Source organism: Phragmites australis, chromosome 5 (assembly GCF_958298935.1).
Source record: "Phragmites australis chromosome 5, lpPhrAust1.1, whole genome shotgun sequence".
Taxonomy (NCBI): Eukaryota; Viridiplantae; Streptophyta; class Magnoliopsida; order Poales; family Poaceae; genus Phragmites; species Phragmites australis.
The window spans coordinates 725,324-831,793 of NC_084925.1; the positions used below are offsets into that span (position 1 = coordinate 725,324).

Consider the following 106,470-nt stretch of genomic DNA (forward strand, 5'->3'; position numbering starts at 1 on the left):
TTTCCATGTATGGTTTCCAATTTCCATTGAAAGTTTTTTCCTTTTGAAATTAATTAAGTTCCAATCGAGAAGAAATTCTATTTGATGTTTTTGCTTTGGTTTTGTGTAGCATATGCGAAAAATTCTTGATTCGTGCAAAAAATATATAAAAGAAGATAGGTAGTGTTGTAGGTATCTGACCCTTTGAACTTATCAGGCTTTTCTCAAAACAGTGTACGTACATGATAAGGTAACAATAATCATGCTCTGTTAACTGCATTGCATGCACGATATATTAATCGTATCACTTCTCCAAGATTCTTGATTTCCTTGCATTCTGGCCCTTCATCCACAATTAACAAGTCGGCATGCATGTTGCTATCAATTAGTTGTGTGCAAGGCATTTGACTTAACCAATTAAAACAAACTAATGCATCGACCACGTACGAAATTTGCTTTATATATATAGTTGTGTTATGATACATGCATCCAAGGTTGTCCCGGTTTGCAAATTAACTCGCTAGACCATGCATGTTTCTATCAATTAGTTATGATAAATACCTACATCTATTTTAAAAATTTATAAATCTATATGCCTATTGTCCGTTCCAACAGGCAATAAAAACCTGGGCTATAGGGTTTTTATCACCCGTTGGACACATGACAGTCTAGGTTTTTATTGTCAGTTGGACGGACGACAAGCGTATGAATTTATAATTGTCCAAAATGGACGCACAATTTTGTTGATTCCAAAAATATAGCTGGGCTGCTTGCTGGACCAGGGCTAAACAAGGAGGAAAAGAAAGAATGAATAAGCCCAAGGAGAATATTGGAAATAAATGGAAATGGCCATGGGCCAAATCTGAAATTGAAGTAGATGTCGGCCCGAGAAGGTTTAAGTAGGAATTAGATTTTTTTGTTTGAATTTTCTTTAGACTTTGTTTGAATTTTGTTTGGTATATTCACTGTCTCACGGATTGTAATTTTATTTTTTTTAATTGTAATTAAGAGTGGCGTAACAGTAACTAGAGTTGACTCAAGTTAATATTGTGTCACCTGTTAAAAAAAAACTGTCAGTTATAGTCCATTATATAAACCAGTTCCAACCACGTGTCCAGAATTACATAATTACAACATGAGAAGCTAACAAATTATAATTAATAAATATATTAGGATCAAAATTACGTTTTAGATTGTACTACGATTACAATCGTGTTCTTCCATAACGCAATTACAACTTAATTTTATTTTTATGTCTAATTATAACTTATTGTCTCGCAGAATGGAACTCTATTATTTTTTGGATTGTGACTTGAGATGATGTATCAATAACTAGAGTTGAATATAAGCGCATAATATATATAGAGAGAGAGGGGTGCTCAGGATGACCAGCTAGCTCTGCGTTTTTTATCAACACAGATTAATTAGTGGTAAAGTTAAGGGGGGTGGTTGTGTGCATCCATTATCACCGCCTCTCGTTGTTTCAAATCCCGGTGCCTATATTATACACACAGAGTGTTTTCACGTCGCAGACGCAACATCTCACCACCCCGTGCCTATCTGCGAATGGCAGAGAGGCCATCGATGAAGAGGATGGATCGTCGAGTTTGTTAGGCAGTTAGCGTTTAACGTGCAGCAGAACGGATCCGAAAGACTGCGACCCTTGATGCACGTATGTGTTGCAAGCAAAAGCAGTTGGCTTGGAGTGTCGTGTGGTGCTCAAATGCTAAATTGCTAGCTTGGCATGTCGGTCTGGTCGGGAAGACATTGCTAAGCTCGACCAGGCAAGGTGTTGATAATAAAATTTAGTACTTATAGTCATAATTGTAGGGATCATTAGTTTAATGGAAGATCAATGAAAAGTACCTGCAACCGGTGCGCAATACTTACGACCAGCGAACAGTATCTCTTGAAAAGTGTACAGTACCTTCGACCAATGCATAGTACCTATGATCAGCGAACAGTACCTCTAACCAGTGTGTAGTACCTTAGACCAATGAACGGTACCCTCCGACCAGTGAACAATATCTCCGACCAAAATAGTACCACCCAACCATGAACAGTACCCTCGACTAGCGACCACGCGACACAAACATATGTTCGGATCAAGAACGTAGTCGAATCGAATAAGGTTGAAGTGCAATAAAGAGTATTCTGGTAGATATATGAGAGTTTTATGGTCAAATAGGAAAGGTATGCTAGTTATAGAAAGTTTAGAGATCATGTGGCATAGTCGAATCATATATATAAGTCTTGTTCGGTTTAAATTAGAAATCCTGATCTCTTACGACTAAGACCTACCATCATTTAAATATAAGAGAGTCATGACCGATTGAAATCATCAACACAATTGATCAACAATACAATTGTATCTATCTTTTTACCTAGCTCATGTATTCTCGTCCCTCCTTCCTCCTCCTGCTGCTACTCGTTCTTGATTTCAACAACCAAGGACAAACCGTCAGCTGATCATGCCCTGATGATTTGCTGATAAAGATCCGTCGCTGTAGTGCCAAACTAAGCTTCCCGGGTACTGATCGTCAGGTTAATTATCATTTGCCGGTTTGCTCATAAAACAGTCGCTCGTTACCACCAAATCTCAATAGTTATCTCCATTGATGTACGTCTTGTGCATGATGTTGTGGATTGCACACGAAGTGCTCGTGTGTTGGTGCGAGGATCCATATTTGTACCAACACACATTTTGGCGACTCCACTGGAGAATCAACTTTTTTAGCCATGACGCAATATGGATCTGAGATCATCACCAACTATATCATAATGTCATCTATCTACATCAAGACAAATATAAAATTTGCAAGTGCGTTACCTGTTTCTCAAACTTATCTTGCAAATACAATAAATAGGGATATTAATGCTGTTATGCCTATGTTCTCTAGTTGTATAGGTAATGTGGAAGGATTATATGGTAGTAATGGCATGCAATACCCCATGTTAAATAATGCTCGTACTTCAAATTTTAATAATATTAACAGCATGCAGTAAGAATTTGTACTTCTTAATTCATCGGTATTATTTACATACTCTAGTGTACCATAAACTAACATGCCGATGAATAATCATTATGGCCGAGTTAATATGATAGGCTCGACCAATTATTTTGAGCCATCATATGTTATATCAAATGCTTTTAAACCAGAGGCAACATCCTATATTTTTTTCAGCACCATATGCAACACATAATATATATAATTCAACTCCATACACCATCAATGATTTTGGTTGAATAGATAGAAATTCAACAAGTATGCATGTACCTCCATGCAACACTGTAGCATGTAGTGTATCCTTATATCACCCTAGAGTTTTGGTAATTCTTATAGTTCATTACTGGGACCCTACCTACTTGAGATTAAATCCTAATTTTACCTCTTATGTCTTACTAAAATAGAATTTTATTTTATGATAGACGACGTTCCTGTCGATAGTAATGTGCCTACAACATACATCTGTAAAAAGCATTGGTATTTTTTAAAAAAAAAGGATGAGAAACTACTGCTCCAGTCACCTACCTTGTCGATACCATGATGCAGCCTTGCCGGAACAGCTACGCGCTCCTTCCTCTTCCTTCAGCAACGATATGACTTCTGATTAACGTTCCCGACTAGAAAAAACCCTGTATTGGCATTTCCAGCTATATCACAAATGCCAATTTGTTGACACCAGAACGTTGGATTCCCGGAGCATGATCAGATAGATTATCACAATGCAAATCAGAGCACCTTACTCTGTACACAAATTACTAGTCCTCCGCTCACGGGTTACCAGACGGCAACCAGTTTGCTGTGTCCCCACGATGCTACAAAATTCTCAATCGGTCACTGAAATGCAGAAAACAAAACTGCTCTCCAACTCGAATGATAGAAGATGGCCGGAATTAAACTATTATCAAGACCGGCTGAGCCTCGCCTCTTGCTCACTAACTTGAATGCATTTTCTTGTTGCATCACCATGCCACATAAGAGTCCCCCTTTACCTAAGCTAACATACAAGATAAAATAACCATACCCTCATTTCTTCTTGCCACAACAACACAAGGCCACCATGGTGATCATGGAAGGGTGGCATAGGGATCAACAGGGTGCCAGAATAATGCGAATAAGCACCAAAATGTTTGCAGGTAGGCCAATCAAGGATGTTACAGATCCGATAAACGAAAAAAGGATGATATAGAATGTACACCACAATGCAAAGAATTTTCACATATGGCTTGGCCGCCTTTTGCCACTGTCAGTCCTCAGTCTCTTGGCTGGCTTGGCCCACTGGATATCTCCAATGCCAGGTGATGATGAACTGCCCCCGTGATCCGATTGCTGCACAGAATGCGCACCCCACCCAGTAGAATGCATTGACTGCTGAGATGGGTGCGGATCCCTTTGGAATGGAGTCCTGGCACCTCTGGGTGACGGTGATGGGCCTGTCCGCCCAGGGTTGGCTGGCGAGAGCGGTCCAGCTCGGCCTGAACTGGATGGAGACCCAATGCTGGTCCTTGGCCGATCTTGTCTTTTCTTCTTAACGATGAACAGGTCACTAGGGTGCATTAACAGCCCAGCACCATCCGGGAGCTGATCCCTGCTACCTGATCCAGAATGCCTGGAGTCTCTCTCGGATCTGGAACTGTGAGCCCGGTTAGGAACCTCGCTAACTGAGGTGGGCGGATTATTCCTGGCACGTCCTGAGCCATGCTGCTCCGCTTCACTGGTGCTAGAACGACGCTTATGGCCAGAAGCAGTGAGCTTTGTCGATGGGGCAGCAGCACTACTTGCAGCTCCTCCAGGATTTGAAAATGACATCGCACTCTTAGCTTCTCTGAAGTCTGAGTCTGGGAAGGCAATCTTCATTATATTGAAAAATAAGTTATGGAGAGTCTCAGCTTCTACTCGGACCTGCATTTAATTGGAGTAAATTAACATTAAATTAGGCTAGCACACCAGCCAGAAGTTCAGAACTAGTAGAGGCGTGTGCTGGTAGCCTTATTATATCAGATGACAATACAATTGATATAACAAGATAAAAAAATAATGCCATTGAGACTACCTCATGCCTATAGCTGAAATGCTGAACCACAGTTTTCAACATCTGCTGCATGTCCCCTATGAACTCAGTTACAGCACCATACTCGAATCCATCAACTCGCTGTTCAATTTTCTGTAGGTCAAGGGTACTGCCAGCAGGACCTTTGAACGAGGAATTATCATTCCTCCGCCACCAAGAAGATATATTAGGTATGATTTGATGACCCTCTTTGTCAATCCTCCTCCAAAGCTTGCTTATCACATTCTTGCACTACAGGAATTGAAGTTGAGAACAGATATAGTTCAGCCATAAAGAGCTAATATGCATAAAAAAGAGAGAGCAACGTAATATGCCAAATGCATGCCAAAGCAACAAAGGAATCCCAGATAAGATGATACCAAGCTTAACATTTCAATTTCTAACTCCAGATATTACAGCTAACCGGAAAATAATAGTGAAAAAACAACGGCCTGTAAATACCCAACTTTCAATGCATGCAACCCAGATGTTAAAACGTCAAATATACAGCACTTATTGCAGAGGTCATGAAACTAAAACTATGTTTGTAAAAATGGTGCTTTCAGATGATGTAACACTTTAAATTCTACAAAGCAGTCATTCAGAGATTTTCATCCAAGTTCCTTTTGAAAAAGAGTCAATAGAAAAAAAGGCAAAATTAGGTGGATACCATCGCAAAAGTGTCTATATTGGAAGATACCATCGACTGTGAGAATGATATATAGGCCCAGGGCACACATGTCATAATCACACCGATAGTATTTTTCAACTTTTGTGATTTTTGGTACCTAGCAAATTGCCCCAACAAACAAATCAGCCTAACTGCAGTAGGGCATAAAGTGCTGAAGTTTGTATGCCTACCTTTCTTTGCATACTGTCAGACATCTTTGTGCCGCCGAAATCTGGTGTAGAAGAGTCAATGGCCTTGTTGCTCCAATTTTCCTTGGGGCGTTCAGTGGATCCTTCGCCAGACCCAGACAAGTAAGTCAATCGCCCTGTCCTAGAAGCAGGTGAGACCTTCCTAGGTGGCATGTTGCGCTTCTGTTTCACTATAGGATTAAGTGCATTTTGCTGCCTGCCAACTGGATCAGAAAAGGCATGGGCATCTTGGTCAGACTTTAGTTGTGAATCATAATCCCCATCTCCTTGGAACACAAGATGAGCACCATGCTGAGGGAAGACCCTATCTCCGCCAGATTTATCTTCCTGCTTTTCTATATTAGGCCTTGGACGAATACGAATACTCCGTTTGCGTTTTATTTTTGGTTGCAATACCTGTTCATCCTCACCATCATCACGCTCATGATTCCAGCTCCCTGACTGCTGGAGATCCATATGTGAGTCCCCAGACAATGCAATCTCACCTTCCTCTAGGTCATCTGGCTGCAGATCACCAGTTAAAAGAATGATGGTTTAGTTAATTAACACAGAGAAAGTTAAGAGAAAAAAACAAAACAGACAAATAACAAAATGTCAACACATACAATTCTCTTTGACATAGCGCCTGGGCGGGTATCTAATGCAGATAGGGACCGCAATTTTTTTGAAGATGAGGAAGGTGCAGGTGGTGGTAACCTCCTGCTTCCAGATGAAGAGCCTGGTGAACCAGCTTCTTCGGGCCTATTAGCTTTTCCACATCCTAATCCATCAGAAAAATCATACCCGTCATCGTTTACAGGATCTTCTTCCTCTGATTCATCCTTGTTATCAGGTACTGAATCATCATTGTCCTCTTCATCTTCAAATTCTCCTATCTCCCCTTCGTCAGGCAGCGATGAGATATTCCTCTGTTCAGAATCATCATCAGATTCATAAAGATCTTCATCGTCAATCTCCCTGTAGATGGAGAACTTGCCAGAACTCTTTGGCCGGCCCCTTCTTTTCTCAGGTGTATCATTAGTGTCTAAAGCAATGCCGCCAGACATATTTTTCGAAGGCTTTTTGGATAGACTTGCCACAACAGCATCTACTTCAGTGGAGCTAACACGAAGCCACTTTGGAACCTGGTTGTGTTTCATCATATCCCCTGTCCAATCAAAGTCTTCATCCATCTGATCAAAAATCTCAACTTCCTCTTCAGTCCGAGCAATCATACGGTTCACTTCCTGTAATGAAGGAACATCATGAACAGTTTCTTGATATCTCTCCTCATCATGCAGGAGTGTCTCCAAAGTCATCCGTCTTTCCTCATGGGTTGTTCTTTGATCAAAGCGACCAGCATTAATGACTTCATCTGCCATATCAATTTTGTACTGTTGGATATTGCTGCGGATGAGACTTTCAATTGATCCCATGTATCTGTCTTTTCCAGCAAGATCGTCCTCCAAATCTCCATTCCCTCCATTTCTCAACTCATCCTCTTTTTGATAACTTGAGATGTTATCAACAACAGCCTCCATGTAAATAACCTTTACGTCCCTAGTCTGCCCTATACGATGGGCCCTAGCAACTGCTTGCTCTTCGTTTTGTGGATTCGGGTCAGGGTCATATATTACAACAGTGTCTGCACTCTGAAGATTCAGACCTCTGCCAGCAGCACGAATACTAAGCAAGAATATAAAACAATCAGAATTGGGCCTGTTGAAGTCAACAATTGCTGATTCTCGATCTTCCAAGCTCGTCGTTCCATCAATTCGCCTGTAAACAAGCTGTCTCCATTGCAAATAGTCCTCTATGATGTCAAGAAGTTTTGTCATGGTGCTAAAAAGGAGTACACGGTGGCCTGTCTTATGAAGCTTAATTAGAATTCGATCAAGATTCCACAACTTCCCACAAGATCGGATTATAAAATCTTTCCCATAACTCAAGAAAGGATATGACAGCAGAGGATGATTACAAACTTTCCTAAGCTCCATGCACTTGTTATTGAGATTTTTATATGTTTTGACCTGGTACATTGAACTCCTTTGGGCACGCTTTTTCTCATCTTCGGGATCAACTCTAATGGTGCCAGTAGATTTGATCCAATCATATATAGCACCTTGAATGGCAGACATTCTGCATCTCAGAACAATAGAATCCTGCAATGACATGACGTATTAATAATGTTGCAAACTCAACGAACAGAGTTACCAATGAGTAACAAGGGAAAAAGGATGACACCTTCCGTGGAAGTGAGCCTTCAACATCTTCCACGCGCCTACGTAGCATGAAAGGTTCCAAAATCTGATGCAGCCTGTGAATAATTATTACTTTCTTTTCCGTCTCTAGCCAATCATCTTCTTCACTATGCGTAGGACCATCCCTCTGAAAAGGCTTAGAGAACCAATCCTGAAATGCCTTGCTACTGTCAAATACTTCTGGAAGCAACAAATTCAGGAGGGACCAAAGCTCCTTGAGATCATTCTGTGATCATTCGAAAAGGCAACAACTTTAAACATTATACAATGAAAATGTTGCATTATTGACATGCTAAAATAGCTATACTGGCAAAAGAGAGAAAAGGAAGCCCCATTATCACAGAAAAAGAAGCTCCCTCAATATCATGACGGTACAGCTATAGCAGAAATAATAGCAATACAAATTTATTCGGTTTACCTGTAGAGGAGTACCAGTGAGGAGGAGGCGCCGCTGGCAACGATAGCGATCAAGGTCACGTGCCAAGACCGAGTCTCTGTCCTTCATCCGCTGTGCCTCATCAATTATAATGTATTTCCAATCGATTTTTGAAAGCTTTGAACGATCGAACATAATAAACTCATATGTTGTTACAAGAACATTGAATTTCACAGCCAAAACCTCCTGCAAGATGAGTAACAAAAAAATATTCAGAAGCAAAAATTGTACAAGAGCTACATAACTCGAGGAAATCCAAACATTTGCTGCCAGACAGCTTATCTATACAAAATAACAAAATTTAGCAAGCACTAAGTTCAGTCGAGAAATTAACAGGGGTCTACTGATAAGAGCAGGCATGCAACTGAAAAAATGCCACCCACTCCTATAATGTACCCAAATGTACCTGTACAGGGAATGATATAGACTGAGGTCGAAAACAAACAGCAAAATGTGCAGCGCAATTTAATTTACTAAAAATAAATTTAGGACAGGATTCAGTTGGCAAAGAAGTTTGGTTTTTATGCATGTACCCCATTGCTCATAGTTGAAGGTCACTTCTACTTATATTCCGAACCCAGTGAAGCAAGAAAAATAATTCAATAGAAGACAAGCGGTGCATACAAGGTGTGCTGGTACTGATTAGTAAGCATGTGGTTTCTTCATAATCAAACAATGCTACTAGGATGGCCAGGCCGAGTATTTGAGGATGGCTTGTGTTTGGTTACAATACTGTTAAATAAACAATATATCTAGGGGGGAACAGGTATCAGAAAAATTTGAATGCTAAAATTGTAAAATAAGTACAGGCGCAACATATGGGAAGCTACCAAAAGCAAGCAACTTACTTGAGAGAACAACTTTGCCCTTTGATCCTTTGCACCAACATAAAAGATGCAAGATGCAGATGGCAACCAGTTTAGCAGTTCACTCTGAACCAAGAATAGGAATCAGGTAAAATGTAAGTTTCTAAACAATGTTTGAATCACAAAATGTAAATTAAATGATATTTCCTAAAAGCATGACATGACAGGGATATAGGACCTTCCAATTGACCAAGACTGCATTTGGCACTATTATGAGATGTGGGCCATAGTTCCCTTTAAACTCCATCAAGTATGCAATCAAAGCCATAACCTGTTCAAACAAATAGTGCGGTCATGAAAATAAATTCCTGGCAGCATTGCATTGGATGATATGGGGGAGCATCAATAACAAATAAAATTTCATGTCATAACAAGAGTCCAGCAAGCGAACCAGGAGAAGCAAGGAGTGTCACACACCTGTACAGTCTTGCCAAGACCCATCTCATCAGCCAAAATACCATTCAACTTATTATTGTACAGAGAAAGCATCCACTGAAGACCCACCTGAATAACCAACGAATTGAATTGTAAGATTCTCCGTGGCAGACCGCAATTACACTAAAATCAATAGTTCAGTTAAAGGTAAAGGTCCTACCAGTTGGTAGTCCCTTAAAGTTCCTGCTCGCAACAGTGAAGGCTGCTTTGTAACTCTCTCGCTCACGGCATGAGCTAAATTATAGTACCTAAAAGTATGGAAGAAACGAACAATTATTAAGGCTGGAAAATATGTTTTAAAATCCAAATAGATCTGACAAACCATATCTGTCAAATGGAGTAACTGCTGTCACCAAATGAGAGGAGAAAAAAAACAACAAAGCCTAGTCCCAAGCAAGTTGGGGTAGACTATAGATGAAACCCAATAAGAGCCACCAACAGCTCAGCCTATGTTGTTTCAACATAGCCAGTTCCGGAGCTACTAACTAAAACATATAGCCTTGCTAGCACTCGCTGATTGCATACCATTCAACATATAGCCTTGCAAGCCTTACTAACTATCAATGGCTCGCTCTTGCTCTCGCTCTCGCTCCCCCGCCCACTCTCTTGCTAGCGCTCCTTTCTCCGCCACTTCCCCACCCTCACCGGCGTCTCTCTTCCCCACCACCAAACTCTACCTCCTCTCCAATGGACTTTAGGCCCGTGCCTTGTCATGATGCTTGGAGATCGGGCTGCTTCCCCTCCGCCTTTCAACCCTTTGCCTGGAAAGTGCTTCCAGTTGAAGGTGTTGCAACGCCTCAACTCGTCGGTACACCATCCCTCTTCCTCCGTGCATGGCAGCTTCTTCCTCGTCGCTGTGTTTCGCCAGTTCACTTTTCGGCTTTCAAAAGCTTCTGTAAATCTGGCTTTGCATTCGATTCTTGGGGGCTCCCCAACGGGTTTCATTTAAGTTGGAATCAAACTGGCACTTCAGTTTCTCTGTTGCCTCTAAAGAGGTTGGCTTTATGGTCTACGACCTGCGACACGTGATTTCTAAGAGTTTTGATGTCTATTTTCATTTTTGGCGTGATGGGGTCCGAATTGGAGAAGGGAAGAGAAACTTTGGTTGGCTGAGGAAGAAAGACAATGGACTAGCATTTCCCGTCAGAGGAAGAAGAAGATGTTTGATTCCTCCCGGCTCAAGCATGTCTCCTTTGCCAAGAAGCTGATCCTTCCCTCCCCTATTAAAAAATATGTTCCTTCAGATCTTCCGGCTTCCATCATAATTGGTGCTTTTGCCTTGTCCCATTCCTTCGCAAGAGTGCTTGTTGTGGTTCTTGTTCCCAAGCTTGCCAACGTTCATCCATATCAAAGCTTGTTTTTTCAAATCCGGACTTTCTCTCTTTCCTTGGTTCCTTGGTTGAAAACAGTAGGGCAATTGGTCCTTAAGCAAGAAGACATCCCAGAGGTCCATCCACAACATGACGGTTTGGCCCTTACTAAGATTGCATCTAGCAATTCCCCTAAAGTGATCCATAAACTTAAGAATGTCTCTCCACCAAAATGAACCTGTCATTGGCCATGTGAGGAACTGATCGGTTCATGAAATCAAGCTTATCACAACCCTCCTTTGGTTCATGAAATCAAGCTTATCACAACCCTCCTTTGGTTCATGAAGAGATCTCAGTGGTTGCTTTCAAGGAAGACACGTCCATTCAAAAGAAATTTTTTTTCATTCCTCTCTCTAAGCAGACTTACCAGGAGCTCCCGGTGCTCCTTTCGAAGCTTAATGCTTTCCAAAGTTGAGCATCCCAAAATGACGAATGGTATTACATTTGAGGCCCCGGTTCTTACACAGCCAAGAAGTTCTATAATTTCCCCTTCAGAAATATACAACCCCCTCCCCTTTGTGCTGGATTTGGAAATCACACTGTAGTAGGAAACTCAAGGTGTTCACTTTGTTGCTCTTAATGGACAGACTCAATACTAGAAATATTTTTAAAAGGAAAAGAATGAAGATTGAAGGAAACAACTACAACTGTGTCTTATGCTCTAACAATACTAAAGAGACTGCTCTCCACCTCTTCTTCACTTGTCAGTTTGCGGTCAACTGCTGGCACTTCATTCAGATATCTTGGGACCATAATCTTGATTTCTTCATGATGCTGCAACAGGTTGTTCAAGCTTTCCAGGGGGTGTTTTTTATTGCTATCTTCATCACTGTAACCTAGAGTATCTGGAAGCAAAGGAACAACTATATATTTAGAAACTCCAGGCCTTCCTTCCTTGTCTGGAAGGAATGTTTTTTCTCTGAATTTCTCCTGCAGCTTAATAGGGTCAATGAGCCTTCCAAAGCTTTGTTGTCCTCTGGCTCTGTTCTCTTGTATAGTTTCTCCTGTTCCCTCTCTCTTTCTCTTTTAGTTGTGGTCCCCTTGTACATAGTTTAGGCTTTTTTCCCCTGTTCTATAATATATTTACCACAGTGGGGGCTTCCCCTACTGTTTTCCACTAAAAAAACATAGCCAGTTCCATGCCCGGGTAAAGGAGGGTTGTGATAGGCAGCCAACATAAAACTCAATCACTCTTATGGAGATGAAACCCAAAAGAAAATCAGAGAAAATAAAATGCATTTGAAATTTATTCCATGTGCATATCTAAATAAAATTAATGCTGACTCAGAATCAAACTATTCCAATGCAACTACATTCCCAATTCAGTCAATTTCTTACTTGTTATCAGACATATTATCCCTTGGTGCATTCATCTCAGAGAATGTGTTCCTTATCATAACCTCCTGACCAGCACATTGTGCAGCAGCCTTCACTTCTTCTTCAGAGAGACCCTGTAAAACAAGCAGCATATTCATTTATAGGACTAGCAACAAGGAACCTTGTAGAAAGAGTGCAGCAAAAAGTCATGCACGCGTAATCTTAGATGATGAAAGTTTGTGCTACTGTCTACAGAAAGCTTTGCTATTGAACAATAAAAAACAAGGGTAAGAGAGAAAAAAAGAAGAAGTTAATTTCACTTATCCAAAGCAAAGAGTGTCAATATACCTGCGCCCGTGCAACCGCTGCAGCAGCATTTGCCGCCTCTTCTATTTGTTGATGATTCTTGGCAGCAGTTATTTTCCCTCCAAGTTTATAAAGGTACTCTTCAGTCTGGGACAGGAAAGATGATAGAACATTGTATCTTTGAGCTGCGTCACCAGGAACACTAGTCTGCTGTTCCAACAGTATTTGACGATATCTTTCCACATCATTGTTTTTTAATGCCTCCATTCTTTTGTTCCGATCATCATCCTTCTTCTTCGAGCATTCCCTCAACATCCTTTCATGGTACTTGGCGACCCCTCGATTACGAGTTATTCGCGCATCACGAATGGCCCAATGTGCCTCCAAAAACTTCTTGCGCCACTGGAAAATGGATTTCAGCTGCTTCTCTCGTGAGGCTTTCTGCATCTGCTGGACTTGCCTCACAAGCTCAACACGTTGGCGTTCACATTGTCTGACAAACTTTCTGTATATCCTATCAGGCATTGCCATTATTTCTTGTTGCTCCTGCTCAACTTCATCCCTTAGACGAGCCTGATGCTCTAGGAGTTTTAGCTTCTTTTCTTCAATCTGTAGCCTCAAAACAAGATCAGGTCGGATCCTTTTCCTCTCAAGATTAATTGCAAGTAAACCACTGATCTTTTTCAAGCTATCTTCTCGTTTCTTGCCAAGAACTATCGTGCCTTCCTGAGCTAATAAATCTTTCACATCATAACCTAGTGACAGATTACTGTTGTAATTTGCAGATCCTGTGGAATCATGTCTCCTAGTGAAGGACGGGAAGTCGAATAACGGACCATGGTATTTTCTTGGAATATCTCTTGGAGTTGGGGCACTGCTTGTCGACGCGGCCCTTTTTGCTTGCTCAGCTTCCGCTGAACCACTTTCTGCTGGTAAAGACTTCCCCCTCTCAGCACCGTAATCAACTCTCCCAAGTGTTGTTCTCTGGATGCCCCTTTCTGGTTCCCGCTCAGATTTAACCACGGTAGTGTTACTGTACTCTGGTACTGAAACTGGTCCAATTGTAAGAGGCTCCTTCAGTGAAGCTTTCATCACTTGCATGGGACCAGGACCGCTGGCAGAATTAGCTTTGTCTTCTGAAGCAGAAACCTCCACTTTTGGTAAACAGGGTCCCTTCAACAATGCAGGTTTTTCAGGAGCTTTATCACCACTCTCCATGAGCCTTCCATGTTCGTCACCACAGCTTACACCAGGCTTTTCACGATTAAGTGTTGCCGAATGTCCAGAAGCATGCTGCCCTTGTGAATCAGGCGGCGGCGGCTCAGACACGATTAATTCAAGAACTTCTGGTGGGAGTGTACGATCACCACGCTGATATCAGGAAATGCAATCAGAGGAGGAAAAGAGATAATTGCGACAGTATTAAATTGATAAGCTTGAACCACATCTTAAAATTACAAACTGGAACTCATAAGCACAAAAACAGACTAAAAGGTTTATCTTTCTTGTACCTTCAAACGCCGGAAAGCTAATATCTGAGCTTTGAGTACATGAAGTTGATGTTTTGTAAAACCCATGTGGGGCCGAGCACCTTGAGTCGGGGCCTGTGATCCTCCTGTTTCACTAGGAGTTGCTGCGGGAGCAGCAGCTTGGTTAGGCTGATGCATCTGTCTCACATACTGCATCTGCACCGCTTCTGAATTTGCCAGGGCATTTTTTGAATTGGACTGCTCAGGAACCTTATTCACATGCCCAGAACTTTGGGGCATCTGCATCGTTTGCCCACCATTGCCCGCTGTCATGGGTGGCCTCACAGCCCTGTCATTTTCCCTTTTATGGGCAGATAACTGTTGTTGCAACTGCAAGTTGCTCAGATTCGCTATCTTGGCCTCTTCTCCACCAGAAACCGAGGAGCTCGGGGGGAGGGGCTGCCGGGGCTTCAATGGGGCACCCTGACCGGGAACATTCCCATGTCCTGGGGTATCACTGTTCACCTGCGAGGGCGATGCTTGCTGCTGCTGCGCAGCCATACTGGCCTCATTCTGCTTCTGCATGGCTGCCATCCTGTTGGACTGCCAGATCGGTAGGAGTTGAGAAATCATACTCATGTTTGCAGGATTGGACAGGTCAACGTTGTTCTCCTTTGCCCAGGCTTGGATGGCTTGAAACTGGGGTGGTGTTAACGTGTTACCACCAACGCTACCCATGCCCACCTGGCCTTGCACTGGCTGCATGGACCTGATCATACCCGCTGGTGGCATCTGATGTCCAGGTATTCCCTGCGGAGGCATAGGAGGCCTCATATCACCACTTCTCTGCTCATTATTGCTTGGATGTCCCTGCTCTTTCTGCTTCTCTGCCTGCTGAAGATGCTCGGAATGTCTCTTAAACATCTGGGCCTGAAGAGACAAAAGCTCCTGCATCTTTGCAGGGTTGTTAACCATATCCTGGTCCCTTGTAGATGGACCGGCCATATTCATTTTGGCCTGCTGCTGTTGTTGATGCTGCTGGAGGAGCATCCCGTGGGACTTCTGCTGCTGCTGCTGCATCATCGCAAACTTCAGGTAAGCTTGCTGCTGCATTGCAACCTGGTTGTTCACTTGACCTCCAACCATTCCCTGTGGTCCACCGGTCTGGAGCAGGTTCCTCTGCCCCTGGAACGGTGGCACCGGGCCTGGGGACTGAGGGAAGCTGGTGCCGCCCCCTACTCCCATCATACCGTGCGGTGCGCCAGATTGGTAGGCTTGCTGCTGTTCCTGGTGATGCATCATTCCCTGCAGCAGAAGTGACCTGTTCAGAAGTGCAAAACCACACAAAACCAGGAACCAACAGAACCGGATTGGAGTATTGCATCAAGACAACAAGCCAAAAAATCGATTAAAGCTTCAAGAATTCTGTAAAAACAAAACAACAATGCGCATCAACCACACAAAAGAACCGAAGTTGCCCAAATCCCTCCAGAACCCAAACTGAATCATGACAGAAATCCGAATTAGACAGCTATTCAAACCCAAGCCGAGACACTCGATGAACATGACGACGCATACATCCAAGCTCAAATCGCATAGAACCCCGCCACCCGAAGAACACGAAGAGACGAGACAAGACAACCAACCGGACGAACTGACACTCCACCTCCGCAGGGGAAGGAGACCTCGCTACCGTTTGCGGAAGCCCACGTAAAGACGACGCCTTTTCGCCACGCACGCCAGATTTTTTTTCCCCCGAATCCCAACAACCACAAGCGCGCGCAGAAGCACGGTTCCCCACCAATCACATCGCCCCCGAGAGGGGAAAAAAAACACCACCGCCCAAAATAAATTCGAATCCCAAGCCGCGGTGGGGCAGACAAGGCAAGGCCTACCTGGCTCCTAAACCCTAGCTGCTGGGACTGCTGCTGCTGCTCCGGCCGCGGCGACGTCGCCGGAGAACTCCGCGAGCTGCCGGAGGGGCCCCCGCTGGGCTGCATGGTGGCAGGCCCGGGGGTCCCGAGAGGGGCCGGAGGCTTCTAGATCTTGCCGATTCGGGGTTCCTCCATGCGTCCGCGGCAGATCTAGGTCTGGATCGGCCCCGCGGATCGCCGGAGATGGCCGCCGGAGACGGGTTGCGGGGCTCCGGAGGAGGTGGTCAAGCCCTAATCCGGGTTTGAGAATGGAGATTTTCTCAAAATTCTGCCGACCCGCCTGGAGGAGAGAGCGCCGAGTGACGAGATCGTAAATTACCAAGAGAGGCTGGGTCTTCAAGTTAAAATTGGGGAGAGGGGCATTTGCATGAAACCCCTTGATAATTTGTAGATTTACATTAAGTTGAAGCAATCCTGATCTTCTCTAGTTCCGACAACTAAGTAGCGCTTAGTATCTCTCTACATGCCGATACGCATGTACTCATACAGCGAGTTACCTTTAAATACTATCTATAACCTATTATCTCTAAAATTTATTTACAACCTACCTCATATATAGAGGAAGACTGTATATGCATAGTACCTTTATTATATTATTTTTTGTCATCGCTTCGTATAAGAAGATAATCCGAATGTACTATGGTTGAAATGTAAAGGTTTATAATCTTATCCTAATATATCTAAACTAACAATATAGTATTAAACCCACTCCAACATACTACTTGAGCCACACAAATCAAAATCAGAAATATCAATAAACCAGGTATTACATAAATTCGTAATTGCAGAGGAGTATTCGATAGAACTCCTGTTACCACTTCGATTGGAAATAGGGATCCGTAAGAAATTGTAATTTGTTATCTATTTGTTCCACTGTTTGTTTGTTTCATATTAAACCTCTTAGATAACTTGTAAATTTATATTATGGTGCAATATTCATTGTTAGGGGTTTTCTTTTTCAACTTCCTCGTGTTTGTTTGATTCAGGGCACGCTTCAATTCGTTTGCAGAAATAAACAGACTTAGCTTTCTTGTTTTACTGTCAATTTCCTGATTTGACACTTCAATTCTGTTAGCGTTTGCTTCCGCTGCAAACAGATAGGTCGCAGTTGTAACCGTCTCTTCAAGCTCATGCAGTCCAGTGCATTAACTGCAGGCTGGCACAGAAACACTGGTAACTACTGCAGATTGGGAGATGAAGTTTGCATGAACGACAAGTAAGTACTGACAACGAGCAAGGGAATGTCTCTGATCCTGAAGCTGTTTGTTGCATTCAATTGGAATTCAGACTTTCCAGATGATCCACAGACCGACTGAAAGCTGCTCATCTGACCTCCCCAAAAAAATTCTCAACTTTTCGACGCCTGTCACTATTCTGTAAACACTTGTTATATCTTCATCTAAATTATGGAGTACTTCTTTTTGGGGGGTGGGGGGGACGGAAGACTCATCTAATTTCTGATCTGAAAGGCAATTGGAAAGGGAAAATAGCTCAACGAATGTGTCCTCACATATCACAGGAGAAAGGTTACAGCTGAATCACTCACTACTGTAGTATCTCCACTTGTTCACAACTTAACATATCAACATGTACATGCCAAAGGATTAAACTTGCCCTGCAGAAGCAACGGGGGAACGTCCGCAAAATCAGACGCCCCTTCCTCCCTCGCTCGCAATCTCCGACGTTGCTACTTCCGGAGAAGAAGAGCGGGACGTCGTCGTGTTGCCGGCACCAGCAGCAATCCACTCATCCTGAAGCCGTCATGGATCCTCAGCACCAGGCTAACGCGAGCTACATTGCCATCAGAAGCTATCTCCCATGCCATGATCTGCACCTCCATTTTATAGAGAGGCTGGGCTGGAGCTGAGATTTGGGGATGGTGGTGCATCGATCTGCTCTGCCGCGGCATCTTCCATGGATATGCTCGTCAGGAAATGCTTCACAGTTCACTCCACCTTCCTCCGGCAGCTGCCTTTCTCTGGGGCTACTGGTTAGTGCTCCTCCTTTGGGCCAAAGATATTGGTTCCTCTTTTGTTTTGTTTTCTTTCTGTGTATGGATTTATCTTTTTGCTTGCTTGGGGATTATTTATTCTTCGGTTTGTGCCTGGAAATTAATTCTGCTCCTGTAGTTGAGGGGTGCAGTGTCGCCTGTTGGCGAATTGCGATATTGCTTATCGGAAATAAGATATATGTTAGGACATTCAGACTACAGAAACCGTTGCATGTGCCATATGCACAGTTGGCCTCGTCCTAATTTGTCCACTTCAACTAAAATAACTGTGCTCGAATTAAAGTAGGTGTGTCAAGTTCTGAATTAACCTTACTCTGTGCTTGGATAAAGCATCATCTGAGAATGTTCCATGCCACTCTCTTCCAACCGAAAACACGGCAGTTTTCACTCAAGCTCATCTCCCACTGGAGTGCAGAGAGCAGTGGAAGTACAGAACGGCAGCTGCAGTTTACTGACAAAGCAGCAGCACGAAACATGTGACTGGAGTAGGTAACATGAGTCCATGGATGTTCTAATATAACATACAAGTTGCAACTACTTCAACACAGTCAAGTGATGAGTTAGCCTAGAGCATATACTTTTGAGACGCCCGGAAACTGACAGATGATACTGTGTGTGTAGCATCAGGCGGCCTCTGAGGGCAGCAGTGGCTGCTTCAGGCAAGAAGCAGCTGCCGCTGGCTCATCACAAATGGCGGCGGCGGCGGCGGCGGCTTCTTTAGCAGCAAGCGTCCTCTCCTCGCTCTTGCCCCCACAGCACCAGGTAGGTACAGCCCAGCGATGATGAGCACTGCACTGAAGCTACTGCAAAACCAAAAACAAATCAACTCTTCTTTTTTTTCCTTTTATCTGCAGCACGCCATATATAGATGCAAGTAGCTAGCACGGACGGACATGCCCTCCAAGGTAGAAGCGCTCGCCGAGGAGGAGGGACGCCCTGACGGCGACGAGGAGCGTCTGCACTGGCTGGTACACGGGGCAGGCTGCTGGAGGTTGGTGGCCACCGCGGGGCCGGCGGGGGACGAAAATGGCAGGGCCCTTGAAGAGCGTGATGACGGAGGCGCCGGCGACGCAGAGCAAGTTGCCAAGAGGATTTCAGAAAGTATCGGATCAAACTTTGTATACATGAGATGCTTTACAAGAGCAGATGAGGCCTTGAACATTGTCCCCTTCGCGTATTTGATTCTTCATTAACAGCATACATGAGTGGACATGTAATTACACTGTAGTGACAACGTTACTATCATGACTAAATTCAGCAGACACCGTGGAACAAGAGGGTAAAACGAAAACAACAAGCTTCAGACACTCCTTGAAACGACACCTCAGGCTACCTAGCAAGCAATTCTCCATTCATGTAAATCACATCACAGCCTTAAAAATCGTTGATTCGGGAAGCGATTCCGTCAGTTTTCCTTGAGTGAATCTCCTCAGCATCTCCAGGGAAGCTTTAGGTTGGTCCATTGGAACCATGTGACCAGCATTGTGAACCTGCATTCGCATAGAGTTCCTTGTGAGATTGTTTAGTCTTGACATATACCTAAACCTGCTTTTCTTCATTGCTGATCCATAGGCGAGAAAGGATTCTAAAGCACATTTGTAGACAGCCAGGCTGAGTGGTCCTTTTATGTCAGTATGTAGTTATGACAAGACTTTACTAGGTTATCAAGGCACATTTGTCAGGTAAACCTACATTCTTAGTGCCACCGGTCTTAATTTTGTACCAAGTTTGACACATGAAACATCTCCTTTGTTGGAACGAATGTAGTAGTAGACAACAAGGCAAAGTGAAAAGAGCTTTTGTTCACAACCTTGAGGAAGCTGAGTGGTCCGTGGCTCTTCAAAACTCCAGCTTCGGTACCGTCTACTACAAACAATGACTCATGAGAGGATACAAAATCTTTCTGGCCAGACCATTCCATCGAGTGTACCCACCTCGAGTTTCCTGCTCAAACACAAACAATTTCAAGTTTTAATATTTGATATCTTAATTGCAAACCGTAAAGCTAACAATAGATGGTACATTAAGTAGGATACATGTTAGATTAACATTGTTAAAGCCCCCCCCCCCCCCCCATAGCTGAATGTTGCAGCTTGCAGTTAAATTGCCATGCCTTAATATTTTTTTGTACCTTTTCCAAAGGCAAGATGTACATCCAAAATGTTAGCATGTCTTTTCTGTCTCAGAATAACAAGATAAAAATACTACATTGCTGTCCCCCCTAGTACTTCAGAAAGGACTACTCAGCATAAAAAATTGACAAGTGAACTTTTTTTTTTTTTTGCAAATCGACAAGTGTGAAACCAATTTGGTATCATCTGTTTCCATTATTTTGAAAACTGCACAACTAAGCATTCTAGATGGCCCATACTTATCTGCAATAGTAATAATTTCACATAGTAGTATTTGGTGACTACATCCTCTCCTTTCAGATCTTTATTTCTTCTTATGAATATGACAATATAGAAATCAAACATAAACAGGTAGATAGAAAAATAGTTGACAACTCGATGCACTGAGTGGGGATGAGTGCAGAGTGGGAAAAGTCAGTGATGTAGCTGGCATATTATGCCAAAATGTTGAGTGATTTAAAGGGTAATTACCAAACCCACTGGATGTCAGTGCTACTGTATGAACTTGAATTTACTGCTAGTAATAGGAGTCATGCCATTCCACATTAATTAAATTGGAACATCAGCCAAAATTACAAAGTTAGAATATTGTTGACAAAAGATTGATCTCCGTGCAGCTACTTCCACGGACAAGACATTTCCATAGTTATGATGAAACAAAAGACGGAAGGCTGCAAATAAATAAATAATCGGTAAAAATACTACATTGTTGTTGCCCCTAGTACTTCAGAAAGGACTACTCAGCATAAAAAAATGACTAGTGAACTTTTTTTTTTTGGAAAATCGACAATTATTTTGAAAATTGACAAGTGAAACCAATTTGGTGTCATCGGTTTCCATTATTTTGAAAACTGCACAACTAAGCATTCTAGATGGTCCATACTTATCTGCTATAGTAATAATTTCACATAGTAATATTTGGTGACTACATCCTCTCCTTTCAGATCTTTATTTCTTCTTATGAATATGACAATATAGAAATCAAACATAAACAGGTAGATAGAAAAATAGTTGACAGCTCGATGCACTGAGTGGGGATGAGTGCAGAGTGGGAAAAGTCAGTGATGTAGCTGGCATATTATGCCAAAATGTTGAGTGATTTAAAGGGTAATTACCAAACCCACTGGATGTCAGTGCTACTGTATGAAATTGAATTTACTGCTAGTAATAGGAGTCATGCCATTCCACATTAATTTAATTGGAACATGAGCCAAAATTACAAAGTTAGAGGATTGTTGACCAAAGATTGATCTACGTGCAGCTACTTCCACGGACAGGACATTTCCATAGTTATGATGAAACAAAAGATGGAAGGCTGCAAAATAAATAAATAATCGGTAAATAAATTATAGAGCCTATGATATCCTTACCAAGCCAATTGCATATAAGGTCATACTCCCCAGCATATATAAGCACATTAATCCCATCCTCAAGAAGAGCTGGGATGCCAACTTCCAAATTCCTCATCCAATCTGTGAGCATTGCTTGATAAACTGCAGTGCTGCACGAGACAAATTCAATGTCACCAACTCCAAGTGCCTCTTTGACCGCTTTATCACCAAAGAACTTCTCCAAGTTTGAGAAGTCATAGCAAAGTTTCCCTTCACACTCCTTCCTAATGTCATAGTACTGTAAAGAGGCCATTAAAATGTAATGCATTTCCACCTCAGTCAACTGCAAAAGTTGGTTAAGTTAACAGGGCATTGTTTACTTACATTCTTTGTCCCAGCAAGTCTCATGATAGAGCTGAAAATAGAATTGCAGACCATATATGCTGCCATGCAAGATGCTTTCCCATTGGTACCTGAAACATAAGCAGGGGGTTATTGCGGATTCTTTTTTATACAAAGTAAACCTCAGGATGTGTTATTCAAAACTTCAAGTAAGAAGTACTTATAAATGAGTACCCTAACTGGGTTCATTCAACCTCCTCCGCTAACACAGATCATTCATGAAGGTCACCATATTATTAAATATTAGTTTTTCAGGTAACAGAAAGATAATGCACATGTTTTGTGATGATGATTTCTAGAAAAGATAGTATTGTGCTTAAAGGCTTCTATATAGTACTGAGTACTGACCACACATCTTTATTGCAAATTCGCATGGTGGGATGAAATTGTTGATCCTTTCATAGTCAGATTTCTGGATAAGGTTCATTTCCAATGCATAGTCTGTGTAGGCTTTGTATTGGATTCCTGGATCCGTGAGACCATTACCGATTGCAAAACCCTAGAAGAAAAATAGTGAAGAGCTGTACATGTTAACAAAAAGGGAACTGAGAATGAAAGAAAGGTTGTAAAGCTGACGCGGAGAGGGTAATGATCACACCTTTAAGTTTATGTGAATGCCCTCGTTAGCTTTGTTTCCTTGGTGAACTCTGCTTGCAAATGCTGGAATGTAGTGCCCAGCATAAGATTCTCCAGTTATATAGAAGTTATTCTTTGAAAATTCTGGGTGCTTCTTAAAGAACACCTAAAATGGCAGTTCAGATCAATAAATTAGCACACATGACTATTCTGTTTTACTAAGTCAACAACTCAACACAATAAGCCCTATACCTAAACCCAATATACAACTCTGCTACAGAAATCCTTCTATTCCATTTGGTGGGAATTGAGATCTAATTTTTCGATCACAATAGAACAGGTGACCGAGTGATCTTTTACTACCTCTAATGAAGCTATCCAATCAAATTTGATATATATTCTTTTAAACTTTTACACAAACACGCTCCCAATTCCAAATTTAACTGTTTATATGGTAGAGGGGAATCCAATTTGTAAACAAGAGCATCTTATCAGGACCTCCTACAAAATCCAAGCAGAAAAATACCTAAATTACAAGGACAGCTATAAATTCATACAATCAATAGCAATAATATTGATCTCCAAGAACTCTCTCAGTCTTGCTAGTATCTAAGGCACCAATCCACACAATCGACAGGTTGAAGAGGCCAAGAAATTAGGCATACATATGAGCCTGCACTGTTTGTGCCTTAGAAATTATAACTGTGTATGAGCATTACTTTCTGAAGCTATTAAGACGGACTCCCAGCTGTATTTTAATAATGGAAAATGCTAGATAACATAGGTCATTGCTGACACCAGTCTCATCATAAAGGTATTGATTTTCTTACGTTATAAAACATTTTAGTCTCCAAATCTGTACTCTACTACTCTTCATGAATGAATTGACCATACATCTATAGTGTAATCACACATCATGTGGACTCGATGAAATAAAAGAAGGAAAGTACATCAGCTAGGAGGAATTGATACAAAAGTAGTACCTGGAGAAAGTCATATAGGTCATTGCTGACACCAGTCTCATCATGACGAGTATCACGATCATCAGAGCTGTAGCTAAAACCAGTTCCAGTGGGTTGATCAACAAATATGATATTTGATATCTGCAGGCATCAAGACATATCAGAAATGGAGGAGGCAAGTGAACCTATAGTGATGTAATTGACACGATCGATAGTACATCAACATAAAGTTGCCTGACTGCAGCAATCAGCACTGCCTAGACCAATATACCCAATTTAGTTAATGGCTCTTATCGAAGATGGAAAATCAATCTCTGATTAGCCAAGCTGCCGTACTATAGTAAGCATACATGCTGCTTCTGTGCTTTCTAACTAAGTAATAACATGGACCTATGGCAAGTTGGTAAAGTGTTCATGCACTCACAATAGATAAAGATAGCAAACACGGTGAGAGTTGGTTGTAACAGTTACCTAAAGGTAGTAAATGGATAACAAATATGAAGATTCTGATTTCTGGACAAAGTTTTTTTTTCTTCACAAAAGCTACTGGACAAATTATTTGGTTCCAGCAAATCGATTGCGAGCAAGTTTGTCTTGTTACGTCACAAGTTTGATTTCCTGAACAGGGTTTTATCATACAAATACAAGACGTATGATATGCTTACTTACCGTGTCCCAACCGAATCTGTTCCAAACAAGCGACATGTTGTTTGCAATGGTGAAGGGCCCGTTCTCGTAGAAGACGGCCAACTCGCTGCTGCAACCGGGCCCTCCGGTGAGCCATATTACAACGGGGTCATCCTTCTTGCCCCTCGACTCGAAGAAGAAGTAGAACATCCTGCAGCATCAACTAACGTTTATTCTTTACATCAACTACACGTAAATCAAGAGTTAAAAATCGCATCTCTTTTACTGGTAGTATTTCAGATTGAGAACGCACTGGATCGGACTGACTGCCGTTACAACCAAAGCTTGAAACTTCAATTTCACAGGAAAAAAAAAACTCAAATTTGGACGCAAAGACCAAAAGCTTTACTACCTAAGAAGGCGGAATTGTACGAATTGCTGGGAGCCAAGGGGGGCAATGCCGCCTCTCTCACCTGGCGTCGTGCGTGTGGGGCAGGCGGAAGTAACCGGCGTGGTGGCCGAGGTCCCCGACCCCATCGGGCAGGCCTGGCAGCCTCACCCGCCGCTCCAGGAGCTCCCCGGGCGCCACGCGACCCCCGGCGCCGCTTGGCCGGCCGGCCTCCTTGGGCAGGAGGTTTAGCGCGCGGATGAGCCGCTCGGCCTGCGCCGCCGGGAAGCTGGCGTCGCGGGGCAGCCGGAGGCCGTCTTCTCCGGCGGACGCCGCGGCAACGAGGCAGGCGAGGAGGAGGAGGCGGCGGGAGGTTGCCATTGGAGGGGAAGATCGTTGCGGGATGGGAGTGGAGAGCGTCGTTGTCTCCTTGAATTTATAGCGAGCGAGCGAGCGTGCGTTGCGTTGCGTTGAAACGTCAGGTCTGTTGCTTCGGGCTTCAGTACTAAACTAACTTTGCTTCCAAGAGAGATTTTTTTTAGCTTTTTTTCCTCTCTTTCTTTGAATTCAGATATTTATTTATCAGCATGTTTTCTGGTATATCGAAAAGTAAGATAAAAATAGGGACTTGAATCAAATTCAGATATTTCTGGTAGTATTGCTGAGCCTTATTGGGGGAGAATTTTAACTATGGCATCTGATCCGAGCTTTATTGTGATGGATACAGAGAGAGAGAGGAACTTGATGGTATTTGCCGAGTTATTCGTGCCCCTGTCACACCCAAGAACAATGCAGCATAGATTTCGGAGAGCATCGTGGTGTGTCGATCATTTTTTTCTGTCCATTGTATATTAAAAAGAAAAAATAGCCCGACATGCTCACGTACAGAAACAACCACGAGGGGGCCACCGCAAATGGTAGCCCTAAACCAGAGTTCAAAAAATCGTTGAAAACCACTTGATATTCGAGAAATCAGTCAATTCGGTTCGCATCAAATTATGAATTTGATTGGTCTTTAAATTTGAATTAAAAATAAAAAATAATTAAAAATAAAAATCACAAAAATTCTAAAAATACTAGAGACAATTCTAAAATATTCCGTGAACAAAATTCAAAATAATATTGTTTACATCATATTTTATATGAGAAAGTTTGAAAAAAAATACTGAAATGGGACATATGAACACGATAATTTGGCTCATCACATTAAGACAAAGCTTAACATGTAAACATATATTTTTCTTGCATAGGACGTATCTTAAAAGGATCTTTAAAACTTCATTTAGAGTTTTCTTAATTTCTCCATATTTTTTTACAAAATTCATAAGTATAAAGTGAACAGGTTAAAAATAGCACTATAATTAACTTTTTTATGTCTACCATTATTTTTCCTACATAAAACATTGTATAAGTAAACTAATAAGAGTGGCTTCACTAATTTTGAAGGTGTAATGGGCTAGTTATGAATTAATCTAGTTGTAACATATTTATACAATCCTGATATTACAATAACTATTTTATGAGTTCATGTATTTTTTTAAAGACATAGGATCATGTAAGAAGATTAACAAAATTGGTTTAATTTTTGGATAAGCAAAGAATTAATTATGCATTTAACTATGTCTAGAAAATATATTTTCTCACAGAAAATACACAACTTTTTCATGAGTATAAATATTTTTATCATGTAGATCATGTTACAAGTAAACTAACAAAATTTGTTTCATTTGATTTGAAGCTCAGATGAATTAGTTATCAATTTTACAAAGTTGAGTAATTTTTTTGTTTTTCTTGAACTTCACTGAAATCCGATAAAATCGAAAGGTTTTCGATGAAATTCGAGTGGTTGCCAATTGGTCGGTACGCCCAAATTTTGCCTCCGATTTATAAATTTATCCGAATTCTTGCTGAACTTCGATAAAATTCAAGCAGTTGCCATTAAAGATCACCAGCCGATAACTGAGATATTATACAACCACATCTCGTGGAAGATGCTTGGTTGTCTCAGGTTACTCGCTAGCTTTAACCAAACCCTTTTAGTAAAGGGGCATTCCGTAAGTAAATAAAGGCAAATCTCTTGGAAGTGCTTGTATAAGATGCAAACAAGATTGCAAGGCTGCTATGCGAGCTAGTAGATCTGTGATCTAGAGTTTGTCTTAGATCGCGATCCAGGTGAAAAACTTACATTTTGGCAGTGTCTATGCCTTCCAGATGAGCTTTGGAAAACTCATGAGGATTGATCCCTTTGCACATCAAGAGTATGCGGATCGAACAGTATAGACACCCTAACCAGAGTACTTCTATGGAGTCATAGACGTCAGGTCGGAGGCTGCGCTCGGCCTTCCAAAGCCATATAAATTGAGAAATATGGTCACGTGAGACTTATGCAGCGAGAACATATCAGTAATCCACTGCCTTTGTGTCATTGCCTTCTGGAGAGAACACCTCTTAGCAGCAGAAAATGCAAAGAGAAGAAGAGTGCGGTCTTTGGGCTGAGACCTCAGCCCAAGAACAGTGTCAGAAGGATATCTTTTCACCATTTTCAATTGAAATGGAGGTGGCAGCCGTGAAGAGTGAAGAGGAGCGCGTGCATCGATCATGCTTCTTCTGCCCCTCTTTGTGACCAGTCAGTTTTTATAACTGAATTTGCGGCAGCGTTTCAGGGCAGGCCATTACATGCCAAGAACATGAATAAATCTGCCTCTTTTCTTTCTGGTTATAACTGAATTCGCTTGTGACATCGTTCATGGCTTTTCCGGCGACAACGAGGACTACGAATTTACTCGAAAGAATCTGAATTTCCATACCGGACGACGGCGGTAAGTCAAATTTCAGTTCACTTTCTTACTTCCTTTTGTTCTGATTGTGCAGCTTGGCTTTGGCTTGAGTGAGTCTGTTGGCTGCACTGTCAGTTTGGCTTTGCTTTCTGGGTTGGCTTGGAATCCCAAGCACGGAATGCTCTGCTCTACCTAGCTAGTTCTGCATGCATCTGCCCTGTGCTGTAGGAAGAGTACAAGACAAGACTAGATCACATGTTGATCTTAGCCTGGATGTGTTTACCAAGATTAGCAAGATTGCGTGTGACTGACTGACCTGTGTCGTGCTCAAGCAAGCGCGCAATCAATCGGATCGATGATCCCGGCACGCAAGCATAGTGCTAGTGACTCGGCATGTTCTCGGTCCGGAGATCTGGGACACGCGATGCCTGTTGCTTGCACGCAGCAGTGGCTCAGTCGCTGAGCTGATTGACTGATCCATCTCCGTCCGGATCAAGGGAGTCTCTCATGTCTCATTGCTTCGCTTCCGCTCCTAGCAAACACTGACAGAAAGAAATAACGCAGCTCGTCGCAGCAAAAGCTGGCTGTCGGTGCCATCGTCTCAGCAAAAGCTCGCCGGAGGATGCTGTGTGTGCCCAACCTGACCTCACCTTGCTTTCGCTTCAGGTGTCGGCTCTTTTTGTTTCCCCTGCAATTGCATCGCGTCACTCACATAAGCACTCTTGTATTTGCTATGGTTTTTATTTTTATTTTTCCTTTGTAGAGGACCCCTGTCGTGCTAATTCAGCATCGATCATTTTCGCTACTAGTATGATTCTATGCATAAATCCACCCCATGATACGCCGATATGAATATCTGTCTAATTCGTAATATGTCATCTATTATGAAAATAACACATCAATGATTGTTAGAGGTTATTGACACACCAATGTTATGGCCAGATGACCCTATGTTCTTTTGAGTGGTTTTCTTTCTCAGCCTTTAGCTAGAACTTGTAATATCGAATAGTTAGGTATAAACCTTTGCAGAGACCGGAATATACATATTCCTTTATAAAAAGAATACGGGATACTATGCCGTGTTAAACGAGGGAATCTCTCTAGAACCAAACAATCAAAGCCGGAGGGGCCATGAACGGGTTGGGCCGTTTCAAAATAAGTGCACAACAAAGTTTGTTGGGATATATGTACAAAATAGATTATGATAATGCTTGCGTTAAAACTCTAACAAAGTTGATACAGGCTGCGGCCGGATTCATACCCTTCCAATTTTGCTCATGGGTTCAGAGAGAGAAGAAGAAGAAAAGGTTTGCTGAGTCATACAAACTTTTTGCCACTGCCCTTCGCCTCTGCGGCGGCAACCGTGCCGTCGTTGCCGGCGAGCTTCATATACTTGTCCTTCCTGGTGAGCGCGGTGCACTGGAAGCCGAGCTCCTTGGCGATCACCCTCTGCACGTGGTTGGCCACGTCCACGGCGCTCCTCCCGCCGGCCAAGCACGTCTCCTCCGGCCGAAGCACCGGCAGGAACGTCACCTCGTACCCTGGCCGCGGGTTCATGTAGAAGAAGTAGGGGTCCAGCCACTTCCACCCCCTCGCCGTCGACCCGTAGTACGTCCCCTGCCGCGCCTCCAGCGCCACCGGTACGATCCGGTCCGTCAGCTCCGCGAACAGCGCTGAGAACCGCAGCAGGAACTGCTCCCGGCACGTCGTCCCCTCCGGACACACCACCACGTCGCCCTCCTCCAGCAGCGCCGCCATGCGTGCCGCGTCGGCCTTCCTGTCCCGCGTGAGCGCCGCCGCGCGGATGGGTGAGATCGCCGTGGACAGACGGCTCACGCTGTAGGTGACGCAGGTGACCGGGCGGCCCAGCGCGATGGAGATGATGATCGGGTCCAGCGCGGTGCGGTGGTTGCAGACGAAGAGCGAGCCCGGGGTGCCCGGGCGCGGCGCCGGTGGAGGCGTCCCGCGGACGGCGAGGTGGATGCCGGTGAGGCGGTAGGTGTGGCGGACGAGGTGCACCGGGATGAGCAGATTGAAGAAGACGCGGAAGAGGGCGAGGAGGAAGCCGGCGGGGAGGTAAACGAGCGCGAAGAGCGCGTGCGCCGGGTCCGGGCGGCGGACGAGGCGGCCGTCGTGGAAGACGGCGCGGGACAAGAGCGCGTCAGCGGCGGCCCGCGGCGCACGCCGGTCTGGAGGTACCATGTAAGCTTCCTGCACGGCACAGAGCACAGATGAGGGAATTAATCAATCAACCAACCAACATGGTGGATGCTAATTTATTCGAAGCAAATACTCTGCTAATTCAAACCCCTTTGTTCATCTAAAAATCTCTTTTTTATTTTTGATGGATCACAATTTCACAAGTATTGTTTATTAACTTTTCTTGGATGGATGGAACAATATGAAATCCTAGTTCTTAATTACCTGTAGTCATAATTAATTGAAGAATGCAAATTTTAATTAAGCGAAAGCATGGCATGCAGCAGGTAGCATGGATGGCAATTTAATTACCTTGCAGATGGCCATGAAGTCGTGGTCGCTGTCGCGGTCACCGAGCCCGACGTCGGGCATGTCCCCGCCGGTGAAGAGCCTCTCGACCACCTCTTTCTTTTTCGCCCCGACGAGCACGGCCTTGATGCGGCCCGTGAAGCGCTTGCCCCCGGCGCAGGTCTCGAGCTCGGTCCCGGCCACCTCGGCGCCGAGGAACTCCCTGACGAACTCCCTGACCATGGTCGCCGGGGACGCGGTGATCACGACCCTCCGGTCGGCGCACCCGCGGAAGACGGCCCACGTGTCGGCGCGCACGCCCGCGGCGTAGTGCCTGGGGAGCACGCCCCGCGCGACGGCCTCGACGTCGCGCACCGGGAGCCCCGCGAAGGTGATGAAGACGAGGAGAGCGATGGCGGCGGCCTCGGAGACGGCCGTGTAGAGCAGCAGCAGGAGAGGCGCCGTGAGCAGGAGCGCCAGCGCGCGGAGGTAGGAGCCCGCCTCGAGCGCCACGAGGAAGTAGTAGGGGAACGCCGACGACGACGCCAGCAGCGTGCCGTCCAGGTCCGCCGCAACGGTGCGCCGGGCCCGCGCCGGCGCGTCGTAGTCGGACACAGGAGGGAACCTGGCGCACCCCCGCGCCGCGGCCATCGCTCTTGTTGTCTGCGGCTGGCGGCGAGGAAGAATGAAAAGATGGAGGCTTGGGGACGACGGAGCGGTGAATATATGCGCGCGGCCGCTGGTCGATTGGTCGCTCAACGGCCAGCGTGCAGCTCAACTCCTAATCCTAATCCGAGCAGAGAGCTGAGGCTAGATTAGAATCAGTCGGAGTGAGCAGGATTGGTACGTTTCTGATCCGATTCCGAGTCGTATAGAAAGGCGGCAGACGACGTGTTTTTTGGGAGGGGAGTTGCGCGTGAAGACGGTAGGGTCCTAATTCTTGTCAAAGATGATCATCTGCGAGAATGGCATGCTGAAGAACAAATTAGGCATTCAGACTTGATAATCTGCACTGAGGGCGGCCAATCCGAGTTTGTTCCTGCTTCGTTTTATGTTGACTGATGTTGATGTCGATCAAAGTTCTTCCTTCTTTGCTCAGCAGGCAGCAATCAAGTCTTGATGCTGCAGGCCGGTCGAGACTGGTTGGAAGGAAGAGGAGGAAGGTGGCCGACTCGACCCACCGAGATGACAAGCAGGCAAGAGGAAGAAAGAAGGGTCAGAAACATCACTGTCATGGTAGGCTACCATCGGAGACCCATGGCCATTTCTCTCTGAATTTCCTGTGGACCTGGTAAAACAGATATTTTTCTGGTGACGAATAGAATTCCTCACCACTCCATGCTTTGGCCGGTGAGGCCCGACTTCTCACTTCATTTGTCGACAAGAAATATCTAACTAGAGCAGCCGCTCCCACAATTCTCACATTCCCAACCCTACTGAAAGAAACTGCAGCGTCGCATCTGCACAGCGATGCGGTCAACATGAACCTTACATTACTTTATTATGCACAAAAACCTTGTCACATTGATGACCTGTTTAATAAAGCTTTCACGATCCAAATTCTATAAAGAAATAATTTGAATTTTAGGGGAAATGATTCTTTGACTTAAAATGATTCTCTAGTTATTTTTTTAAGATAAACTCTATAAAAAAAATAATTTCACAAGGAAAGTAAATAAAAAACTGATTTTTTAATTCCCAACATCTACATCTAATTCATTTAAAAATCACCCCACAAAATTAACCTAAGAGCCGAAAACTACAAATTACTGTTTGATAAAACTCCTACTGATTACACTCTTAGAGCTAATCTAAAAGCTCACCCAAACAGGAAAAAAATTATATGAGACCCTCTGCAGAAAGGCCTTCGTGAGACTCTGATCTACACCGTTCGTTCTGGATCCAACAGTCTGATTGAATATATGTGAGAGAAGTATAGAATACGTGTCACGCAGAGATGAGAGTCTTTCTGTGAGACCAGGTCTCACAGAATTTCCTTCCCCCAAACAGGCTTGAAAAGCAAACTGCCTGTACCCGGACAAAATGGCAAGGAAAAAGAATCATGTCTCACTACCACAATAAGCATCACATCCATCAACTATAAACAAGTTACTCCCTCCGCCCCAAAATATAGAGCATATTAGAATTTAGAATAGTCAAACTTCGTAAATTTTAATTAAGAATTAGTCAAATTAGACGCATAATTTAATGTACAAAAGTTGTATCAATAAATTCGTATTTTATAGATCTTTTAATTCGATATTGATTTAATAAGTATACCTTCGAAGACTTTTTCAAACCTTAATACACCCTGTATTTTAGGACGGAGGGAGTATTTCTCTATGTATACAGGCGCTGAAAAAAAAAAGCTAGTAACGCTGACGTCTTTTCTTTCAGTCAACATACACGATACAGCAAAAACAAAACGAAAAAAAAACCAACTAGTTATTGACCTTATGGTGTTGCCTTATTTCATTTATGTGCATGAATCGTCCTAGTTAACCAGGCATAGCAATCGGCAGTAAGTTGTACTCTGGGATCAAGCTCAGATGCCTTCAGATGGTGATAATCCTGCATCTCTCGGGTGACAAGTCCTGCTCCACCAATGGAGCTGCAGACGAGGTAACCAAGAACCCATCTACCCTGGCCGCTGTATCCACATCGATTGTTACTATACTCAACCCCCTTCCAATCACGTATATTTTCCTGCCAACAGCCACGAGCTCGCATGGGGGTCTTGTAACCTTGTCAGACAGCCTACCCAGCATGACCCATTCCTTCGTGTCCTTCTGCCATTTCATTAGCTTCGTGCCGAGTGTCTGCTCCAACATGTAGAGTGTCTCGTCCACAACAACTGTTGGGCTGGAAAAACAGAGTGCGATTTCGTTTTCTGTGCCCCTCCAGGTGCGATCCAATGGATCGTATATGCCAGCAAAGTACATCCTGTTCCAGGCCGCTCTGTGAATGGTCACCAGCTCCTCATCCAATGCAACAAATTTTACTATGTCAGGAGTGAGCATTGGATTCTTGTGTGCGCACCAGGTGTTTGTGGCCGAATCATAGATGTCCCAAGAATTTGGTGACTTGTCTGTCAAACCAAGTCCACCAGTTATGTAAAGCTTGTCATTAAGAGATGCAGACACAAAATAGCACCTGAAATTAGAGCAACAGTGCATAAGAGACTGGTTCCCAATTTGCTGGATATGCTATACATACTAACTTCTTAATTAATGAAAATCAAACAGAAAATTCAGAGAAAACAAGAGATACCAATGAACTTTGTCGATTAGAAGTACCTAGCTGTAGGCATTGGAGCTGCTACGCTCCAGCAATTTGAAGAGGCATCATAACAGTAAACTTCATCCGTAGCATCATTTAGCCAACTACAACCACCCAAAAGAAATAGCCTCTTGTCTAAGGCCTCAATGGAAACACCTTGCCTCCCTGAGCATGGGGGTTCAATGATATGCATGACTCTCAAGGAACGACTTGAAGGATCTGGAGCTAATACATAGCATTTGATGCCAGTTTCCCTACAGATTACATATATCCACGACTCATCCAAGTTGTTCCTCTTGCGGCAAGAGTGCCATTCACCACTGCATAGCAATGCTCTCCATCTCCTTGAGACACACCTGAGAACATTATGATACCGTCGAGGAACCCTTGCTAAGCAAACAAGAGCAATCTCATCGGGAAGACCATGTATAAGAGGGGTATGAGGAGCAGCAGATTCCATGCTGCTACTGGACAGCTTTCCACAGTGCACTATTTAAGTGGTGGTTGATCCTCCTAACAGAGAATTAAACAGCATTATGAGATATGCAGTGCAAGCATAAAAGGCAACTCCATATTCTGATAAGATCACTACAGTAAAAAACATGGCCATAATTTCTGATGTAATAGAAGATAACAGGCTCACATTATTGTAATAAAAAAATAGCTTATATAAAAATCTCTTTCTAAGGTAAATAAGAGTGATAACCAATTGCACATGTAATCAGAATGTGAAAGAAGAGGCAATTTCACATCAATAAGAAAATAAACAGTGCAGCTTTGAGCAGTAAAATGCATGGACAACACATACTGTACCAGTAAGCCAGTAAGTGCAATAACCAACAAATAATTAGATCAGCATGATAAAATAGAAAAGGTCAACCTGAAGAAAATACCAGATCCCAAAGGGAAAGAAAAATGTTTACAAAGTTGACAAAAGCAGAAAACATGATTAAACAGTGAACAGCCAACAAGCAGATAAAAATTCAACTCATATTTCCACACTGCTGGATATGAGACGAAGTATAAACGGTTAAACAGAACAGTTTGGACTATCTCATCTTCTAATGATTAATATCTGAAACAAACAGGCAATACAGATAGCCAAACTCACATGGAAGTTTGCTATTATTTTTTTCAAAAAAATGTGCATGTCATTGCACACGCAGGAACACAAGGATGCTACAGACGAATAAATGAATTAAGCATAGAAGAAAGTAAAGAAACCAAGTCTTTTTGTAGAAAGCAATCTATGCCTGGTTGCTTTATTTATTATTACTCAGAATTCATTGTCAGTTTGGATGCAATCATATGAGGAAGGCAGTTTCCAGCACAACCTCACTCAGATACCGTCCTCAAGGAACCATCACAACAAATACACAGAACCAGCCTGATACAAAAGAGAACACATAAGATGACAACTGTGCTAGGAAGTAGAAAAGGGCAATCCCAATACTATATTAAGGAAAAAATTGCATCTATACCACCACTTTGGATGCATTTTTCATCTATAACATCAGCCTGTGTCACTGACATGTAGGACCAGACCCCACCTGTCATTGACACAGCTGATGATATAGATGAAAAGTGCATCTAAAATGGTGGTATGGATGCAATTTCCCATATTAAGGCTGGTGTCGGGAAACTGAAGAATATAATTACATCAATAAGGTTGATCAAAAAGGGTAAATCATAGGTTGGATTTTTTGGTGCCATAGCTGGCTTTGCTCAGAAACCATATCCAGTTTTGGTATAATCAGATGAGGTGCACTTAAAAGTCACCACATTCAGATACCGTCCTTGAAGTAGTCATCACAGCAATCATCCATCGACCATTAAATCAACACAGGAAATCAAAATATTACTAAAAACTTAATTTCTTCTGAGGGAAGAATATTTTAATAAGATATAAAAAATGATCAGACTGACAGAATAGTTTGTTCAGAAGTCATTCAGTACTGGATGTAATCAAGTAAGGAAAGCTAAGCCACCTCACTCAGATACCATCCTTGTATAAGTCATCACAGCAAACAAGTGTTGTAAATGAGCTCATTTAGACACATTTAGACACATACGGATAACACAAAAACATGTAACCAGCTGTAAAACATTTAACCCAAGGAGATAAAAACAAAAGCAAGAAAAAAGTTTTGCAACAAAGCTATGGAACAAGAACTATGAGAATATGTGCTCTATTCACATATTTAGGTTTGCTCAGATATCAGTCTCAGTTCTGGATGTAATCACGCAAGGAATGGCCCTTCAAGAGCCACCTCGCTCAGATACCGTCCTTGTAAAAATCATCACCGCAAACGATGATGGTAATAAAACTGAAACCTAAAAAGAAATAAAACTGAAAACTTCCAAAGTACAAAAGCAAGAAAAAAGTTTCACAACAAAGCTATGGAATAACTATGAGCATAGGTGCTCTATTCATATATTTAAGTTTGCTCAGATAACAGTCTCAGTTCTGGATGTAATCACGCAAGGAATGGCCCTTCAAGAGTCACCTCGTTCAGATACCGCAAACAAGGATGGTAATAAAACTGAAACCGAAATCTTCCAAAGTACTCATGCTTAACAGCTATGAGGAATAAAATAAAGATCAAAGGGATGGAAAAAGGTCGTGGTTGACATCTAAAAATAGGATAGTATTTTGCTCTAGGAGCTCAACCAACACGGTGCATGCTGTTCAATTAAGGACTGCAAATGTTTGCTCAGAATCTCTCAGTTTGGATTTAATCACGGAAGGGGCACTTTTTAAGGGCCGCCTTACTCAGATACCGTCCTTGCAAACAAGCAGCAGGTGAATGGGAAAACATGAAATTTCTAAAAGGTATTATGCAAGGTCGGTCAAACATCAGGGGGATACAATGAAGTACCGAGGATAGATTGAATTTGCTCAGACATTCGTCTCAGTTTAGGTATAATCATGCGAGGATCCACTCCTCACTCAGATACCGTCCTTGTATTAGTCATCACGGCAATCCTCGCTAGAGAATGAACAAACAAAAAGGAAGTTTAACCATCACTAACAGGAGCGGTCGCACTATCCTAACATCACGCCTCAATCAGACTACCATAGGGAATTCCATCCATTAATCCTAACACAGCATCTGCGATTCGCCATGATCAGACTATCGAGCCAACGATAAAAATACACCACACACTCGTTGACCTCAGATGTACACATGGATACGATACGATACCATTTACAAAGGTCACACCTCGCGAAGGTGCGCGCGCATCGGATCTGAAGACAAGCGGAGGCTGGCGGGTGAAGGGGATTTGGGCGGGGGAGGGCGATAGCTTTGGGAGGAGATGGATGGGGGACCGGGAAACCCTGATCTGGCGGCGGCGGCGAGGTTAGGGTTTCGGGCTTTCGACCATGGGCCGCCCCCGATGTTTTATGATGGTGAGGATGGTATGATTCTCTAAAGGGCTCTTAAATTTTACATATTCTAATCAGGTCCTGACCTTGCTACTGCCCTGACCTTTAATAGTCTTAGATAGAATTATAAGGTTAATGGAGGACCTGTGTGCAAAGGTTTCACAGTATTTAGCGACCCATCAAGCGGGAATACTAAAACACAAAAGCGAAGGGGGCGCAAGAGAAAAGTGAACCCCAAAACCCTAGACCCCATGGAAGCGTGGCCGCCTCTCGCCCCCGCCGCCGCCGACGATGCGGCGGATCACCCGCCTCCTCCCGCCGTCGCGAGCGGTGCCGGGGCATGGGGGGCTGCGGCGGTGGCGCAGCGCAAGGCCGTGGTGGAGGACTCGGCAGCGCAGGCGGTGAGCCGGCTCGTGGCGAGCTGCGCCAACTCCGGCGGCGTGGCCGTGGCCGTGGTGGACGCCAACGCCGCCATCGCGGGAGGCGCCGCGCTCTCCACCACGGCGGGGAGGCTGGTGACGGTGCCGGAGGCGCTCGAGGAGGTGCGCGACGCGGCCGCGCGGCGGCGGCTTGCGCTGCTCCCGACCCCCGTCGAGACCGTTGAGCCTGCACCGGAGTTCGTCAAGAAAGGTCGCAAATTTATTTAGTCGCTCAAATGCCTCTTACTTTTTCTGCATCAAGAATCTGAGCTAAATTTCTCTGCGCTTTGTGTTTAATTTTTGTCGTTAATTTGTATTTGTTTGTGAAATAGTGTACATGTTGATCTTGTTGCCTGTCAGTTATGGGTGGTCTGGGTGCCTCAGGGACAGAAACTTCTCAATTATTCAGTGAAGTAATACTATGCCTTTTGGATTGCGTGAGTAATTATGGTCCTGCATCACTCGCTGGCTGATATTATTATTGTTTGCTTTCTTACTGCAGTGTGTTTTACCTTGGTAACCTATTAAATCACTTCGATAGAATTAGTCTTCTACTGTAAATTTTCCTGGCCTGAGCATTGTGCAATCTGTAATGACAGAGGGGGCTAACTCGTATATCCTTGTTGCTTGCAGTTACCAAATTTGCCCGAGAAACAGGAGACCTCCAAACGCTTTCAGATGTTGATATCAAGATTATTGCTTTGGCTTACATGTTAGAAGCTGAGATCCATGGGACTAGCCATTTGCGGGAGCACCCTCCTCCTCTGCGTGTGGTGAATGTCAGAAAGTTGGAAGAAGCTCCACTGCCTGGTTGGGGCTCTAATGTGTCAAACCTAAAGGAGTGGGAAGAGTTGGATCAGATGTCTGAAGCAGGTGGAGATATTAATTCTCGAATACTTCCACTGAAAGATCTTGAGAATCAAGATATCCCCACTAGTGAGACCAACAATATTTGTGAGGCACAAGAGGATTCAGAACATCAGCCTTCAAAGAAAGATGAATGTGTTGCATGGGAAGATGATGAGAATAACGAAGGTTGGTTACCTGCTGTTAGCCGCAGCACACACAGAAGATATTTGCGGAGGAAGGCAAGGCGTGATGCCCTCAAGGACTCTGAACAAAGTCTTGAGACAAGTTCTGTTGCTCCATCAATTGATGGTAATAAATTTCTCTCTGGAAATGGTGGAAATGGACATGATGCGACTCCAGCGGATGGCCCTTCTTCTGTCCCAAAGAAAATGAATCCAAGCACTGATGGTGTGGAACATCAAGAAGAGGATGAACTTGAAATTGCTGGAGAACATTTGCATTCTGATCAACTAGTCAATTGTGACGATACTGATGGATGCACTAAAGAATTGGATAGCCTAGATATAAAAAGTGAGACTGAGGGAGATGATGATGCACATTCTGTAGATGATGAGAGCAGTGAGCAGAGTTGGGCCCTGAGATCCTTATCTGAATCAACTGTAGCCTGTGTTACTAGTGACTATGCAATGCAAAATGTCATCTTGCAGATTGGCCTCCGTCTCTTGGCACCAGGGGGCATGCAAATACGCAAGTTGCATAGGTATGTGAATTTAACATTTTCAGAGCTGTTTGGCCACAGTAGAGCTATTCAAGTCCATGTTCTATTTTTATAGACCTCTCACACACATGTATTTGGAATGCTTTTGTGACAGGTGGGTTTTGAGGTGTCATGCTTGCTGCAAGGTGACCCAAGAGGTTGGCAAAATATTTTGCCCAAAGTGTGGCAATGGTGGGACCTTACGGAAGGTTTCAGTAACGGTTGGTGAAAATGGGATCACTATGGCTTCACGACGCCCACGTGTTACACTTCGCGGCACAAAAGTGAGTGTAGTTAGTTATGCAATTATGCCGCTTTTCTTTCATATGGCCTAGATATGTGCGTTTCTGCAACTTCTGTGATTTGGCATGCTGGTAGTGGAGGGTGGTTGATTTCTTGATTGTTTTCTGTATTGCTCACACACCATTTTACATATGTTTTCCTAGAACATGTGGAAATTCTTTTCACGCTTCTAATGTCAATGACAGTCAGGAGTGCAGCAGTGAAAATATTTCATTTAAATAAGTGGCGAAAAAATAGTTGAAAATCTGCTGTGATATTAGCAGTCACATATGGCATAAGATGCTTTAATTGAAGTCCATCTCATCTCTCATTGGTGAAGAGACTACATTTCTTGCAATATGGTCTCTTCCATGGGACCTTCATGTTCATTTCGAGTTAGTTTGAATACCTTAATTTCAATTATTTTTACAGAGTCGATTCCTGTAGTGATGCCGAAGATGTTATTTGTAACTGTTTGCCTCTTCACTTGCAGTTTTCCTTACCAATGCCCCAAGGTGGAAGAGATGCTGTAACTAAGAACCCCATTCTACGCGAGGACCAACTTCCTCAGAAAGTTCTTCATCCTAAATCGAAGAAGCCCAACAAGCAGGTTAGTGCTCTAGCATTTTTTATGTAGATGAAAAGCATAGTTGTGATAAGGTAATAAGGATATGTGCACATGCATTGGAGTGCTTAATTTCATGAACACAGAAGTTTTTATGCTATCCTGTGGTCTCTATTACTTGTATAGTATATGTTCTCAGTTGTGAGGTTGTGGACTTGTGGGTGCATATTCCTTCTCTTTTGTTTCTGTTACAAGTACTTCAGTTCCTGTTATAACTTGTGATGAAGTTAGTAGAGAAACAACTCTGACTATCAATATTCGCTTTAGGAGGATGATTTCTTGGGTGTCGACGACATATTTACGCACAGTGGTGAGAAGAAGGCACAGCTGAAACCTCCGGTGAGGAAGGCACTTGCAATGTTCAGTGGGAAAAGAAATCCAAACGACAACCATTTTTCTCGCAAGAAGCACTAAACTCTCTGTCTGCCTTTTTGTTCATTTTAACCCACCCATGTTTGTAGTCTCAATATGTAATGGTTGGAGCAGAGTATGTGATCCAGACTTCTTTTTTTTGTGATTGCGGAGAAAGGTTGTCATGCAAACATAAGCATGTAAGCTATGCAGTTTTGCAACATCTATGTAAGGTTCTTATGCTACTACTTGCTCATATCAGCCGGATTGAATTTTCAATTCATTTACATGGTCCTAAAACAACGATTTACATGAGTATGAGATGTCTTGGTGATGCAATGAAGCCGCAGCGATTCCCATTGTGCTTATACATCTGTGTAACGTCGATTAGAACATATGGGGCAGACCAGTTTGATTTCATGTTCCATTTCCACTCCAAACAAGTGCCTGCGGAACTTTTCAAAAGCAATCGAATCATGGCTTTGTTACATCGGACAGCTTTTCAGAAGCATAGACTAACTCACATTTACACTTGCACAAACAAATCGATACGCTTTTTATTGTAGAAATAACCAAAGAATTACGTCCAGCCTAAGGGTGTGTTCTCTACATCACAATTAATTCTTACAAAAGAAGAAGAACGAAATCGAAATAAGTATACCGCAGCATTTCATGCTTACACTGATGCGCAACATTAACACTGATCAATTACACCTCCCACAGCATAAGTTCAGAAGAGCAAATCATCATTCGTTGAGCTGAATCCACCATAGATGTCTCCCATGTTCAGCAGGTCAAAGTACCCGCCTCCTGCAATGCCGGTGGCAGCGCCATGATGATGATCCTGGTGCTGCGGCAGCGCGCCGTAGCTGCCGCTCATCTGGTCCCCGAACGCGCCGCCGTGCGACGGCGTCACGTTGCCGGAGCTTGCCGTCGAGGCGGGCCAGTGCGCGGACACCGGGTAGCTCTCCGGCCCGGCGGCCGCCGGCATCCAGTTGGAGAACATGAAGTTCTTGGACTGCTGCCGTGCCTGGTGATCGAACGGCGGCTGTTGGGTGACAAGCGCAAGAGATGAGAGGGCATGGCTGCCGCCGTTGCTGCTGATGTTGGCGTCTTGGTCCTGGGAAGAAGCGGTGCTGGCGCTGCTGTTCTTGATGTGATGATGCATGGACGGCTCGGTGGTGCTCATGGAGGTTAGCTCAGCTGGGCTCTTGGGGTTGGAGCCGCCCTGTGCCTGCATCACCCTCTTCTTCAGGTAGGAGTTCCAGTAGTTCTTCACCTCGTTGTCTGTCCTCCCGGGCAGCTGCATCGCAATCTGAGACCACCTGAGACCCCAAATCATCAGCAACATGTAGATGGTGTGAAATGGTGTAGATGTTCTCCAACAGTTTATGGTTTTTAAACACATATTTTCTCTAAGGTTGTCTATACCATGTCCGGCTTAAAAGCATTTCTGATTTTGCATTGCTTTTTTCTTTCCAATATATGGTCATGGACACGAGGAAATGCTTGGAACGGTGGTGTGGGAGAAAATTACTTGTTGCCCAGCTTGGCCTGCAGGTTGATGACGATGTCTTCCTCCTCCTGAGAAAACATTCCACGCTTCAATCCAGGCCGCAAGTAGTTAATCCAACGTAGACGGCAGCTCTTGCCGTTTCTCTGGAGACCTATGAGAAACCAAGTCCAAATTGCATTCAAAAGAAAAGAATGTCAGAAACAATGGTAGGATGTGGAGTTGAAAATGTGAATTGCTTGTGTGACTGAAGACTAGTCGAACTTGTGGTGTGTCAAATGAAACTCCAAGCCAATTTTGAACCATATATTTGTGGTGTTGCAGGAAGACTACTGCTGATTGCACATGAGACTAGAATTCAGCATCAGCAACAGGCTTTTTTACATACATGAGCACGGCATGCAGCAATGTGCATGGAAGGAGAGGAGAACGAGAAAGAGGTGCTACATGTAATGGCAACAGAAGAGCAGCTCACCAGCCTTTGCAGGGACAGCACTCCAGCAGCCAAGGCCATGCTTGAGGATGTAGTCCCTCAGCCTCTCGTCCTCCTCAGGAGACCACAGCCCCTTCCTGTAGTTCATCTTCGGCTTCTCGCAGGACCGGCACCCCATTGCCCGTCTTCTTCCTCCTTCTTTTCTTCAGACTTGTGCCTCCTGTGTCTCTGAAGATGAGCTGTTGCAGTAGTAGCAGTCCCTCAGCACCATGTGACCCTTCTGATTTAAAGGGGTGTCACATTTTGCTGCTTGGTTTTGTTTAATTGAGAGGAATTGTGTACGTAGTGGGTGCACATGCTTGAAATTATTGGGGGGGGGGGGGGGGTTGATCAGAGGATGTCACCTCCATCTCGTCATTACACAAGGAAGATTCTCAAGAGTTACTAAACTTGGCTTTGTTATAATGATGATATGAAAGATGAATGCTTGCTGGCACTAGGATCACATATTGTTTCATTTAAGCAATCAAATGCTATTGTAATCGACGGCGGTATAAGTTACTCGGATCAAGGTTATCTGAATTTTACTGGCACAGCAGTTCAGAGACTGCAAGTTGAAATCTGTAGTTTCAGATGAAATGATCAGGTAATAGAATAATGTTGAACCCAAATTGTTAAGTGAAAAGCACTGTTATCCAATTATCAGAGCGATGAAGGTCAGACATGAGCTGCTCTTGCAATGAACGTCCCTCTTCTGATGCCAATCATTGGGAGGCATCTGCCTGGAGAACGTCAAGAATGAAGAGGCCATGGACACAAGAAACGACAGCCTAGTTAGGACCCAGAAGGATTTGCGTTGCAAGGATCAAGAAGATGAAATGCGCCGTGGGAAGGGGCACATATATGCATAAACAATGACCTCTGAAAGCACAAGCCAACAATGATGGGGAGCTTGAATGCCAATCACAGTGTTGCTTTCACCCAATGTCAGAACAACTGAGTTGGCAGAATGGCTTGTCCAGAGCTCCTAATCAGGTCGTTTTAAGAGTTTTCGCGTGTTCATATAGTGCGTAAACTAGTGCGTAAACCAATGTCAGAACAACTGAGTTGGCAGAATGCCATGTATACATCATACATGGCATTGGCCTCTTGCAAGGACTTGGCTTTAGTGCTGATAATATATATGATGCTCAATTGCAGGATAACTAATGGTTTCAGTCTGACAGGTAACATAATGAATTCCTGAAGGTTTTTGTCCTTTCCTCGCAGTAGTTGTTTTTCAGAATCTTAGCGCAGGCACTACTTTTCTCTTTCCTCTTCTTAATCTCCTCACTTGGGAAAAAAGGAAGATCTTGTCTATAGTGACAGATGAGCCAAAGCCATGTCTGTGTCATGATGAAGTCTGGTTTGTGTTACCCGTAAAATCTTCAGATTTGCAAGTTCTTGCGTGCTCTTACACTGCTGACATGATCCAGAATTCAGGAAAGAAAAACATGAAGCTCAGCTAGATTTTGAATCTGGTACTGGTAGCAATATTCTGAAGTGAGATTTACATCCATATTTACAAATTAAGGTTTTCCCACAGGCTGTTTTGTTGCAGAAAGCCAGAATTATTAACATCTTCTGAAGGTTAACCAACTTAAATCAGGTCACTCCAGTAGGGATCCTTTCCTACTGCTCATTAAAAAAGCAAATTGTAAATCAGGTCATATTGCCACCAGCAATAAAGTGTCACATTTATACTGGTACAATAAGCTGTAAGAAGTGTATATACCTAACAATTTCACATTCTCTAAAGAACTGAAACAAATAGAAGCCAACATGCACTTAAGCTCGCGAGGCACGAGAACCGAAAACAAAACAAAGAGCCACGATAAGACCCCTAGCTATAGTTTACCGCTAAAACAACAGCAGAGATCGGCAGAATTTGTTATCCTTCTAAAAAGAAATTAGAGCTAGCTAATTATATGCCATGAGGTCTTATCATGCTTCATATTTTTTTCTCAAACGTGCAAGAGAGCTACGTGTCATACCATTAAGAAGAAAAAAATACGAAGTATAAAAACCAAAAACACACCCACACACTGTCAAACTGGAAATTACATTTGCGCTACAACCGATTAAAAGCGACCTATGCAAGATATAGGGCCCCGCTATTCTACTCTGGTAGGAGGCTGTGGAGGTGTGGGGCTCTAGCAGCACGTCACAAAGCACCCTCATCAGCCACTGCCAGCAGCACCACATTCACACTTGATGAAGCGCCATTAAAGACAGCCATTTCGGTACTTCCAAAGTTCCCAAGCCACCAAGATAATGAGTGAGTTGAGGCCTTTGCGGGATTGCTTGTCCAACCCCTTAACTGTGCGGTGCCACCAGCTAGAGAAGACCTTTGTGTCTGATGTTAGCGCCACGCCTTGTAGACCAAACTTTTGCAGGACTGAGACCAAACTTGCCGAGCAAACACATAAGAAACCAATATGTGTTGCATTGTTTCATTGGTTTGATCACAGAGAGGACAGGCCACCGGGTGCGGCAGCCCACGCTTCGCAAGCCGGTCTGCTGTCTAGCACCGGTTAAGGGTGGCGAGCCATATAAAGAACCTGCAACAAGGAGGTGCCCAAGTCTTCCATACTCATCTCCAAGGTGCACATATGATGGACCCAACGAAGAAAGCACCGCAGGATGATTTGCTTAAGTATATACCTGAATTATTTAGCCTCTAAACATGCTGATCTTGAACACCTTGTTTTAAGGTAAATTCTTCTAAAAACTCCCATAGATGCAGGTATTCATCGATAGCTTGCACGGATACGCCTCCTCTAATGTTAGACACTCATTTCCTCTGATGGAGAGCTTGTGCCACACTCCTTATGTTAATAGCTTGCCGAGGGATCAAAGCGACTAGGTTGGGTGCCACTTCTGATATGGACTTACCATGTAGCCACCTATCTGTCCAGAATTTAGTATTTGTGCCATCTCCAACCATGGACATTAAAGCCATGTCAAAGAGCGCCTTTGATTGGGATGAATATTCAAATGCAACCTAGCCCAAGGGCGAGTCAGCTCTGTTTTTCGCAGCCACAACCAACGGATACAAAGCGCCCAACTAAGAGTAGGGAGGTCAAGTATGCCCAGTCCCCGAAACTCAATAGGCCGGCACACCCTTTTCCACGAAACCAAGCAATTGCCGCCATGAGCTTGCTCTTGGCCCTTCCAAAGAAAACCACGCCTTAATTTATCGTGATCATGACATACATGTAGTTTACATTTGGTTTTGTCCCTTTAGAAAATCGGATGTGACAGCTATATCCAAGATATTGAGATAGAAGTCGAAAACAGCATCTTGCTTCGCTTCTTGACTTGTGACAATATGATCATCCACAAGCAATTTTGCCACAAAGTTCTTCCTTTTTTGGAATCTGGCCTGCTGGTGGAAAAAGGAGGTTTTGGCGTCTCCTTCCTTGATATAGAGGATGTGGGAGCGTAATTAGACGATTGTGCGCTCAAGGGAGGCCAGCCCAAGACAAAGATGCTTTAGCTTCTTTCGCAACCACTCTTCGTCGGAGGACAAAACGCCAGGAGTAACGAGCAATCTCCAAACAGTGGAGCACCACTTTTGCCATTGCAAGTTGAGTTTTGATGTTGCCCACCTTCCGTTGACTCCAATTTTGTAGGCCTATGCATAGGCACTACAGTTTGATGAAAACTCGCTCGATCGGCCAAGAGCTATCAACGGTAGCCTCTCAATTTTGCTCGATCGGGCAAGAGCCATCAACCGTAGCCTCCCAATTTTGCTGCACGACCTCCTGAAAACCCTAAAGTTAGGCCAAAAACTTTTGAAATGAAAATGTCTTTTGCCCCGTGTGTTGACCTGAAGGCCTAGGAGCAAAGGGCAATGGTCAGAGACCATGGACGCCGAACTCTGTAGAATGGAATCCGGGAAAATCCCCTCCCACTCCACTGAACAAAAAGCCCTGTCAAGCCAAACGAGAGTAGGGGACTCACACTCATTAGACCATGTGAACCTGCGGCCGAGTAGAGGGATCTCCTTTAGCTCATTGTCATCAAGTAAACGACGGAAGTGACCCATCATAGCCCTATTCATGCTTGTGTTGTTCTTGTCCACCGCCTGATAAATCAAGTTGAAGTTCCCGGTCGCAAGCCATGGACAATCACATAAAGCCCGAAGATCACAAAGTTCTTGTAGGAACATGATTTTCTCAGTGTCTTCTTGAGGCCCATATACCTCTTTGAACCACCAATTGCGACCTTCGTATTCGACATATTGGATTGAGACCGAGTGTGCATCAATCTGGGTACTGATAGCTTGGCACATTGATCCTTTTCACGCAACTAAGATGCCCCCTCTTGTGCCAACAGCTGGTAGGGCTATATGTTGATCAAAATCAGACCCCAACACGATGAGCAAGAGGCGGCAAGAGATTGTAGCGGTCTTTGTCTCTTGTAAACAAACTATGTCCGCCTTGGAGGACAAGACCACATCACGAACAGAGTTTTGCCGGTCCACTTGGTTAAGCCCACGCGCATTCCAGATTGAAATGTTTGAAGGATTCATTGGGAAGGTTTACAGGAAGAGACCACTAAATGAGGAGGAGGGATTCAACTCAACATTGTGACCTGTTCAGTGGACATGATGTCCTCAGCCTCACCTGCCATCCAACCAAAAAGGGCAGCGAGCGCAATAAGATGCGTCCGAGAGAGAGTCCCTCAAACACCCTGCTATATGCATCTTGAGCTTATTGATCCACTTGATCCATATTAGTAATAAAGCCCATTCTCCTCATCACCCATTTTTGAGCATCTTAAACCATCGGTCCTGTAGAGCAAGGGCTGGCATCCGATGACTCGCTAGCTGTGTCGAGGTGCCGAAGCAGGCGGGACACATTTCTTTCATCGGTTCTGGATGATCGATTGGGGCAGGATGCAATCCACTGGCCTGGTGACACTCAAGATGAAATTAGCAGCGACCGGTGTGCGAGGAGAGGAGGGTTCTGCATCAGCTAGAGGTATCGTAATACCTCCACCCATCCTGCATCGCTTTCTGGAGTAGACCCACAACATTTAGGGGGTGCACAGCGCAGCGCTCGCCAAGATGACTGGTGAAGCAGTCTGAGTGTTTGCCGGCACGACGTACACAAGGTCACAAACTGGGTCATCGCTCACAGGTTCATTGACCTGAGCTGCATTTGCAGGGTTCTCTAGCATGCTGGCTAATGTGGCACACCTGAGCTCGCAGGGTGGGGCGTCGCACACGGGCACGCCAGTCAGAGTGACGCACGCAAGGCTGCCGGTTGGAGGAGCGCTCACAAAAAGGACACCCAACTTCTTAGCGAGCACCTCGCTTGCCAGTTGTAAGGTTGTTTTGCCGGAGCTGGATCTCAGTTTTAGGCAATCGCTACATCGGACCGCGCTGGATGGACGAGAAGAGGATTTTTTAGATCGTGACAACAGTGTTTTGGAGAGTTGGGTGGCTGGGCCAAGAGCGGAAGGTCAAGCGCAATAGATACTTGCCGGATGGAGACTGTTGTCTCATGAACCTCTATTGCACGGTTGGAAGCTGCGACTGTCTCTAGAGGCACCATAATAGGGGTGTAGGCTGAGAATGCCGCCATGGGGCTGTCGATGCCCGAAGGCAAGTCTATCAGTCCTGGAGCCATAGAAAAAATACAGCACTCGTCTAGCATGGGGCCGTAAGACTTGACTGGGAAGTGGCCTGTCTAGCCAAACAAATCAAAAGCATCATGCATCAGAGTGAAAATCTTTCCTTTCTGATCACCTGTTCTGGATTCCAAATAAGTGGCGATGGGAGAAGTGAAATGAACTGTCGGGGGAGCAACCACTGTGGCGCGGCCCACCATCTCGCGCCACTTTGGGATCGAACTGCGCTGGTGATACATGGGACCGGGTCGACGATATGTGTGGTCTATGCTCTGCTCAAACCTTTTGTTTCCGCCTTGAACCCCTGTGTATCTCAGCTTGCAAATTGCTGATAATCTCTATCTGCATGTCAGCGTGTAAGCCCACAGCCTTGTTCGGCACCGGGCCAGACGTGTGGCTGCTCTTGTTGCTCAAAGAGTGGTTGTGCTCCTCGTTCAGTACCTCAGGGCCCCACGTACCACTTGCGCTTCCTTAACACAAATGCCACCGATGAGGCAAAGTTGACGCGCTTGTTTAAGCTCAGATCCTCCATCAAGAGTCCACCTTTAATGGTGGATTGCGATACGTGGGATTGAATCCACTTACGCGACAGTAGACTACTACGCAAGGATGGGCCAGAATGAGCATGACGCCTTCCGAGGTCGTGATGTAGTGGCCTCCCCCGCTCCTCTCTGTGTGGTGCTGTGAACCCAGGGTCACGGCGAGTAACACGCAACCGGGGTGAAGAGCTCCTACGCCATCGAGCCCACCTCCTATCATCATCTCGATCTTCAACATCTCTGTTGTAGTCCTAGCGTGCCTCTGGCTATCTGCCGAAATGATGGACAGACAGCCTAGGAGATTGGCCCCTGTCGGTCGGCACCAGCAACTTCTTGCTCACGGCTAAAGGGTCCCCCTGGAGCGGCGCCAACATCTTCAAGCTTGTAGCTGGGACCTTACTTGGATCATCTTTGCAAAGGTTGGGCTAATGCAGATTGTTCAGAAGTGCCTAGAGGTAGGGCCGATTTGCAGGAGCAGAGCAATTGCCTGAAACATAATGTTGATGTTGGATGTTGCCTTTGAGCACTTGAAGATACAAAATACTTCTTTGTTGATGGTGGGTTTGGCTGTGGGTTGCTTGCTCTTGAGGTGTTTGGGGTTTCTTAGAGACTTCAGGGCATTTTGCTGCAAGATGGCCTGCCCCTCTGCACTTCCAGCATTTTGTTGGGTCTCTGCACTCAGCTACATGATGATCTCTTGCGAGGCAATTGAAACATCTGCCATGTAAACTTCTTAAATAGTGGTCTTGCTTCAGTAAGCTGCTCATCGTGCAATGCTCTCTTATGTAGCGACTTGAATGTGAAAAGTCTTTCCTCCACCAGAATTTTGGCTTTACTGTAGTCCACTCTTCAATGTTCGTGGTCTTATCCTATTCTCCTCACGACCTTTGCTCCATTGCAGCTGACGATTCTGCACAAGGTAGCCTAAAATCATGCAGTTAGAAGCATGGGCATGACGAGCAAGGCTTGGCTCTGAGTTGTTGCCATTACTCCTTGCAATAGAGAAATCCTGCACTCCCCCTTTCTTGGATTTCTTTGCTTGACTGGATTCCAGAGGCATTTGCTTGCAATGTGTCGGGCATTGAATTCGTAGGGTAGATTTGAGCTGATTAAAAATAGTCGAGCAAGTTTGCTGGATTTGATGTTTACCTATTTGCAAAGGAGGCGTGTTGCCCCCCTCGCACAGGTGGTCTTGCTCCTGCTACTGCTTTGTCTTGTTCCTGCTACTGCAATAAAGGCGTGCTTGGCCTTATTCCTGCTGCTGCTTGGTTCTAGTACTTCGCAAACAGACATGGACTCCATCTGGTGAAGTTGGAGCAAGACAACCTCACGATGTAGTGGAGCCAGCTGGTTACCATCATAGGGGAGGGGGTCTGGTTGAAGCTCAAAGATATGCAAATCTTGGGGGTAGGTTCCTTCTGACACCATAGAAACTCCATGACCAGCGCCGAAGGCGCAGCCAGCAACTGCATCGTGGTTGGCGCTGCGGTTCTGGTGCACTAGAGGGTTCGAAGCCTCTAGGTCTTGCCTCAGATCTGCTGGATCTGCCCTCTCCACCTCGACAACTTGCAAAACTTCTGGAGTCTCTGGAACGAACTCGCCTTCATCTTCCCAAAACGAACTGGACATGGATGAAACAGGTGGTGAGGAGGAAGGATGGATTGGAGCAGAGCTTGGTTTTTGTGGAGATTTAGTGTGGATTTTAGGTGGGGGGGGGGGGGATTTGGGTTAGAGAGGATGGGGGCGGCCGGTCGCCAGAGCTCCGCAATGGCTTCATTCCGTCCGTACCGCCTTCGCCACTGATCTTATCATGCTTCATATCTCTATCCTATTTTAATACACAGCCATGTCCTACGAAAGAGGACAATTCCATGTGATCTCAAGGGCGTCCTAATCCCCTCTTATCTGCCTCAGCATCAAACACGGCGATTTGCTTACGAGAAGAATAAAAAAATCTCTCTTAACATTAGCCAACAGCTATAAACTACTACAAGCTATGCAAAACTATATTTCTTGGCAAATTGACTTGGGCACAGGTGCATGTGGGCAAACACCTAATCATCAGACAAATTAGAATCTCCTGCTATAAAATTATGAGCCACTGGCTAAACTATTGCCATTTTTCTGAAGAGCAAGATGATAAAAGGAATCTTTTGTCTGAATGAGAACCCCCCAAGTCTGAATTCCACACCCAAGCAAACAACTTCCTGAGTAGCAAGACTTTTTTGTTCTTGTCACATCCATCCAGAATGTAAAATTGAGAAAGGATTTAAAACGTCACCGACGATTAAAAGAACACGGAAACTATGGTGATGTGCAAAATATGCTGTCAATTAAACAATGGCGCTATGGTGATGTGCAAAATATGCTGTCAATTAAACAATGGCGCTAGGAACATGCAGTAGCAGGCTCCTCTGTACTTGTTGCAATGATGGGATGCAAGTCATTTCCTGCTTCAGAATTCATCCACACACACTGCAAATTGTATACGCAGTACAGCTCATACGAGTTTGAACGGAATAATCAAAACCCTCACTGCAAATTGTCAGTATATCTTTGCAGAATTAAGTTGGGGAGCTGAAAATTGATGTCATCTTGCTAAACATGTGTGCTAAAATAATTAGGCTGTGTTGTGGCTTTTGAGTGGAGGGCCGAATGGACATTTGGGCGTTAGTTCTCTAGCTTTGCTGGATGAAATATATATGAATCATGATGGAAGAGACAAAGATTATGTGCAAGTATGCTGAAGCAGTAGTAACTTAAAAACAACATCTCGAGGCTTTTTTTACCTGAAAAATGCCATGTAGTGTGCCTTGCATTGTATCAAAACCTAGAAAAAAAATCGTGGAGGAGAGTAGAGTACCACAGCAGCATGCAAAAGTTGAGAAACTAATGCAATCTGTAGAGGGAGAAGTGACGAGAAGCAACTGCTTGGGCAGGGGGTGGTCGGGGAACAACTAATCCATTTTGAGGGAGAATTATTGAACAGGAGAAAGTTAATTCTATTATTGCTCAGCTTAATTGAGTTGATTAACCACACGGATGAAGTTTGCAAATGGATTAGATGCACTCATGCGCATAAAGCTCGGTTGCGGCGATCGTCGGAATTCGTGGCGCTCGAACCATGCGTGCAGCGCTGAGGTTTTATCTTCAATGCAGCATGAACTAAACTCTGAAAAACGACTTTCAGGAATTCAGGATGCATGGCTCAGACCGAAATTAGCTCAAACTCTGTATTTTCTTTTTCTTTTGGGGAGCAATGTCATGCATGCATGTACCGTGTTGTAGAGCTAGCTGTCTCGAACTAGAACTACGTAGGAAGCAACAAAGAAAAGTTTATCCAAGTATGAATTTATTATCATGCGAGGAGGAGTCGGAGTGGCCTAAAGTGGAGGAGATGAGGCGATTCATGTTATGTATGAGCCGCAGACTAATTACGCCACTACTGAAGGAAAGCCAATGCAACGCAGATCACGTAAATCTAGTAATCACACAAGTCGATTTGTGCGTCAGCCATGACGTTGAAGTGTTTTTCCTTTTCTTTTCAAGAATCAATCAGGAGATAACAAATTAAACGTCTCTGGCCTCTGGTTCAGAAAAGAAGCAGATCGATAACAAGCTTTTTTTGCAGGCTAATGCAGGCGCTGTTATTCTGGCGCGCGCGCGCGCGCGCGAGAGAGAGAGAGAGCAGACCAACTGATGATTCTTCCTGGGTCGGCCTACCATTCTCCCTTCTGTAGGACGTCGGCCCAAATTGTTAAGCACCCAATGAACAAGATTGATGTGGGCCAACACTGAGAGGAAGAAGAACTAAGCCTCAGTTGGTTGAGAGTACGGATGTACGCTCAGATCATCTAAGTTTGAGTCATTTTATAGAGAATTTATGGTTTGTTTCTTCTAAATATTTCACAAATTTCCCGGTGGGACTTCACTGCATGTGCAAGTGCAACTAATAAAGAACCCAAATGCTTGACTGCCCCGGCTAGCCCACCTTCTTCAGCCTGCAGGTGCCTCTCCTCCGTGGGCTCCACTGGCCGCCGCCTGCCTCTGAGGCCTAGTTGTCGGCGCGCTCATTGTCGGACTCCGAACTCATTGTCGGACTCCGAACAGGGCCATCACGCCTCGGACTGACGTCAATGATGCAGTTCTAGACAATGATGCAGTACTCGTGCTGATCCGTCGATGCTGTCCTTTCTTCAGGGACTCACCTGGGAGCTTCCTACGCCGTTGGCGTCTTTGCCTCATAGGATCCCTACTTTGCCAGGCTCTGACTGTGGTCCTAGAAGAAGCAAAAGGCTTGCTGCGCAATCCTCTTTTTTAGCTGTGCGACCATCCAAGCAAGGAGAGATCCTTCTCATGTGTCGTCTAAGGCTTCTTAAGGAGGGCCAGACCGTCTCTCCACAACTCCATCAGCAGTATCTGCAGCTCTTCGACCATCCTCTGTCCGAGCAGCACATCTAAACAATCCAGGATCTTTTCCCCTCCCAAGCGGCGGTAGCGATATCTGCTGCACAAGGGCCGCCTTGCTGAGGTGCTTCTAACCAACTTGCCGATTCACTTACTAAGCCCATGTCGCCCCACGCTGTTGTACCTTAGCATGGATAACTACAACATACTTTGTTGGAATGTTCGCAAGCTCAATTGCAAGGCTCGTCGGGATGTAATTCGTTCGTTGATCGTTGAACACAATGTTGTTGTTGTATGCTTGATGGAAACGAAGCTCGATGTTCTTAATCCGTTTCTAGTTAATGAAATCTGCGGCCCTGTCGTCTCTAGTTACTCCTTCTTGCCGGCTTCTGAGACTAGGGTGGCGTTCTCGTGGCCTGTCGACAGCCGCTTTCTCTAATTGTTGTACAAGTTCTCCAATTCTCCGTCAGTGTGCAGGTGTCCTCTGCGTCGAATGCTTTGTTTTACATAACTACGGTGTACGGTCCTACAGATGAGGTTGTCAAGGATGCTTTCCTCGCCGAGCTATCTGCTGTTAGGGTGCATCTGCTAGGTTCTTGGCTACTTCTGGGTGACCTCAACATGATCTCCTCTACCGCTAACAAGAACAATGCCCGCCTGAATAGGCAGTCCATCACCAAGTTCAACTTCATCAATGCTCAAGAGCTCAAAGACCTACACCTCTTCGGTTGTTGCTACACTTGGTCGAATGAGAGGGCATCACCCACTTTAGTGCGGTTGGATAGAGCTCTGGCTTCACCCGAATGGGATGCAATTTTCCCAGATAACTTCTTAATGGCGCTCTCTTCAGACTGCTAGGATCACTGTCCGTTGTTGCTCTCAACATCTATATGCTCAGTGCACAGACGGCATTTCCACTTCGAATCCTTTTGGACCATGTTGCTAGGCTTCCTTCCTGTTGTGGAGGGTGCTTGGACACTGCATCCTGGACAAGGTTCACTTTACTGGTCGAAAACCGGTGGTAAACCTGGTTTACCGATTTTACCGGTGGGTACCGGTAAAAAAACAAACCAGGTAAATTTTTTTGGATCAATTTGAATTTTAAAATGTATATACTATTGGAGTCATAGAATATTATAGAAATTAACATCTAACATATTGGTAGAGTGCATCACTTGTTTCTACAAGGTTCTAGTTCCAATCTCTCCCCTTCTCTTGATTTCCTTTTTTTCATAAAATCCTAAGGTTGCAAATCTAAATTTCGAATTTGAAGCCATTTCTCATAAAGGTCTCTACATTCTCAAAAATATTGGACCACAATAAAAAAACACTTACGATAATATTTGAAAATTGCTTATTTAAATTTTGATGAATTTTGTTTAAATTTGTTTTAATTTATCCGGTAAGTCTTTGGTAAATCCGATATCTCTGAAAAATCGGGTTTACCGATGACCTCTGGTAAATTTTATTTACCACTAAGGTTTTCCCTGATCCTAGAGAGCTCTCACTTCCCCCTCTTTGTCGGCTTGATATTCTGCTCAGGTGCATTGCTTCAGAGCTGCAACGATGGAGCAGCAAATACCTGGGTAACTTCAAGGAGCAACTGCTTATAGCGCGCGAGGTCATCACCCATCTAGACGAAGCGCAGGAAGTCAGGGCACTCTCAGCGGCCGAGTTTGATCTACGCAGTCACATTATGTTTTTGTGCCTTGGCTTGGCCTCCCTGGAATAGATGATCGCTCGGTGTCATTCAAGGACCACATGACTTAGAGACGGCGATGCAAACACAAGATTGTTTCAATCCTTTGCTAATTTCCGTGCGCAAAAGAACACCATCGCCTCCCTCGCCACAACTTAGGGCTTGGTTTCGTCCCACCAGACAATGGAGGATACATTGTTCCATAATTTCCATTCCATCCTTGGCGTCACTTCACGCTGAGATCACTCTATTCATCTGGCTATGGTTGCAATTGAGCCGCTTGATCTGCATGCGTTGGATGCGCCTTTCTCTGAGGCGGAGCTACTTGGTGTCATTAAGCAGATGCCTCTCAACAAGACCCCGAGGCCAGATAGTTTCACGATCGAATTCTACCATGCCTCCTAGTTCGTGATAGGCAACGACGTCACGCTGGCTGTATGCGCTTTTGCCATGGGTGACTAAAGGGGGCTACACCATCTCAACAATGCCTTTATCACCTTGCTTCCTAAAAGGGAGAACGCCTCGGTGTCGTAGGATTACCACCCTATTAGCTTAATTCACAACATCATGAAGATTATCACCAAAGCTTTGGCACTTCGGCTAGCTCCTCGGCTCAGCTCTCTCATTACCAACTGCTAAAGTGCTTTCATCTCCGGCCGCTCGATTCACGACAACTTCAAATTGGTGCATTCCACTGCTCGATTCCTAAAGAAATTAAAGTTCCCGAAGATCATTTTCAAATTGGATATACCCAAAGCCTTTGATTCCATGAGTTGGTCGTTCCTCTTGGAGGTTCTTCAGTCCAGGGGGTCTGGACCCAGATGGTGCAGTTGGTTGGAGGGAATTTTGGGGTCCTCCTCAACTCGGATCTTGTTGAACGATGTTCCCGAGCCGTCTTTGCATCATGCTAGAGGTTTACGGCAAGGCGATTCGTTTTCCCCTTCCTTATTTGTGCTCATTATGGATACCCTTGCCCGCATTTTCCCCATGGCCGATCAACCTGGTATCATTGACTCCACGGGACATGATTCCATCCGACATTAATGCTCTCTCTACACGGATGACATTGTCCTTTTTCATGTTGCCCACTTCCCAGGACATCCAAGCTCATTTGGCCATTGTTCAATTCTTCGGGGAGGCCTCCAGACTCTCAACAAACTTGGACAAATGTTTGGCCATTCCTATCAGTTGTAGCTCGAAGGACATTTCTATTATCCAGGAAAACCTACCCTACGGTCTATCGTCCTTTCCCATTCAGTATTTGGGAGTTCCTCTGACGACCAGTCGACTCCACAAGATTCATTTACTACCGGTGGTGGACAAGATCTCTTCAAAACTCCCTATCTTGCAAGCTAATCTTATTTCCAAACCAGGTCATGCCACTTTGGTGCGATCAGTTTTATCATCGACCCCCATACACACTCTAATTTCCATTGCGGTTCCACCTTGGTTGATAAAAGAGATTGACTCCATAAGGAGAGCTTTCTTATGGACTGGTGACAAGTCGACGTCTGGTGGTCGCAGTTCCGTAGGTTGGTCTAAGGTTTGCTGTCCCTTGGAGTTCGGTGGAGTTGGCATTCAGAATCTCAGGTTGGCTGACTTGGCTTTGCGCCTGCAATGGCTCTGGTGGTAGCAGTCAGATCAATCCAAGCCATGGGATTCCCTATCGATGCACCATGACCGGCATGTCGTTGCTCTCTTTGACGCTTCCACTTGTTTTGAGGTCAGTAATGGCAAATCCACTTTCTTATGGACTAATGCCTGGTTTGGGGGCTGCTCCATTCACTTCCTAGCTCCTGATCTCTTTGGTTGTGTCGCTCTTTCATCTAGGCGTAGAACTGTCAATGAAGCCTTTTTTCACCGTAGTTGAATTCGGGATATCTCCAGCCGCCTAACCTTGCCCGCTCTTAGCCAGTATCTATAGCTCTGGAACCGACTAGCCTCTATCAATCTGAGCAGCGAGGAGGATAAGATTGTTCGGAAAATGGTCCCCTTCCAGGCAATACTCGGTGAGTTCAGCTTATCAGCTCATGTTTTAAGGAAGCATCCATTTTGGGGGTGCCAAGATCATGTGGAAGGTCTGAGCACCGACAAAGGTCAATTTCTTTGGTTGGTTGGCGATTCAGGGTAGATTGTGGACAGCAGCACGCAGACGTCGCCATGGCTTGCAAAGTGATAATTCCTGCACCCAGTGCTCACAGCTCCTAGAGTCCACGGATCACCTTCTTATGCACTGCAATTCGGCTAGGGAGCTGTGGTGATGAGTGTTGGGGGTGCACACCCCTCTTGAGGACACCATGTTTCTTGTTTGGTGGACTGACCTCCAAGGACGCGTCAACAAGGTCTACCAGAAAGGCCTCGATTCCTTAACACTTCTAGTTTCTTGGAGAATTTGGCTATTTCGCAAATATGTGATCGATCTTCAACAACCATTGTACCTCCTCAGACACTATGGTCACTCTCATCTCGGAAGAAATGGACTGGTGGTGTGCTACAGGAGCCACTCATTTGGCCTTTCTCAAAGAGCGGTTGCATGTTGTTGGTTCTGTAATTTAGTGTGAGTTTTTGTTCCTTATTCTGAGTTGCTTCTCTTCTTATAATTTCCTTGTGTAGTCCATCTCTGAGACCATGGCCCGATGAGGGTCGTTGTGTATCTCTCCACCTCTGAGACCATGGCCCGATGAGGGTCGTTGTGTATCTCAACTATTTCTTATTCTGCTTAATACAAAAATACACAACTTTTCTGCGTATTCTTAAAAAAAATACTTGACATACATATACACTGCAAGCTCACAAAACAGAACTACATAAAATATATACAGGCAAGTACGCTGACGCAGAAGTAACTTAGAATAACATTTTGGAGTGTTGTTCCTCTTTTTTTTCCTTAATGAAAAATGCCATGTTGATGCATCACAGCATGCTTAGTGCATGCATCAACGTGAGATATGCCGACCACCCTTGCATATAGCAAGCAAAAATCCCGCGAAAAGTTCATGGAGAAGCGGAAGAGAACACCACAGCGTCATGCAAAATTTCAGATGCTAATTCAGTTTCTAGAGGCAGAATGAAAATGAGAACAAAACTCCGACCACCAATGAGACCCGTTTGCCGGCGGCACACCCGCGCAAAAATCGCAGGAAGATTCTTGGAGACGCGCAGTAGAGAGGCGCATCACAGAGAAGAATTTCAGACCCCAATTCAATCCAAGGAAGGGAAATCGAGAAAGAGAGAGTTTTGCCCGGGTGGACGTTATTTCAAATACCGAGGCAACCACCATGTTTCGATAAGCTATAATCCCAGCAAAAAAATTCAGGCTCTAAACCGATCTGTGAAAGAATAATTAAAAAGGAGAAATGTTTTCCCCGGTGGCCGGTAATTTCAAAAAATCAGCCGAGAACAGGCCATCCATGTACGAGCAGACTAATTTCGCAAGTTTAATAGAATTTTTTTTCTCTCAAATACGCATGAGAGTTATGCATCAGGGATTAAATAGAAAGAAAGTTTAAGGTTTACATGGCGCGGAGTGCTGATCAGTGTTATCTAGATATCCGTGTCCTTTTTTTTTGCCGATTCGAACATCCCAAAGCTAAGTCAAATTCCAACACTCATCGGATTTCGAGTTGTATTTCGTATGTTTAATTTTTTAAAAAAAATAATCAGACACCTAAATTCGAATTAGATTTCAACACCCATATCCGTGTTCGTGTCTAGTTAACACCGGTGCCGATCACTCACGCTGGCATCTTTTAGCCTGATTCACATGACTGAGACAACCATCCGGCACAACTAACTGAAGCTACTACTCAGAACGTAAACGACCTAACTCCGATGCACCGGCCGTTGACCACAGATCAGCTTCTTGTCGTAGCAGCTGAAGGACCTGAGGAACTAAAGCTGATCTGCAGTCAAACACCCGTGAATTGCGCTCCTTCCAGATTTGCCGGACGGTGAGCATCAACAGGGAGTCGAATTCTATTTCGCGAAGGCACAAGAGACGAGAAATGTGATCACATGAATTTCGGCTCTTGGTCGCATGAGCCTTGCAGGCCATGACGGATTCGACGATCGGCCGTCCATAGGCGTCGATGGAACGCAATCCGCACATGAAACCTTAGCTTCATTTGGCTCCTCTATGATCAGAAAGAGAGAGAGAAAACAAGACCGATGAATACAGAGAGTCTCTCATTCTTTGGCAGCAAAAGGCATAACAGAGTCGTACTGCATTGCTGCTGCACACCTGCAGTACAAGCACGATCAATACAGTACCAAATGCACGCGTGCGATGTAGATTCACGATTCACTTAATCGTGTTATTATCAATTTTCTTATTCCTTGAAAAAATATATCAGATCAGTACATTGTCAGGAACATATGCATCGCCAAGAAAAACAAAAAAGAGAAGAAAAAGAATCGTCATCAATAGCATCAATCTCTCTCTCGTGTGCTCCCCTCGTTTAAATTAACATGTACCACCTTTGTTCAATGAGTTCTTCTCTGAAAGAAAAGAAGAAAAAAAGAGAAGTGAAGAAAAGTGAAGAAAAAAGCAGAAGGAATGGCAAATCAAGAACCACTTGGCCATCACCAGAAAGAAGCAAGCAGCCATGGCTAGTAGTCCACGTCCCCTGCTGCTTCCTCTGCCTTTCGCCGTTGGCACGTGAACATTTTCAGCGCGCCGTCGGACCCACCGGCCACGAGCGCCCCGTCGTCGAGGTCACCGTCGCCGCCCTGTCGCCATGCCACCGCGCTGACGAACCCTCCACCACCACCACCACCAACGTCGGCGTCAACGGTGCTGATGGCTGGCAGCTGGGCCCCCCAGAATGGCTGTACCCAGATGGGCTTGTCCCACCTGAGGTCGTAGACGAAGACGTGGTTGGACTCGGACCCGCTGGCGACGAGGCCCGCGCCGCGCCACAGCCCCATCCCCACGAAGCTCCGCGCGCTCGCGTGGCCGCTGTACGACCGCACCTCCCGCGCCTCGCCGTCGTGGCCCCCCCACTCCCACAGCCGGTGCGTCCCGTCCGCCGCCGACGTCACCACCCGCCGCCCCGCCCACCGCACGTACGTCACCGCGCGCCCGTGCCCGTCCATCCACGCCACCGCGCCGCGCCCCAGCGCACGCACGTCGTACACCACCGCGCGCCGGTCCGCCGAACCCACGGCCAGATGCGGCCCGCCCGACGGGTCGAACTCCACGCACAGCACGGCGCCGCCTGCGCGCGCCGTGGCCCACCCGGCCGAGGGCGCGCGCGGGTCCCACACGTGCGCCGTGCGGTCGTCGGACCCGGACACCGCCATCGTCGCGCCGGGGGCGTAGTCCAGCGCCCACACGCGCCGGCCCGCGTGCTCGTCGCGCTCCCACGACGCCATGCCGCGCTCCACGTCGTACTCCGTCACCACGCCGTCGTAGTCGCCACACCCCACCACAGTCCCCGCGAGCGCGCCCGGACGCCACCGCACGCTGCTCAGCTTCGCCGGCACGCAGATGCACGCCGCGGGGCCAGCTCCAGATGCAGCGGCGCTGCTATCCAGCAGCGAGGCCACGCTGTACATCCGGATCCTTCGGGCGATGCCGCCGGTGGCGAGGAGGCGGCCGGTGGGGTCGAAGTCGACGCTGCCGATGGCGTCGGACGCCCCCGGCAGCGAGGTGGACGGCACGGTGGCCGCCAGCCGGAACTCCCATTCGCACCGCGGCGGCGACAGCTCGGCGTCGTCGGAGGCAGCACCGGGAACAACAATGCCGGCGTCCTCGTTGGCTACTTCTTGCTGGTGTAGGGTTTCTTGGTATTGTGCAGAGCTGGAAGAAGGGGAGGAGGGGTTGCTCATGGACCAGAGCTCCGCACAGGGCATTACACTGATTACAGTACAGCCGGCTACCACACTTGGATCGAGTATATCTAGCTCTGTGGTCGCACAACAGCATATGCATGAGAAAGTTTGGTTTTTTCTTGGTTTTGGTTTGGCGGCTCTTGTTTCTTTTGGTGTTAGCTGGGGCTAATCTTGCTTTTAATTAGTTTGAGTACTAGCCACGTTCCCTGCCCTGCCCTAGAGAGAGACTGACGACATAGATGAACAACACACACAGAAAGAGAGAGAGAGAGAGATGTGGTGTGTGGTTTTAGTTTGTTGTGGGGTTGGATCGATTTGTGGTTGCAACTGTGCTCATGGCGTGGCTAGCTACAAATGGCAATAGCAAACCAAGTGGAGGGGACGAGCTACAGCTAGCTGGTTGGTTGGTTATATATATATATATATATATATATAGGACACCTATTCTATACTCCTAGGAGTATGTACTCCCACATTCAATATACCACCTAAACAAACACTTTATACTCTTTTATCATTTTTAGTATACTCTAATACTAATTCTAAGATACTCCAATATGAGTTGTATGAAAAAAAATTCAATGTTAGCCTTTCATTTTTGTTATATACTCTTTTTTATACATAAAAGAAGTATATACGCAAATTAAGATAAAAATCATGGAATTTCATAAAAATTTTCGTGGGATTTGTATTGTAGTATCTTATAATTACTAATGAAGTATATTTAAAGTGATAAAGAAGTATAACTCATGTGTAAAAGTGGTATATGAGAGGTGGGAGTACATACACCCAGGAGTACATACTAGTTTTCCTATATATATATATATATATATATATATATATATATATATATATATATATATATATATATTATTCATAGCTAAAATATATTTATTGCTCACTTAATTGTTGAAAAGCTCGTTTTTTATATACTATATATTTTTGTGGTATTGGCTTGCTCTTTCTTTTGGGGAAAAGATGTACTACTAGGCACTAGCTAGAAGAGTTTTTTTTTTTTTTTCCTTTTAGAACTCGATCATCAGCTTGAGGGGTTTTAAATTGACCTGTAGAACTTGTGTTCCTACACAGTTAAAATTTAAGGACAAAAACTTTCACAAAAAAAACAAGGACAAAAAAGCCGGCCGGTTGCAAAAATGTGTGATATTAGTTCTTGTTGATGCGCGTAAATATATTTTGGCTGATTTTGAGAGCCAATAATCTCAATTGGAAAGAACTTAGCAAAGTGTGCCGTATTACTTCGTCAATTACGTGTATAATCTTGATAAATTGTATTTATGTGAATTGTTCCATAGAATCTCTCGTTCTCTACTTAAAAAAGGAGCTTTGCTAGCTCATGAATTAGATTGTATAAAACAATCTAATTGATACTTAATTATATGTGCAGGATATCCACACTTACGTTATGTGTTCATAAAATACTTTAGATAGATATGAGATGGGAATATGCCCAAGTGTTTTGGTGGTGACGCACAAATGGATATATGTGATAAAGTATAAGTGAATTATCTATCTTTTCTTGTTAGCTTAAAAAAAATTAACAGGTTGGTACATGCGTGCATGCAGTTCGATATGGTATTAGAGTTAGAGGTCTTGAGTTCAAGTCTTGGTGGACGCAATTAATTAAATAAAAAATTAAAACTGACTCCTATTTCTACATCTGAGGCCTGAGAGAGTCTCCACGTGCATACAACTCAATAATATGGACTATGCGGACACAATTAAACAAAAAATTGCAAATGACTCCTATTTCTACGTCTGAGACTTGAGGGAGCCTCTACGTGAGGGAGAGTGTTGAAGTATAAATGAATTACTCATCTTTTCCCATCAATTTAGACTTTTAGATGAACTGATGGTGTATACACCTCAATAGTGTGGACTAGGTTTAATTTCTTTCCAGTTGGTACGTACCAAGCCTTCATCCATCACTGTGACCGTTCAATTTGTATTAAAGGTTCTGCAACAAACCAGAGGACTTGATACTTGATTAATCTACATGCATATGGATTAGATCGATATGATCGATCTACGCATGCACTACAACTGCACCAGCTGCTAGCTTGCCTGTTTGAAAAGATAAAAATTAAGCCCCAGTCACCATTATTGCATGCATTGCAAAAGAGACAACAATTTACAGCACCAGTTAAGCGTTTGATCATGCGTCTAAAAAGCCTCAAAAAATCACAGCAAGACTCAATAATAACCTAACAAGCAAAACTATTTGTCAACCTATTACATCTCATATCATGGAGAGCTCTGGCCTCAGCATCACACCAGCGCCCAGTGTCTGCACCGAGTTCTTCATCAACTGCAGATCTTCTCCGGTTCTGAAAGTATCGTCTCCATCTTGCTCTTAAGTTTGTTGGACACACACACACACAGAGACATATATATATATATATAGGAAAACTAGTATGTACTCTTGGGTGTATATACTCCCACCTCTCATATACCACTTTTACACGTGTGTTATACTTCTTTATAACTTTAAATATACTTCATTAGTAATTATAAGATACTACAATACAAATTCCACGAAATTTTTTATGAAATTCCATGATTTTTATCTTAATTTGCGTATATACTTCTTTTATGTATAAAAAAGAGTATATAGCAAAAATAAAAGGCTAACATTGAATTTTTTTTCATACAACTCATATTGGAGTATCTTAGAATTAGTATTAGAGTATACTAAAAATGATAAAAGAGTATAAAGTGTTTGTTTAGGTGGTATATTGCATGTGGGAGTACATACTCCTAGGAGTATAGAATAGGTGTCCTATATATATATATATATATATATATATATATATATATATATATATATATATATATATATATATATATATATATATATATAGAGAGAGAGAGAGAGAGAGAGAGAGAGAGAGAGAGAGAGAGAGAGAGAGAGAGAGAGAGAGAGAGAGAGAGAGAGAGAGAGAGAGAGAGAGAGAGAGAGAGAGAGAGAGAGAGAGAGAGAGAGAGAGAGTATATTTCAGCTTTTGAGCATGGGAATGATTTGTCTACAGATTAATTTCATACTGCTCCACACACCATTCTGAAAACAGAAACGGCGGTTACATGAGCTTAACTTGTTTAATTATGTGGTGCATTACGTACAATGTATACATATGTATCCATGCTTTGTTGCAATCTGCAGAGATCATAGCTTCGCGTTTCTGACGTGTGTGCGTGGAGATATGAATAAGAAATGGCCCCCACACACGTACACTTGACAGGAAAGCTACCCCTACAAGATTCGATCCGAAGGCGACATCAAATTCTGATCCCTGCACAGCTCGCAGCTTGGCAGGGGTAGATAAATAGCTTGATTTCACTTCACCGGCGTGCACATGGATGGGCCTGGGACCATATGTCGTATGTGTATCTTTGTTCAATAACGTTATCAAATACTTAGCTTTGTGTCAATGTGATTTTGATGATTAATATTAATATAATCAATGTGATTAATATTATTTGCTAGTATATAAGATTTAGTCTTATTGATGCTATGTGATGAACTTCAGGTTCCAAACAACTTAAAAGAGATGAACATCAATGTCAAAATTAGAGCTTCACGAAAATATAAGTAACTATTGTTTAGATAAATAATAATGATATTGAGAACATCACTTATGCAGATATGTTTGTTTTTATCGTATTATGAAGAGAGGTTTATGTTTAATAGCTTGATCTAGTTTTGTTAGGTTAGTTACGTAGTATGTGACACACTATGCTTGGTTGGCTCTAATAGACCTGAATGAAGGCCCAAAATATCAATGAATATAATCCATGAAGATTGGGACTTAAGAAAGATCGAATTAGACAAGCCCCCGAAAACCTAATCACTGCATGATGTGGTCAAGTAACGTATGATATGGTGACTGTGGGCAGCTGGTGCAGAAAGTTTTTCAGGCTTTAGAGATGTAGTCACCGCATGATATGGTGGCACTGTATGATACAGTGGCCTATGGGACGGTGCTGCGTATGATGTGGTGATCATAGGAAAATGCAGTGTACTTCATTTCAAAAGGCTTCAGGCTTTGGAGAATAAGGTTGCCGTATCAATAGTCGAATTTCATACCATTAGAAAAGGGGTCACCGCATGATGCGGTGAGGTTATCACATGTTACTATGACTAGGAATTTCACATATTCCTTCCCAACAACCAGTTTTAGGGTTGACTCTATAAATACCCCCATCCACCGGCCATTGAGATTGCTCACCCCGACTACAAGGCAAACATACGTATTGGAGAGGGTTTGAATCACTTGGAGTTCAAGTTGAAGATTAAGACAATCAGCATAATATTAAGGACTTGATAGTGCTAGTTTAGGCCTAATGTGTATTTAGTTAGGTGATTAACCTATAGTTAGATCCAATAAGTGATTCACACTTGTTACTTTTGATGTTTGCTTACACCTAGATGGCTTGGCGATGGTGAGTTTTACGAGATCCTCCAACCGAGGTTGTAAAGAGACCGCAAGCATTGTGAGTGGGATAAGTGGCCCGTGTCGGAGCGGTGAAGCACTACCTTAATGAAGAGCGATGAGCATCTGGGTGCGCCTAGAGGGAGACCCACCGGTGTGTGGGGAGCTCCAATGGCAACAATCGTGGAGTTATCCGACTGATGAGCTTGATCTTTGTAAGGGTCTCCAACATGGACTCGTGGAGAGAGGTAACTCACCGACATCACGGGAAAAAGTCATCATGGCGAGTTTGCGTCTTCTATCCCATTTACATTCAACACTTTTATATTGCACATTTTTATCTTCCGTGTTTATCTTTCCTAGAATTGCATATGTACTTGTTATGATTGGAACCTGAGTGCAAAACTTTATTGTAATAGAGTAGCTAGTCACTCTAAATAAATTTAAAACATATTTAGATGGAAATTAATTTATGTTTATTTCATTAAATTGAACCAAATAATTTTCAGAACCCATAATTTACTCTTGTTAGGGTATCACCGGTCCAAACACCTTCAGCTAAATATCAAAGAGATTAGACAGCTACAGCGAATCAATAGTCTACGCAGTGGATGCCTGATGGGATAACGAGAGAGAGAGAGAGAGAGAGAGAGAGAGAGATGGCTGAAGGCTGAAGCAGAGCGGTCTCGTGGGCAGGGGAGGGGTTACGTGTGCTCACGATCGCCTCTCATGCATGCTCCCCGGCCAATGCGCGCGGCCTCGACCACTGCGTCCCGATCTAGATCCCCTCTGCCTACCACTCTGTGACCTCTGCCTCCTCCTTCTTAGCACTCGCCCCTCATTTGCTCTGCTTAATTTGGTGTTAGGTTTTGCTTTCTTTTTCCTTTTCACCAATATTATGTTTATGCCATTCCTTCTATTACCACCAACTTATGAATTAGTTTACTTGTTTCTATTGCCACCCAACTTATGAATTAGTTTACTTGTTCCATCGTACTAACATCATTCTTGACCATACTCATGTTAAAAACCACTTTGCATGCATGTTTTTCTTCCATGCATGTTCTTTATTTCTTGTATGTATCTCTCTTCAAAGCTATTAGAGTCGATGTCACCAGCGCCAAATAAGACGGTGATTAGGTATGGTGGAACGAAGCAATCCCTGACCCTTTTTATTTTTACGATCTGCACACTCTCCACAACCTTTCACCAATGCACAATTAAAAGCACAATTTTATCTTCTATTTCTGTGTCCTTTAACCATACTATAGAAAGCACCGCAAGTAATTGTGATTCTTGTATTGCCTTTTCAGTTGAGAATTGCTACAGTAGAATCTAGAGAGTAGATTGATTGTTAGACCAATTAAGCTGATATTAGAGGAGGGAAATAGATATCCGATTATCTATTTATTTGGCATGATATTTGAACTTATACATCCAGCCTAAATTATCCGTTGAAACAAGGTGAATTATGAAGATGCCGACTGCTACGGTATTCTTGACTCCGCTCTGATGCACGTGCCACAAACTGGATCACACATATTCATTCTCATCTGAGCTCGTCCTCCCTTCCAATAAAGTTGGACAGGTTCAAGTGTCACAAATTAAGCAGCAGATCTCACGTACCTCTCATGATTAACTAACCAGTCATCGTCCCTAAATGTGTACCAGGAAGGAACGACAAATGTAGACGTGGAGCATGAACGTACAATTAATCTATCTAAACAAGTGTCTGGTTTGAGGAATTGAAGCTGCAAAGCAAGATGCTGTTTGGGTCAAAAAGTTTATTTTTGACTTGGTGTGGTGTTTAGTGTGTCTAGTCTAATGAAACTTTATTATGATAATAGTAGAGTCATTGCATAAGCTAATTAGCTTAGATCGTATCAGAAGTTCAAACACATACTACTACGCTATTACCTTATCCGAGAGATCATAGATAGAGGTGATGTAAAGATATTCAGTGTGCACACAGATTCGGATATTGCTGATCGGTTGGCAAAGCCTCTCTCGTAGCTCAAGTATGAGTCGCATATGAGCTTTATGAGTATTAGATACTTGCATGATTGAGTCTAGTACATGTGAGAGATTGTATCATACCTATGTTTATACATTTTTGAATAATTGTTTATTTATTTTCTTGAATAATTATTATTTATATTGATCAACAAGTATGTGACTTGTTTATGAAACTCTTTGTTTATTATGATGTTATTCTAAATGATCCCTAATCTCATACCATTATGTGTAACAATATAAAATTTAAAGTTTAGCACATTGACTGATAGATGATTATGTTTCACGGATCATAGATATGGAGATATCGATTCAATAATACGGACACATGTTAGAGAACATAGTGTTAGACTGACCCATCTTGAGACACTACTGAGATGTTATTTATTATGCCATTAATTGTAGTCCCGAATGGTGTATATGAAAAATTCTTTAACCTAAGATCGTCATTGATTCACAGAATGTGAAGTAACACACTTAGAAGCTTTCAAACGCTACTCCATAACTAGTTAGTTATAAAGGTAGATTTCGGATATGCTATGAAACGTGTGTTGGGATATGAGCGATCAAGATGGAACTTATCCCTTCTAAATAACGAGAGAGATATCTCTGGGTCCCTCATTGTGGATGGATTAAGAAATTGCATGGCCATGCCAATGTGATTAAAGAGTTGATCACAAGATATTAATCAATTACAAGATTGAGTGAATGGTTGAGCTATCACAAGGGTGGCACATATCTCACCTTGAGCTTGACTGGTATCGTGTGGTAAAGGGATTGAAGTATGAGTATATCAAGGTTCAACCGATATGATCTTTATGTACATTCGGGAGTCAATATGTCCTGCTAGATACCATTATTAACTTACAATTCGGAAAGAGTTTTTGGGTAGAGGTCGTTTACACATGAATCTAATGGGTAACACACTTCAAGGGATGGAATTTAAAAACTTGCATGATCGACTCCAATGCAAGTAGGAGATTATTGTTGATATGCCCTAGAGGCGATCATATATGCAGACTGGATCTGCAAGTGAGATTTAATATGATTAAAGGTTCATTAGGGTTTAGAGTTATGATGGGCTTTAATGTGATTAAAGGCCTATTAGCATACTCTATATATGAGGAGGCAGGAACCGTGGGCACACGAGTTGATTCGACCAAAAAACCCTAGCTAACACCTCTTCCCGAACTCCCTACCAAACCCTAGCTGGACGTCATGCTATCATATCGGCGTACGGTGTTTCATCCCTGTACGTGTGGATATCGTGGAGGCACTGCTGCCATTACTGCGGTACTGATTGGTCTCAAGGACATTATGGCGAGATCGACTACTTTCTCTTTGTGGACATGCATGACTCTTTTTTCGCTGCACTCCGCGTCTATTTTCTAGTTGAACGAGGTAGAGAAATTTAATTTGTCCTAGCTTAGCCTACCCATTCTCCAATATTAATACTCTATGAAGCTCTTATCAGACCGGCCATTCTTTGCCTTCAATTGTAGTACTGAAAGTTGTGTATGCAACTTTGTGTACTCATCCTTGTAGCCCAGAAATAATGGTGTTTTCGAGTCTTCTACCATACGTCGGAATTTTTCAATTTGTTCTTCACTGGTGTAATTCCACTTTCCATTGCGTAACATCTGATCTAGATCATTTTTATCCTTGAGGTCCAACACACGGAACCATATCCAACATCGAACGACATCTCATTGTCTTCGTGGTGGACAATGTTACGACATTCATGTAAAATCTCTTCTTCATTGTGCTTGGTCCAATAGTTATAGCTATGCTTGAAATCCCTTCTACTCATATATATGTAAATGGATCTACTTTTGGTAGAAAAAGGCGCTAGTGCTGGTTTGGCGGTGAGAAGGCATACGAAGGCGGCAACATCATGTATATGATCACGCTGCGAGCTGCCCCCTTTTTTCTTCACAACTGGAGAATAAATTTCCATAATAAATAAAATAATAATTGGCTAGTATTAGTAGACGTCATATATGCATATGTGAATTGAGAAATATATGTGTGCGTAGCCATCGAGAAGAAATATCTACGTTTAATGAATCAACTAGTTTGACAATCATATATATATCCAGCAGCTTTACACGCACGTCTCCACAACATTCGTGGAGCGTGTGTGACCATGCCATTGCCACATATGGAAAATTAGGCAGCCGTTGCATGGTCTACAAAAACGTCTCGTTCTTTCTTGTCCGGAAGAGAAGGGAGGAATTAATCGAGGAAAGCGATCTAACAATTAAGCTGGGCAGCACGTACAGGGTTCGTCGTGTTGAATGTATATGCCGACGTTGTGGTCATAATCCGGATCGTACGTCAGGTCAAACCGCGCGATCAACATCGATCTTGCAGGGCGTTGATTTTTCATTGCATTGCATTGCTTACTTTAAGCACGGTTTACATGGACACGCCCAGATATATAGCTTCTTCGTTGTAATTTCTCAGTCGACTTATTAATTGACAGATCATGATGGCAAATAATTCTTACACACAAAAAAAAGCAGATGGAACTTTAGGACGCTCTGCAACCAGATGAACATGCAGCCTTGCTAGCAAGCTAGCAGCTGAAACTTGCTCCTTCAATTCTCGGTCGACCGATCGATCGATGGAGCAGCAATAATAATTGCAATGGATCTTGTGGACAGATCGATATGGCGGTTAAAGTTGATTTCATCTATCTTCTTAATCTGATACATGCGATGTGTGCCGATGCAATATGTTTATTCCATGGGCCGACGACGGCGCGCCACTGACATGCTCACAAGTTTTGCCTGCCGTCGATCGGCATCCGGTACGTACGGCAGTGTGCAGCGCACGATACATACATGCGTGCAGATCAATGTATAGCAATGGCAGAACCGTATGGATATCTGCATGCATGTCTCATTCTCGGTCGTAGCCATGGGAACTTGCTTGAGAAGGCGGGAACGAAGATGTTGGCAGAATCGAAGCAGCTGGGCCTCCGGGAAAGCATCAAAGGCCCGGAGGGGACGACATGAGATTAGGCCCACTAGTTGCTAGCTGCTATACTAGTAGTATCCTCAACCATATTCTTTTTATTTTATTTTTTTCTAATTTTTCTTTTAATTTTCATTCATTTTATTTTCACTTTATATTTAAAAGTTTTTCTTCGAGGGATTCGTGAAGAAAAATGAGAGAGAATCTCAGGAGAAAGGGAATAGAGGTGGGAATCTCTTCGTGACAGAAACCACGAAGTAAAACCGTTAATGCACCGAAGAAAATGAGAATCCTTTCGTGAAGAAAATGAGAATCACGAAATAATTCGGTTTGAGGTAGCCTTATATACTGCGAGAGAGGTCTTCTTCTTCTTGGAGAGAGAAGAGGAGAGAAGAGGGGTAATCTTGATTGGTTTAGTTCGAACGAGGGTGTGATAGGTTTATATATATTGAGTGATTGTGATTGTGGGTTTGACTTTAAAGGAGGATGGATGATCATGATCGAGTTAGAAGACTGTAGGCATGCATACATCTTTCTTTATTTGTAGATCTAGGATTTGTTTGGTTCGTTGTCGCATTTTTTCATATTTTGCCAGATTTTTCTAGCAGTTATTTGGTTCGCTGATATAGTTTTAGTGAATCATAGTTTTCAGCTTTTGACTCCATTTATTATAGGCTAATTTTTTTCACCAAACTTTGCTTAAGATGTGATGAGCAATTTATTTACCATACCTTAGGTATAATTTTATCAAAGATACGGTTATCAATGGTAGTAAACCAATCAGACCTCTAATCTCACTCTGCATACCCACGTGATTGTAAAAAGGTAGTGGATTGTCTAGCTGCGCACGTGTGATTCATAGTGGTGTCCTCGAGGCTCTCAGCTCATCTATACTCCTCTCGATTGCAAATATAGATCGTTTTAGATTTATGCATAAGTATTAAAAAAATAGATCAAATGGTCTTATTACTCTTTATTTATTCTGTATTGAAAAAGATAACTCATTCATTTCTGAGAGTGGTAGTATTTATTAAATAAGGGTAAGACAGAAACAAGAGAGAAAAAAATGTATAGAAGTTCAAGAATAACCTATATTTAGAAAATAGTTGAGGAAGCTAAAATGATCTATATTTATATTTATAACTAGAAGGAGTATATGACTTGACTACACATGGTATTTAGTGAAGTTAGAGACAACATATTATACGAGTTAGTTATTAAAGCGTCTTAAAATTATGTAATATTTCCACGGCGAAAAGCCCACACTTGCATTATCCGTTACCACTCTTCCATTCCGCAAAACCCCCGTCTCGCCTTCCTCTACCGCTCCGGCCATGGAAGCCTTCGCCGCCGCCGCCGTATTCGCGGGCTCCAGCACCGCCGCGCGCCCCTTCATCCTCCGCCGCCGCTGCCGCGGTGGTGCCCCGCGCTCCGGCGCTGGCCGAGTGCGCCTCCTCCGGGCGCCGCCGCCGCGCGCCGGTGGCGACGAAGGGGAGCTGCCCCCACTCGACAAGTGGGACATGATGGAGCTCGATTTCGGCCGGTTTCTCGGAGAGGACCCCAAGCTTACCCTCGCAAAGGTCGCTCCATTTCTACGTATTTCTTACTGCAAATGACCTCATCGCTAGGGAATATGAGTAAGATAAAAAAAAATCTCGTCTAGATCACTATTTGAATGGAAAATCATGTATACATTGGGATGCGATTCGCATTTGTCCATTTCGAAGGAAAGGATCGTTGCTAGTATTATCGTAGCAGCATTTGTGTTCTAATTTAGCTGCGGTTGCTATTTGCTTTAGTTACTGTCTTGGTAGTAAGAAACCATGCCAATCCAATTAATTATACTGTCACATGTGTGGTTAAGCTTTCCATTCCTTATTAGATCGTATTGGATTGCTGGGGCTGAATTTTGTTAAATTTCGTCTCACAGTTTACACAAAGTAAAACTTGTTGAGAAGTTTGTAGAGGCATGGGCTGTTTCTCACTTTACAGTTGTATGCTTTTAGGAAGAATATTGAGTCTAAATCATAAAAAAACATTTAAATGTGTGAAAGTGAAATTTATGTTCTAAAGTAAACAGAATTACTGAGTCCTGATTTATCACCTAGCTTCTAAAATCTGATAAGCACAATACCATCTGGTACACAATATGACACTGCACTCTTGATTCCGAGGGAAGCATTATTTCTATTACAATATTTTCCTCCACAATCAGTCAATGAGCATGACTTGTATCTTCTGGAATCATTCTATCAGATTCTACTTAAGAAGTCAGACCCAGATGCCTCATCCTTCGACGTAGAGAAACTAATTTTCACAAAAAAGGACAAGCTAGATAATATTTTGAGGGAGTTCATGGATGCTAATAAGGACAAGGCTTCCAAAACACCAGAAGGTGGATCCCCAACAATAAGCAAGCTAAACGAAGGCAATAATCCTTTGAATATTTCAAGACCTGTGATGGGCAAACCGAAGCAAGATGGGCCTCCTTTGAATTTACTGCGACCAGCAGGAAGCAAGCCAAAGCAAGATGAGTGTTCTCTGACTCAGTTGCGATCAGTAGGAAGCAAAGGAAAGGAAGATAATCCTTCATTAACATTGTTGCGTCCAGTTGGGAGCAAACCAAAAGTACAGGGCAAGCTGGTGCAAGATAGTTGGCCTAGCAAAGAGAGTTTAGTTTCTGCAACAGAATTGAGTGAGGTGGGGCGCATCTCAAGAGCTAGCAATGTGGATGTCACTTTGCAGAAACCCACAGTGCATCAGAGTGAGGATGATGATTTGAAGTCAAAGCTGAAAATGAAGCCAAATATTAACCTGAAAATGAGGAAAGATATGAATGAGGACTTAACAGACATTTCTCTTCTTCAAAAGCCAGATATTGCAAAAGATACCACTAATACAGACCAGGACCATGCCTCTGCTGGATCCACATTGATTTCTGCTGGAGAGGATAACAGTGAACATGAGCCTCAAATAAATGGTGAGGTACAATGCACCCAAATGCAACATTTCATAACAAAATTGGTGCTTTCGAAGCTGATGCTGTTCAAATATTCGAAATTTCAGGTCCTGGTGAAAAATCAGTGGTTGACAGGGTTCATGAATCATCTGAGCTTGATGATGATTCTAGTGTAGGTAAGGAAGGCATAAGGAAGCTGTATTTGTTTCCTTTTCAACCATGATGCTAATATTATGTTGGTGTTCTCAAGGACTACAGCCATACGGTCAAAGTTTCATTGAGGAAATAGATACTTCTGCTAATCCAGTTGACAACCAATCAGCTACCAGCAACAATTTCTCAATGCAAGCTTTCTTGCAAGGAAAACCTAAAAGGTACTTGCTTCTGGAATGATGCAATTATATTTTAGCATATAACTTTTATTTCGTGATATCTGGATCCTTATTTGGAGCTCACATGGAAAATACTAGGTCATTCCGCTGATATTGCTAGTTGAAAAGCACACATTTTTACAGTGGTTACGGAATGAGTACTTCTAGTTTTAGTTCACGTCTGTATTTTCTCATGATGATATTCACTTACTTTTCATAACCTTGTGAAGTTATCTAGTAGAAATGCATCTTACTATTGTTGTGCTAATGTCCTGGAACTGTCTTATTTTAATAACTTTTCTTCTTTAAGGAAAATGAAATGTTCCTTACCACGTTTGCTGCACATCTAATTGCTACTCGACAGGCCACGGTGCATACTTGTAGTTGCATGACCAGATAGGTGGTTATAACACGTACCATCTATCGTTTTCGTAACATAGTATGCACATCTCATTATCCTCCAATTATGTAGGTCTGCCATTGTCCTCGAATTATTTTGTCCCTGTGAAAGTGTGTGCTCCATGTGGTTGGAATGATTTGAGTTGGGTGCATTCCTGTGTTCCCTGCTCTTTTGCTTTTTGATGTACTGGTATCATTAATGTTTCATGCATGTTGAGTCCTCTTACCACTAAATTGGGAACTATTACTTTGTAGGGAAGACCTATCTGTTGAAATATTTCCATCTCAAGTAGATGCTGAAAAGATGAATGCTACTGATGATAACAAAAGTTATGTTGATGACAGGGGAAATGTCTTGCCATCAAAATTAGAGGTAATTTCCTGATATTTGAGCTTCAGCATCTTTAAGTTTTGCAGAACAACAACACTTCTAAGAGTGAATGTACCTTTTGGTTTTTGTAAGTATGAATCCTTGGTTTTTGTAAGTATGAATCCTAAGTTACTGAGTCACTAATGCAGGATATCACCGAGAGTGACTGGACAAGGTTAGAGCGTTATGCAAGTACTGGAGAAAAGGTTGAGGTGGAGCTGATAAACTGCACCGCGAAGGGATTTGTTGTAAGTTTTTAGCCAGTTTGGGAATAAATGCCTATTTTAGCAACTTATACCATTGTTCTTGTCTGAGATCTGTTATGACTTCCTTGCCAGGTGTCACTTGACTCGCTGATAGGTTTCTTACCATATCGTAATCTTGCTACAAAATGGAAATTCTTAGCTTTTGAGACTTGGTTAAGAAGGAAGGGTGGTGATCCTTCCTTGTACAAGCAGAATCTGGGATTAGAGGATGGTTTAGTGGTTCATGACGGAAGTATAGAATCAGAATCTAGCTCGGTCTCAGAAGTTGCTGGTCAGGATCAAGGATCTCTACCATCTAAGCCGAAGTTTGAAGATCTTCTTCGGACATACAACCTAGAGAAATCCATGTTCTTATCTTCATTTATTGGTCAAGTATGGATCCGGATTTAGTGTCCTATCATTCTTCTGCATTGGTATTATTGTAGTTAACATGCCGTTGTTTCGCAGAGACTCCGGGTATCAGTTGTCCTGGCTGACAGAAATTCCAAGAGGATATTTTTCTCTATGAAACCAAAAGAAAGTGAAGAGTTGATTCAGAAAAAGAAAACTCTGATGGTACGTTCATCTCATTTATATGCTCCAACTTTTACTATTGTATTTATACACCAAACATGAAAACTTTCTCCAAAAAATTTGTATTAGCTACCTAGTTGGAAAGCACTGATATCCAACAGCAAGTAGAAGAGGAATCATGAAATCTTGTATGGTAGGGTGAACTCTTTCAGTCTTTCTGCACCATGAGTTCATGGCTGCAGTCCTTAACATTTTTGTAGTCCCATTTGCAGCTGAAGTGGAAATATGCCTTCTCTGTTACTCTAATTGGTTTGCACAGTATTCATTACTTCCTTATTGTGCAGGCTAGGCTTAATGTTGGAGATATTGTTCAATGCACAATCAAGCGATTGGTTTACTATGGGATATTTGTTGAGGTAGGTCCAATTCCTTCTACTGTTGTATGATTTTTCATTAGGTATTGGCAGCTGACTATTTCTTCAAAGGTCGAAGGGGTTCCTGCATTGATTCAGCAGTGGGAGGTGTCATGGGATGATACCTTAGATCCAGCAGTTTCTTACAAAATTGGTCAGGTAATTTTTGGCAGTGAATGGTTGTGATCCTCCCGTTATTTATCGTCTTTCTTTTCTGAATATTTCTACCAAAGTTGTTGGTCTTTCAGATCAAGGCTGCCTGGAATTTTTTCTTTAATCATTTTTGTGATACGTGTTTATCAATAAAATGTGAGAGACAAACCCACAGGTTTTGTCATCTTTATCTGACGTTATCCTTGTACTTTCAGTCATAGGAATTGCTCTATATCTTTTGTTCAACATAACTCAACTCAATAATGATAAAATGCTCATAGTGCTATAGTTTTGCAACTTATAAGAGCTATTTTTTTTTCATTTCCAGGTTGTGGTTGCTAGAGTTATTCAACTGGACTTTACTAATAACCGTATCTTTTTGTCGCTTAAAGATGTAAAGGTATTGGGGGCTTTTTCGTTCATCTCATATTTGTTCGGCATGTTGAATTTCTGGTTTCAGATTTTCTTTTGTTAATTATTTCCCTCTCCCCTGGTATGCAGCCAAATCAATCAGTAGGAGCTTTAGAAGCAGTCATTGGTGAGGATTTATCACTTGGTGGAGCTCTTGAACCTGTACAAGCAAATTTCGAGGTTTGTATGAGCTCATCTTTCATTGAGCATTGGTTTGAAGGATATTGATGTGTGGGATATTTTAAGGGCTTGAACTTCTGGGATACTATAAGGGCTTGAACTTCTGAATTACAATAGCCTAGCCTGTACCATGACGACCAAGCCTTCCACCCTTCCTGCATGGGCAGGTGTTACTCCGCTAATCGCATCAGCACGTGGTCTGTGGTTGAATGTGTCCAGACATGGGTTCGTGTCCTGGTGGGGGCATGTGTGTGTCATAGAGTCCATGGAAAACTCAGACTGCTGTATCTGGATTGGAGAGCTTGTGGGACCTTCCTACTTATGATTCTACTCCTTATCTTTTGTCGTCCTCAATCGAAGTTACATATTCTTTTTGGATATTTTGTTGTCATTTTCTTGAGTGTAACAATGCCTAGATAACTTGTGACCTGCAATGGTTGGATCCAGTATACGACCTTGTACTCATTTACTTTAATTTCTTTTATGTTTCTTTTCTCCTTCAACAATTCCACTTATGATGCAACGTTAGCCTAACCCTTCGATGTTTGATTTCAATTATTTATAGTGGCCTGAGGTAGATGCCCTTATCGAAGAGATGCAAAAAATAGAGGGTGTAAGAGATGTTTATAAAGGACGATTCTTCCAAAGCCCAGGATTAGCTCCAACCTTTCAAGTAAGATCTGTACCTTGGTTCTTGGAGCTCCTCCCCTAAAATCTTCTATTTTCTAAACTGATTGCTTGCCAGGTATACATGGCACTGGTGGTAGGTCACAAATACAAGCTCCTCGCACGGTATGGAAACAATATGCAAGAGGTAGGGTCACAAGCGGGTTTAGATGAAATCACCAAGTAGACTGAAAGCAATAATTTGTCACATGGTGAATGTGTACTCTTATGCAGGTGATGGTGGAGGCATCATTGGACAAAGAACAGCTGAAAGAGGCAATTTTGATGTGCACAAATAGGGTTAGCTGATTAGCTAGGATCTCCATGCTGCGCGTTGGACGGGACCAGTTTCTCGAGGTTGTTTGAGAGCATTTTGATTTTTTTTTTCTTGGGGTGCAAAGCATAGGTTTGTGGAGAAATACTGTGGCTGATTAGAGTTGCATTCTTTTAGCATATTTTGCCTAGTGCTGCCTTGGCTGCGTTTAAGTTGTAGGCTCCCCTGTGCCCTCCCCTGATCATACAAGTTCGGAGGATCACTCAGAGGAGTAGCATTTACTGGACCATGCTTGCTATCCCTTCTCGGCTGGATGCACAAATTATAGCAAATGAGCCGAGCACAGTTGCACTCACCACATTTTGCACTTGGCGCAGCTACATAATTAGAATTATGTTGCAATGCAATGCACCCTACCCTTAGTAATCTACTAATCTAGCATCATTCGAGCATGGATCGGCTCAAGGACAGCCGGCGGCGGCTTGGCGATGATAATGACGCCGGCGAGCGTTCAGCTTCCTAGTCTCAGCACCAGGTGCGAGCCAGTGCAGGCCCTCGCTCGCACCTGCAGCAGAACAGAGCAGGAGTGCCATGCGTCCACCGACGGTACTGGAGCTCCTTCAATTTGGAGACGAAAAGCAACATGCATGAGCTTCAATAGTTGCCCTCCCCCGAATGAATTGGACGAGAGATTCAGTCAGCAGCACAATTGCAAGTCGCAGCTGATCCGATTGGTTTGGTTTGTTTTGGATTACAGTTGCAGATGTTGTAGAATGGAATGGAACAGTAGAGCGTAGAATAGAATATCAAATCATTAATCTCATTGCAGTATTTGATATTGTGTGTGTGTATACACACACGGGATGAAGGAGTTGAAGTTGCGGTTGGGAAGACACCCCTCTACAATGGACAACAATTGCTGCTAGTTGCAGTTAGGAATTGATCACTAACCGTAACAACAGATATGTGAGATATGTTATCGGCTGGAGATGGAGCTAGCGACGGCGGCAGAGAAATGGGGATGGGAGTGTTAAAGAAACCTAAAGTTTTATAACTGAATATAGGTTAGTCTCGATTTTTTGAAAGATTTAATTCTATCTCTTAGATGTTTTGATATTATATATACAGGGTAGAACCTCTCATTATAAAAATATAGATAACTAAAAAAATAAACAGGTTTTCCCTTATATTGTGTCTCATTTACAATTATTCTTTCGAGAGATCGCTGGACTACACCGAGTAGCAGTAATTTTTCAATAGTTATCAATACGAAGCTCTACCGGAGACTAAGCTGTAACAAATCTGTATGTGTCCGATCTGCATTGCATTGACATCATCATCAAGTAGGAAGGTCATGGTCTAGCCTATATGCCCTACGTGGTATGAATCTGTTCACAAGAATTGAAAGATACGATCGATTCGGTATGTATTCTCACTACAATTGTTTTTCGTCAAAATAGATCTGGAATCTTATCATATGAACAACAGTGATCGCATGAACAGTATCATCGTATGCATGAACAGTAGCAAATAGCATAAACAGTAGATGTGCTCCACCTCAATGCCTGCCAGAACCGACAGTCGCCATCTTTGCACAAAACAAACACATGAATACGACATAGCAAGATTGATGGGGCCCCTAGCCGCCAGTCGGCACACCGGCAGCCATCCTCCTGCACAATATGCGGTGGCTTGATGGCCACCGCCACATATCAAAAAAAAAAGAAAAAGAAAAAGGGAGACATACTGCCTACATGGAAGCCGACGGCCTTGTAGCTCTGTCGTGTCGCCCGAAGCGACGCTACCACGCTACAACAGCCCCTATTCGACCCCCCCCCCCCCCCGAAGCGCAACCACGCCAGGATGCCATGGCGCCGGCTGATGGCCACCGCACTGCTCACAAGCGGCTGAGCTGCCACCGGCCGTGCGCCCGTCTAGCACCGTTCAAGGCCGTCGTGCTGGCTAATTGGCACGCCGCAGAGTCCGACTGGCCGAGGACTGCCCCGCCGCTTGAAGCACGCCCTGCTCGAACCGTGTTCCGCTGCAGCCCTATCAGTGCGCCGCACCTGGAGTCCCGCAGGCCCCACGAGCCACACCAGCGTCGCCCCCATACGGGCACCGAGCGCTGCCAACCCCCTCCCCTCTATTTAGATTAGGCGAACGGGCCAAATGGGCTAGGCTGGCCCAAGCAGACCAACCCAATAATGAAGAAATCCGGTGGAAAATAAGAAAAATCTGAAAATTTACATTTAGCATCCCGGGTTTTCTTTTACTTGAGCTAATCCCCTATAATTTTGCATTTAGGCCCCTAGTTGTTTGAAAATTATCCAGAGCCTCTGTTTTGCATAGAAGTACCTCTAGAATTTGAATTTTGTATCTGTTTAGCAATTATACAGTATTTATTTTTATGTTATTGTTACTGCTTAAATAGCCTGTTATGCATTTAAATTCAGTAATATTCATATAATAGCATAGAAAATATCAAAAAATTTGCAACAATCCTACTTAGCAACACGATGCAACTTACTAGTAGTAATACTTGTGTCATTGGAATATGTAAATGGTTGGCATCACGAACAAGGAGTTTACTGAGCAGAGTGCAAATGGTCGCAACTATCTCATTTAGGCATCAGATGCCCAGATTGTACTAGGAGCGAGAAAAGCTCCACGCTGTCATTGGCCTAAGAACAAGTAGTGCAATGGTTTCCACATAGAATGATAATGATCAAGCACTTCAGTTTCTCCGTCATCATCTCTCTCCCATTGTGAAGGATGAGTACATGGCAATGACCAGCGCTAAGGCACTATGGGACGTACTGAAGGAACGTTTTGAGCACCTTAAGTACATCACCAAGCCTCTTGTAGATCAAGAATGAGTCCGGCTCTGTTTCTATAACTACAAGCATGTTAGAGAGTATAACTTCGCATTGGACCGTATTTGCACACTTCTATGTCTCTGTGGTAAAGAGATCATAGAAGAGGAGAAAATTGAGAAGACACTCTCCACTTTCCATCCGAATGCGGCAGAATCCACGCGCAATCACCGTCAATCAAAATACAAAGAAGTATTCTAAACTGATTGATGTGTTGCAGCTCCATGAAGTTCATGACGAAGTTATAAAAAAGAACTTCTTATCCCAGCCACAAGGAAAGAGCAGTGGCCTAGAAGTCAATTACAACTCTTTCAAGGCACGCAAGAACCTCAATAAGAAGCGGAGAAAGGGAGGAAGGAAAGTGGTGGCAGATAAGGTCAAGCCGGTGCTCATAATGGCAAGACAAAGAAAGAAATCAAGCTATACGGTAAACAGAATCAAACATGCTATAAATGCGGTGTTTGAGGCCATTGGTCCCGAATCTGCAAAGCACCAAAACATGTTATGGGCATACTAGAAGAAGAAAAAGGAGCAGCCAAAAGCACACCTCACCATTGCAGTTGGGATAGATGTGGGAGAAGTAGCCACAATTGAAATGAAAGCATCTCACATGAAAGTTAATGATGCTCCCACACTAGCAGTAAAAGACCTCTCAATGATGGATACGGAGGCCTTTACTTTGCCCTCATCCACTTTCATAGAAGATGCATGAAGGATGAAGTGGAAAAGAAAGTCATTAAAGAAGAAGTGGTCGGATATTTTATATACTCTATATAGAATTAGAGTTATTAGCCATTTACTCGGTTGCTAAATTTAGAAGGATTGAATGAATAAATGAAAGCTCTAAAAGAGCAAGCTTAGTTGTAAACAATATTTTTAGTATTTATAGAATATGTGTGGCGCCCATATGGAGGAAGAGTGTATTATGGATAGTGAAACCATAAACATCATCTTAAGAGAAAATATGCATTTTCAATCTATTATAAAGAGCTTTAAAAAAGTGATGAATGTCACTAGTACTAATAAGTGCATAGTAGGTTCTCGAAGAGCCATAGTCATACTATCGATGGGAACTACTTTGCACATTGAAGAAGCATTGTTGTACCCTAAATCTACAAGAAATCTATTAAGTTCTAAAGATATTCGCGCTAACAATTTTCATGTAGAAACTAGTGAAGAAGATGGTAGGGAGCACATGCTCATCACTAAGCGTGATAGTGAACTGAGAATACTAGAAAAAAAAACTTCCCTCCGTGAGTAGTGGGTTATACTACACTCGCATTAAAACACATGAAGTATTCACTACCTTGAACACTATGATTCGTAGTGCAAAATTATTCTCCCTATGGCATGATAGATTATGTCACCCTGATCTTAGAATGATGAGGAACATAATTACTAACTCACAAGATTGTGGCATAAATGTAAAGAATTTTCCGAATCATGAAGATTTTATATGCCCTGTATGTGCTACCAAAAAATAAATAATTAGACCGTCTACCTTGAGGGTACAAGATGAAATCTCTGCATTCCTGCACTGAATCTAGGGAAATATTTGTGGTCCTATTCAGCTGGTTTCTGGATCATTTCGGCACTTTATAGTATTGATAGATGCATCCTCGAAGTGATCGCATGCATATCTATTATCTACTCGCAACCATACCTTTGCAAAGTTGATCTCGCAGATCATACAAATCAGGAATCATGTTCCTGATCATCGAGTGAAATCCATTAGAATGAACAACGCTGGAGAATTTACTTCTAAAGCGTTCGATGATTATTCACTGATATGAGAATTAAAGTTGAACATTCTGTACCTCATGTCCATATTCAGAATGGACTAGCCGAAGCACTGATAAAAAAATAAAATTTATTGCTAGACCTTTGTTACAACACTATAATTTATCTACTGTATGTTAGGGACATACAGTTTTACATGTGGCGGCTCTCATTAATTATAGATCATCCTCCTATAACATTCACTCACATATGCAACTTGTGCAAGGGGTAATTCCGAAGATTTCATATTTACGCAAATTTGGATGTATGGTTTATGTGTCAATACCGCCGCCATAGTGAACTGCTATGAGACCTTGCATACGACCCGCTTCATTGACCGCATATTTGATGAAAATAATTTTCCGTCATTAGGGAGAGGAAACATACCCTTGAATGAAAAATATCGAGAAATTATATGTCAGGCTGAAGGAATTGAAGCACATGATCCTCGCACTAGTGAAACAAGTGATGAAGTCAAAAAATTATCATTTTGCAGAAATTAGCAAACGATCTGCATGATCATTTTTGTGATTGAAGAGCGTGACTAAGTCATATATGCTTGCACACAATGCAACAGAGAGGGTGGAAGTACCAAAAGAAGGTACCCCTCATCTTGTCCTAGGAACTACAAAAAATAATAAAAAACCAAAAAATTCGGTTCCTCAAGTCCCAAGTAGCCGGAGACGTCTGGCGAAAGTGGAAAAATAAGAGCTTACCACAGCCAATCATAAAAATATCGTGAAGGAAAAAGAAGGGGAGCCAGTTAAGACCTGACGATGGTATGTAACCTCAAGAAATAGGCATACCGGATTTGAATCTTCCCACGTAGGAAGAAACCAGTGAAAATGCGCGTGCTAAAATTGACGCTGGTAAATAAAAGACTTTACTCCAACTGTAAGGAATTATGAAGAGCAAGATGAAGAAGCACCTAAAAGTGCAACCTGTGATGAAAATAGCAATGAATTATGTGGATTTAGGGGAATCCTGGAACAGAGCAGCCACAATAGTTGATATATACTTCGCAAATAAAATTACAACAATTATACATCATGAAACTAAGCCTGCATCGCTCACTGAATGTAGAATGAGGTCAAGTAGGCAATACCATATGAATTTTTATCCCTGGACAAAAGAGATGTTTTTGGGCCAGAGGCTTTTGTTCATAAAAGGAATGAAATGAATAAAATTGTGAGGCACAAAGAACAACTAGTGATACAAGGTTTCACTCAACGATCAGACGTTGATTATGAAAAGACCTATTCCTCGATGATGGGTGGTATTATCTTTAGATATTTAATCTCGAGGGCAGTCAACCTAGAGTTGAAAATGAAAATTGATGGATGTTGTTACCACATATCTTTATGGGAGCCTTGGTTCGAACTGAAGGTAATTGAAAGAATACCATTGCCGAATCAAGATAAAAGAAATAGACACCTTTATAATATACAATTGAAGAAGTCGTTATATAGGTTGAAATAGTCAGGTCCTAGAATGGATTTTTGCATATGAAGATTATCTGAATATCATCGTTACAGAAGAAGAAATAGAAGAAACAAGCATGTACTTGAAGTCTAAATTTGAAATGAAAGATTTAGGTAAAATCAAGTTTTGCTTAACCCTGCAGCTAGAGAATGTGACAAATGAAATTTTTGTACATCAGTTAAACTATACTCAGAAGGTGTTAGAGCGATTTGATTTTGAAAAATTATTTCTTGGTAAAACCCCATGATCAAAAGGTCATTGCAAGCAGATCAAGATCTCTATAGACCTAGAGAAAAGGGGAGGAAGTATTGGGATCAGAATTCTCGTACTTAAGTGCAATAGATACGTTGATGTATTTGGCTAATTGCACTAGGTCAGATATAGCGTTTGCAGTAAATCTACTTGCACGATATAATGCAGAGCCCACTAAAAGGCATTGGAAGGGCTTAAATGATATTATGCGTTACTTGCAAGGTAGCAAAGATATGAGTCCGATTGGATACGCAAATATTGGGTATATGTCAAACCTGCATACAACGAAATCACCGACTACCTATGTTTTCCTATATGTTGGAACTGCAATTTTCTAAAAATCGTTGAAGAAAAGTCTTGTATCTATTTCGACGAACCACTCGAAAATAATATCTTTATATGAAGCCATACGAGAATATGCATGACTTAGAAGAGTGATCAATCATATCCAACAATCATGTGGTTTGAACACTACTAACACTCATACCATTATCTATAAAGATAATATTGCATGTGTAGCACAAGTACAATCGTGTTATATGAAAAGCAACTTAACGAAGCATATCAACCTCAAATTCTTTTATGCTCATGAATTGCATAAGATGAACAAAATAAAGGTAGTGCATAACAAGTCATGTGAGAATCTTGCAGGTTTATTCATTAAGTCTCTTCCTATATCTAGTTTTGAAAGATTTGTTCATGGCATTTGGATGATGAAACTTAGAAAGTTGCATTCAGGAGGGGGGGGGGGGATTTTAAATAATACCGATATAAAGAATTAAATCTTAGTCAAGAGATTAAGTGTCCAAAAGCTAATCATGAAGATTATACGAAGTATTTTAGGTAGATTTTACTCTTTTCCCCTTAGATGAGTTTTTCTGAAGTTTCTCATGTTAAGGTTTTTAACAAGACAATTCATATAACTATATCGCGAGCTATGTACTCTTTCTTTCAATTTTTTCAATAGATTTTTGGGGAGTTTTAATGAAACGTATGTGTCGGAGGGTGAACTCCTCAAATAGGGTCCGGAGGGACCCCCTTTGAGATTCGATCGGGGGGGGGGGGTGATTCTGAATCCGTTTTGCGGGTGAAATAAATGGGCGTAAATGCGATGCAGGTGGAATGGAATGATCGGATGTAGGAGGTAGTAAATGCTCAGGGGATTTTTAGACAGTTCGGGCCGCACTGAGCGTAACACCCTACTCCTGTGTGTATGCTATAAATGCTTTGAGAGTGTCTCTCTGAGGTTCTGCTGGGTTACAAGAATATTTATCTAGTCTAGAGCTTCGTGCTCCTTGTTCTTCGGCTGGTCTAAGCTTCTGTGCTTGTCGAGAGTTCGAGTTGGTCCGAACCGGTCTCTCTTCTCCGGGGAGCCCGCCCCGCCTTAAATACCCGTCCAGAAAGGGATGGCGCGAGTTCCAAGGCGCCTTAAATGGAAAGCAACCATCATGGGCTGCTGCGCGAGGTGACGGGGAGGGTTAAAAATGCGCCCCATCCGGTCTTGTATGTCATCATACCGTTCTTCAATGGGCGCCGCGGGGAGGGCCCACCGGGCAGCCACCGAGCAGCCCAGCGTGCCCGCCCGGTCAGAGCAGGCCTGACACAACAGGACAGCAAGCAGGGCGCCTTGGGCTTCGCGATGTTATCCCGAGATGCGCCGGATGTTCCGCGATAGGACCCGTGCATTAAATGTCCCCACGTCTCCCTGCCAGGCCGTGGTAGGGACTGCTAGCAAGCGTGGGGGGAGCAGTTGGAAGTGACAGGCCACGCGCCCTCTTAAATGCAGCATCGGGCCTCTCACCATCTGATACCTCACCGCTAGGCCTCTGTGGGGGCCACCGGCGAAGGACTTCTCAGGCCCTCGGGGAACCGAGTGCTCGGGGGCTACTGTTCGCTGCCCCGAGCACTCTCTCCTAGATATGTCTTTTCTTGGTCCTCGGGGAACCGAGTGCTCGGGGGCCACTGTTCACAGCCCCGAACACTCTCTCCCGGAACTGGCTGTTGGGGTCCTCGGAGAACCGAGTGCTCGGGGGCTACTGTTCACGGCCCCAAGCACCCTCTTCCCGTTACTTAACTTTTCATGTCGTCGGGGGACTTGAGTGCTCGAGGGCCACTGTTCTCAGCCCCGAGCACTTTCTTCCCGGTACTTGATCTTCTCGGGTCATCGGGGAACTCGGGTACTCGGGGATCACTGTTCATGACCCCGAGCACCCTCTCCCGGGACTTGGTCTTCTCGTACCTCACGGAGATAAATCCTTTGGAAGGGCGTCACGTGGCAATCTGCTGATCTGGCCTCGGGACTCGGGGACCCCTGGTTCCTGTGTCACCAACAGTATGTATTTCGTGAGAAGTGTCCAAGAGAAAGTGTTAGTAAACCTAGAGTTTTACAATTGATTGTGAGCCCGTCTCGATCTCTTAAAAGATTCAATTATATTTTTTAGAGATTTTTAGCACTATATATGATACAAAGCTCTCATTGTAAAAATATAGATGACTAAAGAATAAACAGTTTTTTCTCTATATGATATCTCTTTTACAATTATTCTCTCGAATAATCATTGGACTGCATTCGGTAGCAATGGTTTCTCTATAAAAGGAGTGGAACTCCATTCATGATGATGAGGAGGCCGTCGTCAAGATGGTAAGGGGGCCACAATATATATATATATATATATATATATATATATATATATATATATATATATATATATATATATATATGAATGGATGGTTGGATCAGGTTTAGGGAGTTTAGGGGGTTAGTAACTGCGATCCGGGTTTAGAGGGCAAGTCAGTACCCTCAAGTAAACTCCCTCTCCCCATACCGATCGAGTACTAAAGTCCTATCCTATTTCTGTTCGATCAAAGCGAAATAGTGGCTTGGCTGTCCGACGCTTGATTCTCCAGGTCATATTTGAATCGGAAAGTTGGGCTCGTTCACTCACACCTTTCTTTGAGAAAGGGTGTTGCATTTTTTAATACAAACCCTGGAAAGAAAGGGAATCTAATACTTGGATTGTTTCGGTTGGCACCATTATTTTTTCTGTCTGCAAACCAATAGCCAATTGGGTGAGCATGGAGTAGTGTAGCTCTGAATATAGCCATCTTCTGGGAAGATTTAGATTTAATTTGTTGCCATTAATATTACAGCATTGCATCAGTGTACATGCTCCAGGAGCTCGATACATGCAATCTGCAGATATATAAGGTACATGCAAGGAAAGATTGGATGATGGTTCCCTGCTTGGTAATTTGCTTGATATATAGCTAAGAAGAAGAAACCAGGATACACAACGTAATCAACACACTGGCCGGTTGGATCCGTCTTATTGCTGCTGCTGCTGCGATTGGCTTCACATGCTTGGCTTCACGTTGAGGCGGTTGGCAACCTTCATCCCCAGTGATGTGTCGCACTGCATCGATGATCGATCCATGCATATTACGAATATTGACGAGTAGTTTAATTAAATCATTTGGATCATCATATCGATCGAGGAGAGCAAGATGATGCATGGATCATGTACCTGGGAGAGGAAGTCGATCCAGATGGAGCGCAGCTCCTGGCTGACCTTGGGGTGCGCCAGCGCGTCGGCGAAGCGGCGCACGAAGCGCTCCTGCCTGTCGGCGTCCCAGGACCGGTACCTCTCCCCGGGCTGCTTGAAGTCGTTCTGCTTCCGGATGGTGACCTTCCCCCGCTTCCCCACGACGGGCCTCGCCGTCACCGGCACGGGCGGCGCGTGGCGCAGCGGCGCGTGCCTGGATGGGAAGTAGTCCACCTCCTCGTCCCGGTGCATGAAGTTCATGGCGCCGTCGTAATGGTTGTTGTGGTGCGCGCACTTGGGGGCGTTCACGGGCAGCATCAGGTAGTTGGGCCCCAGCCTGTAGCGCTGCGTGTCCGCGTACGCGAACACCCGGCACTGCAGCATCTTGTCGTCGGAGTAGTAGATCCCGGGGACGACCAGCCCCGGCCCGAACGCCAGCTGCTCGTTCTCGTTGAAGAAGTTGTCCACGTTCCGGTCCAGCACCAGCCGCCCCACGGGCTGCAGCGGCAGCAGGTCCTCCGGCCACGTCTTGGTGTCGTCCAGCGGGTCGAAGTCCAACTGCTCCTCCGTGTCCGGGTCGATCACCTGCACGAACAGCTTCCACTCCGGATAGTTGCCGGCGGCGATGGAGTCGTACAGGTCCTGCGTGGCGTGGCTGTGGTTCCGCCCGCCGACCAGCGCCGCCTCGTCGTCCGTCAGGATGGACCGCACGCCGCAGGTGGGCTTCCAGTGGAACTTGACGTAGTTCGCCTTGCCGGCGGCGTTGACGAAGGTGTAGGTGTTGACGCCGAAGCCCTCCATGTGGCGGTAGTCCGTGGGCACGCCCACGTCGTCGAAGAGGAAGAAGAAGGTGTGCAGGCTCTCCGGGTGGTGCGACAGGAAGTCGAAGACGCGCCAGTACTCCTGCACGTGCGACCGCGGGTTGGGCTTGAACGCGTGGATCACGTCGGGGAACTTGATGCCGTCGCGGATGAAGAAGACGGGGAAGTTGTTGCCGAGCAGGTCCCAGTTGCCCTCCCGCGTGTAGAACTTGACGGCGAACCCGCGCGGGTCGCGGATCGTCTCGGGGCTGCCGCGCTCGTGGATGACGGTGGAGAAGCGCACGATGACCGGCGTGCGCACGCCCGGGGAGCGGAGGAAGTCGGCGCAGGTGAGGGCGGACACGTCGTGGGTGCACTCGAAGAAGCCCTTGGCGGAGGCGCCGCGGGCGTGGACGACGCGCTCCGGGATGCGCTCGCGCGCGAAGTGCGCGATCTTCTCGATGAGGTGGTAGTCCTCCAGCAGGATGGGGCCGCGGGACCCCACCGTCAGCGCCTCGTTGTCGTTCCACACCGGCGCGCCGGCGTTCGTCGTCGTCACCTTGGTGTCGAAGCTGCTCGACGGCCGGAACTGCATGCAATTTTAATTCTTTTGCTTCAATTCCATCACTGTGCTAGCTAGCTAGCTTCATTAACAATATCTTTATTACTACTAAACTCTCTCTGAAAAATGCATGGGTACGCACACATATTTAAAGCAAAGCATGTATGTTCACAAATTAAAAACTTATTAAGAGGAGCTATATAGGTCGTGCTCACCTTGGTAGGATCCATTTTTCTCTCTCTCTCTCTCTCTTCTCAGTGAACTAGTGATCGAGTAGGACTGGAGGAGTGTGGCCTGCTCACTCCTCCGCAAGTTGCGATTCCAGCTGATATACTGCTGCCTGATCCAGGATGGTGGCGAGTGCAATGGTTAAATAGCAGCGAGGAGAGCCGTCGCTTCACCTCCCGGTGAGCTCACCGGCTCCGGCGACAGTCCGCTGACAGGCGGGCCCGGAAGCGGATCACGATCAGGTCCCAAGAAGACGGGCAGAGGGTGAGGTGGCCCGGGCCCACTCTTCCGTAGCAGCCGTAGGAGGTGCATGCACCACCATCGTCGTCTCTTTCGTCTCCCATGCCATGGTGGAGCATATCCATCCGATGGTCCCATCATATCGATCTCAAGTAATTTGTATGAAAGTAGGTATTGCTTTCAAGAGATCGAACTATTCGTGTGACTAATGTACCCAGGGATTGACTAATTCGATCTAGATGCTCCAGGAAAGAGAATATTAAACACATACATAAAAATTATAATTTCCGATACTAATCCAGATTACATACGTTTAAATATAGTTAACTATCTTATTAATATTAATATAAATAGCCGTGCTTAAATAAGTACATAGCACATGTGCTACTACAGTTAAGAAAAAAAACCAATTTTTTTATAAACACCTTCTCTTAGCACTCATTATACATGCTCTAATCCTTGGCAATTGGATCTACGACGTAGTTTGCTTGGGTTGATGGAGGTCAGTAGTTTCCAATATTGGACTAAAATAGTAGTAGGTAGCCTGTCCATCAAGTCAGTTCCGCATATTACACGCTACCAATTACTCCATCTATTCTTTTTTATTTGTTGTTTTACCTTATGAAAGCGCTCTCTCCTTTTTTTTTATCCTTATAGGACAGAGTCGTTGTCTCGCTTATAAGATGAAGTTGGCTCGCTGCTATAACCAACCAGCACTGCATCATAATATATCAACGGCAGCAGCTGCTGTAAGTGTGTTGCACTGTTTTTTTTAAATAGCCTATGTAAGTGCTGAGTGTATTCTTTCCCGACAGACACCTGTCGAGTATAGAGAGTTTTAACCCCCGACAACCATGCTGAGGGTTCTGTTTAATTTCCGACAACCATGTTGCACCGGCTAGCAAGCACTTCTAGAAGACGCAAATGGATAGTAGAATCTCCTGAAAATATCGATAGATGACGGAGCTGTGTGATTTAGTTCACATTATTTTTTTTTTCTAATTTAGCAGTGTGATTCGATGGCATATGCTGTGTTGTGGTCCGCCAAGCTTCTGTGTTCTTATGCCGGTGGTCACAATGGCCTCATGCATTTGCTCTAATGACGGAGCGCGAGGTTGATGTGTTCTTTGGGACGAATAAGAGAAAAACAATTAGTACTAAGTTCACCTAGAGGAAACAAAGAAACACTCTACGTGAACTCAATTAGTTTGGAAATATGATCGCCCAAATCATGTGCTAACTAAAGTACACGTTTTGTGGCTTAGTGCGGGCGTTAGTGACTCACTAATGCTAATCACCGCGTCGAAAAGCCTCTTTAACTTTCGGAAGGATAATATTTTTGGAACCGCGAACAAAAAAGGTGCCTAATTCTTTCTGTGGGTCGTGGCTAAACGTAGTTATCGGATTGCTCATTGATCCAAATTAATCCTCCTTTTACTCAAGTGATCGACATGAGACATTGGTACTGCATGTGAGGGGGAGCTAATAACAATCATAAATATGCATGTATCAAGTTGTTGAAAAGGAACCATCCGTCAGTGTTGTGTCATTTTTGCGCTAATGTATTGTGTTGTTTGAACATTAGAGCGAATATAGTATTCTACCTAATAATATCTGCAGTCCTCCAGCATATCTCATTGATAACCATTAGCTTGTCTCACACGTACTTACTGACTTGCACATTGCAGTCATTCTACAGTAGAAACTGAATTCTTTGCGGGAAAAATAAAAGAGAATTGAATCATCATCGATCGAGAAGTGTCGTCGACCTTCCTGCACGCACGAGTTTGACTAGCAGTAGACTAGTAATGGTGCCCAAAACTAAAGGAGGTTGGGTGAGACTCTTGTCCGGGGGGTACATGACAACAAACAAATCACTCCTGCTGTACTGCATGATGGGATAAGATCAGGAGGACCAATCAACCATTTCTCCAAAATATCTTGTGCTCCATCCATCCATCTGTCCATGGTTTAAGATGGGAGATCCTATCTAGAACAGTAGCACGGTTATTTTAATTTAATTTGCCTTCACAGAAGTGATCGTTGATTATTTAATTACTACTTTCTCAAAGAAAATGGACTCCTGCATTTCTTTCTTTCCAGATAACATTAATCCATGTGATGATCAAGGATGAAGCGGGCCCTTGTGGGAGCGAGCTGGTAAAGTTGAACGCAAGGACCTGAGGTCCAGATCGAACTCGATCAAGGCGTGTTTGTGTTTGAGAGGCAATAAATCAATTCGGCAGTAGAAATTATTTACTAAGACACAACCGGACATGCAGGCATATATTCACACACACAAAAAAACAGGAAGGATCCAAAACGTCGGGTGTAGATCAGAATGCTACGTTCCAATAATTTCACGTGAAAGTGTTCCAAAATGCATGGTTAGGAGAGAGAATATATAGTACATCGAAAAAATAAAGGAAATGAGGTCCCCACTCCCAAAAACCTTCACATGCATGTGTACGGCCGATCGACCGGCTATGTATATGCACACACAATTGGATACACGTACTCCATGCACGTTTGATTGATCGATTCCGTCAGCGTTAAGCGCCAACAATTGTTGTACGTTCAAGTTCAGATCTAAGTTGTGGGTATGAGCGTGGTGTGCTGCATGTGTGATCTGGGTTCAGCTTGTACTTAACAAAGAAATGTTCGGATCTAGGCTGCACTCCAGAGCAGTATTAATTATTTCTGAGAGTGCAAACATCATCGCTAAAACTAGTAGCTTGTATATTTTGACTAGATCTGCAAGTGATGGTAGAAAATGGATTGTTGTACGGTCAATAGCCTGAAGAGTACGGTTCAGATGATGGATGATCGACCCATGCAATAGGAGCAGTGAGCACGGAGCAGCAGCCAGCAATGGCGTATGGCCGCGGACACCTGACGACACCAAACAAACCCTACCTGCAGCTGCAGTTAGGTGCACAAGTCTCCAAGCCCAGTCTAGCATCGCAGACGCGATCGCCCCATGCTGCTCTGCTTGCTGCAGTAGTTCCCTCCCAGCTCCGATCCCATCTCAGTCCTGCTGACTGAATAATTCCTGATCGACCCATCCCTTCATGATGGAGCTTGCTCCGCTCAATGTAACTGCTAGATATCGCTCCAGCACTAGATATCTTCAATCCGGGCTGACTTTGTAAAAGTTGGTTCATCGACCGATCGATCTGCACGGACGGACGTATTGTTCACTCTCACTCAATAAGAGATGAATGGATCGATCTATCAGTCGCGGGCGTCAGTAAACTAAACTGCAGGGTACGTTCAGCTTGATTTATATATCTCGTCACTTTGATCTCAGGAGGAAGAGAAGAGGTTCATGCATGCATATATATTCCTTTCAATCCGAAATAAGTGTTATTTTAGACATCGACATGATCTCTAAAAATCAAATTTAATTATTAAATTTTGTTATAGTATATTGATAAAACATAGTAAAAATATACTATTATAAAAAAGTAATTTTCAAAATAAATCTACCTGTATCATTTTTAAGTATCTAAACTCAATATATAAAAAATAATTTATACCCAAAATTTGAAATAGTTGACTGTACGTAATCCAACACGATACTTATTTTGGATCTGATGGAGTACGTGATTCTAAATAATAAATACTGTACAATCTGCAGGTACAGTTTATTGTTGAGGATGAATCGATGAATTTACGAGGAAATTGAGATTTAAGGATTAGAAGAGGTAAACCCATGGGCACAGAGCAGTGTGGAACACTGGATCTATCCTTCTTGATCCCCTTCTATGTTGCTTTCACCTATATTATTACATTTACAACTAGGACCCTTAGTTTCATCCATATCATCTTCAGTAATCAAAGTGCCATCTACGTATAAGTGTGGCGATAGGTCGAGTCAAGCCCGGGTGGAGCGAGAACGCACCCGACTTAAAACCCGATACAACAAACTCGATCTGTCTCCGAAATACTTATCGGGTGCAAAACCAACCCCGGTCCCAATAGGGACTCGAGACCCGATGGAGACCTGAAACTCGGGAAGGAGCGACCTAGATCTAGATCTGTCTTCCTACAAAACCAACCCCGGTCCCAATAGGGACCCGAGACCTGATGGAGACCTGAAACTCGAGGAGGAGCGACCTAGATCTAGATCTGTCTTCCTTGATGACGGCTCGTCTTCCCCGCGTCGACGGCGTAGCTCCCAGCTATTGAGCGGCGGCTTGTCTTCCCTTGCCGCTCCCTCCCCAGCCGTCACCCTCCCTCACCAATGCCCTCCCTCGTCGCACCCTCCCTTGATGCATCACCGTCCGAGACGCCTGCATGCAGGCCATGCTCCACTGGTTGGTGGAGGCACGGACAACGAGGCACAATAAAGAGCAACCTTATCCTATAATGAATAAAATCAACTAGACGAACTAGCAAGCTAGAATGATAAGGACAAACATACAAGCATATAGAACATAAGTAAAGTGTGGAATTGAGACTTGCATGAAGGAAATGCTAGAAGCAAAATACGGAATATAACAAGAGTAGAGAATGAGGACACTGATTTTTTCCCGAGGTATCGAAAAGTTGGCACACTGACTAATCCTCGTTGGAGCATCCACACAAAGATGTCACTCCCCCTTGAGTCACCAAGACTCAAGTGCTCACTAGTGATTGCCATGTCTCCATCTCCTAATGGGCAGACATCAAGCCAAGTACACGAGCTTCCCAGGGCTCACACAAGACCTTAAAGAGCTCACCGAGAACACCTCCAATCTCCACGACCGGCTAGGTGTTGCCAAACACCAAGAGTAACAAGCTAACTGGTTCACTTGATCCTATCAAGCCTAAACAACAGCTAGATGCGCACTTACTACTTTTGAAGCACTAATGAATTCCTTAATCTTCAATTAAGAACTTGCAAATTACCTCAAGTGCTCTCACTTTCCTCCAGATGATACCCACTGTGTATGAATGCTTCTGGAATGCAAAAGAGACGAATGAAACCAAGTAAAGGGTTATATATAGGCTAGAGGTCCAAATCTAGCCGTTGCCCAACCACTCACTTTTTCTGTGAACACAGGATGATCCAGTGCACACGCCTCTGTTAACACCGGACAATCCGGTGAGTTTACTTTTTTCACACGCTGGTCTGACAGTTGTCAGTAGCCTTTGCAAAATGCTCCGGTGTTCCTCCACATAGCACCACCGGACAATCCAGTGAGTTATAGTCTATTTCCTCCGAAAATACCAAGCTTTTGTTAAATAGTCTGGTGATAACTCCTTTAACTCACCGGACAATCCTGTCAGTTCAACTCGGACTTTCTCTAGAAAAATAGCCCTTCTGTTAAATAGTCCGGTTAATGTGTCCTTCAGATCACCGGACAATCCGGTGCATTTAACTTCAAATTTCTCTAAAAAATGACTCTTCTGTTAAATACTCCGGTGCATAATTCATTCCATCACTGGACAATCCGGTGAGGTCATTTGAAATCATCACAGAGAGGAAAAATAATCCGGTGTGTTTAATCCTTCTGGCACCGGACAATCTGATGAGAACAAACTTTCTGAAACTCGTCCAATTCAATCGACTTAAGTTCTAACTTCTCAACTTCTCACCCATGAGCTTCTTTGAGCTACCTAGTGCTAGAATTTTCGCAAGTGTGTATCCAACTATGTCTAGACTCAACTAAGTCAAACTACAACACTTAGCCTAACTTTATAGTACGGTCAAAAGGCAAAAAAAGACATATGTCTACTCTAAGTGTCCTTTATCACCTTGTGACACTTAGAACTAGAAGATCTATAATCTTGATGCAAATGTCCTTTGGTCGACCAATAAAGTTCCATGAGAGACCAAGAAAACCCATTCAATCATTGTGAACTAAAAATTTGATTCCCTTCAAAACATATGCATTAGTCACAATGATACGGTTGTAATTAATCATCGAAACACTTACCAATTACTTAGGGACCTAGATGCTACAGCCGTAAGGCACTAGGCCAGGCCGCCGAGGTGTGGGATTTCGGGGCCTTTGGAGCACCCGCGGGTGCAAAATACGATCTGAATCCGATCCTGACCACTACTAAAAATAACCCTTCACTGCCGGCCCATAAAAGGGTTTCATTGCCGGTTTTGAAGCTGACAATGGGCAACGGGTAGTGATAGTCCCCGACTATCACTATCGATCCGGGGACCGGCAATGAAGAGGTTATTACTGCCGACTGAAGGTTTCAGCCGGCAGTGATAGTCGGACGCCGAATCAATCTTTTTAGGGCTGAAAAATTGAAAATATATATATATATGCACCCGAGGAACCCCACACCTGCGCCGTCGCAAGTCACGCGACTGTTCGCGCAAAATACGCGCGCGTGCAGTTCATAGCACTCGAACTCGGAACCTCTCATTACCATCCCACCATAGAAGTACTAGTGATACCATTATTGTATGCAATCCTTTTGACATTTTATGTCTGAAACTTTAAACGATTATTTGGATATCTAAATGATATCACATGAAAAAAAATCAACTACAAAGTTCTAGATCTCATCGAGAGTTATAGTTTTGATATAAAGTTTGTCACCATCCGACTTCATATGAAAAAATTATGAATTTTTTTTAATAAATTGTCATCTACTATCACTGTCAGCTCGTGACTAGAACCAGAAGTGAAAATTCACTATAACTGCTGGCTCTAACCACCAACCGACAGTGATGCAGTCGATCACTGCCGGTTGGTGGCTAGAGCCGATAGTGATAATCAATGTTTCACTGCCGACTCATAACACGAACCGACAGTGATACTATCACTGTCAGCTGGTGGCTAGAGCCAACAGTGATAGTGGATTTTCACTGTTAGTTCTTTTCGAATAGTTTTTTATGTCAGTCCATGATACGAACGGTAGTAATATTCCATCACTACCAGCTCGTAAGAAACCGGTAGTGATGAACTGACATATAAACCTATTTTTGTAGTAATGAACTCAGGTCGAGCTTCAATCTGATAGCCCTATAGGGTGATTTTACACCGAAACTGTTTCCACAAGTCCTGAAACCTGTGAGAACTAGACTTGACCCGGTTCACTTCCAACCCTATCCACATATACTATCAAGATGTCAATCTTATCTATGGCACGCTTATCGCGATTGCACGCATCGATCACTAGCTACTCCTCCTAGGTTAATTTCCTTGTGCTTATCACCCACGCACAAAAAATGACATTATAAATAGCTTTCGTGTGTGGAAATTAACCTGTCATTCATATTGACTGGGAACAGTGCAGTGACTAATTAAGCATACTACACCTTATCGTTTGCGAAAAGTGATCGACGCGCGCGGGATACAACTTCTAAGGGAATCGATCATGCATGGCAGAGACGAATGCTATACAACGAGTCTATTCTGTGTCTAGATATAACATTAAACTACGGTATACCATTCTTAGTTGTTGTAGCCATCTTCGTACCATCTCAGTTACGACGGTACATATAGGTGAGTTACGATCACATGATAAAAAATATATAATTACGAGAAGTATTGTAGTTTGTTATTATGTCACCTTCAATTACGACTAAGAAAATAATCAGTTACGACAGTATAGATAGTTGAGTTACGATCACATGACAAAAAAGTCTGTTACGATAGCAACTATACTGTTTTTTTATCGTAACTGAAGTGTGCAGAGGTGATCCAGTTACGATCACAGTTATGACTAAAAAAATAGTCAGTTACGACATCACAAATAGTTGAGTTACGATCACATGACAAAAAAAATCAGTTACGATATCAACTATACTGCTTTTTAATCGTAACTGGGGGTGTGAGCAGAAGTAACCCAGTTACGATCACATAACAAAAAGTGCATAATTACAACTAGATAAGATACTCAGTTACGATCATATATGTTTATAGTAACTGATTTAACTTATAAGTCATAACTAACTGTTTTTTTATCGTAACTGCGGGGTGACGCAACAGTAAATTACAGTGCGACTAGACACATGTATATATATAACTCATGATGGAATTAGATCTTGTGTTTTTGTCACGTGATAAAGACTCGACTTGAGTTAGATTAAATCCAATAAATTCAGAAAATATGTTACAGTGCAATACGATAGGTCACTGTATAATAATAGAGTTTTCTTAAGGCACCTTATAATACGGTGGGGCCCATACAATTGTACAAAGAGCTTATCAAATGGTACATTAGAGCTCAATTAGCTAGATGGGTCACTGTACAATAATAGAGTTTTCTTAAGTCACCTTATAATACGGTGGGAGCACCACACAATTGTACAAAGAGCTTATCAAATGGTACATTAGAGCTCAATTAGCGTACAATAAGATGGTGTTCATAATACAATACAGTGGGTAAAAAGAAGCTCTAACAGTTGAATTTTTTTTACCGTTAAAAAAAGGTCATAATTAGGAATCCTAGACAGATTCCTCAACAACAGCTAATTTTTTGAGAAGAGACTATAAATACTACTCCCTTGGTCGGCCATTCGAGGTTGCTCTACCACAAGGCATGCATATATATTGGAGAGGCCTTAAGTCACCTTAGAATTGAAGTTGAAGATCAAAGTGATTAGCATGAGATTAATGTCTTGATTAGTACTAGTTTTGGTTTAATGTGTATTTAGCTAGGTGATTAATCTAGAGCTAGATCAAATGAATGATCCATATTTGTTATTCTTGATGTTTGCCTACATCTAGACATCTTTGTGGCACTAAGTTTTGCGAGACCCTTCAACCGAATTCATGAAGCGACCACAAGCGTTGTGAGTGGGAGTGGCAAAGTACTACTGTCGGAGGATTAACTCCAGTCGCAGGGATCCCGAGAGACCCCTTTTTAGAGATTCAGCCGGGGGGATGATCCTGAGTATGTTCGTCGGAGAAATAAATGAGAATGAATGCAACTACCGGTGGTGGTGGAATGACCTAGTGTAAAAAGAAGTAAATGCACCGGAATTTAGACAGGTTCAGGCCGCACGGGGGCGTAACACCCTACTCCTGTATGGCTACTATAAATGCCCTGAGGAAGTCCCTCAAGGATGTTGCTGGTTACAAGAATGTTGGTCTATCTCAGAGCCTGGGGCACTTTGTTCTTCGGCCTGTCTCGTGCTGCTCACTTCTCAGCCGTTGTTTGTCTTGTGTTGTGTTCTTGTCTGTGCTTGTGTGTCCTCTCTTTTTTCCATACCTGCTTCCTTTTGTGCCGCCAGCTGCTTTAAATACCCGCCGGCAGCAACGTGCCCCGAACGGGAGGGGGGCACGAGTTCCGAGACACCATAAATGGAAATGGCATCATCATTTCCTTTGGGCGAAGTGACCAGGGGTGAAAAATGCGGCACACGCCCGGTCATCCGTCACCATAAATGCCCTGGCAACGGGCGTCGTGGAGAGGGCCCACCGGGCAGCCGCAGAGCGGCCCGACGTGCCCGCCCTGTCTTGTTCCCCTGCCACAGCAGCGCGGCAGACGGAACGTCTCGGCCCTTACGACGTTATCCTGAGACGGGCCGGATGGCACAGGATGATGGCACAGGATGGGACACGTGCAATTAATAACCCCACGCCTCTCTGCCAAAACTTGGCAGGAACTGACGCTGAGCGCGACGGGAGCAGTTGGAGGTGACAGGCCACGCACGCTCTTTAAATGCGGCCTCGGGCCTTTGACTGGCTGACACCTCATCGGTGGGCCCTTCGGGGGCCTCTGCCAGGGGGCTTTCTATGCCGTCGGGGAACCGAATGCTCGGGGGTCACTGCTCACCTCCCCGAGCACTCTCTCCCGAGAATGCCCTTTCTTGTCATCGGGGAACCGAGTGCTCGGGGGTACTGTTCACCTCCCCGAGCACTCTCTCCCGGGCACACTTGTACGGATCCTCGGGGAATCGAGTGCTCGGGGGCTGCTGCACGCAGCCCCGAGCACTCTCTCCCGGAACTTCCTTCGATGGGTCCTCGGGATACTTGGGTGCCCAGGGGCCACCGCCGGCGGCCCCGGGCACGTTTCTCCTGGTACTTAGCTCTCCTGGTCGTCAGGGAACTAGGGTGCTCGGGGGTCACCGTACACCTTCCCGAGCACTTTCTTTCCGGTACTTATATTTCGTGGATCATCGGGGAACTGGGGTACTCGGGGGCCACCAACTGTGGCCCCGAGCGCCCTCTCCCGGGACATCTTTCTCACCTTGCGGGAAAGACTCCGCGGGATAGCGTCATGTGGCGGATGGCTGACCTGGCCTCGGGATTCGGGGACTCCCGGTTCCTGATACACCGACAACTACCTTAGTTAAGACGACGGTGAGCATCCAGCTACACCTAGTATGAGACCAACTGATATGTGGGAAGCTCTAATTGTAAGAGCTGTAGAGTTATCTAACTGGGGAGCTTAACCCTTATAAGAGGCTCCAACGTGGACTAGTAGTAAGAGACAACTCATTGATACTATGGGAAAAAGTTATTATGCCGAGTTTGCGCTCAAAATCTTCTTTACATTCCGTACTTTTATATTGCGCCGTTTTATCTTCCGCATTCACTTTTCTTAGAAGTGCACGTGTAGTTGCTAAGATCGAAACCTAGAGTGTAAAACTTTATCGCGATAGTATAGCCACACTAGATAAACTTAAACCACACTTAAATAAAAATTAATTTAAATTTATCTTATTAAATTAATCCAAATAGTTTTTAGAAATCCTAACTCAACCAACGCCTTAGAGCGTCACCGGTATATACAGCGTGGAAGGAGCCATTGAGGCTGCACGACAACATCTACACCATCGCTATGAGGTCCCGTGTCGATGCGCAAGAGGTGCTCTCCCATTGCTAAGACGATGAGACGTCATCTGGCATGTGGAGCTCATCGCCACATGTGAGCCACGTGGAACAAAACCGCAGGGGTGGACATCCTATTTGCAGTGTTGAGGGAGTAATAATATCTTGTTTAATGGTTAAGTAAAATTGGACCGGGACAAAAGTTGAGAAGGCAAAATAGACTTTTTCCAAATTATTATGACGGCCCTAACCCCCTCTAATTGGCAGCCCGCGAGCATCCGAGCGTATGCTCGACCCAGCGTACATTGCGTCCATGCGCATTTGCTAGCTCTTCCGCATTCACTCATGGACTCTTGTTTCGCTTAGCAAAGCTGCTTCTTTTTCATTTTCTTTTTTAATTCTTTTTGTTACTTTTATATTCTAATGCTTTTTAGAATTTTTTTGCTTAACGATTTTTCTTTAGTTATTGAAATTTTTATCAATATTTATTCCACCAGTAGAACTCGCATAAACTAAGAACATGTCATGTCGATTCATGAACAAGTACTATATTGGTGGAACAATGCTGATGGACTGGCAAAAACATTGCAAATGAACTATATAACTTTTTTTGGGAAAAAAAACTAACATCACCGGTGAAATAATGGAGCATGGAATGTTCAATCGAGGTAGGGTTTAGTGGCGGCGAACGGAAGCGTAGCAGAGAGGATCACGGTGTTGGTGAGCTGCCGGCGGTGAAGGGAAGGGACTCAGAGACGGCCATTAGGAGGGTGTGCAGATTTAGTGCAATTCCGATATATCCTTCGCATGAATTCCGATACAATTTCACTATGACAAGAAGAAAATCAGCAGCGAGTAAAGAAAACAAGAGTTTGTACACTCTAACAAACTAGACAGAGCGCTGATGAGAGAAGGAAGATTAGTCTCCGATGTCTGCAAATAAACCGCCACCCCCAAGAGCCCCCTAAACACCATTACAAAAATTGGCTTCCGGCATCATCATCTACATTACAGCTCGTCGTGCTCGTCGTCGTCCACGCCGCCGTCACCGTCGGCGCCACCTCCGGGGGCACCGCCGGACCTCTGGTAGACGGCAGAGATGATGGGGTTGCAGACGGCCTCGACCTCCTTGAGCTTCTCCTCGTAGTCCTCCTTCTCGCCGGATTGGTTGTCGTCCAGCCACTCGAGGGCCTCCTTGAGGGCCTCCTCCACCTTCTCCTTCTCCTCGCTCTCCAGCTTGTCGGCCAGCTTGTCCTTGTCGCCGATCGTGTTCTTCATGTTGTACACGTATGTCTCCAGTTGGTTGCGGGCGTCGATCTTCTCCTTCAACTTCTTGTCCTCTTCCGCGAACTCCTCAGCCTCACGGACCATACGGTCGATCTCCTCCTGGCTCAGGCGGCCCTTCTCGTTCGTGATCGTGATCTTCTCAGACTTGCCCGTGCCCTTGTCCTCGGCCTTCACGTTCAGGATACCGTTGGCGTCCACCTCGAACGTCACCTCGATCTGGGGAGTGCCCCTGTTCATCCATTCACAAGCAACAGCAACACATCATCAGACACTGGAATGGATTCATTCCTTCAGTTAGCAACACTCGGGAACCAGGATGATGACCGCACCTTGGAGCTGGTGGAATGCCAGAGAGGTCGAACTTGCCGAGAAGACGGCAGTCCTTGGTCATGCTGCGCTCACCCTCGAAGACCTGCAGGGATTCACATCACAACAGATAAATCAGGCCACAGCTGACAGCTGATACTGGAGTTCCCAGTAGGGGACAGAGCAGGTTGCTCCTTGTTACCTGGATGGAGACGATGGTCTGCTGGTCCTGGTAGGTGGTGAACACCTGCGACTTCTTGGTGGGGATCACGGTGTTCCGTGGGATCAACTTGGTCATGACTCCACCGACGGTCTCAATACCCAAGGTGAGGGGAGCCACATCCAGGAGAAGGATATCTGCACAAAGCCACATCATAATTGTGTAAGTAGGATGTTCACTGCCAAGAGATTCCAACTAGGGAAGAAACCAGGAGAGTAAAAAAAAAAGGTCGAACCTTTGGTCTCGTCACCGCCCTCGCCGCTCAAGATGCTTCCCTGCACCGCAGCACCAAAGGCAACAGCCTCATCAGGGTTGACACCCTTGTTGGGCTCCTTGCCATCGAAGTAGTCCCTCAGGAGCTGCTGGACCTTGGGAATCCTGGTGCTTCCACCAACAAGGACAATCTCGTGGATCTGGCTCTTCTCAAGGCCAGCGTCCTCCATGGCCTTCTTGACAGGTCCCATGGTCTTGCGGAACAGATCGTTGTTCAGCTCCTCGAACCTGGCACGGGTCAGCGGCTCCGAGAAATCGGTCCCGTCGAAGAGGGACTCGATCTCAACACGGACCTGGTGCTGGTTGCTGAGGGCTCTCTTGGCACGCTCAGCTTCCCTCCTCAGCTTCCCAAGAGCACGGTTGTCCTTGCTGATGTCCTTGCTGTACTTCTTCTTGATCAACTTGATGAAGTACTCCATGATTCTCTGGTCAAAGTCCTCACCTGAGAAGATATGAACAATGAACTCATCTCAAGACAGTGCATGTTATATCCTAAAACTTCAATGCAGATAGCTTTATATTGCCCAAATGCAGTAGATAGTTAGCTAACTCTAATGACAAAAGAACATTTCTCTTACCTCCAAGATGGGTGTCACCGTTGGTGGCCAGCACCTCAAACACGCCGTTGTCGATGGTCAGGATGCTGACATCGAAAGTACCACCACCCAGGTCAAAGACAAGGATGTTCTTCTCACCACCCTTCTTGTCCAAACCGTAGGCAATAGCAGCAGCAGTTGGCTCATTGATGATCCTAGCAACATTGAGGCCAGCGATAACACCAGCATCCTTGGTTGCCTGCCTCTGTGCATCGTTGAAGTACGCTAAAAGCAATTACAGAAACAAGTTAGCCACGGCATTGATAGAATGACCAAGTCAGGTAACCTGCAGAATGGTTACTAACCAGGAACAGTGACGACGGCATCATTGATCTTCTTGCCAAGATACGCCTCAGCAGTATCCTTCATCTTTCCAAGAATCATAGCACTGATCTCCTCAGGGCTGAAGACCTTGTTCTCTCCATCCTTGATCTTGACCTGAATGTAGGGCTTACCATCCTTGTTAACAATCTTGTACGGAACCAGTTTCATGTCCCTCTGGACTTCCTTGTCCTCAAACCTAAAACAATTGGCATTAGAGTTAGGACACCAGACATCCACAACAAGAATTACGAGAAAACATAGCAGGAGAGAGGTATTACTTTCTTCCGATGAGACGCTTGACATCAAAGATGGTCCTCTCTGGGTTGACAGCTGCCTGGTTCTTGGCAGCCTCACCGATGAGCCTCTCGCTATCAGTGAATGCAACCCATGAAGGTGTGATACGGTTACCCTGGTCATTGGCGATAATCTCGACATGACCATTCTTGTACACACCAACACATGAGTAGGTGGTACCAAGATCAATACCGATCACAGTCCCGAGCTTCTTGGTCTCCTCCTTTGCAACTGAAAATGCAAACAGGGACCCTGCATACACAACAAGAATGCATAAACGACATTGTTCATCCATCTGTTCTCAATGTTACCAGCACAACATATACAGCTGCATACAAGTGAAATGTAATTGAGGTCACATCTCAAAGATTCAATTTAGTCCAGAGACCTCTCAAACTATTCCCCTGAAACAGAATATTCTTCTAAGGTGAGAAAAGCTAGCCAGCTACGAATGTTGAGGACGTGAAAAAACCTAATCAGTTTTGCGAGTCTGGAAAACCTCACGGTTTCCTGCATGGCATAGTGCATCACACCCTTACATTACAAGACAAACTCTTCTTGTACCATAATTCCGATCAAGCCAATTACAGATCATGGCACCAACGCAATTAGATGAAATCAAATCTGTTGCTACTGTGTGAGCTCTAAGTCAGAGTCAGTGCAGCTCGTGCAACTCAGTTTCGAAAAAGAAAAAAAAGACGTCATTAACTATACCCATTACTCGCGGAACAGAACTACCTACAAATATTAGATCAAGGCGTTGCTCAATCAATCTGAACCCTAAATCACATGAACAGGCCGTGGAGTAACCTTTTCTGATCCAAACATATTTCCTCGGTGCATAACCGAATTAATTGATGAGTAAACAACGCAGATCGAGCTCAGAACCCGGGTAAATCTAACCCAGCCGCAGATCCCGCAGGAGAACACACACACACACAAAGAGAGAGATCGCATCGTACCTGCGAGCAGGACGCCGAGCAGGAAGGCGGATCCGCGAAGCCGATCCATCGCCGCCGCCACCACCGCCGCGACGCGTCGAAGCTCCTCTTCGCTTGGCGTTTGATCTCCTCGTGTTGGAATCGAACCGAATCGAATCGAATCGAAGTGCGGGTGATGGGTGGGTTCGAGTTCGTGGGCGGCTTATAAAGGAGGGTGGCGTGGACGGGCTCGGGATCTACCTGCGCCCGTCGCGTTGGCCGGGACGTCATGGGTCCGATCTGGACCAGTAGGAGCGAGACGCGTGGACGGCCGAGCCAATCCGGGCGCTCTCTGTGCTGGGTGAGTCCCAGCCGTCCGTGCCGTCCGTCCGACGGTCGAGATGGTCTCCTGCGGGATGGGTTGGGCCTCTCGTCCGCCTAAATAAATAGGAGTATAAATTAGCTACTACAATCACGGGTTTGAATTTGGTTTTATAATTTTTTTCGTTCATTAGCAATAAGACGAAATTTGTAAAATTTTATGAAAATTTCAGTCATTTTTTATCCTCTGCAAGTAAGTCCCGTATATCAATGAAAGAAAATTTTGAACTTAGATATTTCATTCTATTCCAAAATTTCCAAATTTACGAAATTTTATCAAAATTTCGGCAAAATTTTTATCGCTGCCTGGAATTTCCCGGAGCTTTAATGGGATTTCTGCATATTGGGATATGCATTTCACAATTTTCTTGACCATAGAAACAATTGATTTGGGAAAATCATTAAATCACTAGACTCTGTCAAGAAAGCTCCTGGAACACTTTTAAGGTGGATCACCCATGGATAGATTCACAGACAACATGGATAGATGCAGTTGTATTATACAAGCGTTGAAGAGACGTTTCAATGTAAAGACTACGACTGATGGAGTTTTTTTGTAATTGCATGCATATTGGCATACCGAGGCATACGTACGTGCAATAAACAGAAGATGACATGGTTACGTGCACTGTGCCGCATAGGGACTTATGTACTCTAGAAAAACAAAGAAACGCGCAAAAAAAATTAGTCCATATTTTTTTAAGTACCATCTAAAGGATCAAACAAGTAAACTATAGTGCATGCATGACAGATGTGAGGTGGATCAGCTTGAGGATGCCTATTTGCAACTGAAAACTGCATAGTTAGTCGAATCAAATACTACAACGTTCCGATGTGTACTATTTTTGTAAGAAAAAGTAAAAGGGCCATAATCATATTGCAAAGAAAAATTAATTGTGTGTGATCAACCTCCAAAGAAAAAATAAACGAGAATATCTAGCCACGCAATTACGACGGGCACATTTGCATTATTCTTAATGATAAATACACAAAAGATGAGACACGAAAAATATGTTGTATCCCTTTTAATACTGTAGCAAGCATATACTCAAATTCAAAAATAAAACTCGTTCGAACAACTTTGAACCTTCGAATACTTTTAAGTACTGTTTATTTTCTTCAAACTTAGAGTATTACCAATTTTTATACCATATTCACTCATCTCTTTTTATTCTTCAAATGATTTATATGAATCACTTATAGCTTTCTATAGCCTCGTACGGTATTAGCACAAAGCCTTCACTCGATCTTCAACACCATCCTAGTACTTCGGTGTCAAGCTATTTGTTTGCTCTTCACAACCAGATAGTCTATCGCAGTCAAGTCTTGTTTGCCCTTTACCGTCTTGCCATAGAAAATAACTTTGTATATAACATTTTCAATGAATTCACTTTATCAAATATGGAGTCTAATCTTTGTTCTTCACTCTTGACATATTAGATTTTAATTCAACTTATATCTTCTTATTGATCCTAACCCACAACTCACTCTCAAACATAAAGCACACGGGGTTAGTCCATAAAACGTAATTGATAACTTTATACCTTAAGTTACTTCTCCACAAGTAATTTAGTCTTCATGATTATTATCGTTTTTCATATGGAACCTAACTCCACTCATTTTCAAACACATGGCACATGGGGTTAGTCCATAACACTCTTTTAATAATGGCATACCTTTAGTTACCTGATCTCCACAACTAACTTAGCATTCATTCTTCAAGCTTCTTCTTTTTATAAGTATCACTAAGATTCCAATGACTTTGATGCAATTCTTTGAACTCATGGAATTTTAACTAATTTATGCTTCATCATTCATGCATCTCGTATGGAATAAGCTAATAGCAATTCTCAACATAATTGTTAGTTCATAAATATTAGTATTGACGTATTCGAGCATCACTTAGAGCTCATTCATCTTGATGCATATCTCTTCTCACTGCATCACTTACGGAGCAATCTATTAACAATTCTCACCACCATTGTTAGTCCATAAGTATTATGATTAATTATCAAAATCACATGTAAGGGCTAGATGCACTCCAGTCAGGCCGGCACGAACACGGTCTAGCCCGGGTCGGCATAGCCAGGCACGCCCGGGCTTGTCCAGGCACGACATGGTAGCAGCCTAGCTTGGCACGGCCAGTTCGGTACGACATGGCCAACCCAACACGGCATGGCCCCGCCAAGAACCGTTGCGAGTGGAGCCGGCCCAGCGAGGCCATGGACCCATCCCGTGCCTCCACAGCATGCGCTCGTCCAGTGTCCATGATGCACAATCACGAGAGGCATCTTCGTCTGCGGAGCATCATGTGCCATGTTCTTGTGCTCAAAGCAAGAAGTTCACAGTCCCCTCAATGGACATAACCTACTTAGACTACGATGACACCTGCAACTTCACCGAGCTTTAAGAGGCTAGTACCTCTAATATCCCAATACACATGGGGGTTCATAGTGGTACTAGCATGGTGAGACTTCAGCAAACCAAACTCCATCGGAGCACGTACTACAGGCATCCACACTTCCGCATGAGGATCATACATCATGATACATGCAGGGCTGATTTAGTGGTTATGGATACACGTTTGGTGGAGGTGCAACAGGACACAATGATGATAGTGATGAGCAAGGGCATATGTGGTAGGGGGTAGCGTAGGCCGTTGGGATGAGGACCACACACGTGCGAGACGCTTATCATTGACGAGCTACTGCAGTTGTTTGATGCACTTGCACTTGTTAATGACACGTGTGTTATTTACTATATTATGTAGTCATCTGTATTATGTCTTATGCACTGTAGTGTTAACGTAATTACATTTAATTTACATAATATTTGTCAAATAATTAGGACACATAACTTCATTTATGAGTTACTTATTAAGCATCTGTATATATTAATTATGATATTTTATATATGTTTAATGTTTATTAAATAATCAGAGATTCGTATTTTGGTGCAGAGCAAGAACGTT

The 106,470-nt window shown here is 43.9% G+C and overlaps 10 protein-coding genes, 3 non-coding genes and 4 pseudogenes across 15 annotated transcripts; 2 read left to right on the forward strand and 15 right to left on the reverse strand.

The window, feature by feature from the left end:
- Positions 1-3,994: 3,994 nt before the first annotated feature.
- LOC133918207 (ATP-dependent helicase BRM-like) lies at positions 3,995-16,576 on the reverse strand. The gene is made up of 14 exons (XM_062361960.1): positions 16,248-16,576; positions 14,395-15,657; positions 12,926-14,254; positions 12,599-12,711; positions 10,051-10,138; positions 9,873-9,959; positions 9,634-9,726; positions 9,438-9,521; positions 8,572-8,775; positions 8,137-8,379; positions 6,519-8,054; positions 5,896-6,417; positions 5,038-5,286; positions 3,995-4,886 (listed from the first exon to the last, which is right to left on the reverse strand). Exons 1-14 carry the CDS (start codon positions 16,350-16,352, stop codon positions 4,200-4,202), a joined length of 6,603 nt encoding a protein of 2,200 aa, XP_062217944.1. The 5' UTR covers positions 16,353-16,576; the 3' UTR covers positions 3,995-4,199.
- Positions 16,577-19,444: 2,868 nt separating this feature from the next.
- LOC133918208 (serine carboxypeptidase 3) lies at positions 19,445-25,132 on the reverse strand. The gene is made up of 9 exons (XM_062361961.1): positions 24,801-25,132; positions 24,370-24,538; positions 23,722-23,841; positions 22,761-22,904; positions 22,511-22,661; positions 22,145-22,233; positions 21,800-22,058; positions 20,108-20,241; positions 19,445-19,787 (listed from the first exon to the last, which is right to left on the reverse strand). The coding sequence occupies exons 1-9, from the start codon at positions 25,094-25,096 to the stop codon at positions 19,659-19,661; spliced, it is 1,491 nt and encodes a 496-aa protein (XP_062217945.1). The 5' UTR covers positions 25,097-25,132; the 3' UTR covers positions 19,445-19,658.
- A 3,461-nt stretch (positions 25,133-28,593) lies between these two features.
- LOC133918209 (glycerol-3-phosphate 2-O-acyltransferase 4-like) lies at positions 28,594-31,436 on the reverse strand. The gene is made up of 2 exons (XM_062361962.1): positions 30,004-31,436; positions 28,594-29,703 (listed from the first exon to the last, which is right to left on the reverse strand). Exons 1-2 carry the CDS (start codon positions 30,628-30,630, stop codon positions 28,810-28,812), a joined length of 1,521 nt encoding a protein of 506 aa, XP_062217946.1. The 5' UTR covers positions 30,631-31,436; the 3' UTR covers positions 28,594-28,809.
- A 903-nt stretch (positions 31,437-32,339) lies between these two features.
- Positions 32,340-36,678, reverse strand: LOC133918211 (F-box/kelch-repeat protein SKIP4-like). 2 transcript variants are annotated; one of them, XM_062361965.1, is made up of 4 exons: positions 36,465-36,678; positions 34,593-34,645; positions 33,276-33,771; positions 32,340-33,132 (listed from the first exon to the last, which is right to left on the reverse strand). In XM_062361965.1, exons 3-4 carry the CDS (start codon positions 33,716-33,718, stop codon positions 32,535-32,537), a joined length of 1,041 nt encoding a protein of 346 aa, XP_062217949.1. In that variant the 5' UTR covers positions 33,719-33,771; positions 34,593-34,645; positions 36,465-36,678; the 3' UTR covers positions 32,340-32,534. The 2 variants fall into 2 exon arrangements, with proteins under 2 accessions (XP_062217949.1, XP_062217948.1); XM_062361964.1 differs by lacking the exon at positions 34,593-34,645.
- On the reverse strand, positions 34,528-34,633 carry LOC133920229 (small nucleolar RNA Z118/Z121/Z120). The gene has a single exon (XR_009910045.1). It is a non-coding gene; the product is annotated as a small nucleolar RNA Z118/Z121/Z120 (small nucleolar RNA).
- LOC133920228 (small nucleolar RNA Z118/Z121/Z120) lies at positions 34,977-35,079 on the reverse strand. The gene has a single exon (XR_009910044.1). It is a non-coding gene; the product is annotated as a small nucleolar RNA Z118/Z121/Z120 (small nucleolar RNA).
- On the reverse strand, positions 35,190-35,288 carry LOC133920230 (small nucleolar RNA Z118/Z121/Z120; annotated as a pseudogene).
- Positions 35,463-35,570, reverse strand: LOC133920222 (small nucleolar RNA Z118/Z121/Z120). The gene has a single exon (XR_009910039.1). It is a non-coding gene; the product is annotated as a small nucleolar RNA Z118/Z121/Z120 (small nucleolar RNA).
- Positions 35,700-35,786, reverse strand: LOC133920232 (small nucleolar RNA Z118/Z121/Z120; annotated as a pseudogene).
- On the reverse strand, positions 35,966-36,053 carry LOC133920231 (small nucleolar RNA Z118/Z121/Z120; annotated as a pseudogene).
- On the reverse strand, positions 36,151-36,245 carry LOC133920227 (small nucleolar RNA Z118/Z121/Z120; annotated as a pseudogene).
- A 149-nt stretch (positions 36,679-36,827) lies between the features above and the next one.
- Positions 36,828-40,171, forward strand: LOC133918210 (RNA-binding NOB1-like protein). The gene is made up of 5 exons (XM_062361963.1): positions 36,828-37,276; positions 37,699-38,635; positions 38,748-38,916; positions 39,408-39,524; positions 39,807-40,171. The coding sequence occupies exons 1-5, from the start codon at positions 36,898-36,900 to the stop codon at positions 39,951-39,953; spliced, it is 1,749 nt and encodes a 582-aa protein (XP_062217947.1). The 5' UTR covers positions 36,828-36,897; the 3' UTR covers positions 39,954-40,171.
- A 169-nt stretch (positions 40,172-40,340) lies between these two features.
- On the reverse strand, positions 40,341-42,101 carry LOC133917348 (transcription factor LAF1-like). Its single transcript, XM_062361254.1, has 3 exons — positions 41,879-42,101; positions 41,428-41,557; positions 40,341-41,215 (listed from the first exon to the last, which is right to left on the reverse strand). The coding sequence occupies exons 1-3, from the start codon at positions 42,012-42,014 to the stop codon at positions 40,621-40,623; spliced, it is 861 nt and encodes a 286-aa protein (XP_062217238.1). The 5' UTR covers positions 42,015-42,101; the 3' UTR covers positions 40,341-40,620.
- A 16,358-nt stretch (positions 42,102-58,459) lies between these two features.
- On the reverse strand, positions 58,460-60,394 carry LOC133918212 (WD repeat-containing protein RUP2-like). Its single transcript, XM_062361966.1, has 2 exons — positions 58,746-60,394; positions 58,460-58,657 (listed from the first exon to the last, which is right to left on the reverse strand). Exon 1 carries the CDS (start codon positions 60,011-60,013, stop codon positions 58,769-58,771), a length of 1,245 nt encoding a protein of 414 aa, XP_062217950.1. The 5' UTR covers positions 60,014-60,394; the 3' UTR covers positions 58,460-58,657; positions 58,746-58,768.
- A 10,238-nt stretch (positions 60,395-70,632) lies between these two features.
- On the forward strand, positions 70,633-76,762 carry LOC133918214 (uncharacterized). Of its 2 annotated transcripts, none has more exons than XM_062361968.1 (15): positions 70,633-71,012; positions 71,689-72,412; positions 72,499-72,567; positions 72,642-72,765; positions 73,507-73,534; positions 73,681-73,779; positions 73,870-74,169; positions 74,245-74,352; positions 74,655-74,726; positions 74,796-74,882; positions 75,205-75,276; positions 75,378-75,467; positions 76,033-76,140; positions 76,213-76,281; positions 76,368-76,762. In XM_062361968.1, the coding sequence occupies exons 1-15, from the start codon at positions 70,767-70,769 to the stop codon at positions 76,440-76,442; spliced, it is 2,271 nt and encodes a 756-aa protein (XP_062217952.1). In that variant the 5' UTR covers positions 70,633-70,766; the 3' UTR covers positions 76,443-76,762. The 2 variants fall into 2 exon arrangements, with proteins under 2 accessions (XP_062217952.1, XP_062217951.1); XM_062361967.1 differs by having other exon boundaries at positions 70,634-71,012; positions 73,417-73,534.
- Positions 76,763-85,879: 9,117 nt separating this feature from the next.
- On the reverse strand, positions 85,880-88,077 carry LOC133918215 (catalase isozyme 3). Its single transcript, XM_062361969.1, has 3 exons — positions 87,913-88,077; positions 86,318-87,724; positions 85,880-86,206 (listed from the first exon to the last, which is right to left on the reverse strand). Exons 1-3 carry the CDS (start codon positions 87,925-87,927, stop codon positions 86,147-86,149), a joined length of 1,482 nt encoding a protein of 493 aa, XP_062217953.1. The 5' UTR covers positions 87,928-88,077; the 3' UTR covers positions 85,880-86,146.
- Positions 88,078-99,680: 11,603 nt separating this feature from the next.
- On the reverse strand, positions 99,681-103,321 carry LOC133918216 (luminal-binding protein 2). Its single transcript, XM_062361970.1, has 8 exons — positions 103,161-103,321; positions 102,183-102,450; positions 101,886-102,100; positions 101,563-101,805; positions 100,947-101,426; positions 100,694-100,848; positions 100,515-100,597; positions 99,681-100,414 (listed from the first exon to the last, which is right to left on the reverse strand). Exons 1-8 carry the CDS (start codon positions 103,207-103,209, stop codon positions 99,907-99,909), a joined length of 2,001 nt encoding a protein of 666 aa, XP_062217954.1. The 5' UTR covers positions 103,210-103,321; the 3' UTR covers positions 99,681-99,906.
- Positions 103,322-106,470: the final 3,149 nt, after the last annotated feature.

What these genes read in the sequence shown, in the direction of transcription:
- LOC133918208 (XM_062361961.1), bottom strand. Translation starts at nt 25,096, where the DNA reads ATGGCAACCTCCCGCCGCCTCCTCCTCCTCGCCTGCCTCGTTGCCGCG. An exon ending in CCCCACACGCACGACGCCAG is followed by an intron (nt 24,539 to 24,800) that starts GTGAGAGAGGCG and finishes TTGATGCTGCAG; the next exon opens with GATGTTCTACTTCTTCTTCG. An exon ending in GACTTGCTGGGACAAAGAAT is followed by an intron (nt 22,059 to 22,144) that starts GTAAGTAAACAA and finishes GCCTCTTTACAG; the next exon opens with TACTATGACATTAGGAAGGA.
- LOC133918215 (XM_062361969.1), bottom strand. An exon ending in GGATCGACTTCCTCTCCCAG is followed by an intron (nt 86,207 to 86,317) that starts GTACATGATCCA and finishes TCATCGATGCAG; the next exon opens with TGCGACACATCACTGGGGAT.
- LOC133918211 (XM_062361964.1), bottom strand. Translation starts at nt 33,718, where the DNA reads ATGGAATCTGCTGCTCCTCATACCCCTCTTATACATGGTCTTCCCGAT. An exon ending in GCTCCAATGCCTACAGCTAG is followed by an intron (nt 33,133 to 33,275) that starts GTACTTCTAATC and finishes CTCTAATTTCAG; the next exon opens with GTGCTATTTTGTGTCTGCAT.
- LOC133918214 (XM_062361967.1), top strand. Translation starts at nt 70,767, where the DNA reads ATGGAAGCCTTCGCCGCCGCCGCCGTATTCGCGGGCTCCAGCACCGCC. An exon ending in TGTCGCTTAAAGATGTAAAG is followed by an intron (nt 75,277 to 75,377) that starts GTATTGGGGGCT and finishes CCTGGTATGCAG; the next exon opens with CCAAATCAATCAGTAGGAGC. An exon ending in GATTAGCTCCAACCTTTCAA is followed by an intron (nt 76,141 to 76,212) that starts GTAAGATCTGTA and finishes ATTGCTTGCCAG; the next exon opens with GTATACATGGCACTGGTGGT.
- LOC133918209 (XM_062361962.1), bottom strand. Translation starts at nt 30,630, where the DNA reads ATGGCCGCGGCGCGGGGGTGCGCCAGGTTCCCTCCTGTGTCCGACTAC. An exon ending in ACTTCATGGCCATCTGCAAG is followed by an intron (nt 29,704 to 30,003) that starts GTAATTAAATTG and finishes TGTGCCGTGCAG; the next exon opens with GAAGCTTACATGGTACCTCC.
- LOC133917348 (XM_062361254.1), bottom strand. Translation starts at nt 42,014, where the DNA reads ATGGGGTGCCGGTCCTGCGAGAAGCCGAAGATGAACTACAGGAAGGGG. An exon ending in TGCTGTCCCTGCAAAGGCTG is followed by an intron (nt 41,558 to 41,878) that starts GTGAGCTGCTCT and finishes GGTTTCTCATAG; the next exon opens with GTCTCCAGAGAAACGGCAAG. An exon ending in CAGGCCAAGCTGGGCAACAA is followed by an intron (nt 41,216 to 41,427) that starts GTAATTTTCTCC and finishes TTGGGGTCTCAG; the next exon opens with GTGGTCTCAGATTGCGATGC.
- LOC133918216 (XM_062361970.1), bottom strand. Translation starts at nt 103,209, where the DNA reads ATGGATCGGCTTCGCGGATCCGCCTTCCTGCTCGGCGTCCTGCTCGCA. An exon ending in AAGCGTCTCATCGGAAGAAA is followed by an intron (nt 102,101 to 102,182) that starts GTAATACCTCTC and finishes CAATTGTTTTAG; the next exon opens with GTTTGAGGACAAGGAAGTCC. An exon ending in GGCATTCCACCAGCTCCAAG is followed by an intron (nt 100,415 to 100,514) that starts GTGCGGTCATCA and finishes ATGGATGAACAG; the next exon opens with GGGCACTCCCCAGATCGAGG.
- LOC133918210 (XM_062361963.1), top strand. Translation starts at nt 36,898, where the DNA reads ATGGAAGCGTGGCCGCCTCTCGCCCCCGCCGCCGCCGACGATGCGGCG. An exon ending in ACCGGAGTTCGTCAAGAAAG is followed by an intron (nt 37,277 to 37,698) that starts GTCGCAAATTTA and finishes TGTTGCTTGCAG; the next exon opens with TTACCAAATTTGCCCGAGAA. An exon ending in TTACACTTCGCGGCACAAAA is followed by an intron (nt 38,917 to 39,407) that starts GTGAGTGTAGTT and finishes CTTCACTTGCAG; the next exon opens with TTTTCCTTACCAATGCCCCA.
- LOC133918212 (XM_062361966.1), bottom strand. Translation starts at nt 60,013, where the DNA reads ATGCCCTGTGCGGAGCTCTGGTCCATGAGCAACCCCTCCTCCCCTTCT.
- LOC133918207 (XM_062361960.1), bottom strand. Translation starts at nt 16,352, where the DNA reads ATGCAGCCCAGCGGGGGCCCCTCCGGCAGCTCGCGGAGTTCTCCGGCG. An exon ending in AGCTAGGGTTTAGGAGCCAG is followed by an intron (nt 15,658 to 16,247) that starts GTAGGCCTTGCC and finishes CTTCTGCTGCAG; the next exon opens with GGAATGATGCATCACCAGGA. An exon ending in GATAATATGTCTGATAACAA is followed by an intron (nt 10,139 to 12,598) that starts GTAAGAAATTGA and finishes CCATACTTTTAG; the next exon opens with GTACTATAATTTAGCTCATG.